The 144,179-nt window shown below is 43.8% G+C and overlaps 4 protein-coding genes across 5 annotated transcripts in view; 2 read left to right on the top strand and 2 right to left on the bottom strand.

Moving 5' to 3' along the window:
• The window catches only part of LOC135896731 (RNA-binding protein NOB1), an 11,701-nt gene extending 8,610 nt beyond the window's left edge, over window positions 1–3,091 (top strand). The window contains exons 7-8 of the mRNA XM_065425228.2: window positions 245–386; window positions 2,700–3,091. Coding sequence (XP_065281300.1) covers window positions 245–386; window positions 2,700–2,969 — 412 coding nt within the window. The 3' untranslated portion in view covers window positions 2,970–3,091. The remainder of the gene's footprint in view (window positions 1–244; window positions 387–2,699) is intronic.
• A 26,212-nt stretch (window positions 3,092–29,303) lies between these two features.
• Window positions 29,304–101,357, bottom strand: LOC135896707 (zinc finger CCHC domain-containing protein 14). The gene is made up of 11 exons (XM_065425198.1): window positions 100,735–101,357; window positions 95,691–95,841; window positions 89,709–89,842; window positions 89,505–89,565; window positions 82,192–82,249; window positions 65,049–65,306; window positions 52,091–52,343; window positions 51,408–51,496; window positions 38,552–38,751; window positions 32,632–33,234; window positions 29,304–32,568 (listed from the first exon to the last, which is right to left on the bottom strand). Exons 1-11 carry the CDS (start codon window positions 101,206–101,208, stop codon window positions 32,513–32,515), a joined length of 2,337 nt encoding a protein of 778 aa, XP_065281270.1. The 5' UTR covers window positions 101,209–101,357; the 3' UTR covers window positions 29,304–32,512.
• Window positions 101,358–101,565: 208 nt separating this feature from the next.
• Window positions 101,566–107,794, top strand: Cyt-b5 (Cytochrome b5). Its single transcript, XM_065425201.1, has 6 exons — window positions 101,566–101,812; window positions 102,912–102,948; window positions 103,051–103,142; window positions 103,391–103,420; window positions 103,503–103,540; window positions 107,511–107,794. Exons 1-6 carry the CDS (start codon window positions 101,696–101,698, stop codon window positions 107,599–107,601), a joined length of 405 nt encoding a protein of 134 aa, XP_065281273.1. The 5' UTR covers window positions 101,566–101,695; the 3' UTR covers window positions 107,602–107,794.
• A 4,070-nt stretch (window positions 107,795–111,864) lies between these two features.
• LOC135896708 (uncharacterized) lies at window positions 111,865–133,676 on the bottom strand. Of its 2 annotated transcripts, XM_065425200.1 has the most exons (5): window positions 133,485–133,669; window positions 133,328–133,414; window positions 133,022–133,125; window positions 120,181–120,286; window positions 117,141–117,404 (listed from the first exon to the last, which is right to left on the bottom strand). In XM_065425200.1, the coding sequence occupies exons 1-5, from the start codon at window positions 133,573–133,575 to the stop codon at window positions 117,295–117,297; spliced, it is 498 nt and encodes a 165-aa protein (XP_065281272.1). In that variant the 5' UTR covers window positions 133,576–133,669; the 3' UTR covers window positions 117,141–117,294. The 2 variants fall into 2 exon arrangements, with proteins under 2 accessions (XP_065281271.1, XP_065281272.1); XM_065425199.1 differs by lacking the exons at window positions 117,141–117,404; window positions 120,181–120,286 and adding an exon at window positions 111,865–112,269 and having other exon boundaries at window positions 133,485–133,676.
• Between the last annotated feature and the right edge of the window lie 10,503 nt (window positions 133,677–144,179).

Raw genomic sequence — 144,179 nt, 5'->3', positions numbered from 1 at the left:
ACAGTTAACACGTACTGCCAAATGGTTTCTCCTAAGCTTCTCAGCTTTGTTTTCAACTCAGTCCTGTGTGCAGCTTTCACTACGTACACATTAACGGTGTTCTCTCATTGGAATGGATACGCCTTGGGCACCATAATTGTAACAGGCACAAGTTACAAATAAATGAATTCTTTGGAAGCTATCCATTTCGCTTTTCATGTGAAATCAGCTTTGTATTGATGACTTGTGTGCTTTTCTGTTTCAGCATCACAAAAGTTATGACCAAACAGTTTTGTCCTGCTTGTGGCAATAAGACGTTGAAACGTGTCTCAGTGGCTGTAGCAGAGGATGGCTCTACAAAACTCTACATAAACTACAAGAGGCCTATAAATATACGTGGAACACGGGTAAGATTAGTGTGGTTTTGTTACACATAACTACTGCCACATATGTTACTAGGTTGCTGTGTATGTATCTTGTAAACTAACAGCAACAAAATTTTTGGCTTAAGTTATTCAGCTAAAAAAAGAAACAAGAATTGTATGCACTGGTTTTGTTGCCTGATGCAGCTTTCGTATTATAGCAAACTGGGTCACAATCGGATTTAGAATGTAGTGCTACATTTTTTTTCCATAGCCAAGTGCCATGCAGTGGTGACAAGTACTGAATTGCCACTTTTTTACAATGGGGCTTTTTCATTGTTTGCCATTGTTTATGCTGGTCCTACATCCTGCATCGTCTAGTGAGGCCTACTGTAAAGCCATGATAATTGTCAGCTGAAGGCACCGTCTGGCTCAGATTCAGGCATTGTTGCCCACTATGCAGCTCGGCTTGTTCAGTGACAAAGATATAAATGTATTTAGTTTATTTATTTTTTTTCAAAACCGTTTCTGAAGTGATGGTAATGGGAGTGGGCTGAATAAAAAAAGAGCAATAGGATATAATGTGGCAAAATGTAATACAGAAGCAGCTTATACAATAAAAATGACATTTGTTGGAAAAAAAAAACACAGTCAGCACTATAACAGTTAATGATTGCATCAGTCATGTAGAATAGTCGCAGTGAAAAAAAAATGGCCAGCACTTAGAACCATTAACTCTCTATGTACGCGACAACATACTTAGCACTTGCATGTGCCAGGAGCAACCTTGTACACTTATTTACCAATGTGACGTTCCTATACCTTGTATCTCATACAAACTTGCAATTTTGTGCACACTGTGACGTGCCTGCATACGTTCAGCGCACCTCGCATGTTCTGTTAGGTACTTCCAAAGTGGATGGATGAGGTCCGCCTGTAATGCTATACAAGAAATCTGTCACTGATGGTGGGGCTGAACCTCTGTCTTCCAGCATGCGCATCCCCTTCTTTCATCTCGCTTGTGTGACATGTGTCGATTTCTCTCACCAACAGCAAGACGCTGTTAGACTGCACTGCCTTTGGGACTGGTCCATGTTTTCTGCACCCACCTCCAAAGTGGGTGCAGTTTGCCCATAATGCTGCCATATTAAAATGCCAACAGTGACTAGTGAGAAAAAGAGCAGTCCATCATTGATATATCAGCAGGAATGTGGCTCCAGTTGTCAGTAGTATGTCACACCAGTCTATGTATTGATATTTTTCTGTGACAAAGAGCGCATCCTACTTTGTGCAGGTGGTCACTTTCGGATGACACATGTAGGTACTATTATGACGAGCTCACTGTGCAAGGATAAGTAACAATGTTTTAGACTGCGCACAAGTCTTTGAAATTCTTGAAAAGGCTCAGTGAGATCAATAATTCATTTCTTAGGACTGTTGACAGTCATGGATTTTTTCCTGCTCCTATAAAATCTACAATTTTCTTTTTGCACTAGTCTCTAAACGGCACTTTGTAACAAGAAACACATTATTTTTAGATTTTGTTGCAATTTAAGGTACGACACATTTCAGAAAAACATTTTTGATATTAATCTTCAAATTGTTGTGTGTATGTCTTTAAAAGGGCATTTCCAAAGCTCTTCCAGTGCGCTAAACAATGATAAGGTTGAATTTTTTTTGTATTTATGATAAGTTATGCTAATAACCTAAAGCTTGATGCGAGATTTCCAGTTTAAGTTGGACTGTATATCTGCGCACTTGGGTATCGCTATGAGGAAAGTGGTTTGAGCTGTGTTTTGTTTAATATGGAAGACGTAAGTTTTGCCTTTGTTGATTAAGCTCACACAAAGCAGCACACTTACTGTTGCCAAAATCAACCCCTCAGTGAGATGGATGATAAGAAGTGAATAGAATTGACAGATTATTCTTTCAAAATATGGCTCCTGGTTGAAAAACGCAGTACGCTGCCACCGTGGTCTGATGTGGGAAAAGGCATGCAGCACTTGCATTTCCTAGTGCTAAACAAGGTTGTGATATACTGGATAATTTGTGCTAATTGTACAGCTGTCATGTACAGATAGGCAGTCAATACAGATAGATTGTCTGCCTGAAGTAGTTTGAACTTTGAAGTAATGGTGGGCTACAGCAGGCACTGATGAGACAGAAAATATTTTTAGTGACTTGGACCGCCTTCCTGTAACTTAGCTGCAGTCTGTAAAGTGTGCATACACAAATGCAAACTTGTGCTGTGACTTTCCTGAATTTAGTTCCCTACTCTCGAGGCTTGCAAGCCGATAGCACATTGTTTTTCAGTAATAAGCTGGCTGTTCCCTAACTGCCGTCATTCTCTTGTTGCAGTACTCCCTTCCTACACCTAAAGGTGGGAAACATTCAACAGATCCCATTTTGTGTGAGGACCAGCCAATCCCACAGAACCGGTTATCAAAAATGGCCATGGGCCGGGTTGATGTCCTGGATGCGGACTACCTTACAAGAAACTCACCATTCAAGATTAATGATGTGTATTCTCGGTCCGCCCACCTCGGCATGCGAGCTGGCTCTCAAGGATCTCGAAACCCGAACCAAGTGAAACGCAATACAGGAAATCATAAGAAACGAAGGAACTAAACAAACTCAGATTTACCATAAGATTGGCCCGCATTGATGTGAATTAATGTAATTAGGTGTCTCACAGAAGACCTTGGCTTTCTTTTTTTGCACTGAAATAGATGTGGCTGATGATTGTATGAGCTTTTTGTTGTTGTAAATAGCTCATCCTAATGCAGCACTGCCAGCATTCTAGTGTTGCAGTTGGGAGTGAATGTGTGCCACTGCATAAGCGCCGACTACGAAGGGGGCTCTCCCTGCCCCCCCTTCCCCCCCTCTTAAGTGTCATCACCAGAGTTCTGTTACCCACATCATTTGAGGTTTCCTTTGAGTTGCCTCTACCTTTTCACTTAAAATGTTATTGTGACTAAAAGTTACTGCATCATTGTTGGCGCAGACATTCATGGCTTTTCATTCATACTTTTGCTTTATTTCTGTAAGTCCTAATGATAGGAGGACAAGCACATTAGAAGCACCAACGGTGGCTACCTCACCCATATTTGTTAACTTCATTTTTTTTAAATTTACACTGTGAACACCATGCACAGACACAAATATTTAAATATATACTCATGACAAAGTTTATTATATTTTTTAAACAGGAGGTAGCGAACTAGCAAATATTTCTAATGGTATGGATAGCCTATGCCTAGGGAATGAATATGTTGCTGCACGTTCACCTCGCTTCAAATCGCTTTGCGAGCTTCTTTGATCCTGAAAAAAGAAACAAAAACTGCAGACTTCAGTGACCCCTTTGGCAGGTCTTTTATCAATGGCATGTGACATGCACATGAATGATATGTGTCTCCGTACTGCTTCTCTTTCCAGTAAACAATGCTAACGACTCCTGAAAAAAAATAATAATAATTTACAACATTTAATAAGGTCGAAAACATCGCGACTTGCATGTAGAGGTCATAAATACATATAATTCACTCGGTAACTGAAATTAGGCCAAGCTGGATTCACTTGAAATAAGAATCAATAGCAGTCTTGCGTAACAGCGCTTATACTAGGACTCGCAGTAAAAAAAGAAAAAGAAGAGAGGCTGCAGTTTCACCAGAAAGGTGAAACAGTATTAGTGGTAGTGAAGTATCAGAGAATTGCATGCAGGAAGATTCTTACTATATAAATCCGTTTAAGGGCTGCACCCGTGTAAGAGCCACACCCGGGTAAAAGGTGCATCCCCAACTTGACAGCCAATATTAAAGGGCCCCTCGAACAGTTTGAACAAATTATCTTGACCCGTAGGGTACAGCTACAGTTAATCATTTGCACGACAATTTGTGTGAAGCGTCTCATGTCAAGAAAGCTATGAACGATTATAAGTTACCCTCCTTCATAGCCATGCATTTTCTCCTCAACTCGTTCGCCGAGTGATCAGGGCTAAGCTCTGCCTTCACAGGCTGTGCATCATGATGGCACGTCATGTCATCTACTTCGGTTGTCTAGGAGCAAGCGTGTGAAGTCTCTCCAACCTCCTCGCCAGCAGCTTGTGAGTCGACCCCAGGCGAGAGCTATCGAAGCAGCGAAGCGTTGCGAGCGTCTTGTCGCTGCACCGAGCATGTCCGGTATTTCGGTAACCGCGGGCGAGATGGGTGTTTTGACGGATGGGTGGAGGCATAAACTCAAGCTTATGATGGAGCTTTAGCGTAGACGTACGTGAGCAGCTTGATCGGTCTGCATGGTCCAGCCACCTAGTGGTGCAGAGCTTAACCACTCAAACAAAGAGCTAGTATTGCTCTAACAAAGTGTAAAACATTTAGACATTTACAAAAACAGTGTGTTCAAGATTACGCTTCAGAGGAAAATTTTCAGCAGCAGCAAAGTAGAATAGACTTCATTACAGATAAAGCCCCTTGATAATTTGAAAGTAGCGACACTCTCCTCCCCGCAGTGCTTTTCTCCTCAATTCTCGCCTTTTCTCCTCGGCTCCCACGGACGGGCCGCAACATTCTATGGAGGCGCATTATTTTGGGTCAGTTGCATGGCCCAGTGGTGTTGAAAATTTTGAGAAATTCTGATAACTGCATCGATCATGCTGAAGGCAATGCTTATGAGGAGGTTGGTTTATTTTTCTAAAGCTGTAGGAACGGGGCATACTGATGTAAAACTAGCTTAGAGGAGAGTTCAACACTGCAGACAATTTTTCTGCGACATGATGCGATGCATTACTTTGTGCGTCTGAACTAGTATTGCTTGTGGCACATCCCTCTGCGTGTGGCTTATTGAGCGAAAGCCTTGGATCTCTGTTTCAAGGCCCCATTGTGAGATATAGAAAATATCACGTGACTCAAGGAAGGCTGGAAGCGAACCAAAGCATGTCCAGCCGTGTATAATAGATGATTACTGATTAGCAAAGTTAATTATTGATTAGTGATTGTATTAAGATGGATTAAGGAGGAATAAGGTGTGTTAAAGATAATTAAGCTAGATTAAGGTCGGTGAAGGTGGATTAGGGTGGATGAAGGTGGACTAGGATAAAGTACATCATCATCATCATCATCAGCCTGGTTACGCCCACTGCAGGGCAAAGGCCTCTCCCATATTTCTCCAACAACCCCGGTCATGTACTAATTGTGGCCATGCTGTCCCTGCAAACTTCTTAATCTCATCCGCCCACCTAACTTTCTGCCGCCCCCTGCTACGCTTCCCTTCCCTTGGAATCCAGTCCGTAACCCTTAATGACCATCGGTTATCTTCCCTCCTCATTACATGTCCTGCCCATGTCCATTTCTTTTTCTTGATTTCAACTAAGATGTCATAACTCGCGTTTGTTCCCTCACCCAATCTGCTCTTTTCTTATCCCTTAACGTTACACCTATCATTCTTCTTTCCATAGCTCGTTGCGTCGTCCTCCATTTGAGTAGAACCCTTTTCGTAAGCCTCCAGGTTTCTGCCCCGTAGGTGAGTACTGGTAAGACAGAGCTATTATAGACTTTTCTCTTGAGGGATAATGGCAACCTGCTGTTCATGATCTGAGAATGCCTGCCAAACGCCCCCCAGCCCATTCTTATTCTTCTGATTATTTCCGTCTCATGATCCGGATCCACCGTCACTACCTGCCCTAAGTAGATGTATTCCCTTACCACTTCCAGTGCCTCGCTACCTATTCTAAATTGCTGTTCTCTTCCGAGACTGTTAAACATTACTTTAGTTTTCTGCAGATTAATTTTTAGACGCACTCTTCTGCTTTGCCTCTCCAGGTCATTGAGCATGCATTGCAATTGGTCCCTTGAGTTACTAAGCAAGGCAATATCATCAGCGAATCGCAAGTTACTAAAGGTATTCTCCGTTAACTTTTATCCCCAATTCTTCCCAATCCAGGTCTCTGAATACCTCCTGTAAACACGCTGTGAATAGCATTGGAGAGATCGTATCTCCCTACCTGACGCCTTTCTTTATTGGGATTTTGTTGCTTTCCTTATGGAGGACTATGGTGGCTGTGGAGCCGCTATAGATATCTTTCAGTATTTTTACATATGGCTCATCTACACCCTGGTTCCGTAATGCCTCCATGACTGCTAAGGTTTCGACAGAATCAAACGCTTTCTCGTAATCAATGAAAGCTATATATAGGGGTTGGTTATATTCCGCACATTTCTCTATCACCTGGTTGATAGTGTGAATATGATCTATTGTTGAGTAACCTTTGCGGAATCCTGCCTGGTCCTTTGCTTGACAGAAGTCTAAGGTATTCCTGATTCTATTTGCGATTACCTTAGTAAATAGTTTGTAGGCAACGGACAGTAAGCTGATCGGTCTATAATTTTTCAAGTCTTTGGGATCCCCTTTCTTATGGATTAGGATTATGTTAGCGTTTTTCCAAGATTCCGGTACGCTCGATGTCATGAGGCATTGCGTATACAGGGTGGCCAGTTTCTCTAGAACAATCTGCCCACCATCCTTCAACAAATCTGCTGTTACCTGATCCTCCCCAGCTGACTTCCCCCTTTGCATATCTCCCAAGGCTTTCTTTACTTCTTCCGGCGTTACCTGTGGGATTTCGAATTCCTCTAGACTATTTTCTCTTCCATTATCGTCGTGGGTGCCACTGGTACTGTATAAATCTCTATAGAACTCCTCAGCCACTTGAACTATCTCATCCATATTAGTAATGATATTGCCGACTTTGTCTCTTAACGCATACATCTGATTCTTGCCAATTCCTAGTTTCTTCTTCACTGTTTTTAGGGTTCCTCCGTTCCTGAGAGCATGTTCAATTCTATTCATATTATACTTCCTTATGTCAGCTGTCTTACGCTTGTTGATTAACTTCGAAAGTTCTGCCAGTTCTATTCTAGCTATAGGGTTAGAGGTTAGAGGATAAAGTACAGTGTAGTGCTAAACATTATTGCCTGCAGAATATTTCTTGCATTACTGCATATCACCACAATCATAATTAATTGCTCAATCTTCGGGATCAAAGCGCATTGATGCAATGATTTCGGCTTATGTTAAATCAATGGAAAAGGTTTCCGCATACAACAAAACATCAGAAAGGTGGTTTTAAAGCATTTGCTATTAAAGCAAAGATTCCCGGCCTCCGCCTAGATGTTGATATCAATAGCAAGCGTGCACGATCATGTGAACACCCCCTGCACATTGCCTGTATACGTGAGAAAACCAAATAATAATTGTCGCCCACTCATGTGTGCGTGGAAGTGCAGTTCAAAGCAAATTCCAAAAATCCAAGGTGAACTTGGGTACCGCCTAAGAGACGCGAATACGAAAGCCTTGTAAAGCCTACTGTAATTCACCTTGATCAACCTTCATCCACCCGATTCCACCTTAATCTTCCTTAATACACCCTTATGGGTCTTATTACTCTATCAACCCTAATCCACTATAATCGACCTTAATCCTCTTTCATCCACCTTAATTCTCTTTCATATGCATTAATCATCGTTCATGCACCTTAGTCCTCCTTTATACACCATAATCCATCTTACTCCCTTTAATCCACCATAATTTACCCTAATCTTCCTTCATCCACCTTAATCCTCCTTGATGCACCTTAATCCTTGTTCATGTACCTTAATCCACCTTAATACACCCTAATGAACCTTAATCCTACCCTAATCCACCTTAATTCAATCACTAATGACTCATTAATTAACTTGGCTAATAATTAATCTCTTATGCACGGCTGGGCATGCTTTGGGTCGTTTCTGGTCTTCCTGGGTCGCGTGATATTTTCTGTTCTCAACATGACCTCGGAACAGAGATCTAAAGCTTTTCGACTTAAAACTTTAAAAAACGCGACGTAGACTAGCTAGCGCTCATCACCTGCAATACCACGGGTATACTTGCTGCTAATTTTTTCGGGGCCTGCATTCATTGTATGACTGATGCACTCATCGACGAGTAAGGTGAAAATAATAGCTCCTCTACAAGCCGCTATTTTATTTTCAGTAAAACAGGCAACATATACTAATAATGAAAAGTGCGATCAAGAGGCTGTCTCATCGCTCAGAATTCTTCACAGCGCAAAACAACTTATATAGTGCTTCATTTCCAACTGAATAACAACGTGCGAGGTGATGGAGTCCCACAAGAATATTAAGCATACTGAGGACAACACAATTTTTATGCAATGCAAAAAATTGCCACAGCAAAAATACTGGCGAGCAGGCTGGGAGAATAAAAACAAATGCAGCATTAGGGGATGTTTTGATACGAGCAATAAGAAAGACGCCTCACCATGCAAACGACATTGTTCTTTGTCGGAACATAGTTCCTTCAACCAATGTTATGCAGCCACTGCTTCCTGCGCAAGCCGTCATGCTTTCCTCGTGGTATCATAAAAAGTGCATAACCACCTTCAGGTTTCTTGCTGCAGTTATGTGCGCAACAGCACGGCATATAGCGCTAGCACAGAGAGCAGGAAACACAGCGTATAAAGTTCGCTACGCCGAGCCAGCTGAGCCGAGGAGAAAGATGGCGCAGATGAAAAAGAAAAGCACAAGGAAAATGCAAGATCCGCGCATTTCCAAGGGCAATGGCAGGGAGACCAATCATCGTGCAGAAAAACGGGCGCATGACCGCTTCCTGCGGGGGGGGGGGGGGGGACGCATGGGCCAAGGAAGAGGCGAGGAGGTGACGCGGCGGCGGCAGAGTTCAAAGAGTGGCGGTACTTTCAAATTATCAAGGGACTTTAGTTACAGCTACTGTGTTTGGTTGAGCTCTTGCCACCAGGTGGCTGCACCATGCAGACCACTCATGTTTGAATCTCTGCTCATCCTGTAAAATGGCACTGTCAAACAGCCAGGCCCAGTCCGCTTGCGCTCGCGCTTACCCGAATACCGGACACGCGAAATACTGTTGTGGTAGTGATCCTCCGGCATAAAGTGACGGGCGCAAACATGCAAATCCTAGCCCCAATCGGATAGCGACAGTCCAATGCACTGCAGCCATTCCGCTCATCTGCTGCCTTGCAGAGGGATGCAATGTCGCAGCTTGACATATTGCCAGTCGCTACGTTTGTAGCCCACAACGTAACAAGAGCGAACCATAGTGCTTGCGAAAACAAAGATCTAGGTAACATTGACCGCAGAGCTTTCGTCAACATGGACCATGTTGTAACACAAGCAGACAACTCTTGCTTTGTGCCAAAAGTGCTTAACTGAAGTGAGAAATTGTCCTTGTGCATTCTCTTTGTTACTTTCTTTTTATAGAAACGAATTAACTAACATTCCAACTATTGCAAACAACATTTGTTCACCATAAAAATGTGAAAATTATCGATTAGTTGCCCTGAGCAGCCAATCGGAGAGCTCGTCCTACTAGCATCATTAGGGCAATTTGTCAAATGCTTAGGGGCTGCAGAAAGTTCAGCCGGGCGGCGTGCTGCGATTGGCTGCGACGTACATGTTTAAAATCTTATAATAAATTACACGCTTTACGCGAAGCACTTAGATGTGTCAATGATCAGAAGGGCATACTCTAATGATTCAGTACGATTGTACAAAATCGTTTCAGGGTCCCTTTAAAAAAAAATCCAACCAAGAAGCAATCGCGTTTGGTGTGCTGATTCTGATTGCACTCAACAACAAATTTTCGCACGGTGCTACTAGATGGCGACAAAAGGTGATTGTGGTAGTTTATGGTGGATTTCATACATGTAGTTGGAAAAGTCAGGCCAAATGGCTGGATCCCGTATAATGCTAGTCAAAATTGTCACAGAAATGTGCTGCCCTTACACGAGTTCTGTACCTTAGTTATAAGGGCCATATAAATTATAGTGAGCATTTAATTACTAATTAAAATAACAAGCACAATATAATGCACGGACCATGTAAACTGGTAAATATCTCACCGGATGATCATAAGCACTTGCTGCCAAAACGATGGCATTAAGAACGCCGGCAGCAGGGGCGAACAGTTCGTACAGCCAAGCGATTTACCGCAACTCCAGAAATGAGATTCATTATCCTCATATGCCTATATTTATGTCCACTACAGGATGCCCTCTGCTAGCAACCTCCAATTACCCCTGTTTCTTAATTAAGACAGCGCGATCTGCAGCACTAGGGTCGCGGAAAGACAGCATGTGCTTGCCCTTTTTCAACCATCAGGCGGAAAGCAGAAGAGGAGGGTGTGGTGAAATGGCGAGAAGAAACGTGTAATGCAGCGACGATGGCTATGAGATGGTGCCAGAGTAGTGCACGTCATCTGTGAGGTCTGTCTGCTGCAGCTGCTGTGAATCGCACCCATGTGTCGCCCATGCACTGACTCTTGTGATTTCCAGGTTAGCGAGTCAGTCGCGCCACACTCAGCTCCGTTTGCATCATGCCAAACAAGACAGAGTGTCCGCGCCACATAATATATCGCGAGAAAAGCGCATATAGAGCTGCACCCAAATTTCGCATTAGGGAGTTTCCTAATCGTCAGTGAATTTTTTTTTCATTGATGTGCATGTAGTTGTGAGACTTAATATGCGCAAAACACGTATGTCTCCTTAACGTGTTTAACTGAACCCACTTGTCGCATGGCTCATCCGAGAGATGCCAGTCTCTTGGTGGTGCGAGGGGACTTGGGCTGTGAAATTGAACTGTCTCCTGCTATACATGCAGTCAAACCTCGATATATCGAACAGCGCAGTGATCGCGAAATAGTTCGATATAGCTAGAATTTAATATATAGAATCATGTAAACAACGCATCAAAAACTTCTGCAAATCAATCAATGAACCAAGGGCGCGATCGGGTATCGTTGTTCGGAGCCCGCATTCGATTGCGCCACCCGCAATTGGCCTAGGCCGCGCCGACTTAGTCCGCCGGTAGCGCACGGTCGATTGTGCCGCACACAATTGGCATGGGCCGCACCGACCTCGTCAGCCACATGAAGTTCGGTGTGGTCTAGGCCAATCCGCGCTCCGAACAACGAGCCCCGATCACGCCCCACTCATGGCGCAGTAAATACTTGAAGCTGCACGCAAAGTACTATTTATTTATTTGGCTGAAAGTACTGCAGTAGTGTAGCCTGCTTCTTATTGCAGCTGTGTGCTTAAACACAGAGTCCTCAACATAGTCTAAACGATCCACAAGCACTAGGCCGGCACCCTCTATTGTGCCGGAAGTAATGGCGTGAAAACGGTAGAAGGGCCAAAGCAGCTACAGCCTCAGTTGAAGTCAGGAGCGGGGCAACATCAGCGCTTGCAGGATCAACCTCGGCAGCGTCTTCGTTTGGCCGCTACTTCTGCTGCAATCTCCACCTCTGTCAATCGAAGCATTTTAAAACACTGTCAATAACAAAGTATTAAGTGGCATCTGCCAAGGTGTCTATGAGTGAGCCCAGTGAGCTTGCGCTGTCGCTCCACTGCCCGTTTTCAAGGGTGTTGCGGGAAAGCTTGCCGCCTGTCCACAGAGCGCATGTGGTCTCGGATGGCGGAGTTCAATAACTCCATTTTACGTTCAAGCCCGTTAGAAAAAATAATTAAATATGCATGTGATTTTTCAGGTGATATGGAAAGTCTTAAATATACGCAATAATTCAATATATCAGTGTTCATTATATCGAGCTTTGACTCTGTGTTGTGTGTGTGTGTGTGTATGAGTGGGATTCAGAAAGCCAGTCGGGCCCCAGGACCTTCCCCCCCCCCCCCCCTTCCCTTGAAATATGAAACTTTTCGCGTATGTGCCAATGTGATAATTATGCTAACCAGACAGTCTGTTCTGTTAGTGTTATAGTTGTAGTGGTTGAGGGCATGGGAGGTAATTAGGTAATTGTAACTAATCATCTAACTCGAGATGTGCTCTCTTAATTATCAAAGCCTCAATGAGGCATTTGAAGGCACAGCCAAGGGACATCTAACTGCGATATTTTCAGCGAAGTACTAATTGCGCACTAATTTTTTTCCGACTGATAAACCCCGCGAAATATGGAGAATACCGCATGACTGCACTCTCACCCGGATCATAAAGCAGTGCCCTCGAACAGGCTCCCTCTGAGTTATCTATAACGAAATAAAGGAAATAAAGAAAAAACATAATGATTGAGCTAGTGCCATATCTGCCGCGCCCCCAAAGCACATGGATGTTTTTTTTTTTCCACAAAATCTATCGCTACAAAAGCGAATTGACAACGTCAATGCAAATGTTTAAAGTTGCATTTTGTTCTGTCCCAGTCACCTTGTCTTTCTCTAATGAGCAGAAGGTAGAAATTATCCTTGCCTTGGGAGCTGAAAATGAGAAGAAGAGGAAGGCCGCAAATATATGTATGTCATGGAAGTGTGGCAGTAGACCAAACACATCGACTATCAGAAATGAAAACCTGAGACAAACGGGGGCAGCTTCAAGAAACAGTGGCTTAGGGCTCCATCTTTGAGCCCTAGCCTACACACAAATGTTCTAGCATTTACGGCCTCAAACCCTCATGCTAGGGTGCGGGACGCGGTTGACCAGGTACCAATTTCTAATCAGTTTGGAGGATTCTAAATGACTCAGCCTTTCACCCGTACCACCTTAACCAGCACCAATGCTTGGAAGATAAGGATGTGCAGAATCGTCTAGATCTATCGAATTGCGTTCTCACAAAAGCCGATGAGTCACTGGACTTTTTGAGCAACATCACGTGCACAAATGAAGACAATTTTCAAAGAAACGCCCAGATAAATTTGCATAATGCACACTATTGGACTGACTACAATGCACTCTGGGTAAAGTGCACTCGATACCAGTGCCAGTGGTCGTTCAATGTGGGGTTCAGAATTTACGCCGGTGCTATAATCAGTCCCATCTTCTTCAATCACACACTGACTGGACAGCGTTACGAGGACGAAATTCTTGAAGGAGTGGTGGATTAGTTTCTCAGCGAAGTCTCGCTCTCACGCCTTCCACTTCTGTGGTATCAGTAAGATGGAGCACCAGCACACAGTGGCAGCCGAGCACGAAACTGGCTGGCTGCCACTTTTCATGCGCAATAGACTGGAAGGCACGGCCGTGTAAATTTGCTGGCTAGGTCACCTGACTTCTCTCCACTCGATTTCTTTCTTTGGGTTTATGAGAAATGTCGTGCTTACATGATCGAGACAGACGTCAGATTAGTTCAAGGCAAGGATAGCGGATGTCTGCTGAAAAATTCCGGCGTCAGTCATCAAGAAAGCCACTGAAGATGTGATAAAACAGACAGTACTGTGCATAGCTGCAAAAGGAGAGTATTCGAACACGTCCTCTAGGCTGGTGTTCAACGGAGCTTATGAATTCATAGATAATAAAGACACACTGAAATTTTATGGTCTTGTGTGTGTGTGCGTGTGCGCGCGTTTTTTTTTTTTTTTTCCAGGCATTTTGATTGCCACTTTGGCTGGTTTAGAACTGGTATATTTACGTTCTTGAACGCATCGGTTTTGCCTTTTCTCTATACGTTGGTCACTTCCCGGTCTGTTTATTTTTATCTAATTTTTTTGACACAAACCTGGTTTTGCAATGCGTATACACTTTCATGAAAAAATAAAACTCACTTTAATTAGGCTTACAAATTACCGTACAAATCACACTTGAAACAGATGTTAGGCCACATGCATAAATATTTTACTATTGCAATATTTGTCATAAACTGAATACTTGAATTCAAGACAAAAGTATTTTTGTGTTCAAAACTGAATATTCACACGCCACTAAAATGTTCCTGTATCAGAATGTTCCATGCATGTTCCACAGTTTATTAAAAAGGTTTCCTACAAGTGAGGTGAGCAACAGCTGAGCAACGCCTGTACTTGTGCAGAGCACCATAGTAGAACCCACATGAAACTGATGCCACAGGCTGAGCACAACTACAAGTGCGCTTGCTGTGGCAGTAGTTAGGCCAAATAAGAATCCTGCAGTCTAACTTGATATTTATTGAAGTAATGCAACATGTTTTTGAAATGACAAAGCATATTTTTGTCTTTCGGTTGTACAGTTTAGAAGTAAAGTGAAGGGCCTTTCTATTAAAATTTAAATTTTGACTCCTTAATTTTCACAAAGCAGTTAGAGTGAAATCTAGGTAATTTTCCATAGTGCAGATTAGCACAGGTATTAGACTGTGCTAGATGGAAAGTAGACATGAACAGAAAAAGAGATAGCACTTGTCTCGATTTACATTTTTCCTGTCCATGTCTAGCTAGCATGCTATGAATTTGCATTAGCACAGAGGCTAAGTAATTGTGAACAAGTTTTAAACATTGGCTTTTTTGAAGGTCCTGAGAAAGCAAGGTGCAGATTGATGATGACATTAAAGAGGAGTTAGTATTGCAACATTGAGATAATGAAATCAGTAACATTGCAAATGCAGTCTCTTAATGCATGGGAAATGACATAACAAGCAGTTTGCACAGTCTGCAAGGCCTTGGCGCTAATAGGAAATTTCTGCAGCAGAGAGAACGACACCATCCTGAACAAAACATTTTAAAACTACAAAATTACTCTCCGACTCATTAATAGCACAGCATGACCCATCACTGTAATCCGTATAGAGTGGACTGGTAATGAACTAGCTTTGACAATTTTGTGTTCCCACATAGAACAGCAAAAATTCACGTTTTTTTCGTGTAATTTAGTAGCTCTGAACAATGCTAAACTCTGCTTTCCTTACTTTACAATTGGTTGGTCTCTGGGTTGCAATTAATGAAAGTTTGCACCCATTTATTTAAATGTTCAGCGTGTGCCACATAACATCTGAAATTAAAGCATGAATATTGTTACGTAAAAAGACGCAGACGAAAAGCTATATACAAGTATATTTACAAGAAAATATGCCGCACTTGGCCAAGAGGCAACAGCCCGCGCTAGCCTCTGATCGTCGTCGTCTTCACACTGCGTGCCTCTTCGTGATCGCAAATACTGTTCTGTAGCACTACCCCCGGCGGCAAAAGCGCCGTCCTGGAGCGACTAAAGGCCGGACTCGGAAGCACTGTAGTAGGCCTTGAGCCTACTGACGTGCACGACATCACTAGATGCCAGAGGAGAGGACGAGGTTGAACCCACAGGAGCAATTTCGTATGTCACAGGTGTCACCTGGCACAGCACGCGGTAGGGCCCTGTGTATCGCGAAAGGAGCTTCTCTGAAAGTCCAACATGACAAGAGGGCGACCACAAGAGCACGAGCGCACCAGGCGAAAACTGTACGTCACGATGGCGGGCATTGTACTGACACTGCTGAGTGGTTTGTGAGGCCGTAAGTCGAGCACGGGCAAGCTGGCGTGCATGTTGGCGAGGGCGATGGCGTCGCGCGCATACTCGCTTGTTGAGATCGCAGCAGGAGGAAGTGCCATGTCTAGGGGCAAGGTAGGTTTGCGACCATACAGTAGATAAAATGGAGAAAATCCGGAGGTGTCGTGCCAGGAAGAATTGTATGCAAATGTGACGTAAGGAAGGGCAATGTCCCAGTTGTGGTGGTCCTTGGAAACGTACTTCGACAGCATATCGGTAAGAGTACGGTTTAACCGCTCTGTCAGGCCATTGGTTTGAGGATGGTATGAGGTAGTCAGCTTGTGTTGAATGGAGCAGGAACGCACAATGGCAGCGATAACTTTCGAGAGGAAGTTTCGACCACGGTCAGTAAGCAGCTGTTGCGGGGTGCCATGAAGCAAGATAATGTCATGCAAGAGAAAGTCCGCTACGTTAGTGGCGCAACTGGTAGGGAGAGCCCACGTGATAGTGTATCAGGTGGCGTAATCAATTGTGACGGCTACCCATTTGTTCCCAGAGGATGAAGTGGGAAAGGGACCGAGGAGGTCTAATCCAACACGAAAGAACGGTTCCACAGGGACAGTGATTAGCTGGAGATGACCGGCAGGTAGCACCTGAGGTGTTTTCCGACGCTGGCAGGGATCATAGGCAGCAACATAGCGTCGGACGAAGCGAGCGAGACCAGGCCAACAGAAGTGGCGGCGGATGCGGATGTACGTGCGGGTTAGCCCAAGATGTCCTGAAGTGGGTGCGTCATGCATCTCAAAGAGCACAGTCTGTCATAGATGTTTTGGCACGACAAAAAGAAGATCAAAGCCATCAGGGAGGAAGTTCCTTCGATACAGAATGCCGCCCTGCAGGACATATCAGTGAACGGATGCGTCGGTAGGTGTAGAGCACAGTCGCTCGATGAGTGCTCACACCGATAGGTCTCGGTACTGCACATCGGCTATGTTAGCGAAGGCAGACACAGAGAAAATGCCATTGGCGGTACTACTGTCAGCGTCGGCAGGCTCATTGACCAGGTAGTGAGACAGGCAGTCAGCATCCTTGTGTAGTCGGCCAGATTTGTAGATGACAAAATATGAATATTCCTGGAGGTGTAAGGCCCAGTGACCAAGTCTTCCTGTAGGATCTTTCAGTGAGCATAACCAGCTAAGCGCGTGATGGTCTGTAACAACGAAAAAGGGTCGGCCATATAAGTATGGGCGGAATTTCGCAACCGCTCAAACTAGGGCTAGACACTCATGCTCAGTGATGGAATAGTTGCGCTCCGCGGGTGAGAGGAGACTGCTGGCATAAGCAATAACATGGTCGTGGCCGCACTGGCGTTGTGCCAGTACTGCGCCAATTCTGTGACCTCTGGCATCAGTACGGACTACGGTAGGCGTAGAAGGATCGAAATGGGCCAGAACGGGAGGCGTTGTGAGAACGTCGATTAGATTCGAGAATGCAGAGGCCTCAATATCGCCCCACTGGAAAGGGGTGTCTTTTTTTCGAAAGCTTGGTTAGTGGTCGTGCTATGGCGGCGAAATTTTTCACGAAACGGCGGAAGTACGAACAAAGGGTGATGAAGCTGCGCACATCTTTGACACACTTCGGAGCAGGGAAATGCGTAACAGCATGGATCTTGCCTGGGTCCGGTTGCACTCCGTTCGCGTCAACGAGGTGTCCAAGGATGGTAATCTGGCGATGGCCGAATTAGCACTTCGATGCGTTGAGTTGCAGATCGGGTCGACGAAAAACGTCCAGGACTGCCGAGAGGCGCTCGAGATATGTAGCGAATGTTGGGGAGAATACTATAACGTATATTATAATATTATAACGTATAACATAGTAGCACAGGCACGTGGACCATTTGAAACCGTGAAGAAGGAAGTCCATCATGCGTTCAAAAGTTGCAGGGGCATTACATAGACTGAACGGCATCACTTCCAATTGATAAAGACTGTCGGGTGTTACAAAAGCAGTCTTCTCGCAGTCAAGATCGCCCACAGCAATCTGCCAGTAGCCGGAGCGAAGGTCAATAGAGGAGAAATAGCGAACACCGTGGAGGCAGTCAAGGGCGTCATCAATCTGAGGTAGGGGATACACGTCCTTTTTGGTAACCCTGTTAAGGTGCCGATAATCCACGCAAAAGCGCCATGAGCCATCCTTCTTTTTGACCAGTACAACAGGTGACCGCCCATTGACTACATGACCGGTTCAATAATATTCTTGGCAAACATTCTGCGAACTTCCGCGTGAATAACTTGACGCTGTCATCCCACGTGTAAGGAGGACGTCTTGCATAGGAGCCGCGATGTAGTGACCGTCGGGGACTGGTGGGGATGACACGAAGTCAACGTAAGTGAGTGCCGAAGGGGGCAAGCGAACAAAGTCGACGGAACTGAGGCGACTGGGGTGTGATTCAGCGGGATCCAGAACAGGCAGGTCAAGGCGGAGAGTACTGGTGGAACAATCGATGAGAGCAGAATGTGCGGAGAGGAAGTTTAAGCCGAGGATGATGTCGTGGGGACAGTGGGCGATGACTGTGAATAGCATAATAGTGGAGCGATCGGCGAAGGAGACGCGGGGGGCACACATACCAATTACGGGGGCTATTCCACCATCGGCGACACGGACAACGGGCGTCGTGACGGGCGTGATTATTTTCCTCAGCCGGTTATGAAGGTCAGCGCTCATTAGCGACAAATGCGCCTCAGTGTCTGTAAGAGCAGATACAGAAACACCGTTGACTTGCACGTCAAGAAGGTTCCGATGAGTGGGCAACGTCAGTAGAGGATTTGGCAGCGTAGGGAGCAATGCAGCGTCACCTCGAGGCGCTGCATCATCTTGTTTTCTGGCTGGGAGCGGCGTATGAAGAGAGTTGGCGAATAGGAGCGATGGGGCTGGGGGGAGCGAGATTGTGGTGTGAAGACCCATGTTTGCGAACTCCTGGCAGACAACTGCCTGGATCAGGGAAACCGTGACTGCAGGTGTGCTGGAGGAGCTGGAGTCGAAAACAGCCGTATAGGCGGCCTCGATCTCACGCCGGACAATCCTGGTAACATCGCCAGTGTTGTTGGGACGAGGAGCATTGGCACAGGAAGATGTCGCTGGGGTGTTGGGCAGACAGGCAAACTGCTGGTCGATATGTCGGCTTTTAGCGAGTTCCAGGCGGCGGCACTCTTTTATAACTGCATCCACCGTCTCCACATTGTTGAAAACGAGCAAGTTGATGGCGTCATCGGCAATGCTTTTGAGGATGTGGGAAACCTTGTCTGACCAGTCATGTGTGCGTCAACTTTGCGGCACAGAGCCAAGACGTACTGAATGTACGTACGTGACATAAGGCTCTGTTGACGTCCGCACACGGCCGGAAAGCGCCTTCTGTGCGGCAAGTTGGTGACCGTAGGGGTTGCCGAACAAGTCTCGGAGCTTTTGCTTAAGTGAATCCCAACTGGTGAGCTCATCTTCGTGCGTCCGAAACCAAACTCGAGGTGCGCCACCGAAGTAAAAGACTACGTTGGCGAGCATGATAGTAGGGTCCCACCGGTTATTGCGGCTGACGTGTTTGTACAGGCTGATCCAGTCATCGATGTCTTCCCCATCTTTGCCCAAGAATACGCCAGGATCACGGGGAGCAGGGAGAGTGATGTAGGTTGTTGAAGTGGCAGCAGGTGTCGGAGCCGGCAGAGTCGAGTTGTCGCCGGGAGCCATGAAGGAAGGCTCGACGTACCATCCACTCCAAAGCTCCGTGACGAGGTACAGGGAACGTCCACCTCCACCAGATATGTTGCGCAGGAAGACGCAGACGAAAAGCTATGTACAAGTATATTTACAAGAAAATACTCCGCACTTGGCCAAGAGGCAACAGCCCGCACTAGCCTCTGATCGTCGTCGTGTTCACACTGCTCGCCTCTTCGTGATCGCAAATACTGTTCCGTGGCAATATTATCCTCATATGTACATTTTAGCTGCCTAATTGCATTCTGGAGTAATTAAGCAACAATGTCAGTTATTAGGTGAGAATCCATTCAAATAGTAGAAGAAAGAAACTGCTCAAGAAGCCGTATATTTGTTCTCTCTATGCCACAAAAAAATGCTACATATACAATCAAGTGAGAGCTTTAGAAAAAGTGAACACGGGTCTATCACTGCCTCACTTATCATTAGGTTTTCATTAGTTAGAAAAATTTCTTCTCGAGGTGAATGTCCTTTTGGAACATACTCTGCCGATGGTGATCAAATATAGAGAAGAGTCGTGCTTGTTGAGACACTGTAATTCTGTTATTTTGAAGATGCACATTGCTTATCTACCACTGTAAGCTTGCTGAAATGTACGAGATGGTGCATAAAGGCTCCTTTATAGTTGAATGGTGTTTGTTGTTTAGTGCGTTTTGGCTGCACTGCTTCTCAAGAAATGGTGAAATGATTGAACCGATGATGAAACATGACTTTATGCCTCACTTTCAAGGTGGTATGAATTGAAGGACGCTCACTTCATGCTTGCCTGATAGTGAGGTGCAGTCATATCACTCCTGAGTGCCAGTTTTCTGGGCAACAGTGACCAAATTTCATTACATTGCAGAAGTTAAAAGTGTCAGCGTTTTGTTTATCTGGAACCGGTTAATTAGGAACCCCTTGAATGGCGGGCTTCAAATCTTGCATTAGGATCATCATCTGGCTCTATTAGCTAAAAATTAATTTGTCTAACATTTTCATAACTGGTTTTCTTATTGCTATTTCGAGTCATCTTTAATTACATGGTAAAAGCAGTCCCAAGAAATCACTTATTTATCGCGTCTTCCCTAGCTATTCTTGAGGAATTTTGAAAACATTCTCTGAAACACCCTGTATATACCCTTCCGAGAAAAACAGGTGTTGTCCTGATGAAGACAAGTGCCATTTTTCGAAACATTGACTCTGGATCGAGGATTCCCTTGCGCACCCTACTGTTAAAAAGCCGGCCCCCTCACCAGGCCACATTGGAAATTGTGCTTATAAGTTGAATTCTGTTAATTCAACCGTGACGGAACCGACAGCGTCGATCGAATTATCCGGCGGGTCAAATTAAATAAGATGTAGAAAAAAAATTACCGACGATTACATTACTTCCTAATGCGAAATTTGAGCTCAGCAAATAAGCTGTTTCACCTTTTCGATAGATTGAGGCAAAGAAATCGAGCAACACATGTATGCGCTATCACAGAATTTTTTTTTAATTTTTCACACGTATTCCTTTAACAAAGACTCCACTAACAGTTCTGGACAGTCATGAAGGAAGCTTTGTGGTCGGAGAAATAGACTGATATATGTTCGACTTGGTACACCAATGCTTGATTCTCAAAGACGTTCTCGGCGGCGGCGATGAGCTTCTGCTTCAGCCTCGCTTACTGCTGGTTGCTCTCGACGGCGGCGATGAGCCTCCGCTTCGGCGGCGCGAACGGCAGGGTCTTCTCGGCGGCGGCGCTTAGCCTCTGCTTCGGCGACGCGTACTCCTGGATCATCTCTACGGCGGCGACGGTAAGCTTCTGCTTCGGCGGCACGCACCTCTGGATTCTGACGGCGACGGCGCTGGGCCTCTGCTCTGGCAGCTCGTTTAGCAGCAGCAGCAGCAGCAGCAGACGGAGGACTTCCATCGGTCATCTCGCTCATGGCTCAGAAAGAACTGGCAGATAATTTCGCAGTGGCGAACGGCAGCGGCAATTTCGGCTCGGGCGGTGCACATATACAGATCCGCCGCCACCGATCTGGCTCTCTGATTGCCACCGCACAGGGCGAACGGCAGCGGCAATTTCGGCTCGGGCGGTGCACATATACAGATCCGCCGCCACCGATCTGGCTCTCTGATTGCCACCGCACAGGGGTTGCATTGGAGGAGGAGCGAAGAAAGGAATTAAGTTCGAACCGGCGCTTTGACAACCGGAGACTCGCAGGAAGAGGGGGGAGGGGGGGCGGCGTGTACACCCAGCGGCAAACGATGGGAGCAGAAGCGCGCGCAGCAAGCGGACAACACGATAAAGGGAGGAGGGAAGAGATAGCAGCGACTGACTGATGCCGCTGACGCCGATAGTGAGTCAACCCCAGCTGCGGAGTTGGTTTCAGGGACAACGCCGCCGATGCCGACACAAACAATATGATACCCTCGCTTCCGCAGCGCTAAGAACCAGGTCTAGCCGTGGGAAGGTGGTCACGTATTCGTCGACGTGCCGGGGCCTACGTGAAATAACCGGCGCGTCGGCAACTGAAGAGCACCCTATCCGCCACACAAGAACAGGGGGGGGGGGGGACCCTTTCCTCCTCTTTCTGCATGGCGGCGACGGTGTTCTATGCAGTCACGTTATCTTGACTCTCTAGCGGCGTCAGCGGCATCCAGCGGTATCAGTCGGTCGCTGCTAGCGCTGGGGGGATGAAAGGGGGGCGGAGCTGGTTACGAGGCCGACGACAACGCCGACGACGACGCGAAACCCAGGAACGGACGCCAAAGAGCTGCGCTCTAAAACGCCACAACACACTGCTGATTAATTTGGCTAACGCGCACCCGAATCAAATGCCCGCCTGCTTGCTATGTGTCCAAAGTAGAAAATTTGCGTATAAATTATATAAAATCCCCTAAACAATGTAGAAATCTAACGCGCACCCTATTTTTTAGCAAGAAAAGTAAACAAAAGTCGGACATACGTGTTGCACAAGAGCGGCTGGTTTTTCTAAAGTCGGCTTCGCCTCAATACGGCAGTGTTATGCGGTAAATTATATGAACGCCGCGAACGCGGTTATGGTTTCGTGTCCGATTACACCGCGCAGGCAATTGTCAATCCAATAACCTTGAAAAAGAAAAAAAAAGTGCACACCTTAGAATCGTCTAAGTACCGTAATCAGACATTGTGAGCTACCGTCATTGATTGAAAATCTTGCTTTTCGGCAGGAAATTGACGTGTGTTTAACGCATTCATTGTTTCCTAAAAGCTCCGCTGATACATGCTGCCGCCAACGGAATCGCTATTGGGGTCGCCATAATTTTTAACCTCCCAGGCGTTTCTCATCAGACAGTTCGATTTTTGCACCCTTTGCCTAATCAGGCGGTCAACCAGTTCGTGCTGCTTCTCGCCGAGTGCATGCTCATACCACATTTGGTTGGCACGCCGCGATGCAGTTTTCGTGGGTCGGGTTCACGAAGTGCTTGCGAAAGCACGGAAGGAGGTCTGGTTCCATCTCACCTGGGAGCGGCACCGCTTGGGCTAGAAGGAGTTTCTCGAAGTGTGTGCTCGTCCTGCCTTGATTTTTGATGAGTCAAGTAGAAAGCTATCCATTAAGTTATTATGCATGCTCCTTACGTCGCTCGACTCGGCCGTGTATGCGAGTTGATCTACGGGTTTTTGTTTGGCTCAGTGGAACCCAGAGCCGGAACCGGTGGTGGTGCACCCTCGTGTGGTCGCGCTGCCCCGCGGATGCCTTTGGTGCTCTCCATGGTTGTATGCCTTGGCCTCTTTTGCGTCAAGGCAGTCCGAGGGTCAGTCAGGCTTGTGTCCTGTAAGACTGATATGGCTGTTTGTGTGTTGAATGCAGTAAATCAGTGGCGCTGCACCACAACAGTCCCCTTGTCCGGGAAGGACCGTTGGTCCAAACCAAAGCCCCCCCACCCAGTCAACCCGAGTAGAGGGGGAGAGCCGGGGTCAATGTATGGAATGATGCTGGGTTGATGAATACATGTAAGCTCATGGACACGGCACCTTCCGGAGTCCTCTTCCCATCTGACAACGGCTCTCTGACCTGTAGCTCATGCTACGAGAACGATGTACTGCACTCCATGCTCCAACCAGTACGAGTAGGGGTACCCCTTGTTATATTGTAAATAAGTTTGCCTTGCAGAAGGGTTGACATCCGGGCCAGTTGGTACATACTTAAAGTTTGCCTTTCCTGTGTAAGTCAACCCCCTGTTCCATTCCTCATCCTCTTGACCTCATCATTTTAGCAAAAGAAGCAACCCTCGTCAAGAAAGCTCGGACAACGATGTGGGCCTGCTTAGCCTCTGTGTGATGCCCCGGTAGCGCAGGCCAGGTACCCGTTACGAGATGCACCGGCAGCATAGGCTAGAGAGCGACCCTTAGTTGATGCCAGACTCCGTTGCCATGACCCCCGAATCATACTGTCCCTCAATTTGCTATCGCAATCAATGCTTCGCCTATCGGGCAAAACTGTGAATTTTTGCTTACTACACAAAATAATACTCACCTCCGACTACACTACTTCTTATCTGACCACATTGCACTTCAAGCCGCTCAAAGCTTTCTGATCTGAATTCTTTAGTGAAGTGAAAAATTTTATAGGTCCACTCAATTTGCCTGCACTTTTTGAACTAGTTCACAAGGTGCTGCACTTCATTCGTTTCACCAGTTCAACATGGCGGCATCTTTTTGCCATTTGTTTCACTCAATGCGGGCTTCAAGCATGACTAGTTCACAGCATTCCCTGCACTCGCCAGAAAGGCAGTGCAGCGTTTGTGCAAGTGCCCTATGCCTGTTCCACACAAGAAAGAACTGGCACTCAACTGTCGGGAACTTGTTCATGAAGTACACGGTGAATCAAATGGACGTTATATAATGTACAATTAAAAGACAAATGACAGGAAAACAGAAAAAATTCCCACAGGAGTGTGTGAAAAATAATCAGTTTTTTTTTTCTCATGAACTGCCAACTCCTAGATGCTGTAATTAAGCAGCACGTGCTTCTTCAGACTTTGAATTTGCAATCACATAATAGTGTAAAATATCGCCACATTATTTTAAAAACATCTTTGTGCTACCCAAGGCAGGTGAAATGCATTGGGCAGCAAGCTTCAAAGATAAGAGTGCAGAAGCCTAACCTCGGCATGATGAGACGCATGGATATTTGTGAAATATTGTCATCATCATCATCATCAGTCTGTTTTATGTCCACTGTAAGACGAAGGCCTCTTCCTGTGATATCCAATTACCCCTGTTCCGCACCAACCGATTCCAACTTGCATCTGCAAATTTCCTATTTCATCACCTCACCTAGCTTTGTGCCGTCCTTGACTGCACTTCCTTTCTCTTTGCACTCATTCTGTAACTCTACTGATGCACCGGTTATCTATCCTACGCTCCTACGCATTACATGGCCTGCCCAGCTCTATTTTTTTCTCTTAATGTTAATTAGAATATTGGCTCTTCCCGTTTGCTCTCTGATCCTCACCGCTCTTCCCGTCTCTTATAATGTTAAATTTAATATTCTTCGTTCCATTGCTTTTTGCGTGGTCCTTAACTTGCTATCGAGCTTCCTTGTCAACCTCCAAGTTTCTGCCCCATATATTAGCACCGGTGGAAAGCAGTGATTGTACACCTTTCTTTTCAATCATAGTGGTAAGCTTCCAGTCAGGATCTGGCGATGCCTCCCATATGCACAGCAACCCATTTTTATTCTTCTGTAAATTTTGTTCTCATGATCAGGGGCCCCTGCGAGTAATTGAACTAGGTAAACGTATGCCTTCAAAGACTATAAAGGCTGACTGGTGATCCTGAACATGTGTTCCCTTGCCAAAATATTGAGTATTATCTTTGTCTTCTGCTTAGTAATCTTGAGCCTCACTCTTACACTTTCTCTGTTAAGATCCTCAATCATTTGTTGTGATTGTCCCCAGTGTTGATGAACAGGAAAATGTCATCTGCAACCCAAAGGTTGTCGAGATATTCGCCATTGATCCTCACTCCAAAGCCTTCCCAGTTTAATAGCTTGACTACTTCTTCCAAGCATGCAGTGAATAGCATTGGAGAGATTGTCTCTTTGTCTGACCCCTTTCTTTGTAGGTATCTTCCTACTTTTCTTGTTGAGAATCAAGGTAGCTGTGGAATCTTTGTAGATATATCCAAAGATATTCATGTATGCCTCCTATACGCCTTGATTATGAAATGCCTCTACGACTGCCGGTATTTCTACTGAATCAAATGCCTTTTCATAATCTATGAAAGCCACATAGAGAGGTCGATCGTACTCTGCAGATTTCTCAATTACCTGATTGATGACATGGATGTGATCTCTTGTAGAGTATCCCTTCCTGAAGCCAGCCTGTTCTCTTGGTTGACTAAACCGGTGCCCATATTTTATTGGAAATTTTCTTGGTGAATATTTTATACAATACTGGAAGTAAACCAATGGTCCTATAATTTTTAAATTCTTTTAATGTCTCCCTTTTTGTGTATTAGTATAACGGTGACATTCTTCCAGTTCTCTGGAACCATTGAAGTTAAGACATTTCGTGTAAAGGGTCGCAAGCTTTTCAAGCATGACATCTCCTCCATCTTTGATTAAACTGACTGTTATTCCATCTTCTCCTGCCACTTTTCCCCATTTCACGTCTTGCAAGGCCCTTCTAACTTCATCACTAGGTATAGAAGGGGCCTCTGTTTCTTGTTCATTACTACTTCGAATGGAGGTAGTGTGGCATGCTCTGTGTTAGTGTAGAATTCTGCTGTTTTTACTATATCGTCTAAATTCCCGATATTCCCCTGCTTATCTTTCAGTGTGTACATCTTGGGTTGTCCTATGCCAAGTTTTCTTCTCACTGTTCTCATGCTATGTCTGTTTTACTGCTTCCTCCGTCTTTCTCAAGTTATAATTTCGAATATCCCTTACTTTCTCCTTGTTAATCAGTTTTGACAGTTCACCGAATTGCATCTGATCTCTTGAGTTGGACACTTTCATTTTTTGTAATTTTTTTCAGTTCCTTCATTACTTGTGAAAGCTTACCTACTGATTGCCTTGGTACCTCACCTCCTACTTCAATTGCTGCTTCTGGAGCCAGTCTAGTTATGGTTTCGTTCATTACCTCTATATCATCTTCATCGCTTTGTTCTAAGGCTGAATATTTGTTTGCAAGCACCAATCTGAATTGGACTGCTTTTACCCTTACTGCGTCTAGGTTGGCCTATTTCTTTTTGACCAATTTTACTCTTTCTCTCTTCATATTGAGGTAAATCCTAGACCTCACTATATATGATCACTGCACTTCAGCTCACCTAAGTCTTCTTCATCATCGTGACTGGAGGGTGGAGCATAGGCTTGTACTATCTTTATTTTATACTTCCTACAACAGCCATATATTATTTATTTCATATTTCATCAGCCATATATCTATTTGTGGCAATAAGACAACAAATTACTTGTAATTAGCATGGCCAACATTTCCAATAAGAATTTTGTTGGTTTTTCTCAATCTTGGATCTTTCCTGCAAAACACTAATCTCTACAGGAATCATAGGACCAGGTCCATGGCATTGCTAGAAAATGCTAAGTACCGTTAATGAGCCAAGCTTGTCTTTCAATCAATCAATCAATCAATCAAAGTTTATTTCACCAGAAAATTCTGGATAGTCTTCAGGGCTAAAAGCTGCTCTAGGCAGCTTGACTGAGTCCCTGAAGACCCTTACATTGGCAGCATCCGACGTTCACAGCACATATATGCATATTAAATCATAATTATAACATGTGAGCAATACTGTAACAAGTTTACGTAAGGCTCACTTGAAGTTAACATACAGAGTTACAGCAGGGTTCACATCAATTGTTTTATACAGCATAAAATAAACATCATCGTTTAAAGACTTTTGACTGTACAAGGAAAAAAAAGAAAAAAATGTAAATAAAAATAAAATTCTGTTTATTTAACAGGTTTCACAAACAATAAAGAGTAAAAATAGCACTGATAACAGACATCGCGCAACGATGACAGGACCAAAAAAAAAAAATGCAATAAGTACAGGATGGGCAAAAGCCACGTAAGCAAGACACATGCACGCCATTCCAAAGATAACTATGCGACCTCTATTTACAACATTGATGTGAAGAACTGACATAGCTGCCGTTGTCTAGCAGTAGTTAGTTCAGGAAATTCGTTTAGAATAGATGGTAAATTGAAGTGGAGTGCCTGTGAGTTGTAGGTGGTCCGGTAACGAGGAACAGACCATGTTAAGGTATGTCGCGTAAGCCTATTAGGGTAGTTAGGTGTTAGGTTTGATATAGTTACAAGGAATTCTTTATAAGTGTTTGAAAAGAAGAAGGATCGCAAAATCCGAAATTTGTATAAGTGCTGTACCCGTATGATGCCATATTCCTGAAACACCGTTTCAGTTGAAGCCAGGTAGGAAATGTTTGCAACATGGCGAAGAATCTTTTTTTGTAAAAGCAAGATTTTATTTAAGTTCCGTTTAGTTGTGGTAGCCCAGACTAGACTACAGTAGTTAATATAGGATGCGAACAGTGCGTAATACACTTGAAGTTTTACCTTTGAGGGGAGTAAGCGTTGACATCGTGATAATGCTCCAGTAGTTGATGACAGTTTCCTACATAGTTCTTCCACATGCGAGTTCCAACTAAGGTGAGCGGAAAACGTAACGCCGAGTATCCTGTGTTCGTTTACTACAGCTATGTTCAGACCTTCATATACAATAGGGCTTAACCGTGTAACTACTTTACTCCTTGCACGAAATATAATAATTTTGGTTTTTAGAGGATTAATCTTTATTTCGTTAAGACTCGACCATGTGGATAGCTTTGAAAGTGTGTTATTACATTGAAGGACTAGATCATTTATGTTTGGCCCAGAAAATAGTATGCTACTGTCATCGGCATGAAACCCAGAAACGCATGAAACCAGCTCGTCCAATTTCCTCAATGTACTTTGTAATTACTATATATGTAGTTATTGCACAATAAGTTCGTTTTTTACTGCATTGTCTGCAGTTGTAGTCATTGACTACGTCTCTTCAAAAATGTTTGGTTCTTTAATAGTAAATTAGTTCACCTTACCTAAATTAATCCTTTTCTGTGTTATAAACCATCTACCCGCTTTTATGTAGCGCCCCCTCACCCTTGAGGTACTAGTAAACTACACTAAAAGGAATCCAATGAAATTTCTTGTATTGCAGAGCAAGATGTGATGCAACAGTATTATTGCATACATGGTATCAACGTTTTACTAGTCAAGACCATGAAGAACATTAATATCACTTTTGCAGTCTTTCAGTCTGTCTACTTTTTATCTAGTGCATTTAAGGAGTTCTTAACCTCAATTTCTTCATACAAATTACTAGCGACATGTCTACAAATTTCAAGATGCAGTCATTGCAACATAGCATTCTTTTTATTCTCAGTTATTTGAACTGGAAACTTTTCAAGGCCCTATTTCATGAATGCAAATGTATAGAGACGACTCTGTGCAATGTTTTTTTTAAATGTATGTTTCTTTGCTTATAAATCTACTTTCAGTTGTACTTTGTATACCTTTGCTTCACTACAGAGTGTTATGTACTGTACACCTTTCAGTATGCATTACATATCACTGCAATATTTTTGCACTACAGTGTAAACATTTTTCTGGATAGTTGTCATGCTGCCAAGAGTACCTTTTACTTAGTTCAGGAGACCTGCCAAACTAAAAATTTTTTCTAACTTTACCCTGGGAAAAGTGCACTTATACCAAGGTGCTAATACATGCTTAAATCCCTGCACTGATGGTGTGCAATACTTCTTCCAAGCAAAATCTTGCATGGCATATTGTGAAGAGGTCCACACATCTGAATGTCATGAAATTTTCTGATTAACAAAAGAAAATGTAGGAACACTATGCATGTGTCAGCACACTCACCCAGTAAGTGCCTTTAACAAGCAACACAACAGTCAGAACTGACATCAACATATTTTATTTCAATGGAAAATAGGCCATGACTGCACTTCCACCTCTTTTTTTTTGTGTGCATGTACAAGCAGGCAGTTAGTAAAACAAAACAACACATCATAAGCCTATATGTCGTGGAGCATTTGAACCCACTTACGAAGTGCAGTGCCATCCCGGAAACTAGATCATTCAAGGATACACTTTAGTTTGCTTCATATACTGGCTTTGTAGTTTTACCTTGTTTGGTTACAATCGCATGCCAGCATTATGCTTTTATGACATAATATTGAATGCCTTGCTCTCCTCTTCGGCTGCATTATTGAACGAGAATGAGTGCACTTCGCCTCCCAACAGTCTTAAACCTATCACTGAGTGAAGCGAATCATCTCTTGCTCATATCATAAGACATTCAATTAGGCATTCCCACAAAACATTCTATAAAACAAAAATTACTTCTACTAATGTAACTTCTACTAGGTGTCCTGTAGTCTATTATGTGCACCAGCACAAGGTTACCATTCATAATGTTACCATTTACACACAGCATAAGTGAAATCGAGGAAGGCTGAAGTGAGGCAGGGACACAGTAGGAACCAAAATGGGACAAACAAATGTGCTCACAGCATAATTTGTTTACATTTTACAAGCTAATGGGTCTTTCTTGTTCAGCCTCCTTAAGTTCCATGACAGCAATTAAGCAAGCACCTTTTCTGAAAAACATTCTCCTGCACTCATTGTACTATTCATATTTTCAAAGCAAATGAGCACACTATACTCAGAAAAAAACACTGAACGCCAATTACTTGCAACTGTAAGCAAAAAAAGGCTTGTTAGACTGATTTCTAACTGAATTCCTTTACGTTGTTTCTAGTGCCACTTTGATATCTTGAAGAACACAATATTTACTCCTGGAAGGGAAAAATAAAGACCCAAGCAGCTATTCAGTCTCGTAATACTGCAGTAGTAAAAACTACAAAGGATAAAATTTCAGAAAAATTCTTACTTGAACAAATAATGCCCCGTGCAAGCCCACAGATTCTAATGACATAGAAAAGAAAATTTGGAACAGCTCTAGCTTGTGCCATGAGTTCACTAAGTGGTGAGTGACCATAAAGCATTTCCATCATAGGGCAGAGAGTAGATGGACGCTTGACAGCAATCTACACATTCTCAGGCAAGTGAAAGCCTTTCACACACACCAAATGAGATGTCAACAGTCTACAATGGTGCCTTATTGTTCACTAGCATAGGACAGCATAACACCTTAATGTTTTATGAAATGCGTTGAATTCAAGGAATGAGCTTCTAGAAAAAAAAAAAATAACACTCTGCTCAACAAATTGGGAAAATTACACCCACACAGTCAACTCACTGAGGGAGCAAGCAGCAGAACACTCAAGCAGGCAATTCTTCAGCTTGTTTTTAAGGTAGGAATTTTTTTGTGAACATTTCTTGTGCAAAGTACTCAGCAGTACCATTAACCAGCTCTGACCTTCTCTCCATGTGAGGGCAGAAGATGGCACAGCTTTTCTCTGTGTCATTGTTTAACAACTTAAAACATTGCTACTCAACTGGAACAATGGAGAGCTTGAATTGGAGAGGCAATTATGATATGTATGCTCAAGTGGCACATCTAATCACTGCAAAGTTTAGTTCTACTGCATCAGTGAGAGCTGTACATTTTGAAAACACATCAACAAATGTAGATCAGACTTAAGGCCTGCACTGTATGGTAATTTTCAACTTTATGCTTGAAAATAAAGTACCAAGGCATAGCCAAATAAGTGTCCTCATATTGGACTTTGCTGGCACACATTCGGCACAGTACAGCACCATCAACTTCAAAATGTGCAAAAATAACACCATTTATAAAGGCAACATGACTGTACCTTCAGCATTCACCATCTATTGTGGCAACCCTAAGCTGAGGATTTACAACAGATCTAGTGCTTAAAACATTTCACAAAAGACAGCCGAAGCCCAGAGAGCACCACGGTGTTCACATGGTGGGTAGTCGACGTGGGCTACACGAGCAGATACGCATCACTGGTGTCACAAACACTGGAACAGTGCAATATGGCAGAAACCAGCCACATGAGCACATTCAAAACACAAAAGGACTAGGGTCCACAAGAAGAGTTGTGGCTTTGCATTTGTCCAGACAGGCAGCATCCCATTCAATCGCAGTGCAAGTAAACCTGCTGCTTGTATATTTCACGTTGCACATTTTGCTGAAGGGAGCTCCTCTTGGAATAAAGTGCCCAAAAGCAGTAGCACAAAAATTAAAAGAAAAGCAAGGTGGTCAGAAATGTCTCAGTTCTTGTCTTGCAGCACTTCTTGCTTGCAAAAAACATTTGATCAGGCTGCAACATTGTAGCAATAAAAACTGGGAATGCTTTTGATGTTGTCAAAGGAAACACCTGACTAGACAAACACCAACAAGCTCAAAAGAAGTCCAGAATGACACTTGCGAGCCAAAACAGGTAGCAAGGAAAAATCTTGAGGAGGGAGACGAGATGCATGTGTAGGATATGAACACTAGCATCAATGTGGTATTTCTCCAGTGGGCACAGTCTGATGTGACGATTCAACGTGTCTTTGGCTGAGTGGTAACTTTAAGTAATTCTCATCACATGTTCAACATGACAAACCACCCAGTCACCCCAATCATTCACTGGCAATGCAGAGGAAGATATTGCAAGATATTGTGAAACTAAAATGGGTCACAATTTGCTGTATGAAATGGAATGGCAAGACTTGTGACAATAAAAGTATGACTGGCTAACCCAAAACTTGAGGTTAAAAACACAGTGTACACAGCTGACAAAAACACTGACACTGCAAAGCCCACAAAGCTGGGCACTCGGAGGTGAAAGCTTATAAATAGTAACTAAAAATGGCTGACAGCATAAAACACTGGGCATAAAACGGGCACTGTTTCAGCCATGCCAGAGGCTTCAGTGGAGACAAATGCAGCTTGAAAATGCCTCCCAGTACTAGCGTTAGCAACTTCGGAAAACACAGTATGGGATCTTGTGGACCGGCAGCAAAGCAGGAGCGTGCTCCACACACAGTGAACAAGCCTACAGTATGCACTACACCATGACTGGGGGACTGGCTGGTTGTCACTGCACAGCAGTCGTCATGCCAGGTGGCTGTCCCTCCTGCACCAAGCGAGGAGTTGGGGCATATGTACACAGGTATATTTAAAGCTGGTCTCACGGCTGTGCCTCCGGGGCTGCTCCAGCAGGTGCAAAGTGGAGCCGAAACTGGGCTGCACAAGAAAGTGCCACTGTAAGCATAAGCCTGCACATGAGGTTAATAGCTGTGTACCCACCGGACTTCGTGGCCTCTTCCACTGTGGCCTCCTTGCACTCGTGGCCCCGATGGCCGACCAGGCCGCAGTTGTAACAGCTTGCCACCTTGGCACTGGTGGGGGGAGGAGGCACCACCACGGAGGGCCCGCCAAACGTGGCTAGGGGAACATAGGCTGCTGCTGTTGTGGGTGGGGCCACATAGCCCGCACCTGACAAGAATGACAGGTAGCCATTGCTCTGGTGGCCAGCATGCAGGAACGGGGGAAATGAATGCTGCGGAAACATGCCTGCTGGCATAATTCCTACACTGTACATGGGCCCAAAGGCTGCGGTGGTTGTCACTGCAGGATTGCTATGGGGGACTCCATCCGTGGTAGTCTTCACAACAGGTGCCAAGGCACGCACCGGTGCACGAGATGGGCCATAGGTTGGCCGATCGGTGAGCAACAAAAACCGGTGCTGAGGCTCCACCAGGACAGAGCCAGGAGGTGCGTACCGAATGGGCATCACTGATGGTGGCTGGCTTCCTAGGCGGGCAGCCTCGGGTGGCACCACGCTGGCAGCAGTCTCAGTGGCTTCACAGGCAGCAGGCCACTTAGCACAGCTTGGAACATAGGCGCTACCTGTGAAATAGTGACCAATATTGTGCAGCTGACATGAAATTGATACAAAACAAATCTGGGTAAGTAGCTGACCAAATTTTCAGATCGGATTAACTTCACAGCCCCATTGCCAAAGTGAAACAATGATTAAGATTTCAACATCACGCAACATGTCAGGCATGGTTCATGCCTGATGTCACAAGTATCACAGCTGTAATCAAGTCTACTTTCATTCATTTCATTTCATTCATTTCAACCTTTCATTCGAACTTTTGCCCATACCAAAGGTTTAGCTGGCAAAAAATCTGCGATTTTGAATGCCCTCATACTGATATGGCTTGACACTGAAAAGTTCCCAGCTAACTCAGCAAACTAACTTTTACTCACTGGTTCACCTATCCTAAGCGATCGAGCCCACTTATGATAAGCATCATCATGCGGGATGCAGTCACTATATCTGAGTGCAAATAATGTGTGGACAGCTTAAATGGGTAAAAAATGAGACAAAAGCTTCTGCTGAAAAAGAGGCTCGTTATTTAATAAAACTTTGCTCCTTTAATGTGGAGCAGCAACAGCAGAGTTATGCTGTTCAGAGCAGAAAAAAACCTTAAAAATTCAAGCGCTTGGAGTCAGTGGATCCCCATTACCATCACTTCGTCACTAGGCAGAAAAGTAGCACAGTCAAGTCACATTCAGCAATGCCAAACAAGCAAGAGAAAACATGCTACCATTCAAAGAAATAAGAGAGGAGCAAAGCTTGAAACTGATACCCTCATGGCTGTGCAATTTGTTAGCAACTTAGTGATTATGTCAAACCAGATAATGTGTTCCAGTGGGTCGTGTGTAGTGAAATTAGTTGCCAACGATAACTTAGTTGACACTCTGAATACGCAAAACAATTGAGAAGGCCAAGACAATTAAAGTTCATGCTATCAGTACTTCCAGCTGACCTACCAGCACTCAAATTCACAACAAACTTGCACGTCACTGATGTGTTACACGCAGATTTTGTCCCTTTTTTTTGTGAACTAAATAAGCAAAGACACAAGACATAATTTCAGTGGCATTACAAGTCAAAGTGTTGCTGCAATAAACAATAAATTAGATGAATGCTTGGTACACAAATGGCTAAAGGCCCTCCAGACACAAATTTACAAATAGCGAGATAACACCAGACTCTTATACTTCAGAGGTGAGTCAGCCTTGAGTAAATTGTAGCAGCTCACAAATAAAAGTTCGAATTCGGAATTTCAAACAATTCAAAAATGGCAAAGGTGGAGTATTGAAACATTAAAGTTTGGTTTTGGCCAAGCTCACAAACATCAAGGTACTTCTCCAAAAGAAATAATTTATTTTCAATAATAACAAGAAATATATTTGCCACCTTCATTCAACATCTATGTCTATTTTGCAATGATCTACAGTAGGACCTCATTGATACAGTAGAACCTGTTTGTTATATTTTCCCAGCTCTTACACTCTGAAGTGCAAGCTCTGTTCAGTTCACACAGGGTCATGTGTATCAGCTTCCCATTAGTTGCATTTCTCTTATCGGTTGTTGCATCCAAAAACAGCGACAGTGCATCACCGATCTGGTATCGTCCATTGGCGGTGCCTATGTTAACCACTGCATTTCACTTGCAGTCACTTTGCAGAACCTACCGTGTATGCGCCAATGACGTCTGCAGGTACGAACATATTAACGGCCAGCTTCCTGTGACAGCTTGTACCAGCCACTCCGGCAGCCATCAGCAAATTGATCAAAGCCGGGCACGGATGTGTCAGGCCTAGGCTGCAAGGCCGAACCACTGCCACTCCATCGACCGTTCATAACAAAAGTTGTAATTGGTTTCAAGTCAATGTGGAGGCAATATTGTTCACATCTGCAATGTTTGTGGCATCCTGTGTGCAGATCGTGTCGAAAACACCTGTGGCGCACCATGCAGCATTTGAAATTTTGTTTGTTGTTAACATCGGCTTCAGAAGTAGCTAGTGGCACCGCCAGAAATAATAATCAGGCAAGTCCGCAGTTCGTGCAATTCGATGTGTCCGGGATCGATGGAGGTACCAAAAATGAGCACATTTCTAGGAGTAAGGAAAGAGTTCATGTTTGAACACAGGTTGTGCAAATGTCCTTATTCATTACTAGAAATGCTGTAGAAAGCATGCCAAAGCTCCAGTGTCAGTTCAAGGTGCATGACCAGGCTTGCATGCTTACAGAGAGAAGCTGATCGAGGACAATAATCAAATATAATGAAGTGGATGTTCCGAGATTTGACAACCACTCCTTGAAGAGCCTAAAGAACGCAGAAAAATGAACTAGGCACTCGCTGTACGGAGTTGGAATGAGCACACCTAGCACAATAGGCAAGTATATGCATTCGCAATCCTGATGCCACTGCTCTTCCACATAATGGGCATCACTATGGATAATATTCACGCCACCAAATTTGCATTACTTTTTTGGTGCATTCTAACATTGAGATGTTGGAAACCAGGAGATAGACATATTTTGTACATTTCAGATTTCCTTTTACTCTTAGTACTTCCAGTAAAACAGTGTAGTCATTCTTTCAATCACACTTGCTTTTTGAAATTTCCATAAGAATTCTCAAAGCTTCTGAACTTCTGCTTTACTTCCACTGAGATAGAAATTATTAGTAGGCTAAAATTTTATGTACTACAGCATATGTTGTGACTAATACACCTTGAAATAAAATGACAGAACCTCACCGAACAAATATATTTCTGGTGGTAAGGAAACATTTAAGTTCTTACAAATATACACAGCTTAGACCACTTGTACTGCACCAGATATAACTAGGCGTTTTCTGGCTCCAGTTTACCCTCCCATAGAAGTAATTGCATATGTATACCGCTTAAACCGCATAGACAAAATACCAGTTATATAATGCAGCCCCCTGAAAATGCCACAGACCATTGCTGCAGACAAATGAGACAAATTGTGCACTGAATATTGGTAGCAGAAAGGAGAGTGATGACGACTATATGGAGGAGGATGACGCGTGGGGGCAAACAAACAAGGAACAGAAAAAAGAAAACAGCACACCTACCACAGCAGCAGGCACACTGCACATTGGACAGACCTTTTCATCGGGTGAGAAGGAAAGGGCAATCAGTGAGCCTTTTCCCCTCTCTGGCTTGTGCGAGCCTGTGCGACACTACTTGAATGTGTTCCCATCATGTGCCGTGGAACGGTTTGGAGATGTTTAAGTTCTCTCTCCGTGAAATTTATGCAATGTCAGTTTATAGTACAAGGTCATCAAAGAACCACTATGTAGCCTTTCAGCGCAGCAGTAACTAGAGTATGCAGAAATTTCTCCTGGCTGCGCAAGCATGCTATGTGCATCACCAGCCGAGGTGTCTGTACGTGTTGAACTATTTTGTCTGAAGTGGTTATTATTCGATGAAGAGAAGTGGCATCTGTGAATTGCCTGCATGAAATGGAAAATATTTTCACAATATAATTGCTTATAATTGGCGTAAGATCGAAAATATAAGAGCGCTCGTGTACAGCCAACCTAATGCAACCCCGAAACATCTACCCAAGTGCCAACTGTTATAAAATATTGACGTCAGCCACCGGAATCATTCTCACTCATTACAAGTCTAAAAGACCTGAAATCACTACGCTATGTCTACGTTAGCCTCCTGTATGAGGCCGATGGAGTGGCTCAACGTAGCAGTCACTGCAGCTGGAAACCAGCATGATAAATATAAGCTTTGTGCTTCGACATTGTTTTTTTGCCCAGTAAAGCAATAATATCCGAAGAGGATCACATAAAATGAATCTGTTGGCTATTTGAAGGACACAAGTTCCGTAAAACAGGTGAGTACATAGTAGAAAACTGGATGAACAAGACAAAAAATCTGTTTTCATTCTCTTCCTTCACAGAACACATTGGCTAACACTGTAATAAAAGCTCACATGGTCATGCTGCATTGCATACTTGGGCCATGAAGAAAGGGGGTTAACCGAGGTGCTCGATTTTTATTATTCATATAAGAAGCCAACAAACGATGATACCAAGGACAACATAGGGGAAATTACTTGGACTTGCGAAGCTGTGGGATCGTTCCCCACCTGCAGCAAGTTGTTTTCTCATCCACTTTCATTTCTAATAATTTACCCTATGCTGTCTTGGTGTCATTTTCGTTGTCTTTTTTTTTTTACCAAGGATTTCACATTTCACTACATTTCGGCTCGGACACCGAGCAGCCAGACTTCATTGTCATAAACGATAATGCAGCATCGAGGCATTGTAGTAAGCGGGTCATTACACCATGCAAAATATACAAAAGTTGATGGTACAGCAGCTTCTCATTGTTATAACCAATATATTGTTAAAACCGGTATTGTTAAAAGTGGGTTCGACTGTACATGGCCTCTTTAAAGGGAAACCAAAGAGAAAAAATAATTTGACCCGTATTATTAAATTACCTTTCTACAATAAAAGCACTCTTACCGTGAGAAGAGGCTTGGTAAGCCAGAATAGGTGGAATAATGAAATATGGGTGGTGACACTGCCTTGAAGTTCCCGCACCAACTAACCATGACGTCATAATTTTGACTGGGTTTGCCGAGGCCTAGTTAATTTTTTATCGGGAAAGATAAACTACATCGTATTCTAAAGAGCCAAAGACTGCATTTAGCAAGTTTCAAGAACTTTCACCAAGCTCTAACAGCCCAAATACGAAAAAATACTTTGAAATCCATAATGTCACACTGACGTATTGACACTGCGGTTTCGGCAAGAAATGCGAAAAATGAAACTCTTGAATTTCATTTTTCTCTTCCAATAAACAACCTTTCACTGCAAAATTAACAAGAATATCATTTTCAAAGAATAAATTCTCAGTCTAAACAGATTTAGTGTCCTTTAAATCATTCAACATTCTGCAACATAGAAGGATGAAAACATCCTGATGCATGTTTTGATTGTCAGATACACAAGTCAGCTTACTCTACAAGTTTTGTGTGTGTGCAGGTTTTGAAAATTGTTGCATTGGTTATATTTCCACTTTCTGATTATGAGGCACTTTCAAAACCACTTTCTGATTATGAGGCATGCCATAGTGGAGGACTCCGGAAATTTTGACCACCTGGGGTTCTTTAACGTGCACCTAAATCTAAGTACACAGGTGTTTTCGCATTTCGCCCCCATCGAAATGTGGCCGCCGTGGCCGGGATTCCATCTCGCGACCTCCATGCTCAGCAGCCTAACACCATAGCCACTGAGCAACCGCGGCGAGTCACTCAAATGTCAGACAGCTGTTCAAACAGCATTACAGCCAAGCAACATATGCCTTTCATTACCAGTTGACGGCTGAGTGCTGTCATCTGAGCCTGAACTGGCCGGGCTGTGAGTGCGGACGGCTTTGAGTGCAGGTGGAGGAGAAGGGCTGGAACACTCTGAAGAGCAGGATGTGGTAGAACTCTCCCCGCTAGCATGGCTGAAGGCAGCTGCCGTCCCGGCGTTGACAGCACGGCTGCACAGCAATCCATTCGTGTGGCTCCTGCATGTGTCCAGTGCACTTTTATCAGGCCTGCAAATCAGGTAGAACTACTGCCACACGAGTGGCGGATGGCTACTGCAACTGATCTTGTGACACATTAAGATTCCAAATGTGCACCCTTGGTGTTTGAATTCTCTGAATGTCTTGCTCTCCCAGAGAAAGTGCTCTGCCACCCTTCACCCATTGGTTGAGGTAACAATGCATGGTACTCCCCAACATGAAAAGTTGCAATACCTTCTGGCTTAGGTCATTAAGAACTGCAGTAGAAATTGTCCTTACATATTATTCAGAAACATCTACCACATTGGTGGAGGCATAGCCGAACTATAAGGGACATTTAAGAGACATATAAGCACTGGGAATATGCAGTGAGATTACAGTGTATGGGAACAGATCATGCCACACAATGATGGACATATGCGCAATTTATTCGATAAGTCATACGCCTGTCTGCACCACTGGCCTTCTTAAATTAGGCACTGACATGCATGAGAATGTTAAAAAAAAAAAAACGTAGTACAGTAGACCCTCGTTGTTACGTTCCCGTTACGTACGCTTTCCCGGCGCCAAGATTCGTAATCGAGAACACAAAAAAATGACCCAACAGAGTTACGCTTATTTTCTGTCGGTTCATAAGTTTCTGGAAAACAATTTTCCGGCACCAACGTTCAGTACTGTCGCCAAACTGCAATCATATGATACGTTTTCTGGCAGCTAGATCCCACGCAAACAAGAAAATGCGTGAGGTGCGTGTGATCGAGAATAGTATATAGCTGGCTGCTGCCGCCGCTTCACCGCAATATTCGCCCGCCCATCTCACGTGAAAACGCCGGCGCATACTCAGTTTCTCATTTCAGTGCCAGCAAATCTACTCCGGCGTCGTCGTATACGGCATTAACAGCTATCACCGCCAATCCTATTGCAATAAGCATCTTCACATATGTGTTCCACAGAGCATGGTGCCGTCAAAAGCGTAGCGCACGCTTTTAACAGGCGATAACCGAAACACGCCGACTTCCCTGCTGCAGACTGCAATTGCATACATTTTCCGGCTGCTAGATCCTATGTGAACAAGAAAAGGTACGAGGCGCGTGTGATCAAGAACAGTATATAGCCGCCCATCTCACGTAAATACGACGGTGCGCACAGTTTCTTATTCTGGTACCAGCAAATTTCTGCCCGGGCCGCCGCATGCCGTATTCACAGCTATCAGCTCCAAATCTATTTGGATAAGCATCTTCACCTATTTGTTTTACAGCGCGTGGCGCAAAGTGCCATTGGTAGCGTACTGTGCACTTTTAGTAGGTGATAATCCAAATGCGCCGCCGTTCCCTGCTGCAGGCAGTGCGACGTGCGTATTACGTTTCGTTTCGGCGGCATCCAGCATCACCCCTTAAAACATCAAGCAATAGGAAAACAAGAAAATGCATCTCGGGCCACCTGAGCACCACCACCTCGACATGCGTCAGTGTGTCGTGCCGTAACAATCCACGCGACACTTTGCATTGCGTAGATGTCAACAATAGTTGAGTCTGTCAAATTTTTTTAGTTACTTTGGATCTTACGTTTTCCCTGTTTGTATGTTTTTTCTCCGATTTTTTACAAAACGGAAGAAAACGAAGTTCTACTGTATTTGCTGGTGCAGAAGTTAGTGCGGTAGCCTGTTATACATCGAAGACAGCTGACGAGGCCACAATGCCACCGATTCATATCAATTACATTGACTGTATTTGTTTCCACTTAGTTTTATACAGTGTGCTAACATCATTGCTCTCTGTATTCACAAACGAAAACCCAGTACCACCCAATCTTAGGTTTCTTTCAATTAACTCATCTATGAATGACCTTACAATTACACCGGAGAGAATAGAATCGGCCATCGATCGACTTTCGAATAACTCAGCGCCAGGTCCACATGGCATCTGCACAAAGATGCTTAAAATGATTAAGCCTATAATATTTCCCTTGTTAGCCGCCCTTTTCTAGCAATCAATAGATACAGGAATTGTACCGGATGACTGGAAGATCGGTCGTATCACTCCCATATACAAATCAGGTGACCGATCAGTGGCCTCAAACTATAGACCTATATCCTTGACTAGTATTCCAGGTAAATTACTTAAGCATGTATCTTCCACAGTTATGAAATATTTATCTGAACATGATCTTTTTTCTAATAATCCGCATGGATTTCAGCGAGGACGCTGTTGTTAAACAACTATTTGAACTTACCACTGATCTTCATCAAGCTGTTTACGATTCCACAAAAATCGATGCCATATTTATTGACTTTACGAACGCATTCGATAAAGGCCCCCATTCTCGCTTAATGATGAAACTTAGCCGGCTTAACATACATGGTAAAATTGTTAATTGGATCTCAAGTTTTTTAACCAATCGCTACCAATTTGTTTCCGTAAGTGATAAATTTTCTGCTTTAGCACAAGTTAAATCTGGCGTTCCTCAGGGCTCAGCACCTGGACCAATCTTATTCTTAATTTACATTAATGACATAAGTAACAACCTGACCTCAACGGTTCGGTTGTTTGCAGATGACTGCATTCTTTACAGACAGATTATCACTTCTGAAGATACTAATATCTTACAGGCCGACCTAAACAAAATTTCATTTTGGTGCGAGCAATGGCAAATGGAAATAAATGTTTCTAAGACAAAAGCAACGACATTTACCAGAGCCAGTAACGTTCACTTAAGTTCATATTTTATGAACAACATGTGCATAGAGAATGTGTCTACGTTAAAATATTTAGTAAACCATTTAACTTCAAACCTTACATGGAATGATCACATAGATGAAATAATTTCGAAAGCGAATAAAACACTTGGATTTATAAGGCGAAATTTGTATTTAGCAAATCAGTCAACTAACTATTAGCTTACACAGCTCTAGTTCATTCAAAGATTGAATACGCTTCCATAATATGGAATCCCAATCAGACATACCTAATAAACAAGCTTGAATCTTTACAAAATAAAGCAGCACATTTCATCACTAAAACCTATTCTAGAACATCTAGCATCACGGCCATCAAAGAGTCCCTCCAATTACTCTCTCTAGAAAAACGATGACTGTTAGTACTGCTTTCCCACTTCCACAGATTGTATCATACCCCGTCATCCTTTACAGCATCCTGTATCAAACCCCAGCAAAGAATTTTCCCGTCTCAACCATCCCTTCAAAGTGCGTCCCATGTTTGCGCGTACGAATCTCCTTCGACAATCACCGCTCTTTCTTGCTATTTATCACTGGAACAAGCTGCCAAAAGAAATTGCTTCTATACATGATCATGACTCATTTGTAAGTCGTTTGAAGCACAGTTTTACGCATGTCGAGTAAAAACAGAATTTCGTGCCTTTGACGCATTGTAAGCGCATTTACATGCTTTGTACCCAGTGTTTTTTTTCCAATCACGTATGCATTTCTTTCTTTTTAAAAAAATTTTTCTTGTATTCGGTGATTTATTACGGTGTTTTATACTGCCTTTCCCCCCAAATTGTGTTTGAAATATTTTGTTGTTAACCCCCCTCCCCCCATGTCATGCCCGTAGGGGCCTTTAGGGTATGTGAATAATAATAATAATAATAATAATAATAATAATAATAATAATAATAATAATAATAATAATAATAATAATAATAATAAATGTTGATATTGCCAAGTGTCCAGATGCTTATTTCAAGATAAATTGTATATTTTAAAAATTCTGCTTACCATTACACTATAAAATAATGGGGTCAATATAAACCGAATGTCAGTCCCTTTGACACTTTATCCAGCTCCTCAAAGACCTTGGTACCACTTAGTCTCACTCTTACCAAAGCTCAGTATATAACTCCATAAAGAGAAGAAAATCTCCAAGTATTCAGTGCAGTTTAAAGGGACCTTGAAATGATTTTGATGATTTTGTACAAACATACTGAGCCGTTAAAATAGGTCCTTCTGATTATTAATTGATGCATCTAAGTGCCCCGCATAAAGTGCGTAATTAATTATGAAGTTTTAAAAATGTACATCGCTACCAATCGCACCACGGCACCCCTGACCAGGTGACACGAGGTGACCATATGATGCCAGTAGGGCAAGCTATCCGATTAGCTGCCCAGGGCATATCAATAATTTTTCCAACTTCATGGCGAACAAATGTTGTTTGCAATAGTTGGAATGTTAGTTCATTTGTTTCTATAAAAAAGAAAGTAACAGAAAGAGAATGCACAAGGACAATTTATCACTTCACTCAAGACCTCTGGCACACAACAAGTCTCGTCTGCTTGTGTTACGTGCTCCATGTTGACGAGAGCTTCGCGGTCAGTGTTGGCCTCGATCTTTCTTTTCGCGAGCACCATGGTTTGCCTTTGTTATGTTGTAGGCTGCAAGCATAACGACTGGCAATATGTCAAGTAGCAACATTGTGTCCCTGTGCAAGGCAGCAAATGAGAGGAGTGGCTGCAGCGCATTGGATGGTCGGTATTCTATTGGAGCCAGGATTCGTGCATTTGTGACTGTCACTTTATGCCGGAGGATTACAACAACAAGACTGTTTCGCATGTCCAGTATATGGGTAAACGCGAGCACAAGTGGACAGCCTGCGCGTTTCACGGGATGAGCAGAGGCAGGTCTGCACGGTGCATCCACCTGACGGCACAGAGCTCAACCAAACACAGAGATAATATAGCAGTAACAAAATGTATTCAATTTGGCTGCTGGTGTAAATTGTTGGCAGAAACGTAATCATGAACACATTGTTTTTCTACATGTTTAAAATGGTTTACGCTTGGTTACAGCAATATTAGCTCTTTGTTTGGCTGGTTAAGCTCTGCACCACCAGGTGGCTGGACTGTGCAGACTAATCAGGCCACTTATGTACGTCTACGCTAAAGCTCCTTGATCACAGTAGTATGGAGGGGCTTTAGTTTACGCCTCCACCCATCCGTCGAGACACCAAGCTCGCCTGTGGTTATCGGAATACCAAACATGCTTGCCGGTGCGACAGAATGCTCGCAACGCACGCTGCTTTAATAGCTATCGCTTGGGATCGACTGCCAGGTGCCTGGCAGAGAGGTTGGAGAGGTTTCGCTTGCTTGCTCCAAGACAACCGGAAGTAGACGGCACGATGTCTCATCATGGCGCAGAGCCAGTGAAGGTTGAGCTTAGCCTCGATCACTTGGCGAACGAGTTGAGGAGAAAATGCATGGCTACGAAAGACGGCAACTTGTAATCATCCATAGCTCTCTTAATATGAGATGCTTCACACAAAATGTGGTGCAAATGATTTACTGTAGCCGTGCTACAAAATTTGTCTGAACCGTTTCAGGGACCCTTTAACACTTTCGGGACCGGCCCATAGGCCATCGATCATATATGATCGACCGTTTTGCGCGCACTGCCACGTTCAAATTTCCGCGCGCATCGACATGTAGCTCCATCTAGGAGGTCGTCAGGAACTAGACTCTCGGTTTTGGCATAGTTTCTTTCGTTTCCAGCAGGTGGCGATACGCGAGAGAGAATTTTCTCGATTGCGGCGGCAGCGGACGCAGTGGAAAATGGCGTCGTGCTCGCGTCCGGTCGCTCGAAAAGAACGCCGTCAATCGCGCGATTCCGCTGCTTCGGCAACGGATTTTTTTGATGAACCGAGCAGCGAAGAGTCTGAAGATGACTTCGGCAGCTCCGATTTTATTTCGGACTCCGATTCGGATGATGATGAGCCACGGACTTCATCTAGTAGCCGAAGGTGAGCATAGTTCCACATTCAGTTCTCTCTGGAGTAGGTGAACGGGCTCGCTATATGTTCTCATTATTTTATCTTTACTTGATAGGGTCTCAACAAGCTACGGTAGTGATCTGCTGCCGCCAGCGCAGAAGCGGATTGAGTTTTCGCCGAGACGGGAACCTGGCGTGTACTTGGACGCAGAAGTGGGCGTGGCACTCCGAAGCGGATCAAAGAAATTCTTGACTGCTCTGGACTTCTTTCTTCTGTTTTTCTCGATGAATGTGATCGAAACCATTTGTGACAACACGAACAAGTATGCTTGGACTCACATTTTGGAAAAACCAACGCATGCTTGTTCCGACGGATCTTGGGAAGAAGTCACCCCAAGTGAAATGCTAAAGTTTATCGGACTCGTAATTTACATGGGCGTTGTGAAGGTTCCTCGGCTGAAGCTGTATTGGAATGTAGGAGATCTGTACAGCGGTCTGCTCCCACCACGGATCATGCGGGGACACCGGTTCATAGCTCTACTCGCAATGTTGCAAGTTGCAGACTTGGACGATGTCACTCAAAGTTCAAGAGGAAAGCTCCGATACATGTGGTGGCTCCTGCAGCACATGAACGAAGTGTCAGCGAATCTTTTCCAGCCACATCGCGATCTTTCCGTGGATGAGCGCATGGTGAAATCGAAAGGGCGGTCAGGCATCCGACAGTATATCAAAGATAAAGTAACAAAATGGGGCTACAAGCTGTGGGTCCTAGCTGACCCTGGCACCGGATATACTGTGCAGTTTAGTGTGTATACCGGTAAGCGTGAGCAGCCAGGGCCCCATGGCTTAGCTTTCGACGTAGTTTGCCAGCTGTGTCACAGATATCTTGATCAGGGCTACAGGATCTTTATGGACAATTTTTACACTTCTACGAGCCTGTTCAGTCATCTTCTCAGCCGAAAAACATTGGCTTGCGGAACCACACGCAAGGATCGCCGAGGATTTCCTGCCGAACTGAAGGATGCACGGTGGGAAAAAAAAGCTCGACGTGGCGACATTCGATGGTTGCGCGATCAGAACATCCTGTACCTTCAGTGGAAAGACCGGTGTGTTGTCAACATGATGAGCACGGTTCATACTGCAAATGACACGGTCACCGCGAAAAGAAGGGAAAGAAGGCAAAACTCCTGGACTCAGATATCTGTAACAAAGCCTCTGCTGATCCATGATTATAATGCTGGCATGCTAGGCATAGATAAATCGGATCAAATGATTGGATATTATAATGTTCTCATGAGAAGCGTACGGTGGTGGAAGACTCTGTTCTTCCATTGCATCGATATTGCATGTGTGAACAGTTTCGTACTCTTCCAAGCTCACCGCACATTGCACCCAGAGATTCCTGAGCTGGCACGCACTGCCGGGTTTGACCACCTAGCTTTTAGAGAAGAGCTCATTCGGCAGCTTCTGAATCTTGACGGTGCCAAGCAAGCACACACGCCTCCACCACCCGTCGCAAAACATGCACTCCAGAAGCCGGAAAAAGTGGCAAAACGCAGAAACTGCAAGCTGTGCTATGAGCAGAAGAAAATCGAGCTCAAAACTAATGTCTTTTGCAGCACATTCCAAGTTCACTTGTGTTTTACGACTGCCCGGAACTGCTTCGTCGAGTGGCACAAGAACCATGGGACCTGAGTGGCTGACCACTGGTGCAAGCTAGAGTTCACACACAAAAAAAGACAGTTGTAGATACGCGTGCCAAATTTTCACAAGCAAGAAACGAGGCATTGTAGCACATTTTGTATATCTTGAAATATTTTTATTATGTTTTTCCACTGGTATATCCATGACTTTTCCAACATTTTTATGTTGTTCTTTCAGCAAATCTTGAATTTGAGATTTTTTAAAAAATATTATATATCACTTTTAAGTCTAACCTTTCTTTATGCATGAAAGACCATCTAATTAGCTACATTTTGATAAACATTGCAGCAATATAGCGCAATGACTATTTGTAATAAAAAATAATTTTTGACACCCATCAGAATTGCCTGTTTTTTCCCCGGTCCCGAAAGAGTTAACCCTTTGTCAGACACAAGAAATCTACTTATGGTTTCTGCTATACCTTTTCCCAAATGAACTGTACCACACATAGATTATATATATATATATATATTATTTTTTTTTCTATACAAGAATATTATCTGAAAAATCAGCAGGAAAACACCTGTCCCATTGATAACTTCAGGCCATGAGCAAAGGTGGGACACATGTTGTCCCTCTGCACACCTTGGGCTTCATCCTTTCAGGCTATGAGCTGATTACGACTTCCTATGAATGGATTCAAAGCATGCAATGCAAAGAGGCACTTGGCGAAGTTGTTCAGCACCATCAGCACCTTTTGCACATAGTGGTGGTGCACGAGTATTGCCCTTGCCTATTGAACCAACGTCTGTTGGCACCCTGTCATAAATAAGCAGTTCCTGCTTAGTCTTTTACGATATACTAGATTTTGCCAACCCTTGCGTAAGCTCCTCCCATTGATGAGCTGTCTGCCTAGTATGACCTGAAAGAACAGGTATGTCATGCTGTTTCTGTAACAGTGCTGCACGTCTTCTACCACTATGTTCAGTATATTTGCAGGTAGCTGAAAACAATGGCTCACTCTCACGCTAAACCGATCTACAATTGATCTAACTGCATTACTGGAGTGCAAAAAGTAATTTTTGCATTTACCACACAACTAATTCGTGGCGAAAGAGCAATGAAATTCACACATCTGAAGAGCGATGACAGCCAAAAAACATAGCAACAAGGAAAACTCAAGCTTCTAGTGCCACCTACTAATTCAAATAAAAACTTAATTATACTTGCTTTATCTTCACAAAATTTGCACTTCACAAAAAGGTTTATATGTTTAATAGAACACTCATACAAACTCTTATGAACAGGGTGTCTACCAAGTTGACATTTCTAAATTCCCCAAGTTTTCCAGGTTTTCCCCGAGTGCCTTTGCATAATTCCCTGAGTGATGCAGAACTTTGTTTTATGTCAAGACGGGCTGAAACCATATTTCCCGATGCTGTCCCTCTTTAAGTAAGCATACGAAAAATTTAAAGAGAAACGACTTAGTCCAATTTGAATACTAAGGAGTAGTGTTTATGTTATTCAAAAAGAGAATAGAAGGGAGCGGTTAGTAAAATGCACAGCAAATAAAATGTCTTCGAAAAAAATTGCAAATCGAGTCGAGCATTCTCAAATATGAATAAAAAGGAGATGCATACAGAAGTAAATATTTTCGAATATGAGCTATTTCTATCAACTGATAGCAAGCTCATTGGTACAAGGCCCAAACTTTGTCAAAATTGAGATTCTCTCTCAACAGCTCATAAGTCAACCTCAACTGTCCTGACATACTCTCAGCCCGCGCACGACACCTCAGTGTTTTGTTTCACTGCTTTGAAGAGTTTATTTTGGCTTGGATGAGGGACACCTGCATCTCGGCATCAGCCAACACTGTTTTTTGAGCTCAAGCTCCTTCAAATCGGCGGCAGCACGCTTCCTTTCCCATTCCTTCCTCAATGCGTAGGTCCTTTCTGTTCTTGTCCTCCTTCCGCCACTCTTTCGCCCCACAGACCACTTGAAGCATCTTTATGGTCAGTTGCACAGTCCACGTCTGATTTTTCGAACTCCCTAGGGCCCGCGAAAACATCAGAAAAATCGGCCATTCGGAAAAAATAAATGCATGTCATTTACTGCCCTTAAGAGCTCACACCGCCACGGGCACATGCGAAAGAGCTGTGAAGGCCTGTCGGTAAACGTATTAGGCATATCAGTGCTCGCACTGTGACAGGAAATACCGAGTGCACGCGTGTGTAATTAAGGAAAACATACTGTGTCCCATGGCAATAGCCCCTTCACACGCTTGTTATGCTTCACTGCAATACTTTTGCGTATGCTTCACCATGCAAGATTTTTGTACAGAGGCAAAGCTGATTTTTGGGAACCGACGTTATGCAATGCACCGTGCTTTCCAAGCTTCTAAGCCAATTGCGAGGACCACAAAGGCGAAGTCAGGGCCATTGCTGACAGCAGTGAATTCTTTCAATGAAAAACATGGCACTCAATGGCAAGAAGCTTAACAGTGAATGTCGAAGCAGCTAGGTCTAACGTTGCCGCAGTGGTGGCTACGGCTGCCAGCGGATCTGCGTGCGAGACCGCCGGTTGGAGGTGGCAACAAGGTAATCAAAATGGCAGCGGTGGTGGCTTTGATTAATGCCATTTCAGACCTGCGGTCACGGCAAAACCTCCAGAAAATCGGACGGCAAATAGTTCTTGCGTCCGAAATATCAGACGTTCTGATACATTGACTCTATGGGGTACATGGTGGTGCCGCGAAACCGTCCAAATTATCGGGAATCCGTAAAGTCGATCGTTGACTGTACACTGGCAACTCCTCCAGCCGATGACAGGGCGTCAAAGATGATTCATTACGATTCCTGTCTGTTACTCGAGTCAGCATTACCTTGACTTTCAACGCTTTCAATAAAATTACAGCTAATTTTCCCTGATACAAGCACAAATTCCCCGAGTTTTTCCCGAGTTTTTCCAGACTACTCAAAATCCCCGAGAATTCCCGGTTTTCCCAGTTGGTAGACACCCTGGTGAAGTGTGAAGAAGGGGTTTCCTTATTTTTTTTATTTATGAATACTGTGATCTTGTACACAAGATCATAGCAGGTGGGAAACATTGTGTTAAGATACGGAATTACAGACACAAAGAGAACAAAATTGCACATAGAAATTCAACAAATTCAACAATACTGCATACCACTGAAGTCTGAGAAAGAGTATATCGGCCAAATTGGCCGATGTATTAATGAACGCCCGCGGGAGCACAAGCTTTCGCTGAAAAATGGTTATGGCTCAAACTTGCCACTTCATTGCAAGGCCTCCAAGAATGAAAATAAGCAAGTATGTGAAGCAAGATTTTACGATACAACAATCATGTTTAAAAGCAAGGATACTGTGACGCGTGAACTGTTGGAGGCCAACCAGGTTAAGAGGGGACGCCTGTGTCAGCACTCCGTCTCTGAATATTTACAGAAATGAAAGCTTGTTTTTAGATAGGTTTTACATTTTGGTTAATCTTACGATTCCCTTCCTATACACCTTCTGTGTTCAAGCACGTGTGCATTCACATGTTCAGTGCTCCCTCTTCTCCCTCTCCCCATGGCTATATATTCAGCTGCTTTTGACCTCAAGGAACATTTGCAAGTAGCACCTTGTCCTGTCATTGTTGTTTCTTCATTGGTGTGCTGTCTCTGCTGGTGCTTCATCTTTGGAAAGCAAAATAGATGGCTTGACCAAGGTGTTAGGCAGGTGGAATGACATTCCGCCTATAGTACTCTAGGTGCCTCGTGGCACACTAGGTGCCACGAGACACCTAGTGTGCCCTCAGTTAACCTCACTGTTTATCACTGCTGAGTGGTATGCTGATCGTCAGCCATTTTTCTTTGCGCAGTGGTAGCATCTAATTGCTGATGAGCACACTTTTCGTTATGAGTTTGGAATAAGTTCATAGAACGGAGAGGAGATGGGCAAGAAGTGTTTTGTATCACAGTGACTCGGGACAGAAGTCGTGCCCCGCAGGTGTTTCTTTTTGCTGCTACAAAAGAAGAGAACGGCTTGAAAGTTTGACAAAACGTTATTCCACTAAAGATTGTGAGTTGCAAGTAACACATTTTGTTTATGAGAAACATTTTGAAATGTGATATGGCAGAAAATAGTGGGAAGCACTATGCAAAGGACAAGTTCTTCTAAGTGGGCTGAGGAGGGCTGCTTTGGTGAAAGATGCCCTTTCAACATTTCCGGACTGCCCCAGACACATGACTAAGACTGAAAAAAGAAAAGCGCTTGGGAACTGCATTTGCCCTCTCATCAGGAAAAATCACCATGTCACTGATGGCGATGTTTCAAGCTCTGTGCAGGTGCCGGCGAGGAATCAGTCAGATACTCAAGGCACCACTAGCTATACTGCTTGTTCAGGAATCTCAGAAGCAGAGTCTCATCTGGCACCGCCGTGTCCTACAGTACCAGGGCAGATGTAACACCAGGTACAGAGTTTTCGAATTATCTATTGGAGAACACAGAATTCATAACTCTGGCTGCAGGTTGGGCACACTGCAATCTTTTCCCTGTGGTCACAGCACAAGATTGATATGGTTATATGCAAGTGTTACATTATCAGGTGGGCATCAGAATGCAACAGTACTGCAAGCAGCTCCAAAAGGCTGATGAAAACTAGACACAGAAGCTGTGGAAGCTTGTCAAGTTTCTATAATCTTATTTCTTGTTTTGGAAGGCTGCTTGTAACTGACTGTTTTGACATCTTTTTATTGTGGTGTAAGTGCCACACTGTATTAGTATAAAAAGAAAAGTGCACTAGCAATTAAAAAAAATTATGGGGTTTTGCGACGCCACCTTTCAGCAAGAGAAAAAAAAAAATCGTCCCGGATTTCTATTGCTCCCGAGGCGTCGTCACTCCACCTTGTAGCCTTTCTAACACTGCGAGCTTGACAGTGAAGGTATGATGGCAATAGGGACTTTGTGGGCGCAATGAGTCATGGATGCAAAAGCAATACTACAGTGCAGCTTTTGGGAGTGTAGGTTTACAGGCCAACCTGAGGCAATGTCAGATAGCCTGTCAGTCAGCCTGACATCTGCCTCACAGACTGGTCTGCAATGCAGCCTTAGCAATGGAACACGATACCACTAACAACCACCCATAACATGTGGGATGATCCATCACTACACATACATGCTCCACTCCTTACTGAATCACGTGCAGACTTTAATATGCAAGCATCCTCTGCTTGTGAGGAGAATATAGAATAGAGGATTACACCATTTTTTATAAGTGGGTAAGAGTTGCTTACTTCAACAAGGCAATTTCTTTGACCAGTCTCCTTGAACAACTGGCTGGAAGCCCCTTGTGCTTCATACTGTCTTCACTCATGGCTAGAACCTGGAACCAAATGCAGCAAGAATAAATTACGCTTAGGCCATTATAAGTATAGCATACAGCCTGCCCTATCATACCTATTAAGTTCTCACTATTGAAAAAAGCGGAACAAAGCTCAGACAAAGCAATTTAAAACCTAAATCAATTCTGCCAAAACCTTAAGAATCCGTCTCCTGCCATTTAAAGACTGATATAATGCATTACCACCTTATGTGTTTTTATTATCCGTGCACTTGCAGTAAAGCAAAAGGCAGCCGACGCATGAGAGCAGAAATAGGAGAAGAGCAACAACAGGTTACCAGCAGACATGGTTCATAGCAGACACCCAGTCCATGCATAACTTTTCATAAAACACCACCTACTTAATCACTGTGGCCTCACTGGCATACAAAGAAACATAAAAAAAGTATTAAACCAAACATTTTGAGGCCAACTTGGCTCCTCCTCAGGGGTTAATAACGGAGGAAGGAGCAACTCAGTTCTCTAAAACCTTGCATTTATTAATTCCCCCTTTTTGGTAGGAGATGTTATAAACTTCTTATTTAGCCCCACTAGATGGGCAATCCTGCCAAAATGCATATCTTAAACTCAACTTACATCATCCAGCGTGCAGTTCTTAAATAGATGATGATATTTCTTCAGATGTGCTCGGTGTAGCAGCTCTTCAACTGATGATGGTGTGCCATCCCAATGCATCCTGGTCACAGCAGCACCAGTCCAAGGAGATGTGGCACGCGAGTTGCAGCCTGATGTGGGCGGTGATTCGTAGGGTGATGCTGGTGCCGAGGATAGAGGAGAGTTGCAGGGCGATGGCCCTGCATGCTCAGTGCCTTGACCTGCACAGTTCACACTGCCAACAAAGGGAATATGTTACACCTTCTGCATAAAACACTCAATGCTATGGTGAAATACATGCACCAGAGGTTCACAGTTCTCTCCCCTTATTGTAAAACATTTCACTGACCCAACTGTGCTTTTTGATCAGTACTCCCTTTTGGTCACACGATCGCTACTACATTTTTCAAACAGAAGTCTCGGCATTTACAACTTTCAGTTTACATAAACACGTGCACAGACACCCTCTGTGTGTTTGAAAATGAGCAATGCAGAATTTAAAAAAAGTGACACTGGCAGATAGTGCAATTCTTATTCTTGAGCTGGACTGCTCAAAGAGGCAGATATTACGTGCACAAGGAAACTGAAATGCATAACTAACAAAATTACACTAATTTACTTCTTTAAAATCTTTCTTTGCCGCTTTTCCCCACTTTGAGGGTACTTTCTTGCAAAGTGGGCAACTACTTGGACCACTGGGTGTGTGCCCAAATAATTAAATTATGGGATTTTATGCGCCGAAACCACGATCTGACTATGAGGCCCGCCGAAAGAGACAACTTGGGCCACTGTGTACGTGCCACTGAATAGACAACTTGGGTAGGTGGGTATGTGCCCATTCTTGGCCCATGTCTCAGAAAGGGCACATCCCAAATAAAAAAGCAGAACAGGAGCTCAAAGTCAAACAGAACAAGACTCAATAAATTGGCAACAGAAAATTGAAGTCGGCTACATAGAAGTTCTGAAAAGTTGGCAACAGAAGCAGCCGAGTGTGAAGAAAGGAGTTAAAGTGAACAAAATGGGACTCAAGCATGCATTTAGCGAGGAGCCCTGAACTATACAGAACTGAAGTCGACAACAGGAGATTGAAGCCGGCTAAAGAAAAGTGAATAAAATTACATTTGCTTCACTTTGTACAAACATTTCTTGTCATTAGTATTACATATGCATAACTATTGCTTTAGCACTTCCACAAACATAGAAGAAATCTTCACTTAACCCAGATTTGAACATAAGTGTGGAATCTGCCAGTTCTTGAAACTAATAACTTTTAAGGTGCATATTGAAGCTCACAACTTGAAGGCAGGAAGTTCTTAAAGCACACCCACTTGGAACTAATTTTGAAACTAGGAACACTTGAGATACATGCCATCAAACTTGCAGTAAAATGCACTGTGTTCCACGCACTTTGTTAACTACGTTTTTTATAGATTGCAGGACAAAAATAACTGGAATGCCAATGAATTTTGCGACACATTTTAGTAATTCACAACCGAAAATTGGCATCTTCAGAATTTCTTCCAAAGTGATGATATGCCTTGCGAATTCACCAGCTACAATTTATAGTCTGCAATATGTGCTGTAAACACATCAGTTAAAAAGTAAGTGAAACTTAGTCAATCATGCATTTAGATTTCTTGAGCAGGTGGTGTCCACCTCTTTGAGCAATCCAACTTCATTAGAATTGTGCTATCTGCTGCAGGCAATTTTCAAGAGCTTCAAATAACTCGTTTTGAAATGAATCATGTGTACTCGTGAGCAAAAGTATGCGAGCCACATGCTTGCTGAATTTGTAATTGAGACGTACAAGATGACGAGTGCACTGAAAAGTTCGCTATCTGCAGTGTGGGGACGCACGACTCTCACGCATCCCCCGATATGTTGTTTTCCCGCATAGCTCCCATCTCCTGTAATCCAGCTTCGCTGCGTGTCCTGGTGCCCACGCCAGTCGGTATGGTTGAAGCAGTATGAGAGATGGCGGGAATTTTGTGCTGCTAACGCCACCTAACAGCGGTGTTACTTGGGTGCGGAAAGGAGAAGGCTCTTCCTCTTTGGCTCGGGTCGGCAAGTGGTGCGGATGTTTAGCATGTGCGCCGAGCCATGCTTCTACAAGAGCGTCTCGCGAGGCCGTTCGAACACGCCATCGTTCGTGTGACCGTACACGCGAACGACTAGGCGTTGGTGTCCAGCATGGGGCGAACATATTAACTCGCTATCCAGTCGCAGTGAGTCGGACTTTCGCGATTTGTTGCGCGCCCATCGGCATGTTTTGTGGATAGCAACTCGGCTAGCAGGCATTGATCAATGAAAGGTGCAATAAATGCCCTTGTGATTGTTTGCACTACTGTGTTGTTGTTACTCTGTCCCAAGAGCACGGGTGAGAACCCCACAGTGGAGAAGAAAATCTGCTTTCTCGCATAATCCCTTGGTCGTATACTTTTGCTAAGGGGAGTGCATACATACTGTGGGAATGCTCGACTCTCACGCGTCCCCTGATCTCGTTTTCACTGCATGGCTCTCATGCCTCCTGTAATCCGGCTTCTCCCCGTAGCTGGTGTGGTTGCAGCATATTACGAGAGATGGCGCGAGTGTTGCGCAGCTAACGTCACCTAACGGCGGGGTTAGTCAGACACAACAGGGAGTAGGCTCTTCCTTTTTGGCTCGGGGTTGGTAAGTGGCACGGACGTTCTGTGCGTGTGCCGATCCATGCTTCTGTGAAACCGTCTCGCGAGGCCTAGGAGCAGGACACCGGAATAGACGAACATGATTGTTCGAACACGCCACTGTTCACATGACCGTGCATGTGAACGACCGGGTGTTGGTGTCCAGCATGGGGGCAAACATTCGTTCTATACCCAGTCACGGTGAATCGGACTTCCTAGATTTGTCACGTACCCATTGTCATGTTCTGTGGATAGCAATTCAGCTAGCAGGCATTAGTGTACAAAAGGTGCAATAAATGCCCTTGTGATTGTTCGCACGATTGTGTTGTCATCGTTCCTTTGTCCCAAGAGTACATGCAAGACTCCCCACAATACACACAAACATTGTCATTTCATGTTAAAGCTATCACTAATTTTATTTAAAACGCTATGCAAACTATGTAAATGCAGCTTGCACAACAGTGGACACCGGGTGCAGAGGATATTAGAAAGTGTATACAGCAAAACCTAGATAAAATAAAATTCAATGCAATAAAATTCTCTATATACCAAAGTATTTAACTTTTAAAACACTATGTCCATAGAGCACTATATTTTTAGCCTCAATACAATAAGCATGCTTTATTTCAACATAAAATTTTGCCGACGGCATAAAGGAAGTCCGAGGTAATAAATGAAAACTACTGCAGGTGCCAGTGGTGAAATTGTTGAATTACATGCAGTTTCTTGCAAACGCATCTTTAAATTGCACACCGCGCAAGAGTGTGTGGCTGCCGAAACGAAGTAGTGCCTTTTCTGGCAGCAGTGAATTTAGCTGGTCATGGCCTCCGAGATGCACCGCTCTATCTTGGAGCCCATAAGCTGGCGAGTGCAGTCGAGCCGAGGCACCGGGGGGCAAACGTATTGGTATATTGTATTGCGCACTCTATGCAGCATATTATTGTACTCCACGAGTACCCTGCTTCAGCATCCAATTTCTTTTATCACTGTGTGGCAAGTGACAAGCATGAGTGCAGTAATGCAGTAGTACTACCAAACGCAATGCCTTCTCGCTTGCGGACAAGGCTTGTATGATGCAACAACCTCGACAGGCGAGAAAAAGGATGCTGCCACCTGTTTTGGGAGACAATAGAGGTCGCTCTCTGTGATCTTGAAGTCTAAAGAAGCTATCTTCAACTCGTTGAAGAAAATGACAAATTCCCAGCAAAAGCAGCTTAATCTAACAGACACTTTCCAGAGAGTGCACTACTCCTGCAACAAGTTTTCTATATAAGTAACCGACCAATTTTTCGGTATTGCTTGCACTTACCCGCAGCACCGGTAGAAACTCTACAAAACTATGTGGGTGTTCTGTTAAAAGCTGATGTTATAAGACTTCTGTTGAACCAATGCATACCAACAACCTAAATTTAGGACACCTTGATATTGCTAAATTTTGGCAACAATGTGTGCATGATGTTCCAAACGGAAAATGTGGTGGGCATGAAAAAAGTTGCCATAATTCAAGTTGTTGCCTCGCTTCCATGCGATTTAAAAGGGAAGTTTTTTCTTTTTGCAGCGTCCAATGGGTTTTGATGTTGCGTTCGTCAGACTGTGTGGTCAGCAGCAGTTTGGTTCAGTGAAGATAGCATTTGGTGTCGTACCACTCTGGGCAACACTAGAGATTATGTTCACAAGCCATCGCGGAGGAATTAAGATAAAAGTTTTGTTTGCACCGACAACCACAGTGCATTGGACCTGTTTCTTTTGGCTTTCCATGTGTTATATGACAACTGTGAAGAGGACTTCGTCGATATAGCATCAAACCCCAAAAAGTGGTCGCTGGTTCTCAAGCTGAACAAAACATTTTTTTTTTGTATTGAGATTAGATCTTTTTGGACATTTTTTGCTGCCCTTTCCAAATAAAAGAATTGGTCGATGACCGCACTTTGTGTAAAAGGTTGAGCTTCAATATAGAAAAATTGCCATATAGTGAAGTGCAAATAAAAAAAAAATTATGGGGCTTTACATGCCAAAACCACGATTCGATTATGAGGCATGCCGTAGTGGGGGACTCAGAAATTTGGACCGCCTGGGGTTCATTAATGTGCACCTAAACCTAAGTTACACAGGTGTTTTCGCATTTCGCCCCCCGAAGTGCTGATTTTACAACATTGTTATATTGAAATTGAACTGTATTAACTTTATTGCACACTATAAGGGCAGTAATTAAAGTAATGAATTTATGTTTGAAACTAAGACGGTCGTATCCTAAGGGAAGTTCATCTTTAATTTTTCTATACGCTCTGTCTTCCAAGGTTTGCTATCTAGTGCATCTAATTTTGCATTCTCAGGTAGGAATGCCTGTGCTCATAAACACACTGTGTGCCAATCTGAAAGCAAGGTGGAGCTGATAACAGTTGAATTTTCGCAAATGTATGGTGAAAAAGAAAAGGGGGAGAGAGGAAACAACCTTAAAAACATGATAACCACCATACGTACCTAATATCTGTTTTTATGTGCTGTTACCAAAACAAAACATTTTCTAATGTTGTATTACATGTATAAAACTGTGCTCTTGTTTACTTCTGAGCCAAGTTAAGTTCAGTTTTTATATAGCCACATTTCTAAAACCTAAAATTTGTATAACTGCTTTCCTTGGTTTTAAGAGTATAATGTCTGCTTGTTTGTCGCTAACAACTGCACATCGTTTTTCTTACACCGATGTATTTGTTCTTATGCTTTTGCAATTTGCATGTATATTGTCCCACTCACACAATGCTCCCATGTAAAGGAGCCTGCGAGTTATTTGAATAAATAAATAAGTTGCACCTTCAGACTGACATCACTGCCTCAGAATGCAAAATTCGTCGGACTGAGTGACAAATTTCAAGATTACTATTCCAAAAGAGAAGCGCCGTAGAAAATCAAACTAAATGAACTTGCACTTGTATGACTGTATTGACTATCCCAATATTCCTTTCAGGTGCCAATTAATTCTGTCAATAGGAAATTTAGTTTCATCAAATGCTTTGCATCTTCAGAACCATAAAAAGCATACAGTTGCCGAACTGATTAAGAATTTGCAATTAGCAAGCTATGTCAAGTTGACAGGATGTGGACTATGCTATAATTCCGTACAGAAAAGTCAGATACCAGAACAAACTATTTCACCTCTAGCATACTTAGAAAGCAGCTATCCAGTTACTTGAAACACATGCCCGATATAAAACACTGAGAAAAACAATGAAAGAAGCGAACCAACAACATGAAAACTTACTGATATCGAGAGCAAACACCGAGCATTCTACCTTCCAACTTGTTTTACTAAAATGCTTTACACACACTAGTATTGCAACATACAGCACAGGTTCAATAAGAAGTTTTTCAGATGTAGGTGACATATCCTAAATTAGATTTGCATCAGTGATTTTACTTTAAACAAACTATCTAATAGACCCTAAATGTAAAAATGAAAGAGGTAATGGAAGTTTCACATAAACACTTTCCGATTGTAATTTTCCATGAATAATGTGTCCATGAAGAAGCGTAAACCATCTGTGCGAGCCACATTTGTGTAGCTAACATCCCATTTTAAATCAAGATAGTGAAAGCACAGCTCTGAAGGCACCGCATATCAAGCACTTATTTAAGATGTCTTGTATGTCTAGCATGCAACTGAATACATCTTCACAAGCACATGGCGTATTACAGCACAGCATTGTTTTTATGTGAGACAACTAGTAGAAAGTCAATTTACAATAAAAGCTTGCTACATTGTTCACATCCTCACCTTATACTATGTGCCTCCTACATGAACACTTGCACAGGCCTCCCATATGTTTAGTTCTTTTCAAATGTTACGCACATACTTCTATTAAAATACATGACATGAAATGTTCTTGAATGACAATATCTATAATGTTAAATTTAGATCATAGTTTCATACAAACTTATCGGAGGGAAAACTGGCACTGTGAATACACGCCGGTGAATACACGCAAAGTGCCTCGAGCGGCCAGTCACGCGGCAATTTTGCGTGCATTTGTGGGCTTCTTTCACGCTCAGAAAAACACGTATGTAGCACGTATTCAGCAACAAAAAGCTGTATTGGGAGTTTTTCATGTCACTCTACAATTTTCTCATTGACACTTCTCATCAAATTATAGTATTTGAGAAGTTGATTAACTAATCAAGACTATCTAATTAGGCAGAATGAAAAAAAAAATCTGAGTATCTCCAAGAAATGGAGAACATCACCACCTTGGTTCTGTCCGGCTACGTGGCATTCACATATTTTTAAACTCTGGCTAAAGTTAGCTAGGACACCCTGTTTACACACTATGTATATACACACTATGCACAATTGTGAGGCAGTCACTATCTGTTAACTATAGGTTCCTGAGAAGACCATTTGCAACAGCAGGGGAGGTTGGTAACAGCTCAATGTGCCAGTTGTAGTGCAAAAAACAAACCATCAGTACAGATGTGCATTTTGCTTTAGCTTACCTAGGAGCAAATTAACATAGAACATACAGCATAGATAAGAGTAGGCATTTTAGAAGTTTATTTGTTATCAAAGGCAAGGCTGCTCTTTATTATTGACAAAAAAATTCTGAGTTCCGAGTTTTTTTTTAGCTTCCTTTTGCTGCACACAAAAAGTCAGATTTCTTTAGTGTTCCGTAAAAGATTGTTTTCAGAAGCTTTCAAACTGCAGTCTTGATTCAATACACACAAAAACAAAAAGAGACAAAATGGATACAGCAGCAGTTTTATTGTGTGGATTATATTTGAAATGCTTTGCCTTGTAATGATTTGTGGCAATCACCACCTATACGTATATGACTTTGGTGGCCATCGCCTATGCTGTTCTCTGTAATAGGAAGAGACTGAGGCAGTAAGCCAAACCACACAGGGTCTCATCAGATAAGCTGACAAACATTTCTAGTGACCCACTGAAAGTACAATAGAAGTATGGGCTGTGCAAAAGTTAATATATCAGGCAGACATTGTGCCCACTTGTGTGTACAGCAAAAGTGTTCTGTGTGACTAGCAATGTTACTAGATTTCTTGAAAATTCTGTGCTCTGAAAGGCAGCAGTTTATCAGAAAGGTTGCCAATGAGCTGAAAGTAAAAAAAAAAGTGCGTGAAAAGACCTTAATATCAATGTCAAAATAAATTACAAATAAATTACACACCTGTCAGACAAATAACTTTTCATGAACTCGAAGGGTTTACAAGATTTAATTAGCTTTATCTCAAAAAGCAGACAATATGTGTGTGGGACAATAAAGTGGGGTTTCATAGCCATAGCAGAACCATATTCACATGATTTCCTGGCACCAATGTTTGTGTTAATGTGTAGTTTCGCGCTCAACAACACAAAAATGAAGCAATGCAGTTGCGCTTCTTTTTTACTGCTTAGCTCGTACCCAGAAAACGTAATCTTTCAGCCATCAATATTCAGTACATCAACAAACTGCGATACATTTTCCAGGTGCTAGATCCCATGTGAGCAACAAAAGACGCACGGCATGCAGGATCGAGAGTAGTAGGCAGCCGCAATGGTAGCTTTCCCACAGTACTCGCCAGCATACACGTGAAAATGCCGGCACATATTCACTTTCCTTTTCTGGTGACAGCAAATCTACTCGCGGGCCATTGTGTGTCACATTCAGAGTTACTGCCACCAACCCTATCACGATAAGCATCTTCATCTATCTGTCTCAGCATGAGTGGCATAGTGCAGCTGGAAGTGTACTGCATGCTTTTATAAGCGATAACCAAAACACAGTGCCATTGCCTGCGGCAGGCGGTATGAGGTGAAATCATGTTTCACTTTGGTGGCATTGTATTCTGGCGTCGCCCACCAGCTCGATTTTGCTTCTTAAAGGGCCACTCACCAGGCCACATAGCAAATTTTAGTTATCTGCTGGAAGTTGTTACATACCCTCTTGGAAGCGTTCTACTGCAAAAAATTTTCAAATTGGTTCGTTAATAGTCGAGGTATAAACATTTCAATGCCGCGAACACATGATTTCAGGAGGCGAATGTCACCGCCAATAAGGACACTCTCTCCGCTTGCCTTGTCTAACCTCCGCAAGCAAAATCCTTTGCCTGTGTTATCCCATACAGGAGCTGGAGGATCGTGCGACGCATATGTTACGGGCTCCGCCTTTTTGTTCCTCTACTTTTTGGTATTGGTGTACTTCTGCTGACAGTCGCATGATTTTGTGCGCTGTGCACGAGAACATCTGACTAGCGGCATAAGTCAGTGCTACACGAACACTGAGGCAGACACAAGTGGATCACAGAGAATGATCACATGCTAGAACATGGTAGAAAATAATAATAATAATAATAATAATATTTGGGGTTTTACGTGCCAAAACCACTTTCTGATTATGAGGCACGCCGTAGTGGAGGACTCCGGAAATTTTGACCACCTGGGGTTCTTTAACGTGCACCTAAATCTAAGCACACGGGTGTTTTCGCATTTCGCCCCCATCGAAATGCGGCCGCCGTGGCCGGGATTCGATCCCGCGACCTCGTGCTCAGCAGCCCAACACCATAGCCACTGAGCAACCACGGCGGGTTGGTAGAAAATAGAGTTTTAGATTAGGGATACAGAAGTGTTAGGGCCCCCTAATTTCGAACTTTCTAATGTGTAGTTTCACTCTCAGCGCGTGTGACTGCATGACGTGAGAACAAGCAGACGAAATGGAAGTACATATCTCTTGCTGCGGTGCGAAGTAAAACAAGAACACGCTGACATTCGGTTTGCGTGTTGCATTATTTCTCTAAACTTTTAATTCGTCAGTTGAAGCAATAGATTACACAAATAACAGATGTTGCCTTGAATAATTCTCAAAGAGTCGCGTGTCACGATGAGTGACGTCACAGCATCTACATGTATGTAGATGCATTTGCTGACACACGTAATGCCCCCATCTTGGAGCACGGCAACTATGAGGAGAAAGGCAAGCGGCGTTTGGTTTGAAATTTAAGCTCTTATTGCAGTGTAGTAATACTTTGAAGGCACGATTGTTAGCGTGCATTGTATGCACTCCGCTTGTCAGCTCAAAATGGGGAGGGCCCCTCACCAGGTCTGGCCAGTTTGAGCTGACAAGCACAGCTCATACAATGCATGCTAACGATAATGCCTGCAAAGTATTACACCGCTAAACAATGTGAAAAGGGCCTAATTTCAAAGCAAACACCATTTGCCCATCTCCTCCCGGGTGCTGCACCGCTAATAGTGATACGCGACTTCAAGAATTATTCGTTATGCAAGGCAACATCAGTATTTGTTTAATCTGTTGCTTCAATAGATGAATTAAAGTTTAGAGAAATCAAAATCTACAAACCGAAAGTACCGTAGCAAAAGAGATGTACCATATTTAACGCGACCCCAATTGTAATGCCAGGGTCGACTTTGCGAACGCGCAAGATCAAAGACGCAAAAATGCAAATGTAACGCGAGAAACCGAAACTATAGAACATGAATGTAATGCAGGAAACAAACTATAGGAAAAGTCGAGAGCAGCTTTATTGAAGTACCTGCAAACTATGCCTAATCTTCATCCTCGCCACTGATGTCGCCGTCGCTGTCATCACAGCTAGACTCCTCTTTGTCGCTAGTTGTTTCCCACAGCAAATCGTGCTCACTTCCGTTAAGGGCATTTGTAATAGAACATTTCTTAAATGTGCGGTATACTATTTCATGAGACCAAGTAGCTGAAACCCACTGGGCAACAGTAGATGCACTCGGGTGTTTCAGTCTCCCTGCAGGTGTTGAGGTAGATCCACATTCAATCCAGTCCCAATACAGCTGCCGCGAGCAATCCTTGAACGGCTTGTTCAAGCAAACAACTAAGGGCTGAAGAATGGTCGTCATTCCAACTGGTATAACAAGCAAATGTGTTCGGTCACGCTGCAGCTTTTCTTTTACGCCGGGTTTGAGGTGACCTCGAAAAGAATCCAGCACCAATATTGATTCTGGATGCAGCAATGCACCTGGCCTTCGGTCCCAAACGTTGGAAATCCAATCTATGATGAGTTCCGAATCCATCCAGCCTTTTTTTCGTGGCAGTGTACGACAACATTGTTCGGAAATGTTTCTTTCGGGATAGTCTTCTGGTGAAAAATTATGAAGGAAGGGAGCTTGCGACCATCAGCCAAACATGCGAGCATAGCTGTTATCAGATTCTTTTCGTTTCCAGTGCTTCTATAATCCGAAGTTCGTGTTCACCAGACTTGCGCACTGTCCTAACCATTGACATATCAAGGTACACGGGGGTTTGTTCCGCATTCCCAATGTGTCGAAGTGGCATGTTGGTAGAGCTGCGGAGATCAGTGACATACCGCTGAAATGCGAGAAGTTTCGACTTGAAGTCCTCTGGTAGTTTCTGACAAATCGAGGTAGTGCATCGAAGGGAAAAACTGGCCCTTCGCATGAACTTCTGTATCCAGCGGCGTGATGCCTTGAATTGGTTTGGTGCTAAACCCGCGTCTCGTGCAAGTTCACATGCATTGTACTGAAGCATTTCAATGCTCACATCAAGAAGCCGGGAGCGTTGTTCACCAACGAAGTCCGCAAGACGATGCTCCAAATGCGGGAAGCGGCCTTTCTTGGGCCCACGGAAACCTTTTCTATGACTGTTGCAATTGAACAACTCCTGGCGATGCTTCCTCCACCCCCTTATTGTCGATTCGTTGATGTCCAGGCCTCTTGCGATCGCTGAGTTACCAGCTTTTTTTGGCAAGTAGAATAGCGTTGCATTTGAAGCCAGCAGTATACTGAGTGCGAGAGCACGCCATTTTGGATGTAGGCACATTGAGCAGGCAGGAACAGACCAACGTGTCGAAGTGCTGAACAAACAATGCAGCTATGCACTGCCTGAGGAGTCGGTGGCGTAGGTCACATGGTACTATCGTGGAAATGGTTGACCGCTGAATTTGGAGCACGCGACTTTGAAGGAGCAGGCCAATCAACAAGCACGTAAATGTGGCACATTAAGCGAGCTTAATAACGAGTGTTTGGTGCCTTTCTTAGCATTTTTATACCTAGTATTCGAATGTAATGCGGGGAGTGACTTTTCACTTCTATTTTTGGTAAAAGAATTCGTGTTACATTCGGGTAAATTGGGTACTTCCATTTCGTCTGCTTGTTCCCATGTCGTGCAGTTGCGTAGAGAACAGAACTCATTTTCTATTGTGTTCCAGTGCGCGATCATGCTCTGTGATCTGCTTTCACCTGCCTCAGTGTTTGTGTAGCACTGACATATACCGCTATTAAGGTGATCTCGTGCACAGCTCTCAAGATCATGCACTGTGCGAAACGAGACAAGCAAAACAGCTCGCAGGCGAGACCGTCAGCAAAAGTGGGCCGCACAGCAAAAGAGGGGGGGAAAAAAAGAAGGCGAGACCCAGGCCGTATGCATCCCGTGATCCTCCAGCTCTGGTATCATAGAACATAGGGAAGGAATTTTGATTGCAGAAGCTAGATGGGGGCAAGTGGAGAAAGTATGTTAGCGGTGATGCTTGCCTCCTGAAATCATGGCTTTGGGGCACTGAAATTTTTATCTTGGTATTAATGAACCAATTTGAAAAATTATTGTGGTAGCATACTTCCTTCAGGGCATGTAACAACTTCCAGTGCATAACCAAAATTTGTTAAGTGGCCTAGTGAGGGGCTCTTTAAAACAACGCAACAGAAAACAAGAAAATGCTCTCTGGTCTCTCGGGTCCCTCCAGCTTGACGCAAGTCAGCATCTCGTATCGCAAAAATTCTCACTAAAATGACCCCCACAAAGAAGCTGCTGACCAAGCCCGTATTCGAGACGCATAAACATAAGCTTGCCAAAGGCGCAAAAATAACAAGGCACGTCTCAGGCTGCTCGAGCCCCACCAGATCGGTGCACGCCGGCGTCTCATTCTGACGATTCACGCAACGCTTCGCATTCTATAAATGTCAACTACATATGAGTCTGCCAAATCATCAATTTTTTTTGGTGACTTCATCTTGCATGTTTTCCTGACAAGTATGTTTTTTCCAAAACATATGAAGAAGGTTCTACTGTACTTCATCAATTCATCCAGATTTAAATAATAAAAAAAGGGGGCAAGATCATCCTGATGTGCTGCCTCTGCCCGTCGACTTCACATTTTGCTGCCTTTCTCTTCACTTTGGCCTCACTGACTATTGTAAAATGTACTGATCTGCACTAGGAATGACAGAGAAACATGCTACAAAAACAAGTAATAAATTTGACATGACTGGTCCCAGACAACCTTACCTGGGACCCACCATAGGTGGCATCATGGATCCAACGGCTGGGGCCAGAAGAGGCGGTGCTGAGGCTATCGGGGCATCTGCACCACCTCCATAGAAGGCCAGCAGCCCCACGCGAGGATCATCAGGCGCCAAGGGCAAGGTCGTCTCTGGCACCACGGCAGCCGAGGGTGCAAAGCCAAGCTTTCCACATGGTGTTGGCTCAAAAAAGGGGCCCACCAATTCATTCTCCAGGTAGCTTGGTGGAAGGCTTGCAACCCAGCTGCATAAGCCGGTCATAGACAAAGATAAGCAGGTCATAGACAAAGCATGCAAGACCTCATGTTGACCATTGTCGATCTCAAAACAGCTGCCTTTTGCACATACAGTTGTACCTACTTATAACAATACCGGTTTTAACAATATATCAGATATAACAATGAGAAGCTGATGCACTGTCAACATTTGTGTGTGTTCTATGGTAAAACAAACTACTTGCTAAATCTATTTTATTGTTGCACAAGCTGAACGACAGGGACAACAAAGGCATGTTTGACACCCACACAGCACTAATGACTCTCTATTACCTAGTGCTGCGTGGTTGTCAGATGTGCCTTTCTGTTGTCCCTGTCGTTCAGCTTGTGCAACAACGGAATAGACTATGCCATACCACCAAGCCAATATAGCTACCCCGATTGCTTACTACAATGTTTCCAGGCTGCATTATTGGCTGTAACAATTAAATCTGACAAATGGGTGCATAGGTCGAAAGAACAAATTTCGGAGGACACTTAAGCTTCGACTTTACAAGAGAAATGCAAAAGCAATTAAAGATTCCTTACTGTTTCACATGCTTCCCGGCAACTGCAGCTTATGTAACTAATGTTTTCCTTGGCTGATGTATGTTCTCTGGAGATAAAGTGACCACTCATTCGATTCTGCGCATAAACTTTCAATGGGACTTGTCCTGAAAGCACCCGTGGCTAAGCGGATACCTAGATGGTGAACAGGGTCTAGCATTTTTAACGCACTCGGAGCGGCAGAATGATAGGATCACGGCACCATAATCTAATCGTGAACGAATCAGGCTCTTAGAGAATCATTAGACACTTCCTGTCACTACCCCACGTAGTCTGGGATAGATGTTTCATCAGGTTCATTGTTTTCAGACATTTTTCTTTAAGATGTTTAATGTGGGGGACGAAAGTGAGTCTATAGTCAAGTATAACACCTAGAAATTTGTGTTCTTTGTTTACAGGTATCTGTTGTCCACATAGTTCTAAGCAAGGATCTGGGATCAGGCCTCTCTTTCTTGTAAAAAGAACACAAGAACTTTTGTTAGGATTGACCTTAAATCCATTTTTGTCTGCCAACATTGACACTTTGTTCAGGCCATGCTGTACCTGTCTCTCGCATACTGTGAGGTTACAAGATTTGAAAGCTATTTGAATGTCGTCCACGTAGACAGAGTAAAAGATGGCCGGTGGTAATGAAGCACGAACCGTGTTCATCTTCACGATAAAGAGCGTGCAGCTGAGCATGCTTCCTTGGGGTACACCCGTTTCTTGCATAAAAGGACGTGAAAGTACATCGCTGACTTTTACCCGGAAGGTACAATTGGACAGATAGCTTTCTATTAGGTTAAACATATTACCATGGATGCCCATTTCTAACAAGTATCTTAAGATTCCGTAACACCACGTTGTGTCATGCGCCTTTTCCATGTCGAGAAATATCGATAGGAAGAACTGTTTATGTATAAATGCGTCCCGGATATTTCCTTAAACACATACGAGATGATCGGTTGTGCAGCGCCCTTCTCGGAAGCCGCACTGATAAGGATCAAGCATTTTGCTCTGTTCAAGGAAATGAATGAGTCGCCGATTTATCATTTTTTCAAACACCTTACAAATGCAACTTGTGAGGGCTATCGGGCGGTAACTTGCTACTAAGGAAGGGTCTTTGCCTTGTTTCAAAACAGGGACCACAATGGCTTCCTTCCATGCGATTGGAAGGTACCCTGCATCCCAGATGGGGTTGAAAAGTGTGAGTAGTGTAACTTGCGTATCATTGTGTAAGATGATACAAAATGATTTCCAGACTCTAATTACAACTTGCGGTTTCTCAAATACAATTTCTACAGCAACACGCATCACTGTTGACAGCGCCTCCTTATTAGATGTGTTCATATCAAATATAAATATTCATTCATTAGAGGCCGACGTTCTGTACACTGATATCAGTGACCATCTAGGCATTATTCTGCTAGTGAGTAAAATCAATCGTGTGACTAAAAAAACTAAGGAACCAGTCTACATTCAGTCAATTACGCCATCTAATCTGGAGGCTTTTCGCCATGCCATTGCTCAGCAAACTTGGGACAGTGTTTATTGTGCACAAGACAGCGACTCTGCATATTCCGCTTTTATTAATATTTTTAAACCGTTGTATGATGCGCATTTTCCATGCAAAAAAATTACGAGGCCACCTAAAGCGCGGAAACCTTGGCTGACCCCTGAGCTTCTTGACATGATTAAACAAAAACATGTTTTATATGCCACATTTGTGAAATCTAGGGATGAAGCCTTGCTTAAGGCGTTTAAGAAATACAGAAACAGTTTAACAAATAAACTTAGAACTGCCAAAGATGCTTATTTTTTAGGAATATTTAGTGACCCTGCTAATCAACGAAGTGATGTACTTTGGTGCAAATTGAATGCCTTGTTACAGCCTAACTCTCACTCAGCTATTCCTGATATATTGGAACATGATGGGCAACAAATTTCTGGAGACGCAGTACCAAATGCATTTAATGAAGTCTTTACTCTAGCACCGCAAAAGGACCTTGAACAAAGCCTAACTAACCACGCTCGGTTTCTACCAGTAAACAGGAATGGAGCATCGCTTTTCCTTGCTCCAACTACTTCTCCTGAAGTTTTTTCGTCTATTAGAGCTACAAGCAACAGCAAGTCACTAGACGCTGACGGTATCCAGATTCGCCCTATAAAGTATGTGCTCGATATTATAAGCCCTATTCTAGCCCATGTTTATAACTTAATATTATCAACAGGTGCCTTTCCTAAGAGAATGCAAATTACCCGCGTTGTTCCCGTTTTCAAGCGCGGTGATAAAACAGCATTAAATAATTATCGGCCTATATCAATAATTCCAGTATTTTCTAAGGGTATTGAGAAAATAATGCATGCGCGATTACTCTCATTCTTTAACCGTCACCATTTGATTGCAGACTTTCAACATGGTTTTAGAAAGCACCGCTCTACGGAAACAGCCCTCCTGAGCCAAAAAGAAATAATTTTAGATGAATTCAGCCGGAAGCATATGGCACTAGGCATATACATAGATTTCTCTAAGGCTTTTGATTTAATTAATCATTCCATCCTTCTTAACAAATTAGAAATGTATGGTGTACGTGGAACCGCCCACTCGCTTATGACATCTTATCTGTCCCACAGATCACAGTTCGTAGATGCTAGTAACACAATATCTTCAAGGAAGCCAGTTATCACTGGTGTGCCGCAAGGCAGCATTTTGGGCCCACTTTTATTTTTGATTTATATAAACGACATTGTACGCTGTACAGATAACGCTACATTCGTTTCGTATGCCGACGACACAACCGTTTTTATTACAGGCAACGTGGAAACAGATATAGAAATAAAGGCTAATAAGACGCTGTCTGACTTAGAGCGGTGGTCCGTGATAAACTGCTTAAAAATCAACCCTAAGAAAACAAAAGTTATCTTGTACGCGCCTAGAGGAAAGTTGTTGACAACTAATATGAATTTGTGTCTGGGCAGTGAGCAGTTAGAGATAGTGGATTGCGTTAATATCCTTGGGGTGCGTTTTACAAAGCACCTAACCTGGAATGAGCATGTTGATCATCTGCAATCTAAATTGTCATCTGCCATTGGTGTTATTGCTCGTCTGCGTCGCTTACTCCCGACCAAGGTAAAAATTATGCTGTACAATGCTCTGGTGGTATCTGTCATGCAGTACTGCGTCATGGTGTGGGGTACAACTGGTGTGACAAACTTGCACAAACTACATTTGCTACAAAAAAGAGTTGTGCGTTACATAGCTGATGTCCATTATACGCACTCCACAAAATCACTTTTTTCTAAATATGAAATTCTTCCTGTATTTTGTTTTTACAATTATAGGTTGATGTTGTGCTACAAAGATTTCGTAAAATTTGGCATTGATGATACAATTCATCTGGCAAAACTTCGGGAAAATACAAATATTCTACAGACCCGACATAAAGAAATGTGGTTCGTACCTACCCCAAGAACCTCTTATGATGAGCAATCTTTATCCTATACATTACCTTCGCTTTTAAACCTATTAGACCGACAAAATTTTGATCCCTCCAGAAACCGAAACTCTCGCATTAAACGTTTTTGTCAAATTATTTATTTGCAAGACTAGACATTGCCTTCTCTTAATTTTGTTTTCCACTGTTATTTATGAGTGTTGATTATTTCTTGCCGTCTTGTTTCACTCTGTATTACCCGTTACATTGTGATGTTTTTTTTTTTTTTCATTTCTTGTGTATGACTGGCTGTCATCTTGCTGTTATGCCAACTTACAAGGGGTCGGGACCTCGTCAAACTGTCCAAGCTTTTAGTCCTGTACTCCTCCTTCTTTAAGGAAATAAAATGATTGATTGATTGATTGATTGATTGATTGATTGATTGATTGATTGATTGAAAGTTTTTGAGCATTTCATACATGATTCTATCAGATCCTGGTGCGGAGCTCTTGCATGCGCTCTAGGCAGCTCTCAATTCGGCAATACTAAAAGGACGGTTGTAAGGCTCATTCTCTCGACTTTTTCTTGTTAATGGCTTACGTTCTTCAATTTGTTTGTATTTGAGAAAGGATTGTGAATAATTTGTTGGACTTGACACGCTCTCAAAATACTTCCCAAGTGAGTCTGCCTGGTCTTGCAGTGTATCGCCCTGTGTGTTTACCAGAGGGAGTGCATATGTTTGCCGCCCTCTAATCCCATTAACCCTGTTCCAGGCTTAGGCCTCATCTCTAAACGAGTTAATACTCGATAAAAACTTGTGCCAGCTTTCTCGTCTGGCCTGTCGGCGGGTTCGCCTGCCTTGGGACTTTATTTTTTTAAAGTTGACAAGATTCTCAGCAGTGGGAGAAGCGCGCAGCAACCCCCATGCCTTGTTTTGATTCTTACGGGCTATCCTACATTCGCCGTTCCACCATGGTACCCGTTGTTTGCATGCCAAACCACTTACTTCAGATATGCATTTTGATGTGGCATTTATTATGAATGCTCTAAGATACTCCACAGCAGCATCAATTTCTAAAGAAGAAATGTCAGCCCATGAAATGCTAGTGAGAGTTCGAAATTTCTCCCAGTCGGCTGTGTCTATCTTCCACCTAGGAGCTTGTGGAAGAAATTCGTTTTCTTTAAATGTTTTTATCAGTATGGGGAAGTGGTCGCTCCCGTAAGGATTGCTCACAACTTCCCATTCGAGTTCGGGCAGTATAGACGGGGAAACTATACTAAGATCTATTGAAGAAAAGGTTCTGTTTGCTAGAGAGTAATATGTGGGTTCCTTCTTATTCAGCAGGCACCCACCTGAAGAAAAAAGAAACTGTTCGACAAGGCGACCTCACGCGTCTATACAAGAGTCGCCCCATAGGCAGCTGTGCGCATTGAAATCGCCAAGAACAACATAAGGTTCTGGCAATTCGTCTATAAATGACTGAAATTCATGTTTGTTTAATTTGTAGTGTGGGGGTACGTAAAGCGAGCAAATGGTTACGAGTTTATTTAGAAGAACAGCTCCAACCGCCACTGCTTCAAGGGGCGTTTGTAGCTGTAAACGCTGACAGGAAATACTTTTATGAATAAAAATGGCAACACCGCCTGATGATACGACAGCATCATTGCAATCTTTGCGAAACTTTACATACGGTCGGAGAAAGTTTGTGTGTTGTGGTTTTAACTGTGTTTCCTGTAGACACGGCACTTTTGGATTGTGTTTTTGCATAAGCTCTTGCACGTCATCAAGGTTCCTAAGAAGACCTCTGGTGTTCCATTAAATTATTTGTGTATCCATATTGGAAGTAAATAGGTGCTGTGTATACGGAAACAGAAGTATTAATTACGGGGATTTCAGAGATTAGATTACAGAGCTCTTTCGAGGCCCTGTAACCAGGGTTTTGCCCTTTTTGAAGCGTTCGAGGGAGCCTCGCCGCTCCTTAGGCGCTTGGTGTGCCTTGAGGATAGGTGTAGTGTCCATTGCCTCTTGTGAGGCGCCGGACACGTGCTCTTGCGAGCGAGAAGTTTCCCGAGAGAGTCCCGCCTTGGAGGGCAAGACCCCTGCGCCTACCAGCCCGGAGGTCGATGGGGCTCCCCGAGGGATTTGGCTGCACCGGATGTTGCCAGCGCTGGAAGAGGCCGGGGATGTTGGGGCAGTCACGGCTGCGTCCACCTTTGGGGTTGATAGTCCCTTCTGCTCGGTTGGTGGAGCAGCGCTAGCTGCGACCACCGTGGGGGCAGATGGCGTGACTGCCGACTCACTGCTTGTGGGTCGGACAGCCGCCGGAGGCCGTTGTGACGCTGCCCCCTGACGCGCCACTTCGGCAAAGCCTTTCTTTGGCAGGTATGCTACCCGCCTTCGTGCCTCTTTGAACGATATATTCTCTTTTACTTTTATCGTTACAATTTCTTTTTCCTTCTTCCAGGAGGGGCACGACCGCGAGTACGCGGCGCGTTCCCCGTCACAGTTTACACAGTGGAGGGAGTTCTTACAAGCTTCAGTGGCGTGTTCAAGGGCACTGCATTTCGCACATGTTTGGCGGCCCCGGCAGCTCTGCGAACTGTGGCCGAAACGCTGGCATTTGAAACATCTTAGGGGATTCGGCACATATGGTCTGACACTGAGCTTGATGTACCCGGCCTCTACAGACTCGGGCGGAATACTTGAACCAAATGTGAGCATTAGGTGCTTCGTTTGAATTTCTTTTCCATCCCTTCTCATCTTAATTCTTCTCACATTGACAACATTCTGCTCACTGAAGCCCTCGAGGAGCTCAGCCTCTGTCAGCTGGAGCAAATCATCATCCGAGACAACGCCGTGGGTGGTGTTCAGAGTGCGGTGTGGAGTTACTGTCAAGTGGAACATCCCCAAATGATACTAAACTGGGCAACTTTTCGTATTGTTTCTGATCATGCAGCTCTAACAGGAGATCACCACTTGCCAGCCTCGATACCTTGTAGCCTTACCCAAGGACGTCAGTTAAGGACTTGGAAACTAGAAAAGGGGAAATGTTTCGTACTTGTTTATCGGATTTTTCTGAATGGATCACATGGTATCGTGGGAAGTTCAAACTTTGGCGTCCAAAGAACTGGAAAACATCTTCGGTGCGCCCTCTTTTCTGAGGGCGATCGGGAAGGCGAGGAAAGGAGCTAGCCATAGACAAATTTAAATTTCGGCAATAACGCCAGGTACCCACCATGGAGCCCTACAAGGGGACGCTACAGGTACTGTATGTACACGTCCTGTAAACGCCAGCTGTACGTCATCACTATAACCAAATATGAAATAACCTAGGTTAGCTATTCACACAAGCTTAACCCTTGCTGCCTGGAAAATTGGAAGTAAAAAGAAGCCAGGAGAAGACAGGAAAGGTGGAAAGTGAGAGAAAGATGAAGGCTGGAGGGAGAGAGAGACAGCAAAAGGCAACTACCGATTTCCCCCGGGTGGGTCAGTCCGGGGGTGCCGTCTATGTGAAGCAGAGGCCAAAGGGGTGTGTTGCCTCCGCCGGGGGCCCTTAAAGGTCCAAACACCCAGCATCAGCCCAACCCCCAGGATCCCCCTTTCCCCTGAAACGGCTAAGCCGCGCACGGCTACACGCGGGAGGGTCCAACCCTCGTGTGCTCGGGTACGCGGTGTCGCAACACACCAAACGCCTGCTGACGCAGACGCCCCTGCTGAGACTGAACCCCTTTTTAAGAAACTTCAAGTTTGTCCCGTAAATTTACTATTCAATGACTTAGTCTTGCAACGGCACCTTACAGAAAAAAAGCGAGGAAGTCACTTTATTGAACACCTATCCAAGTTATCCAAAAGCATAAAAAAATACAATACCTGTCATAACGCTACCTGGTTCATACCCCGAACACACACCAACTATGGAACACAACCACTTTCTTACTAATTACCGTCCTTGTTAAATTCACTTGGTTTTTGATTACTGACTTCGTTCCTTATGTTTCTGCAGCAATGATGAATGTAAATTGTATCACATTGCTTCGATTACAATTCTTCACTGCGTATATTTAGATTCCTCTCTGGTCACAGTTGCAATGCTACCTAACAATGTCCGGTTGGTGTTTCGAATTGTTTTTATGCGCAACAATGATTATCTTTAAAATTACACTGCTTGAATAACACTTTTTTTTTCTTTTCTCATTGCGTACATTTAGTTTCTTCTCTTGCCTTTGTATAATGCTACCTAACAATGTCAGATTGCTGTTGCTAATTCTTGTTTACTTCTATTTTGCATACAAATTTTGAAAGGGGCACAGATCTTTGTCAAGCCAAATTGATTTTGGCTTTTTGTCTGTGCCACCTACATCATGTATAGATGTGAAATAAATTTGATTTGATTTGGTCTGATGCCAATAGCCGTGGTACCCATCGAACACAATGCTTGTCATACCCCAATTTTTCAGTCAAAGCTCTTTCCACTGTACCGTAAGAACCTCGAGGAATCTGAACAACAAGTTCACTAACGGTGATCCTCCTGTTTTGAGGCACTTCAGGTTGGACCATCTTGATAACCACCCCTGAAACTGACGATCTTCCACCCCGTTCTTCATCGTGGACTTCCCTACGACCGGCACTAAACTCCCTGCACCACTTTCAGACGTGTTGAACAGACATACACTTGTCGCCATACATCTCTGTAAACCGACGATGAATATCCACGGATGGAGTCCCTTTGGCGTGCAAAAAACGAATTACGGAACGAATCTAGCATTTGGCGGGATCAACAATGGGAACCTCCATATTGGACGGCTGCTGAGCCAAGAATGAGCGGGCGCAGTGAAGCACAGCCGAGGGGAAACAAGAGGGGGGGAACAGCCGCACGCAGCAGTGTTGCCGGATTTCGCCGCGCACCATCCCATGTGGCTGGAGCTCTTTGGGAACCTTATTTCTGGATCAACCCTCGTAGAAAATACGGACAAGTGCAGACTAGCAACTATGTTTTATCTTGAAAAGCGCGCCAAATATATACCCTGGCATAAACATGTGTGGCACCTTAAAGATGCCGTCAAGACACGAAGACAAGGTGCTGTCAAGACGGATAGCGAGGGAGATTGCCGAAGCATTCTATATTGATGTCCGGTGGCATGTGCGTGGTGACGCCATCAGTGAGTCTGCACGAACTAGAAATAGATTATTTAACCAGTAATCTTTAAGGTGCCACACATGTTTATGCCAGGGTATATACTTGGAGTGTTTTTCAACATAAACCATTGTTGCTAGTCTGCCCTTGTCCGTGTTTTCTATCTTGGCCCTGTCCATTTGCGTCATTCTTCTTTGAGTATGGATTACCAACACGCCCAACAGTTAGTACTTCTAGAGATTCTCTAGATGGGGGGAGAGCGATAAAACAGTGCTTCCACACCCTCTCCTACTTCTTCACTGACTTGGTGCATGAATTTTTGGGACACACCTCATAGGCTGTTTCACAAGTCCGAAAGGGCTAGTGTAGACACAGTCCCAAACAGCCACTGGCTCCACAGCATTTAAGCACACCATTCTGCAGTTACAACGAAACCAGAGCTACACATGCCAAACTAATAAAATTTTATACCCATTACATCAGAACAAAGTGTGAGAAAGAACAAAAACATCCCATACAGAAATGGCATACTGCTGACATGAGCTAGCCCTGAAATAGGCAAAAAAAAAAAAGAAATTGCGGGTTTTACATGCCAAAACCACGATATGATTATGAGGCATGCCGTAGTGGGCGACTCCGGATTACTTTTCACCAGCTGCGGATCTTTAACACGCACCCTATGCATGGTACACTCGCCCACAAAATATTACGGGGTGCGCGAGCGCGTGGCGAAACGACCCTCCTCCCCAGCTAGCGGGGAACCCCTGGTGTCGAGACTGACGCCTGCACGCACGCGCGTCCCTCCGAGACTGCAAGCGTGCATGTTTCCGCGATTTCTCCTTGCGTGCCAGCAATATCTGAATGTAGCCGCGAGCTGCCCCTCTTGCGATTGGCGCTGTGCTGGCTTCGACGGGCACAACTATGCGAAGCGTGTGTAGAAGCCTGAGCTTGGGCGCAACGCTGCGGCCGCTTTTTGTCGAGTCATGAGCGCTGACGCATAGGGCCCGGTGGCTAACACAAGACTTTTTTTCTGCACTGTACCTTTTCGTCGCCAATCTTCGTTGTTTCTTTCTTTTTACGAACGGGGCATTATCCCGCAGAAGAGCGTGGCAGAAAAGGCGCTCTATGGAAGGAGACAGGCAAGACGAAGATGGAACTCTTGATTTCCGTTGTATCAATGAAGTTTTGCCCGTCGAATCAACCACAGCGCCAATCGCATGAGGGGCACCTTGCGGCTGCATTCGGATATCGCCGGCGTGCAAGGAGGAACCGCGGAAACATGCACGCTTGCAGTCTCGGAGGGACGCGCATGCGTGCAGGCGTCAGTCTCGACACCAGGGGTTCCCGCTAGCAAGGGAGGAGGGTCGTTTCGCAACGCGCTCGCACGCCCCGCAATATTTTGTGGGCGAGTGTACATGGGTGTTTCTGCATTCCTCCCCCATTGGAATGCAGCCACTGCAGCCATGATGGAACCTGTGACCTCAAGCTTGGCAACGCAACGCCATACCCATTGGGCTAATGCGGCGGGTCTAAAGCAGAGTTGCAGAGCGAAGCCCTCCATTCTATTTCCACTCCATTATGAAAAGTGGAGATCCACGTAATTCCACTCCTTTTGCCTCCTCGGAATGGTTTAAGATGGGCCATTCCCTATCCTGGAGTGGCTGTGCTGGTCAATTTCATTCCTCCAATTACAGTAAATGAGATGTTTATTCTAAAATTATTTACTGCTTGCACTTGCCAGCCTTGACAAAAAAGAAACACACCCAGCAAAAACATTTTTGACGTCTTAATAGCATAACGAATAATGTTACATGGTACTAGTTTTTTTGCACAGCAAACTGTCTTTGTGGCCTCTTATCTCTTCAGAGTGCTGTTGCCTATAATCTAATTATTAATAATTTAAGTAAAGCAAAGTACAAAGTAAAATTACACCATGTAACATGTCTTGTAGTGGGTGAGCGCAATTATTCAAGAAAAAAGCTGCCAAGCAGTAAACGAGTTCACAGGTGAAGAATTTGCAGAAGTCTGCTGCCCTATTTCAGTTCACATTTACTTAAATATTAATGGGCACAATTTTCCAGCACCCTGTCATATTGCCTTCGGCATACTCAACATTGTGCGGAAAAAACATGCACGCTCTCCAAATTGCTGTGCATTCTCATGGGGTGCAACTGTTTGTGATGTAGCCTATGTTGACCTGCATCTCTAAGTCGTAGGTCAATCATGCTCTTGCTAAATTGAATAATTCTTTGCAACTTAACTCCTTAACTAAACGTTCATGTGTCCACTAAAACTAAGGAGATACTTGCAAATCCTTAACAAAAGTTAAGGAGTCAACTCTGACAGAACATCCTCTTTAAACGCACTTCAACATTGTAACAAAGAAAAGTTTCTGGGTCATCAAAAGTACCTGCCAACCTTTCAAGTTTATAATTAGTAAAAAATCTCATGAATACAAGGGAGGAGGGCTGGGAGACATTTCCCCCCCTGATCATGCACCTTTTGCAGCACACAAGTGGCGGCCAACTTGGTACATCATTGACCGACAAGCATTGCCGTGTTGAGATTACGGCGACTTTTTCAACGACTGCATTGTAGCAACTTTTGCCTGCTTCAGTATTTGTGAAGAAACCTGCTCGAAGCAACACAAAAGGGTCCCACAGGTACCATCATAATTTCTATCTTCCCTGCATTCCCCCCCCCCCCCAATTTTGCATTGCCCCCTTCTTTAAGCCACTTGAACGAAGTTTCTCTAAGAAAATTTATGTTTTGTAAAATTTGACACTTTATTAACAGAAATGGCCAAACTTCATAAACTTTAGAGAAGTTTCAAAATAGTGCAGGTATGCACCTTTTGTGAATGTGTACAATACCATGTTTATAATTACCATGGCAGAAGTAGTCACCTATAGATAGATACTAAAGGAGCCACATTGAGTACAAATTTAGTAATGTAATAAATTGGCTGAGTCTAATTTAGTCTAACTGCAAAAAGTGCTAGTTTTGTGTTATTAAAAGGGCCCTTCACCAGGTCTGGCCATTTTGACCTGACAAGTGCAGAGCATACAATGTGTGATAACGATTGTGTTTGCAAAGTATTACATTGCTATGCGCCACAGAAAGAACTGAAATTTCAAACCAAACGCTGTTTTTCCTCCTCCTCGTGGCCTCCGCACTCCCAAGCCAGAGGATGATGTACACGTGCTAGTACGCCTAAGTATATGTGTTTGTGCTGCGAGGTCGCACTTGGTGACACGTGACTTCGAGAATGATTCAAGGCAACATCTATTATTTGAGTAATATGTTGCTTGAATACACAAATAAAGCACACAAACTGAATGTCTGCATATTTTTGTTTTACTTTGCACTGCAGCAAGAGTGATATACTTCAATTTCGTCTGCTTGTTCCCACGTCATGCAGTCGCACATGCAGATACCAAAAACTGTCATTTTCTGCCATGTTCCAGCACAGGATCATGCTCTGTGATCCTCTTGTCTCTGCCTCAGCACAGTCAAACCTTGATATATTGAACATGGATATATAAAATTATTGCGTATATCAAACACTTTCTATATCACCTGGAAAATCGCATGCATTTTTAATTTTTTAATTTCGAACGGGTTTGGACGTAATACGGACATATTGAACTCCGCCACCCCAGACCACGTGCACTGTTGACAGGCGGTGAGCTTTCCCGCAACACACTCGAAGATAGCGGTGGCGCGATGGGCGTTCCCGACTGCTATTCTAGTACACCATACTATAGCTGCCCACATCAATCGCGCCATGGGCGCCATTTGGATGTAGTGGCGTACGCACGCGGCGGCTTGGCTAGTTTAACAACGTCAACGACCCATTGCATTTGCCGCACTGACTCCTCCTTGGTGCAGCCATAAGTGGCGCACAGCTGCGCTCTGCGCCTGCCGCATCTCGCGAGGACTGGTGGTTTGCATCCACAAAGATGCGTGAGAGCACTGGCTCGCTGGGCTCCTTCATGAATGCCTTGGCAGACGCCACTTAACATTTTGACGGTTTTCGCCGTACATGTACGGCGGCGGTTTTCTGTCCCGCAAGGTCTTCGTCGTACGGGTACGGTTTCGATCCTCCGTTTGAAATTTCGCGCCATAATGACGATGCACGCTCACTGGGAGGTGCTGCCACCTCTTAGGACTTACAAGAGGCGTTTGAAATTCGCGCTACCTTCTTGGGGAGATAAACATAACTGGCTTCTAGCTTCAGCGCGTCGCACAGACTGCGGCAACACCCCTTTTGCGGTTTCGGTTTCGCCGCGTGATCGCAACGGAGGCGCGCGAAACGTCATTTTTCTCTTTGTCGGCACTCTCTTGCAGATGCGGTGGAAGTTGATTTCTATTTTGATTGGCGCTGCTCTTAACTAGTTTATAACCGCCGCTCGCGAGGTATTCTCGCTCTCAGCGGCAACGCGCTTTCGCGGTTTCGGTTCCACCGCAACAGAGGCGCGCGAAACGTGATTTTTATCTTTGTCGGCACGTTATCGCAGGGGTGGCGGAAGTTGATTTCTATCTTGATTGGCACTGCTCTTAGCACGTTTATCACCGCCGCTCATGAGGTATTCTCGCTCTCTGCGGCTTTGCGGAGACTCGTGTTTCAAGGAGTACCACACTCTGAAATACTATTGAACATTTTGCTGTTCCGAGTGATGCCGACACCAAAATACTGTTCCTAATTTTTTTTTACTATTTATTCCCGACCTTATTTATCTTGTACATTGAAGATCCGCAATAAATTTGACCACCTGGGAAAGTTTTCTTCAAAATAATTTGACCCTCAAAGGGTTGATACTTTGTCATTGACCGGGTTTCAAAATGCTTCGTTTGACGAATGTGCAGATCGCAACAGAAGTAGTGGCCAAACAAAGACGCTGCCGAGGTTGATTCTACAAGCGCTGATGTTGCCTCGCTCCCAACTTCATATGAGGCTGTAGTTGCTATGGCCCTTCAAGGTCGCCAGCCTATCGCTTCGATTGTTTAGACCGTGTTGAGGGCTTTGCGTTTAAGCACACAGCTACCAATAAGAAGCAGGCTACACTGCTACAGTACTTTCATACAAATAAATAAGCTACAAGTGAATATTTACTATGCCACAATTGGGGCGCCATCGGAGATCGTTGTTTGGAGCGCGCATTCGGTTGCACCGCAAGCGATTGCGCAGTGATTGGCCTCGGCTGCGCCGACTTCGCACGGCGGACGAAGTCGGCGCAGCCTAGGCTAATTGCGCGTGGTGCAACCGAACGCATGCTCCGAACAACGATCCCCAATCACGCCCTTGGTTCATCGACAGGTGTGCAGAAGTTTCTGACGCATTTTTTATGTGACTTTATATATCTTATTCTGGCTATATCAAACTATTTCGCGATCACCGCACTGTTTGATATATCGAGCTTCGACTGTATTCGTGCAGCACTGACTTATACCACTAGTCAGGCATACTCGTGCGCAGCGCACAAAATCGTGTGCTGCACGAAACGAGACAAACGCAACAGCTCGCGTATGATGCCGTCAGCAGAAGTGCGAGGGGGAAAAAATGAAGGCTAGACCCATGACGTATGCATCACGCAATCCTCGAGCTCTGCTAAGGGTGAACGCAGGGAAGGAATTTTGCTTGCGAAGGCTAGACGGGGCAAGCGGAGAGAGTGTCTTTCTTGGAAATGGCCCTCGCCTCCTAAAATCATGGGTTTGCGGAACTGAAATATTTCCGTCTCGGCTATTAATAAACCAATTTGAAAATTTTTTGCAGCAGAACACTCCCTAGAGGACAGAGAACACCTTCCAGCATATAACCCAAATTTGCCATGGAGCCTGGTGAGGGGCCCTTTAAAATCAACATTTAGCACCCCAGGACTATTTGCTTATTTCATTCCAAGTCTATTTCGTAATCTCTGGTTCCCATTCCATCTGCCAGACTAGTGCCATCATTCCATCTCGGGTGTTTGGAAACATTACAACTCTGGAGTTGCCACTACACAAGTCTGGTATGAATAGGAAGTGAAATATGCAATATATTCACTTCGTGACAAAGTGCATCCTGCCATGTATTCTTGCTGTTCAGTAAAAAATTTTTCCGTGTTCGCAAACAACACAGGAGAAGTTACGTTGCATCCCATTATAAATATCCTGCAAAAACCTCTACCTGGGCAGAAAAGCTGTAGCTCACCAATGAATTAGAACAAAAAGTGAGGAAATATGTGAACTGTGTACAGCATGGGTCAGAAGTGACCGACACTTGTTAACCTCATTTGTAATCAGCTAGCCTCCTGGTTAGCTGAGGTGGAGGAGCGACTGCCCCGGAAAACTGTTGGCCCTAGGTTTAGTCCCTGCATTAGGACAAATTTTTCTTCAACTGTGAAGCTCTCTTTCTCTCCGAGAAACTAGTTTTCAGTTTCCACAGCCATGGCCCAGTGGGTAGGACGCCCGGCTCGGCTGTGAGAGGTGTGCCATTCGATTCCGACTGCCAGAAACCCACCAGTTTAAAAGACAAGTAAAAGCAGCCCCCCAGCCACACTTTTTCAGGGGGTGCGTCTTTAGATGAGGTTTGTTCAAACTCCTATGCTTGCTGCGCACCAACCAAACACCAAGGCTCTAAAAAAAAAGGAGTCTGGGATCTCATGCCACAAATTTCCAAACAGTTGGGTGTCTTTGCAAGTATCTGGAACTCCCATAGCTTCCTTTGTAGCGTCATGCTATAGTCAGGTGGATGACAATTTTTCCTTTAAAAAATAATTATTACCAATTTCAACATTACCATTTAATTTGAACATCAGAAAATCCAAACTGACTCTACGTGCCCAATGTGGCCAAATTAACATAAGTCAACAATATCTATACATTAAATATATATATATATCACAGTGAAAATCAGTTAAAAGCAGAGTGTAAAATTTTTTTTTTCTCTAATTCAGCAAAAATGGCTCATTTCTTGTTCAACTATCAAGCAAAAAAATAATAGTCGCCCCTCCCCCTTTAAGATATTTATGTGCATATTATTAACATACCTGCCTCCTGACATGCCACTTCTAAATTGGTGGCAAGCTTGGGTGCATTTACAGAATTGGTACCACAGTTGAGCCACAAGTGGAGGCAATGCATGGATGAAAAGCTTCAGAGGAGGAGGCCAACTTAACAGAAAACCTTTAACATTCTGGTTTTATTATGGAGTATCATCACTACATTACTATTTAGTTCTGAGTTGCATACCCCCCCCCCCCCCCCCGCGCCTTCAGTTTCAGTTAGATAACCCGATTCTTCCAACTAGCTCTCATATGCACCGTGCCCGTGCCATTTCTAAATTTTACGCTGAAAAGTAACTTGCTTTACGAAGTCCTGTAAATTGCCAGGTGCAAAGGTCAATGGTGTTTTAAGCAATTGCAGTTTGCAACACACCTGTTATGTCATAGGCACAAAACATTTTTTTAAAATGGGGTTCTACGTGTCAAAACCACAATCTGATTATGAGGCACGCCGTATTGGGGAACTTTGGAAATTTTGACCACCTGGGGTTGTGCAACGTGCACCTAAATCTAAGTACATGGGTGTTTTTGCGTTTTGCCCCCATTGAAACGCTGCCACCGTGGCCGGGATTCGATGCCACGATCTCATGCTTGGCAGGCCAGCACCGTAGCCACTAAGCAACCCCACCCCGGCGGGTCACAAAACATTTCAGTCAAACCACTACATAAAATAAAGATTTCAAAGTGAGCAGAATAATGCAGCGAAACTCTTACTTGAAATATTCTGAGAGTTCGAACATTCCATCCAGCTCCTCATTCTTTTCAATGCAGGCTAAAAAAGGAAAAAGGAGGGAAAAGGTTCATGTGATAAACATGCAGAAGACAGTAACCAAGAAATTGCTACTTCACGAGCGTTGAAGAGCTCATCATTAAGAATTAACTATGCATACGCATACACATAACTGCTACAGTTACGAGTTGCTTGGATCCTGCTAAATGATCAAGGATAAGATGAGCAGAGAAACACTGCCCGGGGTTTAACATCCCAACACGGGCTGTGAGAAATGTGGTAGTGGAAGGTGAACTTTCCCAACCTTAAGCACCAAAGTGGGCACCAAAAGCACAGTACACAACCGTTTTTGCATAGCGCCCCTGATTGGAATAGGGCTGCATCGGCTGCTGCAGCCAAAAATAGAATCAGCTACATTGTGCTTAGCCGCCACCACAGCAGGTGTAAGGTGGTTTAGAAAAAGTCCTTCATGAATAGTGTATATTTGCCAAACTGGCCATCATCACAACTATAAAATGCACAAACACATGTTACTGACTTGGAAAGCATATTTAGCGCCAGTGAACAAGGACAAAAGGGGGACAACAGCACAATGCGCCAACTTCAACAACTTTATTTTCAGGGAACAACCACCTATTTAACCTACGCACAGTGGTGCCGCCTCATACAAATTGTAACCATCCAAAAAAAGCCATCTCCTTATCTAACAGGTCGACCGAAGGGGCACTAACACATGTATCACTATTTCGACAGATAGCCTGAGCCTCAATAATCTATCGCACATTTTTATCTTTGTGCTTCGCAAGAACCCGGCAGGACCCATACACCGGCGTACAGCCTCATTCCTGACAGTGAGTTGACAGATGACCGCATTGCTTATTTCTCACGTTTTGACTATGTTCTCGTTACCGGTCAATAAGACACCTTCCTGTCTGTCCGACATGTTTTTTCTCACAGGACAGTGGAAGCCCATAAACAACAGTTTCTACGGAACCCACTGGTGCTTTACAAAAATTCGTAGGGCATCCGACAGCTGGCTTACGGTACAGGTCCATTAACAGACATACTTTCACGAGTTTTTCTGGCGCTGAAAAGACCACTTTGTGTCCACCCGGCTAGCCATTTAAGACTATGTGCCATTCTAGGCACATGTCAGCATGTCATCAAATTTTTCTAGAGGAAAGGTAGCACTACTGCTACCTTTCCTCTGAATTCCACCCATTGATTTGCTGCGTCCCCAGTTGTGCTGTCTGACCCGCATCTTTTTAGCACCCCTTCTGCGACCGAAACCTGCACCGACTCCGGAAACCCTGTTGCGCATAACCTTCCCAACTGATCCAAAAGACTCATATAGCTCGTATGGTGGCAAGATTTCTTTAGTGCATTTCCAAAGCAGAAGTAGTTGGCAACGCTCCTCTTGACGAACTTTGAGTGGGCGGACCGATACGGCAACAGAGGCTTATTAGCCCTAGGTTATACTCCGAACACGTGTGCCGTTCCATGAACTCAAGCTGAATAAGAAACGCAGCACGTTATCAGTCAGCTCTTCAAGCATGAGAGTAAATGGGCAAGGCCTGCAGAAAAAACTTTGTAAAGCTTGCCTACTGTAGAATGTGTGTCTGGTTCGGAAAGGACTAGATAGTCATCAATGTACCTCACAACTTTAACCACCCTGTGCTCTGACAAGGTACGTGACAGGTTTTTGTTTTGATGGTCAAAAAAAATGTCACTTAGTATAGGCGCCAAAGATGACACCCTGCTTTTGAATGAATATTTCATCATTCCATGCTGCTTACATCTAGTGAAAGTATCAACTAAGCATTTCTAAAAAGCCCTGAATGGATAAACCGGCCGAATATTGAAGTGCAACTACACCACACTCGTCTATGCACTCTTCTACGCATGCTTTTAGTTTCTTTTGAGACAATGAGTAGTACAAGTCCTTTATGTCAAAGGAGCTGATAAGCTTTTGTCAGAATTTTCTTTGAGGAAATCCACGATTTCTTCAGAGCTTTTAACCAAAAATGGGTTGTCAATATTAAGAATTCTGTTCACTGGTGCTCAATATGCTTTCTAAGTCAGTTTACCAACACGCCCAACAAATGGCAATGCTGACATGTTACTGGTTTCAAGGGGCACAGGAGAGCAATTCCCAGTGCACTGCTATATTTATATGGTGCAGGCCGAGACAGTTTATTTTATTTTTATTTAGCTTAAAGAAAAATGAATGCCATAAGAGTGGTCATCAGCTGTGCTTTAAGATGTCTCAACTCTATGAAAACAAAAATGCAAAGAAAGCTAAGTGATAAAACTGCACACGATTATAAATGCACTTCTGGGATTCTTAACGATGAATCCCATTATTGGATTAAAGAGGGGAGATATGAATGTGCATGCAAGTGCAGCCCATTGTGACCTGAGGTATACGTTCTGCTTTCTTTTCCTTGTGTCTCAGTGTCCACGCTGTATGTTCACCTGTGTCATTTTCTATTTTTGCTAAGATCTGCTCTTAAAAGGCCCCTGAAATAGTTCTGACAAATTTTGCAAACGTGTAGGGTACAGCTAAGGTTAATCATTCGCACCACAATTTGTGTGAAGCGTCTCATATTAAGAGAGCTACGGACGACGATTACAAGTTACCATCCTCCATAGCCATGCATTTACTCAACTCATTCGCCGAGTGATTGGGGCTAAGCTCAGCCTTCACTGGCTATGTGTCATGATGGCACGTGGTGTCGTCTACATCCGGTTGTCTAGGAGCGAGCGAGCGAAGCCTCTCCAACTTCTCCACCAGCTGCTTGGCAGTCGACCCCAAGTGACAGCTATCAAAACAGCGAGCGTTGCAACTATTCTGTTGTAGCACCGAACGTGTCTGATATTCTGGCAACCACAGGCGAGCCGGGCATTTCGACGGATGAGTGGAGGCACAAACTCAAGCTGACAAAGGAACTTTAGTGTAGACGTACGCGAGTGGCCTGATCGCCTGCACGGTCCAGCCACCTGGTGGCACAGAGCTTAACTAGCCAAACAAAGAGCTAATATTGCTCAAACCAAGTGAAAAACATTTTAAACATTTACAAAAACGTGTTAACGATTACGTTCGTGTGAAAAATTTACACCGGCAGCAAAGCAGAATACACTTCATTACTGCTATTGTGTTTGGTCAAGCTCTATGCCAACAGGTTGCTGCACCATGCAAACCATTCCCGTCTGTGTCTCTGCTAATCCAGTAAAACGGCCCGGTCAAACAACCAAGCCCAGTCCGCTTACGCTCACGCTTACCCGAATACCGGACACGCGAAACACTATTGTGGTAGTAATCCTCCGGCGTAAAGTAACGGCGGCAAACGTGCAAATCCTAGCGCCGATCGGATAGCGACACACCGATGCACTGCAGCCACTCCACTCATCTGCTGCCTTGCAGAGGGACACAATGGGGTCACAAGAGGACACAATGGGATGGGGTGTACACATATGCACCCCATCCAGTCACTCAGGATTTCTTGGGTTCATTGCAGGGTCATTGACTTTGAACTTTGATTCAGTTTGCATTGGGGGAAAGCTTTGCGTTCAACCATCTTTCTTCAAGAAAGGGGCTTTGACTTTTTTTTTTCACATACAAATACAGCATATAATTTAATGGGGGGAAGGGGCAAGCTAATACATTCGTTTCATGAAGTAATTATGAAAAAGAAGAGTCATATTAAAAAGGGTTTAAGGGAGCTAGTTTTTTTTTACATCATTAGACAAAGCAGCATGAAAAACAGCAGAGCTGTTGCTCATCGATTTTGATGTCCCATTTTACCTGCTGTTCTGTGTAATGGAATTAAAATGGGTAAACATCTTTGTTCCCATCGATTGAAAATTAACCTTTTCACCCACAAACTACCTTGTCCAAGGAAAAAGAAAAATAATACAAGAAACATGCAAAGTTACACGCAAAGATTTAAAACAACTTGCAAGGTGCATACCAGTTTGCATGATGGAAGTTCATACAAGGCTTGTTACTGCACCATTATAATTACAAAACACTAACATATTGTAACCCTTGGATAATGCAGCCGAAGTCCGAAGTGCCACATCGAGCCACATGACTAGTATCAAGTTCCCATGTGGGCACAGCCACTCTAAAGTGATCTGTCTACTTATCAGCAACAACCAGCTCTTCACAGACTCGCAGGTCAATCAAAGTCCTGACTGACAGTACTTAAAGAGTAAAAAATACAAAGCGGAAGAAAATGAAGAAAAAGTAGAAACATCACAGTAACACACAACATGCACATAAGCTATGGGTTGGGAAAACATACACACAAGGCAGCACACGTGTGAAAAAAGCTCACTGCAATAATGCCCAATATGAAGCATGGAGGGTTGGTGCGGCAGGGTAGGGAGTTGGATACACCCATGTGCAGAAATGCGTGCCGTGATAGGAACGGCCCTATAGAAAGACAGCGTGGAGCACTTAGAAGAAACCAGTATGCTGTAAACACGCACACATGCATGCACCCCACACCCCACAGCAGGTGCACATAGAGGAGCAAGGCTGACATGTGAAGACAAAATCATGCATGCATACAAAAGGAGGCAATGAATAAGCAAAGGGAATTGATTGATGAACATAGAAAACCTCAACACATGACTTCTGTAGTATTAGTTTTCATGTGACCAACTCTGCTCAGTGCTTTGTAAGCAGCATGTGAAGACCACATTTCAGAACACATAATACCCTGAATGAAGTGCTTTAACGAGCATGCCTTTTACATAAACAATGCAAAACTTAAGAATAATGCAAGTTTAAGGCGCAACAGGCAGTGAGCAGTGGGCAGCATTCATTCTAGAATTAATGCTGTCACTGGTCACAAAAAGAGCCTTTTTTCTGTTTGAGCCTTTTTTCTCTTTATGCTCTGCCAACAAATAGTTTTCAAAGTTCATCAGGCTTTCTAATGCTCTAACACAGGCTGCATTTCAATCATGACTATGTTTGCACATTTGGCACAAGTCATTCATAGGTCCAGCAGGAACAAAATATGCTGTTTAGCACTCTTGCACTAAAAACAATTCAGCAAGAGGAGTCAGCTATTCTGTCACCTGCCTGCACAGTCATACATCGCTGCTTATACATTAGCTATTCCATATTTTTCATAGTAAGCAACAATCAGATCTGCAACAGGGTTCTTAATGCAGTTGTTGAGCTTTCTACCTCGATTGAACTCCCTGTCATGAGAGCTCGGGCCATAGATTCAAGTGGTTTTTCATTACTACTGGACAAACCATTGAAGTGCTGACGCCAAATGTGATATCATACAAACGAGACCATGAAATAGAATCACAGTGCATGACTGGAGCCAGTCATGATAAGCCAATGAGCAAATCTGATAAGCCATTTTTTTTTACTAGTCGGGATAAACCACAGGTACTGGCATATAATGTTGCTTAGAATATGAAGAATAACTGAATTCTACTTTACATTAAAGAGATCCTGGACCACCCCTCAGGCTTGGTGAAAAAACAGTCCGCAGATAGCATACATTGCTGCGAACATCTCAGCCAAGTTTTGCAGTCATGCACAGCATATGAAGCTCGCAAGTGGAGTGCAATGTCACCTTTCCCTCAAATGCTCTTTTCAACAGAAGCCTGCTCCTCAATCTTCTCTGGTCACTTTGTTTCTTAATATAGCAGATTCCCATATGTGGCTGCTATTGGCCAATAGCTGACATCATTCAAGAAGGGTGTTTGGATCAGTGTGCTTCTTCCTACTTTTACTGTGTGTATATATTGACACAGTTTAATGAACAGGCTGAAGTAAGCAAAAATCTATTGTCGAATCTCGATAATATTTACACACTTCTGAAAGAAGCTGCCTATTGTCTGCTTATGCTTGGCTGCAGCAACCAGTGTAGGAATTAAGCTTTGGCCACCGCACTTATTGGTGTCGTAGCCATTGAGTGGTTCGACTAGTTCTGAACACTGAACTAGTCTCGAACCACACGAAACTTAAAAGTTAGACCACACGCACACTTGCCAGCTCTCAATCACTCCTGGACACTACTATTTAGACGCCTTGGCAGAGTTCACTTCACACTGAGCTATTAATATCACTTCAATATGCAGAATTTGGATGTGGCTACTATTTATTGGTCAAGCTGGTGCAGGACAAAGCCGGTCCACACCATGTAGCATGGCCAGACTGGAGCATACGAGCACAAGCACGCGCTCAAGCCCTGTCGTCGACAAAGCAAATGCTGTGCATACACACTACAGTTGCATGTAGCTGCGGTCTGCTACGTAGTGCAGATACTGCAGTCGCTGCAGTGTGCTATGATGAGTCCACTGGCTGAGTGCACTGCAGCTCGCTGATGACAACTGCATTTGGCTTACGTTTGGCACGTCATAGGCACTAAAATCATAATTAGTGGCGTCTATGTGAACATCTAAAATCAAATTTGAACTGCACACCACGGTAACATTCAGTAGGCAGAGCGTTGTGGGCATGCCCCGCTTCGCTGTAACCTTCACAGTGCAAGGCATTAAAGAAGGAGCGGAAGCACAGCAAAGGCGATGTTTGATTGCCAATAACTCCGCTTCTGCTAAACTCATTGAAGTACTTTTTGCGGCAAAGTATTTTTGAAATAGCCAATTTTAACTTCAAATGCATTTCTCCACTTCAATAGAAAGTTGTTCAGGGCCCCTTTAATTGATACTGCACTTTTATCATAGACAGAAAATCTATTACAGCCCTTACTGCACTTGAAAGACATGGCTCAAACTTCAGTTGGCACTAGACAGTCCAGAAGTAACCATCATCGCAAAAGGCTAAGTTGACTAGTCCTATTAACCTTGATTTTGGCTTCTAGCGTGAAGTGAAACACGGACACACAAAGGAGCAGACAGGATGAGTGCTAGAAGCCTGCTCCTTTCTATGTCCGTGTTTCACTTCGCGCTTGAAGCCAAAATCATGTTACCGTATCAACTCGCCCAACTGTCTATCCTTTTCCATTAACCTTGCTTTGGCCTCAGTCTCTCAGCAACCACAGCCTCAATTGCAAACTCTTGCTTAATAAACCTGAAAATGACGTGCTCTAGCAGTTCTCACAGCCGATGTGATAGTGAAAATGGGGCTAACTAGACGCTAAACAAAATTAGCATTATCAAGAAAACGTGAAGCCATCTGGCTTCACGATTTTTCAGCATTTTGCCTCAGAGAACCAAGGCATAACTGAAATAAACTAATATTTCTGCATGGAAAGTCAATAAATATTCAATATCTTTTGACATGGCTAGCAAGTTACACACATACCTGGTAGCTGGGGAATTGCCTTTCCACTACACGATGGATCAGAAGCACTCAGACGAGAGAGCTGGAAGATCAAAATACCATGACACAAATCAAAATTAAATGCAACCCAGTTTTCCCATTAGAGCACAATATCAACTGTAAACCAGTGATTATCATGGTTTACAATCTCATAACCGTAATGCTAGAATTATGAAGACAGCATACCTTCTGAGAAAGCCCAGAGATCTCTTGAAAGGAACGCACAACCTCTGTCTGGTGTCTGTCCGACCACTGTAGGCTCAGTTTGACCGACCTCTTACACTGAGGCTCAGGCTTCACCTCAATACTAGAGAGACGTGCTGCAAAGCAGTAGAGGCACCCACATTTACATCCGTTTTTTCTACAGCACACAAAACTTAAACATGCATAAAACACTTACAAGCACATATATTTTTTAAATATGTGCCAAATAATACAGGATTTAAGAGGCCATGACACCAAATTTTTGAGCCCAAATTATGCATTGCATGTTAAACCGTACACACCATACACAGCGCCTATAGGGGCGCCACTGAAAGCTACGTAGCGGCAGTCGTTGGAACCGCAGGCGGGCCTCGTGCCGGAGACACCTGCTTCCACTGCAGGCATGACTGAAGAGTGCACATGCGATTTGCCGCTTGTGGCCATTCTAGATAGTTACTTCTGCGGTGTCAGTGTGGGCAAGAAAATAGCACAGTACAATAGTAGACGTGTGTCTGACTTCACGGCTGTCTGGGACAACACTGACTCCTTACGCACCAAGTGTTTGCTGCAGATGAGCATCAACAAGCTTGCCTACGACGTGGAGCTCATTGCCAGTATGCTGCTTTCATTATAACGCCCCGGCTGCTAATCTCTTCATCTGATGGCCTGTGAACCAACATTCTTTATGCACACACTTGCTTCGTTTACATGCCGTGTATTTTTCTAGTAGGCCGAGGGAGCGCCATAGCGCCTGTGAATGTGAGAAGCCAGTGATGGTGAAGCTTGCAAATCGGCACAATGAGCTTGAGAAAAATGGCACGTATATGACTCAATCAAAAATTAAGGATTGATTGTTTTTATGTTTGTGCCTCACCACTGTCTGCACAGCATGGATTTCACATGTGCCATCGTTAAACAAGCAGAGCGTTCCGATGATTTCACGGGAGCACACGAGTGAGGTATGGGAAGACGCCATAGCTGAAAATTTGCCTCCCTGGTCAGTCAAGAGCATATGGCTTTTATATTTTATGTTATTTTTTAGTGTCAGCACCATTCTTACTAGTATATCACTCTTGCACCCAAATACAGAATTAAACCGCATGCTGTATCCCCTGTTGTAGTGCGCCGAGTCTGAATAGCCAATGCAGTGCTCTTTAATTATAGTTAAAAGAGTATGTTGACAGAATAATAACAGTTTGAAAGTAAGTACAAAGCGTGGCATTAAATAATCCTTGTAAACCACGTGCTACGTTGAAATCATTTTCAAAGCAGAGACAACTACAGTGAACTAACATGAACACATATTGACCCATTTCATGTAAAAGAAGAAAAAGAGAACAAGCACTCGCTAGCACCACTAGCAAGAAAAGAAAAAAGAAAACGGAGTTTCCAGAATTGACAACGCACGACACAGCTGGGGTAAAGTGAATGTGCATTAGTTGCAGACATCAGGGCTTCAAAGTTCAGGGGTTTCCCACAACCACGAAGTGATATTATGAGGCATTCAAAACGAAGTTGAATGCCCTGTCAAAAGGCTTTAATGCTCACAGATGCCAAGCTGTACACTCAACATGCAGATAGCTCAGATGAGCGTACACAGAACGTTATACGCCGCAGGTCGCATTTCAGTGCCATCGATAGGTAAAGGAGCAGCTGATTCCGTGCAACGTATGGGTGATTGCATTACACTTTTTTGAAGATGCCGTCACCTGCTTTTTAACACTGAGCCCTATGTTCAAAGCGTCTAAACACTATGTGCGCTAAGCATGAGGTAATGGGATAGAATCTCGGCCACGGCCGCCGCATTTCGACGGGGGCAAAACCAAGTGTGTGCCTGACGAGTTTTCATACGTGTTCAAGCGCCTGACTACGCAACAGTTGCTTGAAGACATCGCTGAAGGCTGACAGAAGCATTAAATTACTATCAAGAACACAAACATGACAGCACGCGCATAGGCGCTAACAGGAACAGTGCTCGCCCGAGCCCGCCTACGCTTTGCAGCCTTGGCGACCGGCGGCTATGTCGGCGCTTTACGCATGGCATATACACTCCACAGATGGCAAAATTTGTGCTAATTCAGTACGATAGAGAATTTGTATCTGAATGTACATTGCAGTAGAGTCATACAGCAGTACTGCAACACTGATGGGTGACCTGGAATGCATGAATCTCCTGCCCAAGGCTGCAATACAGGCAGACGAAAATATGCTGGCACTAGTGTTGGGCTTTCACAAATACGTCGAACAGCCGGACTGGAAATCCACTGAGGCTACGGAACAGCTTGTACAGGCAGTTTATGCACTTTGGCAGACAATTTTCACGAACAATGAGAGTCATCAAATCTACAATTAACAAGAACTTCTCAATTTTTTGCTATCACAATTATGGTATATGTTTATATTTGAAACATCAAGACAATCGTACTTGAAGACATCACCTTTGGTTTTCCTGAAGTGCTTCTGTTTCAAAATATTCATAATTAAACTTGACACTCAGCCAGCTAATTTCACATCGAGAGGTGTGGATCTCAACACAACATCAAGCCATGAAAGAAAATCAATGTGGGGAAAAGGTAAAAAGTCAGTCATTACTTAATTTCGCCGGCCAATAACAGAAGTGCAGCTGTTATCAGCTTTGTCCAGGTTGCAAACAATATGCCATACACAGTAAGCTAAACTGCAATCAGGCCTTGATGTGCAGAGATCCCTGGCCCTGAATGAAAAATTAGGTGAATCAGTCAAACTTGATGGTGAATATGTGAGAACCGAAGCGCTCCAGGAGAATCAAATCAAGTGAAGCTGTCTTCAAATACGATTGTCTTAAATTTTCAAATACACAGGCATACCACAATCACAGAAGCAAGGAAATGAAAAAGTTTTTGTTAATTATGTGTTTGATGACTCATTTGTTTCAAAGGTTGTGTCCGCCAAGGCGTACAAACTGCCTGTGCAAGCAGATTTTGTGTTGCTAGCATAATGTGTTTATTAAAATGACTGTTAGTTAACTTTGATGACCCTGTATAAATCAAATGACGAGACGGGAATGATTGACTCGCAAACATGCAGACTCGCACAAAGCAAAAATCACTACAGAAGTAAACACTAAGAAGAAGCTTTAGCTCAGCCCCTACGCCTCCACCGCCTATTCAAATAAATGCAAAATGCAGAAATGCTTTTCCGAGATAACCCCTGGACCGATTTTATTAAAATTTGCTGCATTTGAGAGGAAAAGTTAAATTTTCGTGACTGTTCACATCAGAATTTTGATCTACGGCTTGAACTTTTCTTTCTTTTTTTTTTGCAAGAATTGCTAAAAATTGGTAAGTTTGAAAAAAAATAGAAGCATGAAGTTTAGAAATGCTCTTAACTCTGCACCAAGAACAAATATCACGGTTCTGTAAATTGCATCAGTCAAAAAATTCAAAGAGGACAATTTCGAAATAATTTATATCTTACGCGAATTTGTTACACTGTTTATGAAGGTTTTGGAGAAGTCCTACTTGAGTCATGTATAATACATCGAATTTCTCCACTTTAAGTACTATTAGATATAATTTGCAGAACTGCAATATTTTTTCACTGCTAAGTTACAGAGTTGTAAACCTGATAGTTCAGTTTTCTGAAAATTTGTGATTTTGAACAATTTTTATTAAAGAATCTATGGCCTAAATAAAAAATATGCTTTCAACAGTCACTCGCTTTTAACTTTTTCTTTTAGGTGCAAGAACAGGAACATCAAATTTGGTGCAGCGTCTGCCAAAAAAAACAATGTCTCTTTCCCCATGTATATGGACAGGAGCCCCCAAGCTGAAGCTTCCTCTTAAGAGCAGGTCACTCAGCTGCGCCAGTTTCAACCCATTCTAACCTCAAAACACGCTTAATTAAAATTAAATTATGTGGTTTTATGTGCCAAAACCACTTTCTGAATATGAGGCACGTTGTAGTGGAAGACTCCGGAAATTTCGACCACCTGGGGTTCTTTAACATGCACCTAATTCTAAGTACACGGGTGTTTTCACATTTCGCCCCCATCGAAATGCGGCCGCCGTGGCCGGGATTCGATCCCGCGGCCTTGTGCTCAGCAGCCTAACACCATAGCTACTGAGCAACCACGGCGTGTTCAAAACATGCTTCTTGGACCCTTGTGCATATGTATAATGCACACAAGCTGCTGCTTCCTTCATTTGCTCAAGCAGGTGCTCATGCATGCTCAAAACAATGCACAAAGCATTATGGCAATGGCAAGGGGCCCTCAATGCAAATGTATAAATATTATGTATGCAAGACTAACCATACTGAAATTCTAATACCCAGGAGGAGTAAAAATGGCTAGTTGTGCTCCCCAACAAGAACAAAAATTCCTTTGTTCTTAAAGCAACCTAAGTGCTATCATGAACACACTATGCCAATATGAAAGGTAGCACTTAATCAGTGTTCAAAAACCGATTCCCATAAATATGCAAGTCACAATGTCACTGACTGCTCCAATGTATAGTTATGCTGAATTTTCCTAATGCAACTTTACTCCAGCACAGGAACAACAAACACTACTGGCTTTCAATGGGAAGCTGGTGTTCCTTTTTATATTGGTGCACCATGTACAGCAGCTGCAGCATCACCATAAGGCTATACAGCCTACCGTGATATAAGGTTACATTGGCTACACATATTTGGCACACACAGTTATTCTACACATCAAAGAGACTTCATAAAGACCAACAGGTCTTGCTAAGGTTTTAAAGGCAGTTTACGATTACAACTCAGGCCCTGCACAGGTGTACTCTAGCTACTCCTGTTCACCTGGATGACACTAGAGAGTTTTAGATTAGGAGGGCCCCTAGTGCTAGTGGACCCCAACACTTGCTTTCACAGGCTACAGTGCGAATGGTTGCACATATACTCCCAAAATGTAAATTGACCCAATGGAAAATTCAAACCAAATTAAGATGGAGAAAGTACAGAGTTCCTCCAAGTCATCATGAAAAGTCAGCAAAGCTTGTGGAAGTTAAATGTGTTGATAAATTCGACTCGGCTTTTATTTCTATCCTGCGGCTGTCCTGGAGGTTAAAAAGGCATGCTAAACTGTTCTCTGCTACTATGCATGCATAATTGGGAATCAAATGTATGCCAACCCTTGTAGCTACTGTATTACAGATATGAAACTAAGAAACTGCATTAGCCTCACATAGCCTCCATTACTTGTCTAAAGTGTGGGAGCCATGTTGCAGAGAAAGTGTGCCCTGACAGCACCTACCAGGTCCAACATGTAGTGCTCAAGGCTGTAAAGTCTGCATGTCAATGAAGTTTACCTTGCTCACAGTCCTTGGCTTCTGAACTTAGCAGATACACACAAATACCAGACTCCTTGCTCAGAGTAATGGTAACGGTAGTCACGTAGTTCGATAGAGGTGCCAGCAATTAAACACGATGTAGTTGGTGTTCATTGCAGGCATAAACACAAATACCCACATGAAGTATACTCTGAAGCTCATCACAAGCATGAATGAAAGCGACCAACTTCTTCATGGAGAAATTACTTACACTAGAGGTCTCTTTTCTTTTTTAACAGGTGATACCACACGTGATGCTCTCTACAGGGACAAGTTGTATGATGGGATAAACGAAAGAGAAAGGTAAAATAGGAAACTAACTCCAGTTATTGTATGCCATGCCAAATAATAAAGGTCAGATAACCAGGCACTTTTATTCTAGTAATGTCAGTATGACAATGCACAAAATATCTATAATGAAGAGCCTTCTGGGGCACTAAATGCCAGTGCAGCTTTTAACTCCAGGTATGACGCAGATAACCTAAAAGTAAACCAATGTAGTTGTGGCTTTTCCATATGGTATTAGAGCACGACTGCAGCAATATATTGCAGTAACTGGCAGCCTTTTAGCACAAAACAAACCCACAGAATGAAAGCTATGTGCAAAGTGCCAGATGTACAATGAATGCACCACCTTTCAGTGCATTGTGTGGGCGACTGCAGCCTTGCACGTAAGGTGGGGATGCCACTGCATCAGCCGTCACAGGATAGGGAGGCATGAATGGCACAGTGTAGGGCATGCAAGGGACCATGTAGCTCTCCACAGGTGCTGCCACAGCCATGCCCTGGGGAAAAAAAAAGAAACAGCAAATCTTTCAATACACTTCTACACGAACAGCAGGAAGCTTTGAACCATTGTTTGGAATCCATTGAAGCTAACTAAATAAGCAGTAAGCCTAAGAAATAATTGAAGAAAAAAAATCAATGTCAATTGATTTCCATGTAAGACGCACATGCTCTTATCAAAACATCAGAACACCAGGACAGGATGTAGAGAGAACAAGCAATACCAGTGGAAACCCTATTTTTGACAATACTTGCCTGATGTCAGACAGTCTAAATGCTTACTTCTTGCATTACAGAAGGGGAGGAGAGAGGCGATGCCAACTCTCAAATCCTGTGACCTACAGAAACCTTTTGCAAATTCAATGTATTGTATGAATAGGAACCTTAAAGACCCCGCAGAACAAGCTCCAGACAATACGGATCTTAACAAGCAAACCTTGGAAGCATGCCAATCTGTGGAGTTCCATGAATTATGTGCTAGGTCACACAGAAAAGAAACAAGGCTATGAACAAGCAGAACATGCACAACCATGCAGTTTTACTCCCGGCCTGGTTTTTTTAGAAGTCTTGGTGCAAGTGTTCATAGGTACACTTATTCACAAACCAAGCATTCCTTATGCACTGCCCAGGTGCTAGCTTTTGTTAGCGAACAACCTATACTGAGACGATGTCATTTTATTTTGCTGCAGCACAGCTAAAATTTGGAGATATTGGTATTTACTAGTGCTGAAAAAAAAAAAACTGAAATTTTAGGTGTAAGATCACAAACACGGAAGGTTGGCCAGGGCAACAGCCACAGCTGCAAGTGCATGGAAAATTTATTTCCAAAATGTAGTGGAGCTCGATGGCATGTAACCAGAGTGTCAGGGAGTGAAGATGCACACTGTTCACACTAGAGAGTTTTAGTATTGGGGACGCAAGGCGTTGGGGCCCCAGGCGCTTGGGTGCGTTTGCGTTTGCAAGCAGAAACGTGTTATAGGTTAGCGGCCCCAAACGCAAACCGCAATGAGGTCGCATGCGCTCGCAGCACCACCAACGTCTGATCGTTGCTGCGTTATCATTTTATAAAATATGAAATGAAGCATATGAAGTAAAGTACATTAAACTCTTTTTGTTAGAAGCAGTTAATAGAGAGTTTTACAGCGTCCGGTAATCGGGTAAACGCAGGCTGGGGCGTTGGGGCGGAGCCATGAACTAGAGCGGCCTGCATGGTGCTGCCACCTGGTGGCACAAAGCTCAAACAGACATAAACAGCTAATACTGCAGTAACCAAGTGTATTTAACTTTGCTGCAGGTATAAATTTTTGGCAGCAACACAATTACGCCAGTGCCGAAAATTTACACCAGCAGCGAAGTAGAATAGACTTCGTTACAGCAATATTAGCTGCTTTTGTCGATCTGAGCTTTGCGCCTCCAGGTGAATGCACCAAGCAGGACGATCCCGTTTATGGCTCTGCCCCAACACCCCAACTACGTTTATGCGAATACCAGACACGCTAAACCTCTCTAATACACATAAAAACGACGTCTGTCGACACTTGGCAAAAGATTTATTAGATTATCTACCCGCTAGCTACTCGTAAGTTCTCCTACACCGCAAGAGTCACGTGGGTAACGTGACCACTTAGGGGCAGCGATGTTTTCGCCGGCCAAACAACCCAAAGACGCAAATAGACGTAGCGGTCTGCGCATGTGCAATGCCGTCGCCCCTAGTTCTTGCGTACGCAAGCCGCTTGCGTCCCCTATACTAAAACTCTCTACTGTGAATTCAAATCTAAGGAACAAGCTGCCTAAAGACAGCATTTTATACAGCAGCAAATCAGGAGCTCTTGGGGATTCTCGAATGTGTTCTGTACATTGCGAAACTAGACCCTTTCTTTATGTCCAATGGTCACTGCTTTCATTATTGCAAGATGTTTGTTTTCAAAAGTTAATACATGTAATTTCTTCCAAAATTTATACCAATCAATTTTGTTGGTTACCTTCATGACAAGTCACCATTTCATACTGTTTGTTTTTAAACACAAACATGCATTAGAAATTTCTAAAAAAATTCTAAATGTCCCAAAATTAAAAACAAAAGGCTGTGTGTGTGTGAGAGGAAAGTGCACTGTAGAATAAATGCGCAAGAACATCATTAATTTGTCAACAAAGACAAGATGGCACTCTTTGACCACATCTGGCCTTTGTGCCAATGAACTCTGATCATCATCACCATCATCATCATCATCAAGAAAGGTAAGTGTAAAACAGCAACCAAACTGGGAAAAGAGTAAATATTTTTTTAAATCGAAATTCTACATGCAGCCAATCTTCAGCAGGCTATTTAACACATCTATAAGAATGGACTTACTGAGGGGGGGAGGGTAGGAAAAGTTGCTGGTAAATTCAAGTCTTGGAAAAAAAAAAAAGCACTCGTGCCTACAGAGCTCTTTTGTATGGCCCATGCTGCCTTACTAAGTATTTATCTGCCTCCTTCATTAGAAAAACTCAATATTGCACACATTTAGTAGTGCCTTGTCACCAGTGAGATGTAAGAGCAGCTGTCTTCATTCATATGTACAATTAATGAGAGTCCGGTGCCGTGCCACTGGTAATGCAAACTGATCAATGGCTTTTAACGTCCCAAAGTATGATAAGTGATGCCACAGGGGAAGGCTCCAACGTTTTAATTTTGAGTGCCTGCAGTTCTTTATATACATTTAAATCAAACATTTTGTATTTAGTATTTTGTTGTCAAAATCCTACAGAAAAGCAAGAGACAAGTAAAGCATGTCACTCATAAGAGGTCCATTCTGACATGATGACAAGTACTGCCATGGTACAAAATTACTGTTGAAGATGCAAACTTCTTAAGAGTGCCGAATGGTCTAAGACAAAGTTGACTACTCCCCATCCTCTATGCAACACGATACAGCGAGGCCCATAAAAATCTATCTGACATGTATGCACCCACACCAAAATGATGCAGAAAATGCCCGCATTAAATTTCGGCAGGTCCTACTAGCAGTATGCTCTTCTTCAAATGCACAATGCAATTTCGCACCTACACTTTTGCAAAAAACTGACAATTATTGTCTGCTGTTAGCAGATTGAAAATTTTAGCACAGAAAAGCACTCCCTTGTCCTCAATGAAACCTCCGAAATAAATGTTTTTGAAAATGGTCTTTTTGATAAATATTTTGCAGTATCTGAAGATATTCCCAATGAATGCACTAGCCAGACACAAATGTCTACAGTTAATTTTCATTGACCAAACAGATGTACCTAGTTAATTTTCTTGAACATATCCAATGAAGGGTTTTCCGAAAGATCTTGGGTCACATCATCGTACATGCTAGAAAACTAACTGGGTGCATCCGTTTCTCCTGAGCAAAAAAAGGATGACACACTGGTGTGTCTTGATCACAACCATGAAATCAGGCAGCCCGACATGCTTTTCAAGATTTCTGCTGCTGAAAAATAGGGACATACACTAAAATATTGCCAGAGGTACAGTTGATGTACCCATAACAAATTTTTGTGTGCATCTCCAAAATACCTTTACACAGCCGTGAATAAGAGCAAACGCACCTACCGAGTCACACAATGCTCAGAACACAAAAGTTCTTCAATGCACTTTTTTTTTCATCTTGTCTCTCAGTAACTTTAACACATGTTGCCAAATTTTTGTACTGCATTTGAGCAGGCATGGAAAAATCCCGGACCATAGTTACATTTTTGCAGCATGTTTGAGGCTATTGACGGGAAACATTTGTGAGTAGTCAATGCTGGACTCTTAGAATTTCAATTTAGAACACTGTAAATAATGTCTCTGAGTAAACAGTGTTCCGGGGGGGGGGGGGGGGAGGGCAAGGTGCATGACCAATTCAACTTGCAAGGAAGATAGCATATGCTTGTATACCACAGTTCTGCTGTTTGTATTTTCTTAGTCTCAGATGTTGAATGCATGAAAAATGCAAAACACAGGGGGGCGCAAATTGTTCAAAATACTGTAAGATTAAGTGGGCAAAAACTTCATTTTTCATGCCACTGTGCCAGGGCAAATAAAAGCCAAGAAGCACAGATAAACATTAGCGTGGTGCCAAGGGGGCGGTACCAGAATTAAGGATAATTATTTAGCCCGGCACGAAGTTTTTCACACAAGCGTAACATATAGATGGCTCAGGTCATGCGTGAGTCTCAAAAGCTGGCCATTAACTTCCGTCTGTTCCCTCCACAGCAAGTAAAACGGCATTTCCAGTGGTTCAGAAACAGGGGCCCATGATCAAATACACCCTGATCTGCCATAGGTCAGGGCCAATCATAGCTGTGCTTTTCTTCAGTTTCTATTTTTAAATTGATTCAGTTAAGCGATGCATTGACTTTCATGTACTAATTGCAGCCAGTATAATGCGCTGCAGCAGCTTGTACAACTTGCAAACAATAGCCAGAACTAGACGTTAGCCAAGTAAGCAATGACCTTTTCCACGCACGAAACAAAGCAGATATAAATAAACGGGCTCGAATACAGGCTGGGATAGCACCCATTGATGACTAACAGCTTCAGCAAACTTTACACAACATGGCATGTCCCTAAAGAACTTATTCAGTTTCATGACACCGGTTCTGGCCGAGCGAACACTACGTGTACGCACTACGTAGAGAATGCCTAATGAAACAGGAGCCCGTCTGCCACAATCTCCGCATGCCGAAAGCACCGGCATCCGCCGCCCTGCAGCATGAAGTTACCTTGCAATGACGCCTCACGGCAAATTACACTAAGAATACGAAAAAAACAAACAGAATAGAATGTTAAAAAAAAAGTGCAACGAAAGCGGCTGGCCAGAAAGTCCTCTGTCAAACTTAAACCTTCTCTGATCCGCGGAAAACCGCAAAGCGTCCGCACCCACCTGAGCTGCCCAAAGACTCTCCAGCTTTTCGCGGAACTTGACGAACTCTGAGCGCTCGTCAAAGCTGAACGACGGATGATGCGTGGCCATGGTGAACAGAAGCAGCATCTCTTCTAGCGTCTTTGTGTCATACGTCTCCTGTTTGGCGCACTTCATCTCTTCGGACAGAGCTTCGAAGATAGCATGCGAGCAACTGCGGTTGGAAAGGTGCAGCAAGGCCAACGAAGTGATCAGCTTACTTCGCGATACAGCGTCCCTAACATTGGTGCACTTGGACAGCTCGTTGAAGTTATTTGCGCGCAGTTCCGCTTCTCGGAAGTACGCGTAATCCTTGCTAGCTAAATCTTCTACGCAAGTGCCCAAAAACCGTAGTTCAAAGGGTAAGCACAAGTTGAGCAAACCACACATGGTATCTATCCTTACCGCACCATTTAACTGTTTAAACCACGAATATATTTCTTCTTTGCACACCATGGCGCATCACTGATCGGCGAGGGAATACCTCCTCAGCAAATAACCAGATAACCTCAAACCAACGAAAACCACTTGCTCGCCATTACTCATCTGTCTGACAGCAGGCCAAGAAGACTTTTTCATCCGGGGATGCGGGCAAGGCAGCGCTAGAAGCAGCAGCCAATCATAGGCCGCCCTGATTTTACCCCAAGACCCAGTTGATCACGCACATCGACAGAAAAAAATTAAAGCAGTAATACTGAAGTTAAAATGACAGCAATCGTTTTGTGAATGGAAGCTAGATGTGAAGTCGCTTGTATAAGGTGCAAGCATTTATTGTGCTATAATTATCAACTTTTACCAGAAGAGAGCGCAGCGGTCGTGACGTGTGTCGGGTGAGGCGGAGCCACTCTGACGGGCGATAGCTAGCAAGCAGTGACTAGCGTACCTTCGGCAGTATCTTTCCTGTAGCGCCGTGCGATCAGCGTTTCGTACTTTTACTGCAGCCATGGCCACGCCGACGAAAACGTACACGCTAGCCGAAATCGAAAAGCACAATGAGAAGTATTCGGCATGGTTACTAATTCACAACGCAGTGTACGACGTGACGAAATTCATGGAAGAGGTACGTGATGCCAGATTATTTCGTCCTTGAGGCGTAGAAGGAAAGTGACCGTTTCTATCCGACATCCACTTTGACTTGCATTATCGGTAATGCCCACTGTGTAGCAATATTAGTCTTGTGGACTATTTGTGTCGCTTCATAAGTCATCGCACTGTGTGCTCGATTTGTATTGCCTCGCCACTGGGTATGAAATAGCTCGCCGTACGGCCTCCAGAATGTTCTCGGCTGCATGCCGTATGCCCAGGTTCTTTGCTCTCAGCTGTCAGGTGTGTCACAGGCAACACAGGTGCACGATCGTCTGGGTTAGTCGCATGTCGTTTTCTTTTCATTATTAGCTCTTCCGACAGCGGATGCATGGCAGTCTAGCGCTCTTTAGAACAAGCAGGTATCTAATCGTAAGCATTCGCTTCCACATTAATGCACGTTTCTTTCTACCCAAGTTACATTATTCCTTCCTTCCGATTACCGGTACAAAAACCTACGTCTAATGCTCTAGCAGAACGCGGGCGCGTGTGTGTCGACCGTGAGCGGATTTTTGCCGGCGGGAAGGCTTTCGGCCGGAAGGTTTTCCTTGAGGATAACGGCAGAAAGCTCTGTACCAATATAGCTCTCAAAGACCTTGACAGAAGTGCGATGAAGAGTTACCCTGAAGCCCTGCATCAGGAAACAGGCGGTAAAGATTCGGAACTCTTAAAAAAAGACGTTTTTTCCCCCCATGGAGCGTAAGAAAACGGCGTAGCTTTTCGTCAGCGCCGTATCTTATCAGGTTACTTTACCCAAATCCAGGTTCGTGGAGTGAGAAATCGCATAGTCTTACCTGCCACTTCAAAGAAGTGCTGGATGCCGCCTTGGCTTGTTTTTAGAGGAGCCTTGCAGGTGCGGGGAAAAAAAAAAGTGGGAAGTAATTGCTTGTAGACTTGCTGTAGTTATTCGTGCACAGAACTTTGCCCCGCACTTTTATCTCGTAATGAGGGCAAGGACTCGCAAGGCCCATTGTTTGCCTCTTGGAGCATTGAGGTGGCAGGATGTGCTACACTATTGGTGTTTCAATGGGACAAAGAAAGGAAAAAATGCTGATTGCAGCATTTCATCGTTTCAGCACCCAGGCGGTGAAGAAGTTCTTCTGGAGCAGGCTGGTAAATACTTTCAATGGAGCTTTGCTTGCATGGTTTTGGTGTGGTTGCCTTTAAATAATCAAATAGATTGTAATGTTACCTGCGATTTTTTTTATTCTGCAGGAAAGCATGCAACTGAAGCATTTGAAGATGTTGGACATTCCACAGATGCCAGAGAGTTAATGAAACAGTACAAGATTGGTGATCTTTGTGAGGTACTTGTCATGTGTTCAGTAAAATTGGTTACCTGATTCATGCAAATACAGCATGAAAGCAGGACCTGAGTGAAATAGGACAGAAAGGGGCGATACTTCCCCCCCCCTCCCCCCTCTTTTTTTTCTAGTACTAGTCCCATTGCACTGTATTTTCAAGCATGAGCTATTTCCGACTAGCCCAGCCCTCCATCTTCCTTATAGTTACCTGTGTTTCTTATGTAGTTATAAACATCTATTCTTTTTTGCAGGAAGACCAGAAGAAAATTGACCAGGTTGCTGTGAGTGTGTTGACTGATACATCCAATGTGCACATTTTCTTCTTTTTAATTTGTCATATAACCTGCTTTTCTTTTTTTACAGAAGAAAACTCAGTGGGCAGCTTCCACCTCCAACGAAAGGTATGAATTCATTGAGCCAGAAATTATTTTAAAATTATTCGATAGCAATGTAAATGTATTACGAAGTCATTGTGTTAATGTGTCCGTGCATACGCATGGCCCTCTCCTTCTACAAGATGGGTTTCTTTAAAAGCAAAATCTGGATGTTTAGATATTGCACTTAATGCTTTATAAGTATACCTATGCAAGCTCTACATAATTAGCACCACTGCCAATGTTCCACAGGTTCTTCCACTACTCTTAAACATTCAATATCTTTGTGTTACTAGTACGGTATCATATTTATTTGGAGTAGAAAAGTACATTGTTGCACTTCAAATTAGTGTGTGTGTATGTGTTTGCTTGGTTCTGATTCATTGTATTTTCGTTACAGGTTTGCAGCTTGTAAGGCAAAAGCATTTCTGTATTCTTCTGTCTAAAGTTCAGTTATCTGCTTGGGAATCCTTTAAGCACTATTAATTCAGAGTTGCAGCTAACATAAAAGTGACAGTGTTCTAACAATGTTGTAGCGAATTACCTGTAGAGAAACGGGTCACAGTCGAGCACAACTAATATTCCAGTTCAAAGCAACATGTATTACATTGCTAAGTACTTCTAGTAGCGAGATACCCGCCGTGGTTGCTCAGTGGCTATGGTGTTAGGCTGCTGAGCACGAGGTCGCGGGATCGAATCCCGGCCACGGCGGCCGCATTTCGATGGGGGCGAAATGCGAAAACACCCGTGTGCTTAGATTTAGGTGCACGTTAAAGAACCCCAGGTGGTCAAAATTTCCGGAGTCCTCCACTACGGCATGCCTCATAATCAGAAAGTGGTTTTGGCACGTAAAACCCCAAATATTATATTATTATAGTAGCGAGACGCCCACTACTTTACATGTAAAGTACTCAAGTGAGTTTTATATGTGCTTATCATAACATAAGGTTCCTGCCATCCAAATTGTCTGTTCCAGCAGATGTGTGATTTCCTGTGCAGTAAACAGGAAGTGAGACAAGTTCGCTTGAATTGTGACCCTTGTAAAGACTGAGATGTTGAGTTTTACCGTAAAAACCGGACTATAGGTCGGACCGGAATATAGGTCGATCCCCCAACTAGCGAATTCTAAAAATGAAAAAAAAATCTTTTTCGATGGCACAAGTGCCGAAAGACACCCTTGCCTTGAATCAAATGTGACTCGTGCACAATAGTGACTGTATTTATTTAAATGCTGCTCGCATGTGCACCAGGCCAATTTTTAACAGTATCGCGCGACCATCGACCCGCGTGTTCGTCGGCACCTTATAAACGGCGCTGAGCGGCGAAACAAACAAGATACGCGCATGTGTACACATGCGCTTACTTTTGCTATTTCGCCACTCCGTGCCGTGATGATAAGGTGCTGACAAACACGCGGGTCGCGCGATACTGTTAAAAATTGGCCGGGTGTACAGTACGCAGAAGGGCACGAAGTGCGGAAGCGCTACTCCGAATCAGAGCAACGCCTTTGATCAGAGTGGTCCGAACTAGTGTCGGATGACGAGTGCTTCTCGCTGCCCAGTCCAGAGGCGCGTGCGCGATCTTTACTGCTTTTAAACGGATGCATTCGGCTGTCACAGGCAGCGATCTTACACGTAGCTCCCGGACGAACTCCGCAACCTTGTCTTCCAGTTGTGCGGTCCGCTGCAGTCCGCCCACGAAATGGCGTTTTCTATTGGTTTGCTGCTTCCGTCTCCGCCAGTACCGAATGCTATTTTCGGATACTCCAAATACGCGCTGTGCCGCCACGTTGCCGTGGGCTTCCGCACACTCAATCGCCTTTTTCTTGAAGGCGACGGTGACTTGTCCGCTAATTTTGAGACAAAATGTGAAAAAGCAGTCTTTAACCAGTATAACCTTGTGACAATGTAGACTCAAATTGGCAGTGCTACAATTGCTACAATGTCGCCACGACGTATCTAGTAGCAATGGCCACGACGCGCTGCTGCTGATGGCGATAACCACGGAGGAAGGAAACTCGGAAAAGGCCCTGACGTCACTCTTTATGAAGCAAAAGTGAAGCCGGAAGTTCGCGTTGCTCATGGCGTTGCTCCGCCTATCGGGCCAGCTCTCCTCTCTTGTTTACAGTTCTCGCGAAACCACGCCGTGCTGCGCGCAACCAAGCTGCTCGGACCCGCGCGCTCCGCAGCAATACTAAGCAATCGTTAGCACGTTAGCATGATTCCGCCAAAGGGGGCAAAATTTCCCTCGAATATTCCTTCGTCCGTTGCCATTGCCGTGGCATGGTACATTGCGTACAGCGTTGCATGCGCATTCATTTCACGAACTTTAGTTTCTCCTGTCCCACCTGGCCACAGCAACATCCGGTAGAGCACGGTCCAGATAACGCAGCGCAACAAAACACGGAAACCAACGCAAACCTGCCCGCAAGGCGCCTTTGCCACGGTACGAAACCTACGGAGCAATACGTGTGAGCGCACAGAACAATAACAAAGCCGCCATTGTGGCCCGAAAGGCGGGGCCACTACAGCAAAGAAATAAAAAAACAGCAAAACAAAGGAGACCCTACTACGTCATTTCCTCCACACTTCTCTCCTAGTGTGTGGAGGGGGTAGGGCCTCTCCTCAGTTTCCTTCCTCCATGGCGATAACCATAGAGTTTGAAACTCTATGGCGATAACTATTCTAGTACACTGTAGCGATAACGAAGGCGCTTCTTTACTTCATCCGCCCATTGTTGCAAGACTTCCGCAGTTTTTCCACCAATGTCCAGTTTAAAGACGAGGGTCAACTTTTCGCAATGGTTTTTTTAAAAAAAGTCTGACCTATATTCCGGTTTTTACGGTATTTTCTGCTTAGTGCGCCTCCAAATAGAATATTTTAAGTTAGTCATATTTTGAATATAACCTTTAAGATCAATTAGTACAAGTTATGAACTGATTTCTTGTCACTTAAATGGCAGTGTCATTTATCTGTCGCAAAGTAAATTGGCTAACATTTGCAAAAACCACCAAAGGAAAAGTAACATTTAAACATATTTCTGCTGTGTCACACGCAAGTGTTTTTGAACACTTAACCTCCTCAGATCCTTTGTCAGTTCTAGTGCACATCGGCTTTTATCTTTTGCAGAGAGTGTTGTAGTCAGTGGTCCATATCTTTTAAAATTTGATGTTTTTGCCCAGAGTGATGGTGAAAATCTACATTAATTTGTGCAACACCATTGTATCATCACTATGAAAAACATGTGAAGTACATTTCTTATGTCACAGCATGACATCACAATCCAAGGTATATTACTTGATTAATTCTTCGGATACAGTGGCATTTTTTGTGTATTTACTGCATGATGTCATGTTAACCTAGTGAATAGGAGCAGCCATCGTCGGCATACAGCTACAAAGACTCCAACTGAAATGAAATCAATAAAAATCAGTGCAGAACGAACACAAGCATTAACCTGACAAAGTTGAGGTGACTGCTTGTGAGCCCGAAATCCGATCATTGGGTTTGTGTCAATGCTAGTGGGTCAAGCCAATGGAACGTCTGGGTGTGTTGACTCGCTCAACCGCCTTGGTGAAATGCAACAAGTGTAGTTGGTTCGGCCTGACTTCTGCCTCAAACTGTTCCTTTTGAGGTGTAAATGAGACTATAATGGTATGCTGTCATTATTTTGCAATAGGGCACCACATCTAACTCTGGCATTTAAACAAACAACAGGTTTTTGAGGTCAAGCAGGTCAGTAATAGGAACTGACTTATGAAAGTAATTCACCAGTGGTTGCCTTTTAATGAGATGAGAGCTCCTTTTGGTTGCATGCCTGAATGATTCGTAGGCCTTAATTTTTGTGGGTGGGTAGTAGTGAGGGTTACTCGTATTATTTCTAAATTTTTTTTTCTTTCTGTATTTGCCAAAGTTGAGCGATGATTTGGACGGAGCATTCTGCACAGCGTGTGCAAGGCATGCAGCTATTGCGATTGTTTGGATGCACTCCTTTGCAGCTCCTGGATGAGCTGGCTGATCCCCGTAGGTGTGGCGGCTGCTGCTTCTATTTTGTACCGGCTGTTCTTGTCCTACGGTGCTCACCAGTGAAGCCTCCATGTGGCTGTGAGGGTGACTTGCAACAGACCAGGTGGCAAGGAGGCAACGAAAAGCTTATTGTCAGCGGCATTTGCTTTCTTCACTATTGGGGCCAGCATATAATCGAGACATCATGTTAACTTTTTTTGGTACTGTACAATTTATTGTTGTAAGCCTTGGTGAAATATATACACCTTTGCAAGCATTTGTTTTTTGCTCAGTCACTTTTGACAACTTGTGAAAAGCCACCTTTTTAGTGATCTTGCATTAAGAAACTACTGCCCTGGTCCAGCTAACTCCAGCCTCCAGAAAGGGAAGCACTAGACTTATGTGAAATGCTCATTGCCAAGAAAATGTGAGCCCACACTAATAACAAGTACCTACTTGCCTTGAAGCTATACAATGTGGGAAAGCTGCTGCTTTTGTTTGCAATAGAAGAAAATCGTTAATGTAATGCGGTGTGACTGTTGCACAGTAGCCATGTCGCTAGTTATGCACTTTCCAGCTTGGTAAGCTAGGCCTGTGCTCAGTATTCTCAATCGCTTATGACTTTATAACTGGTAAAAATTGGTTTGCTTCTGCAGATTTAGCCCCTTCTTTATAAGCATAGTTTTATGGTGTTGCTTTAGCAATTAAACAATTGAGGTTGGCAGTGATGGTATAAGCAGCTAAGCAGCAGCGTTATCTGAAGCGCCTAACGACTGTCAAGCCTTTACAACAAGCATCTCAACCGTGCACACTGGCATTGCAGCAATTGTGTTCACCTTGTAAAGCCCTTTCCAGGTGTCAAAGCTGTTTCTGCTATGTTGTCTCAGACTTGAAGACACCATTGTGACATGGACCAGGGGCCTCTAACGCCAAGTGCCTGGTGTTTGGGGCCCCTTGTCTACAAGCACAGTACTTTTCATGTGCTGTTGTGGTACATACAACGCCTGTCCCTAAAGTTAGTGCAGTGAGTAAGCAGAAAAGTGGGAGAAGACGTAGTAGTGCTGCGACTCAAGAGGACCTTGTTGACCTCTATTACAAGCAGGACTGCTGTAGGAGAAGACAATTTTATGTGTGCACTTTTTGTGCAACCCATTTTCAAAATGAGGATTGATGAACAGACTGAATAAAAGATCAATACCAAATTTCTTGTGAAATTGGTGCAGGAAGAATGTTGCAAAAGGCCTATGGAAACAATGTCCTAAAGGAAAGAACTGTATTCAAGTGGGTGCAACGTTTTTGAAAAGATAGGTCCCAAGAAAGATGCAAGATCGGGACACCTTGTCCATAGATGAAAAACTTTGGAAATGTGCATTCTTTGTTCTTGTGACCACCATATGACTGTCCAAGTAATATCGGACGCTCTCTGTTTAAGAAAGCAGTAGGTTCACCAGATTTTGACTGAAAATTTGGAAATAAGCTTTTTGCCAAGATGTTGCCAAAACAGCAGACTCCTGAGCAAAAATTGGAACGAAAGAAATGTTGCACTGATGGGAAAACAAGATGACAGCGATGAATTCTTGCAAAGGGTCGTAAATCCAAGTTCGTCATTGGTGACGAAACTTGTATTTACATATACATTGAGCTGAAGTTGCAGAGCAAGGAGTGAGAAAAAGTCAAAAGAAAGAAAAATTGTGTGGACAAACGAAGCAAAAGTGTGTGATGTTGATCATGTTTCTTAACTACCATGGAATTATTCATCATAAATTTGTACCTGAAGGTGAAACTGTTGATGCAGCTTTCAAAGTGGAGATCCTGAGGCGTTTTGAAGGATTATGTGCATTGAGTGCAACTAAACTTTTTCGAAAGAGGCGTGCAGGATTCTTTACCACGAAAATGTCTGCGCATTCTGTGTTGATAGTGCATGAGTTTTTAGTGCACAATTCCATCACTGTGCTGGAACACCTTCCCTACTCGCTGGATTTTGCCCCCTGTGACTATTTTTTGTTCTCCAAACGCAAAATGGTCATCTGGTGGCAGCATTTTGGGTATGTGATGACAATTTCAGAGGAAATAACATAGCTGCTGAAGCACTTAACAGATGAGGACACTCAAGGGCGCTTCCAGCTATGGAAGAAGAGGTTGAACCAGTGTATTATCTCTCATGGGGAGTATTTTGATCTATTTTGTGAAATAAATTTTTTGTAACATAGTACTGCACGAACTTTTTGGATACCATACTTCATTTCGTTAAGTAGAAATTCAGTGATGTATTTGAACCACAGTGTCTACATTTGCTGCCTGTTGCTGGAACACTGCAGTTCACACTCCAACTTATCACTGTGCTTTGCAATTACCTTCAGAGTAACAACATATGGCGGATGGTGTAGGATTGAGGAGCAGTTGCTTGAAAGTGCATGGTGAAGTTGTACACTGTATTAGGGGAAACGCTATATTTTCATGACAACGAACAGCTGTTCAGAGCTATACTGAGATAGCACTCTGCTCAAGAAATTACTCCCAACTGAAATGCACCCAACAGGGGAAAAAAAAAAAAAAACAGCATGTGAAAACTCTCAAAAGTATTATTGCTAGAATATTACAGAATTGCATAATCTGATTCTAAGTACGCCAAAAGTATGAGACTTTACATATGAACTGGTATTTGTGTGTGAGCACAAACAGGGTGGGTGGCGCACTAGTATTAAAATTTTAAAAATCGTGAGCCATTCCACTCTGTGAAAGTGGTTGACCAGCGAAGCTGTTTAGCAAACGACATGGAGGTGACACAATTTTGAACAAAGGTGCGAACTCATTTACTGTCTAGATGGGTGGTCATCGTGCCGAAAAGTACGCACACTCATTTATTGTCTTGATTGGTGGTCATTATTTCACTCGCAACTGCAATCACATTCTTTGATAATGTCAAACTGATGCATGTACCCAGCTGGGTGGTAGGTGGGACCGGATCAATGTGGCATCACAACGGATATGACTGCAACAAAGAATGCATAAACCGCTCCCTTTTCAGCACCAACACATCCACATTGAAATCGCCGGCAACAACAGGGGTAGTGCCATTGTAGCTAATTCACGCAAAGTGAGTAGCTATGAACCTTGCGAGACTAGGAGCCATTGCATTTTTTGTTTGCTTACGGGGGTATGAGCCATTGATGATGATAGTTTTCGTTTTTCGGAGAACAAAAATGCATGAACCCTAGCCACATACAGCTTTGCTGTAAGAAAATGTACATTTTGTCATTTCATTGCCAGATTTTGTTATAAGCTACAGCTTGGAAATCGAGGAAGACAATCCTGTGAATTTTGACTGCTGGCTGGCCAAAAATGCTTTATGCTGCCTAAGTAGCACAGAAGTTCTAAATTTAAGACGTCGCTTTTATCAAAGATGCCTTTTTAATACTACAAGGGGTGCAATGGGTCTTCAGCTTTGTTAACCCTCTCTGAAATTTAATCAATTTTGAGTAGACATTACCACTGTTAGCCATGTGTAGATAAATAGTTATAGTCATGTAGCTTTGGTACAAGTCTTGTTGATACTTGATTGAAGCAACCTAGGCTAAGCTACAGGGCAGGTAATTATCTATTCTTATTAACATAGCACCTAAACGAACGGCACATGTAGCTGGTGGTTAGAGGATACGACACAATTCCCAAGCCATGGTCTTAGAAATTTTAAGGGCGCCACCTAATCTGAGGTCATGCCAAGCAGCTGTAATGGTTCTCAGCATGCTGGGTTGTATAATGGTATCGAGCAAGCGGTAATGGCAGCATTTTTTTCCAGTTTCAGTATCAGAAACATCTATTTTGGAGAGCTTTTACCAATGCATTCACTCTCATTTCAAGCATAAAAAGTCTGAGACCAGGTCCAAAATTTCATTGCAGTTGGCCTTTAAGCAAAGAGTGCTCAAGCATCCTACCTATTTATTAGACCGAGACCTATTTTACCATAGCCTCTTGCTGAACTGAAGTAATGAAGGATAAAATTTCAACAACTGAGCATACTATTGCAGCTACAGATGCAGGGCTTTCTGCCAGGACATGAATTTCTTTGCAGATCTCAATGGATAGGAGCATTGTAATGTGCTAACCTCCATGGCAAAATAGCAAGTTATTTTTGATTGCACCCGTGCCTTCGTCCTTTCATAAGAGGGCTAAGGACTCGCCAGCACCCCATCATACATATGTATTATTGCTGTTGCAGCTGCCCAGGTCTGCATTGCTAATCTTTCATTGTACATTATGGGAATCACTGTCCCGAACTGAGAAATGCCACGATAAACAAGGTATCCAGAGCAGCTTGTTTCTTGTAGCTGCTGTGTCACTCTGAAGTGGAATTTTGCTGAATTCTTCAGCGACATTTATTGAAGTTATCTTACAAGCGACTGCAGTTGTCACAACACTGCCTGCATAATAATAAAAAAAAGGAACACAGTATGTGTACTCTTGCATCTTTGTGATCTAAACAACATTTTTTGAAGACATCTTCATCTTGAAACAGCACAGTCATAATGAACTTCCATGCACCATATTCTGGGAGCATGTGTGTGGAAAATTGACTCCCCTGTGGAGCAGGTCTTCGAGGGACTTGAGTGGCTCAATGCAAGGTGTGAAGATCGAAACAATGATGTACAGGAAGGCACAGATCCCAGCCACAGGAAGAGATAGGATAATGAGCACTATAAGCCAGAAAATTGACCACAAGAAGTTGCCTCCACTTCCTGCTCCCATGGCTACCTGCAACAGTTGTGAGTGCAGGTTAGTTCTATTATTTGTTTTACAGTACACTGCTGTGGTACCTCTTCTGTTATGCAAAGTATGTAGAAATGTCTAGTCTTTAAGCACCATCTAGTAACCAAGCGCTTTTGAGAAAATGTCGAGCAGTATTTTTAAATTTTTGATCAGCAGCACTTCAAATTTTTTACTGCAATGCAATTTTTTACTGCAAATTTTTTACTGCTTCTAAAACACCAGAAAATACTAAGCCAGTACCCTCCACAACTGTGGACAATGCGGGAAATTTTGGGTGTTTTGAGGGGCTCGTCTAGTTACGACAGCCAAAAAAAGAAAAAAATATATATATTTTTTTCATATTTAAGCAACTCCAAATCGGTTATATCAAATGCCATGTGTGTAAGCATGTCATCAAATGCTGCCTTTAACTTAATACAACCTTTTCCCAAATTGAAAAATCACTTTGATGCATTGCACGTTTGCCCAACTAATAGTGACACTGGCCATAGTTTAAATAAAAAGTGTTACCCAGACTTGGTGGGGCTCGTCTCTAACATGGTTCAACACACGAGCCATGTCTGCCAGGTGTGTCTGTGTTTCATGTAACTAAACCAAACTTTAAAAATAAAGTGGCACACATTAGACGAATGAGACCAACCGTATATTTTTCATAATAGTCTTGAGTTACTCTATTTTGAAGTCCAATTAGATAATTAGTTACATTTATTTATGCAAAATTTTATATATTCGTTGTAGGACAGAATTTCTATTTGAAAAGTTGTAGGGCCTGCTCAGAAACATGAAATAAAGTTGTATCCACGTACCACATACAATCTTGTATGTGGTTCTTTTTTGCAGGCTCTAGAGAAAGCCTGCAAAATATTTTTTTAAAAATGACATCACTGCATGCTTGCGCATCTGGATTTCAGAGCTGTTAATCATGTTTCAAATAAACGAAGCCCACGTGCCTGACAGAAACTGCCAAGTGTGTTTGCATCCACATTCAGTGGCGGCCTATTGCTTATCATTTATAACCGAGGCGTATTTCGATCTTCATGATCGTGGGGATGTATGCTAGATGTTGTGGCTGCTCACTTTTTCTTTTGCAATTGGCATGCAGGCTTCATTCTTTTGAAAGACGATTGAGAGCACTGTTATCCAGACATGCAAGCGCCCAGTGACAAAACTGTTTTTTTCATATATTACTTGCTTTCCTAAGAGTTCAGGAAAGGGAACCATGTAAAAGTTTACATCACGGAAACAAATTTATTTGGCGTTTCTGAGCACGCACTATAACTTTTCAAATACAACTTATGCCCTAAAACAAATATTTAAAATTTTGCATAATTAAGCATCACTTATAATAGTTTGAGTAACTCGAGACGTCTACAAGCAATGCGCTGTTGGTCTCATTTGTCTAACGTATATACGACTATATTTTTATAGTTTGGTTCCAGTTACATGAAACACCCGGTATATTTTCCATACTGAAAGACAAGCAAACTGTGCCTGTACCTGCTGAATCAAACAAAATAACACAGCGGCATTAGCCTAGTAGACTGCCTTGTGGGAAAGCTTTACAATTATGAAAAAGGTCCGTTGCAGTCCGGGTTCACAGCAAATGCAAGGAAGAGGGACCAAGTGTCTGTCAGCATAAAGCATGTTTTGAGTAGGCACAAAGAGATGCAATACTTCGCGAAGTCTTCACTTGCACCACGGCTGGAATATTGGGTCCTGCGACCACCCGGTAGTTGCAAGAATTGTAAATTCTTGGACAGTGGGGAGGATCTGCTCGCGCAGTATGTAATGGTAGTGCCAGCACCAACACTGTGTTTTAACCAGTTGTGCTAACTTGTATCAAGAAGTGCTACCCAGAATTTTCAAACATGTGCCATATTTCTCACAATCCATCTGGTTCTGCTGAGTAGCATTGGTTGCTGGAAGCTGGGCATTTAACATGAGGTTACAAATACTAAAGTGCTTTGATTTCCATTGATTTCCATTGGGTGGAGTCATGACAAGGAATGGTGGACCACTTTGCTTTCCTCAGTGCTTATGACCTGCATGCATACATTTCCATGTCTGATACAACAGCAGTGCACATTTTAACCTTCTTTAGTTAGATTGTCGTGTTGTTATTCCTTACAACAGCAAAATTGTTGAACTCGGTCATTGCACTAAGTTCAATAATTTAAGAAGCCGTAACTGAAGTGTAAAATACATACTTATTCAACTATTATACATTAGCATCACTTCTGCGCCGATAGGCGTTATGCTGCCATCAGGTGCGTACGTATAGCCTGAGGGGCGGGTGCACACCGGGCATATGCCTCCCCCCTCCCCCCCCCCCCCAAAAAAAGTTCCTAGCTACGCGACAGGCTGCGATTCATAGTGCATATAATTAAATTTTTGTAGTTGTATGTGCCAAAACCACGATTTGATTACGAGGCATGCAGTAATCGGGGACTCCAAATTAATTTTGGCCATCAGGGGTTCTGTAACGTGCACCCTGCACGGTACGCTAGCGTTCTTGCATTCCGTCTCCATCGGAATACGACTGCCGCGGCCGGTATTGAACCACCGACCTCGAGCTCAGCAGCGAAACTCGCCTCAATATCTATCGGAGTACGCGTCTGGCGAGTCATAATGATCGCACATTCAGCAAGAGCTCAGCACTTGGTCTAGGAGCAGCGAAATCTCGTTAATACGTACCTGACGGAAACGCGGGATTAACTGCGCACTAAACGGTAGTACGCACTAACCGCCAAGTACAAATTCGCGTCTTACGCGCGCCGCCGTGACCATCAACTAAATACGATCCACCGTAAATGTTATAAAAAATACGTACTGCGAGTTTTTTTTTCTGTCTTTCTTTTTATTATAAAGCGATTAAAATTTCCTCGCACGACGTACCGTGCGATAGCGCAAAGGCGATACCAGGCAGCATTTCGAAACTTTAATTGGCATTGAGCACAGCGACAGAGCGGTCCGGCTTTTGCCGATCCGTGTGCGCGCATTATTGCGCATTTATACAAGCAGCGAGCTTTCTACGTTCCTGCCTCGCTCGTGACCGCGGGTGCGACGCGCACCCGACGCAACGCGGCGGGCTGCTGTCGTTGATGAAAGCATATATTATGGGGTTTTACGTGCCAGAACTACTTTCTGATAATAATGAGGCACGCCGTAGTAGAGGACTCCGGAAATTTCGACCACCTGGGGTTCTTTAACGTGCACCTAAATCTAAGCACAGGGGTGTTTTCGCATTTCGCCCCCCATCGAAATGCGGCCGCCGTGGTGTCGTTGATGAAATTTAAGCGACGCGCACATGAAGCGGGCCCACTCAAATTGGCGCCAGAGAATGGCGAAGCATTTGGGTTACCGCATATTACAAGTGTGCAGTAGGCTCCACGGCGCTGCACTGCGCCATAGCTGCTGCCAACCAGATAGAGCAAAGTCATACTGGCAGCCTGTCGGTGGTTTTATTCCGAGCTGAGGTCGCGACCACGCCGCCGTGCATTACCGCATTCGCGCGAAGCCGGAATCGCAGTTAACTACACACTAACCGGATACGACGCGCCACTATGTCAGTAGACCCAATACACCTGGGTCTATCGAAACTGGGTCGGGGATTCGTCGCAACTGCAATTTAACTGTTAGTACCTTTGTACGTATTAACGAGGTTTTACTGTAGTTGAAATAAAGTTCTCCCCTGTATAGTTGCTGAAAGTTAAAAAAAAAAAGAACAGTAAAGTATGCAATTTGGTAAATCATATAAGGTTTTTACGAGATCCTGCAAGTGCAGACTTTTTTTTTTTCTCTTCAGGTCAATGTGTTATAACTGCAATGTAGCAGAAAGATGAAGAAACAGGCTGTTTACAGGGCATTAAGTGTTTATAGCCATGAACCATTTTCGTGAAAAAAGGCACACTATTTTTTGTTATATGCACAGCTAGACATTGTTAAGCAACAACTTGGCAAAGGATGCCGTCCAAAAATTAATAATGACATCATTCCACAAGTCTAGATATGCATACCTTTGCAACGACGCTGCTGTTCAAGTAAGCACTGCAGCCTGGAAAATATTGGGCTCGTCGAGTTCGTTTTGCTGTGTCTGGAGCCCGCACTGTGGGACACTTAAATGCTTAGTCTTATCTGTCACTAGGAGCTGCCACCCACTATGAGTCACCTCACTTGTGTATTGATAGCGTACTGAATCGCTTCTAACTCCCAGGCTTTCTGTGCATGCTAGATAACTATCATACTGGTGCAACAACTGCCTTTTATAAGTAATGGGCAAGACCAATTTTGCAGACTAAGATTTGTTGTACAGATAGTTGCAATGTAAGTGCAAGCAGTATTTATGCAGTAATTGTTCAACTTTCTGGCAACAACTGGATCTGTTAAACTTCAAAACTTACCTTCCTAATGTGCTGCTTTCTGTATAGCATAGTATTTCACCGTTTCTGCATATGGATTTCAAGTGAGAGAACAGAAATAATGTGAAAATGTATGTTGTTGATGGCAGGTGGAATATTGTTTTAGCAGTGACAACTTACAGCTTTGAATTAATTCAAAGCTGTAAGTTGTAACTGCTAAAACAATATTCCACCTGCCATCAACAACATACATTTTCACATTATTTCTGTTCTCTCACTTGAAATGTGTGTCTGGGGTCATATCTTTTTTTAAAAGTTTCTCGTTTATTTTTTCCCCTTTATCACTATCTTACATAAAGCCATGCCTCCATTACTGCCAGGATCAGCCACTCGGTAGGACAAATGATAAGAAATGAATAGAACCGGATGAAAAGAATCCTCACAAAGTACAGCTCCTGCTAATCAAGTTTCTGAACAAAGCTTGTACAAAGAAGTCACTGCCCGATTGTATATCATTTATTCAGCTGCACAGGCACAAGTCAAGAGCCCTGTATGTGCATAAGATGGCAGGTGATACCACCTTGTTGGGAACAGACTATTACAGTAACATTGCTGACCAAAATTTAATTTCTAAAGCATGGCAGTCACAAAATTAAACTTTAGTCATCTTGGCAGCTGCTCGCTGCTTTGCTCGCAACATAGTCCTCAGCTTCGGCGAGACTGGTACTGTTGTCTTCATGGGATGCCGAGGCTTGGTTGTGGCTGCACGTGTAGTAAATAAAAAATAAGTAAGGACTAGGCACATGCAATGCCAGCCTTCTGTACAAATGTTATCAAAGCACTGCAATTTTGCATCTTAACATGCTGAAGTGTCGCAGTGTTCTATTTTCACTGCACATGAGACCTTGTGCATGTACACACCCCAATATAGAAAAGCCCTAATTGTGCAGATATAAAGACCAAAACTAGTTTTGTACACCCAACAGTCAGACATGTCCCCTGTCTGGGCCTTGGTAACTCTTATCACAAACGGCAGCCTTAAGAGGTATGTGTGCTCTGCCTGTTTATCAGGACTGCTGATAGCATGGCAGTGAGGGTGCGTAATGAAGATACTCTCATAGAAGAAACTGTAACTATGTTACATGGGAGTGACACCTGCACATGCAAGTACCGATGCTGCTTCCACTCCACATAAGCTCATTCAACCCAATGAACAGCAAGCTCAATTTTAATGAAATTGAACATAATAGAATGAAGTACATGTGAATTCTAGAGCTACAGAACAGTGGTGTTTTCTAGCAACTTATTTATTGTTGCTACACTCTGGCCTTTAAGCAGGAAAGCTCATTATGCGACATGACAAAGGCACTCTGAACCTTCTTTAAAATTAAGTGGCCAAACCAATTAGGCTATGCACTTCTTTGCCATGGGAAAAAAAGCTGCTGACCTAAGAGCAGCATTTTACTGCACATTATTTCATATTTTGACATTTGCGTTGGTGTCTTTTGCAAACAGTCCTGCAACCATAGGTCAGCAGCTCAAGACACATACTCTCATAGAATTATGAGGGCAGAAGGGGCACAGCATTCAAGAATGATGGAATAAGTGGGAGATAACCTGCGACAAGTTAATAATACTGTGATTTAGCACTGTGTATGTCTGATTTTTGTCCATGTCTGCTATGTGGCAACTATTTTCCTCTAAAAGTTCACAAGATAGCCCTAGCAGCAGCTCAAGTTGAAACTGAGAAAGAGCACTGTATGCCTTGTGTAAGTGAGGTTGAGTCCAAAGTAGGGTGCTCAACTGAACCAAATCTGTTTCGGTTCCAGTGAGACTGAGCACCATTGTGGTACCATGTGCACTAAAGGTACTTCTTGTATATGTTATTACACAAAGAAATGTGACAGACGAAGAGGGGGCACAAGCTAAAGACTGGTTATAACAGTGGGCTACACTTCGTGAGAAGATGGAATAGAAGGAAGATGAAGAGTGACACCTAGGGTGCATTGTGAGCATTTCCTTGCTCTCCAGGATACACATGTATACACAATATCTTCAAGAAATCTGTGTACATGTCACTATAACACGGCAATTGAAGTCTCTCAATTCTGTCCTTCCCCACTTGTGGCACCACTTGACCTGACTCCAAATATGCTGGTAAGTCCGATTCTGAGCCCAAGGCGAGTCATGAGCCTGGAAGCTCAAGCGAGTCCAGGTGGGCACACCGAGTTCCGGAAGGCCTCCGCAAGCCTGAGTATATAAGTGCACCTGAATTTATGAGTAAGAGTGAACCTGGCTAAATCCAATTTCAGACAGGCCTAGGACGTGACCCATTGATTTTGCTATTAGAGATTTAAATGGGCCATAACTTCAATGAACATTAAAGAGCCTTTAAATAAGTTTAGACTGGTAGTCTTGGTTAAGAACTGTTTTGATTCATTTAGTGGAAAAAAAGTTCATTATTACCAGGGAAAATGAAAGCTAAACTTCCATTTTTTTTTTTCATTTTGCATTGAAACCTCAGTGCTGATATATCAGAGTGAGATGACAGATTTAGAAGTATTTTCTAGTATCTGGGCTATTTTGCCCGAAATGGAGTTTTTCAAGCTAGCTAGGTTGAGTTTTTTGTACCTTTAGAATGCAATGTAGCCATTCTTTACTGGTAAACAATTTTAATTCCTCATTCACAGTTCATGAGCTACAACTCCTTTTTTACATACTTCATTGGTAGAAAATGCAATCTAATGATAAACATTTTTCCTTGGGCTTTCATGACAAGACTTGCCAAGACCATGTAAATCAATGCTACAGAAATGCAAAGCTTTCATATAAGGCAAACAAGTTAGTACATATCAAGGTGACACAATGAATTCTTGGGCTGCTTTAAGAATGCCTGAAGCTTTCAAACACCAAAAATACTGACTGACATGCCATTAGAAACAGGACAAATTGTAAAGCAGAAAAGCAGAGCATGATGCCACATTGTTATCATACAGCTCTACTGTCACACATTGATTTTCACAACAGTTAGGACCACAAAGGTGAGTAATAACACAGTGCTTCACAGCAGCTTCCGCTGCTCTTCAATATGGCAATAATGAATGCATTATTTCCACACTATTCATTCATAAAGTTTCCAAGATATATGAATCACACATTCAAGAGTAACAAGAGTTTTGTAACTATCTTTTTGTGTGAATATCAGAAGAAACAAATCTTTTATTCTAATTCGCAAAAATTTTTGGATATCTGCATTTCTAGTGTGATGAATATTGATGAAATCCCTTACTAGCAGAAGAATATAGTGCATGTCTTTCAAAATTTAATCTTTTTGCAGCCACAATATTTCTAGTCAAAATCGCAATGGTGTTGAACATGGCGACCAAAGCCAGGTCTTTCATACTTTCAGTTATCAACAGCTTGTGAAGGTGCATTCACCCAACTTTTTGTGTGTGTTTTTAAGGTTAAAACAGTGCAGTGTGAGAGTTGGATCACCTACTATACTATGACTAAGGTGATTCTGGTTCAAAAGACTCACCAGACATTTTTGAGCGAAGACGAGCGGGGGTTTTGAAGAAGTAGTTGTGGATGAATTCTGCCATAGTAGGTTTAGCTTTGCTTGGTACTGTCCTGTTGCAAACGATCTGCATAGGCACAAACAACAGAATATTTCATCACAGAGTAAGTGAGCTACAGGCTTTTGTGCAGATCATGCTCAAGCACTCCAAAAATGTAAGTAATGCTTACTAACACCAAAATAGCGTTGGCAGGGCTGGCCAATAGGGAACATTTACTGCCGACCGAATGTGTGAGCCCCAGCTAAAGTAGTCCAAATAATGTGTAAATATGCAGATAATGGACCTGCTAAAAGAATGAAAGAAAGACGAAAATACACATAAGCCCCTAAAGAAATTACCGAGACCTCTCCCCGCATCATGAACACAGAATGTGACGATGCCCTGCCTTCATCAGGAAGCGCAGCCTTGAGGAGCTTCCCATGGATAAGGGGGATCATTTCTTCAACAGGTGCAGACGTTTGCCCCAAGCCAGGGAGGGGCAAACACCCAGCTTTCACACCTCCATCTGCTTGGCAGTGGGGCACGCAACCTTGCTGCTTGCTAGGGGGTGGGGTAGAGAGGCTTGCTGGAGAAGTTCCCAGAGTAAATACTGCTCAAAATTGTACTCATGCTGGATGTTGTTGTATGGCTTGAATATGCCTGTAGAAACCATGGTAGGCATGAGGTGGCTCTAGGCTGAGACATGCAGCACCATTCCTTGTGCCAGAGTTCTATCTAAATCTGATTGGAAAGGGATAAAACTTATGATGTCCTGGCAGATAAGTGGCCAGCATCCACTCAAAGTTGCAGACTGTCTGCATCAAAGAAGCAAGCCGAAAGACATGGAAACAACCATCTTGCATGTGCTGTAATGTAGTTACCGAGGCGCAAGCACTGTAATCCAAGGAGTTATGATTAGCCTGAAGCTCAGCCTGGCATTACTCTGCCCACAGCTTCAGTAACTGTGTATCGAGTGTTCACAGTTGTAGGTACCATACAGTCTACAAAAATAAATTGTAGATTCATGCTAAAGAACAAAACAGCACAAGAAACACTGGGACGAAGGAAAGGGCACAACACAAGTGCTGATCTCATTTAGGGCACTAGTATCCGAGGCAGACACTTGGCAGCACAAAGCTGAAACTTGGCTGCAGAAACAATTGTCCTTGTACTGCGCAGGCCCGTATGCCATTCATAATTCAGAGGCTTTGGCGACATTCTTCAAGGACTGCAATTCAGGGAGGTGCACAGGTTTCAGAGTCGACATGGACAATATATTTTAATCATTGCCACACAACAAGTTAATGCAGTGTGTGAAGGAGTGCATAAGCCAAGAGAATGATGAAGCAGCGTTCAATAGCATGCCGTCTTCCTGTTGAGATTATCTTTTTTTGTGTATGTTCAGCTTGTGTGGGCCGGCATGGTGGTACGTAATTGTCAAAGCCTGGAGTGTGCATAAGCTCTAACGTAGCCCCTCCCTTTCCTTAAAGGGACCCTGAAACAATTTTGACGATTTTCTACAAACATGCTGAGTCGTTAGAGTAGGCCCTTCTTATTATTTGATGCATCTAAGTGCTTCGCGTAAAGCGCGTAATTTGTTATAAGGTTTTAAAAATGCACATAGCTGCCGATCACAGCACACTGCTCGGCGGAATGTTAAGCTGCCCCTAACCATATTAACCAATCTGACCTAACCAGTCTGAACCTGCCAATGTTTAATGTTAGAATGTTATCTAGTGAGGCAAATCTAGCAGTGGTTATTGGAGGAATTAGAGGGTAGTAAATGGGATATAATTGGGCTCAGTGAGGTTAGAAGGACAAAAGAAGCATATACAGTGCTAAAAAGCAGGCACGTCCTGTGCTACTGGGGCTTAGCGAAGAGACGAGAACTAGGAGTCGGATTTCCGATTAATAAGGATATAGCTGGTAACATACAGGAATCCTATAGCATTAACGAGAGAGTGGCAGGGCTTGTCGTGAAACTTAATAAGAGGTACAAATTGAAGGTCATACAGGTCTACGCCCCTACATCCAGTCATGGTGACCAGGAAGTCGAAAGCTTCTATGAATACGTGAAATCGGCGATGGGTAAAGTAAAAACAAAAAACGCTATACTGATGGGCGACTTCAATGCCAAGGTAGGCATGAAGCAAGCTGGAGACAAGACAGTGAGGAAATATGGCATAGGCTCTAGGAATAACAGGGGAAATTAGTAGAATTTGCAGAACAGAATAATATGCGGATAATGAATACCTTCTTCCGCAAGCGGGATAGCCGAAAGTGGACGTGGAGGAGCCCGAATGGCGAGACTAGAAATGAAATAGACTTCATACTCTGCGCTAACTCTGGCATCATACAAGATGTGGACGTGCTCGGCAAGGTGCCCTGCAGTGACCATAGGATGGTAAGAACTCGAATTAGCCTAGACTTGAGGAGGGAATGGAAGAAACTGGTACATAAGAAGCCGATCAATGAGTTAGCGGTAAGAGGGAAACTAGAGGAATTCCAGATCAAGCTACAGAACAGGTATTCGGCTTTAACTCAGGAAGAGGACCTTAGTGTTGAAGCATTGAACGACAATCTTATGGGCATCATTAAGGTGTGCGCAATAGAAGTCTGTGGTAACTCCGTTAGACAGGATACCAGTAAGCTATCGCAGGAGACGAAAGATCTAATCAATAAATGCCAATGTATGAAAGCCTCTAACCATACAGCTAGAATAGAACTGGCAGAACTTTCTAAGTTAATCAACAAGCGTAAGACAGCTGACATAAGGAACTATAATATGGATAGAATTGAACATGCTCTCAGGAACGGAGGAAGCCTAAAAGCAGTGAAGAAGAAACAGGTAGGTATTCAGAGACCTGGAGTTGGAAGAATTGGGGATAAGAGTTAATGAAGAATACCTTAGTAACTTGCAATTCGCTGATGATATTGCCTTACTTAGTAACTCAGGGGACCAATTGCAATGCATGCTCACTGACCTGGAGAGGCAAAGCAGAAGGGTGGTTCTAAAAATTAATCTGCAGAAAACTACATTAATGTTTAACAGTCTCGGAAGAGAACAGCAGTTTACGATAGGTAGAGAGGCACTGGAAGTGGTAAGGGAACACATCTACTTAGGGCAGGTAGTGACCGCGGATCCGCATCATGAGACGGAAATTTTCAGAAGAATAAGAATGGGCTGGGGTGCGTTTGGCAGGCATTCTCAGATCATGAACAGCAGGTTGCCATTATCCCTCAAGAGAAAAGTGTATAACAGCTGTATCTTACCGGTACTCACGTATGGGGCAGAAACCTGGAGGCTTACGAAAAGGGTTCTACTTAAATTGAGGACGACGCAACGGGCTATGGAAAGAAGAATTATGGGTGTAACGTTAAGGGAAAAGAAAAGTGTAGATTGGGTGAGGGAACAAACGTGAGTTAATGACATCATAGTTGAAATCAAGAAAAAGAAATGGGCATGGGCAGGACATGTAATGAGGAGGAAAGATAACCGATGGTCATTAAGGGTTACGGACTGGATTCCAAGGGAAGGGAAGCGTAGCAGGGGGCGGTAGAAAGTTAGGTGGGCGGATGAGATTAAGGAGTTTGCAGGGACAACACGGCCACAATTAGTACATGACCGGGGTAGTTGGAGAAGTATGGGAGAGGCCTTTTCCCTGCAGTGGCTGTAACCAGGCTGATGATGATGATGATGCTGAACCATATGACGTAAATCACCCAATTGATGTCAGTGGGTTGAGCTATCCCACTGGCTGCCCAGGGCAAATGATCGATAATTTTTCCAACTTTATGGTAAGCAAATGAAGTTCGTAATATTTGGAATGTTAGTTCTTTTGTTTTTACGAAAAGAAGGTAACATAAAGAGAATGCACAAGAACAATTTTTCAGTACACTTAAGCACTTCCGCCACACAGCAAGTGTCGTCTTGCGTTACAACGTGCTCAGTCTTTGACGAGAGCTCCTAATACAATGCTCCTAGTACTGCGGGGCTAAGACAGACGCTCCTGAACTCTTCATGTTGCGTGATGCAATCCTCCGGACTTTCTGCAACCACTTGTAGCATGTCACGGCAACACACTTGCTCAAGGGCCGTTGGCACGTGCTCGCAAAGCCGGCAATCGCACCTGCATCATGATGAATTATCGGAGGCGGTCGTTATATATACCACACATTCATCGCAAAATAAACTAGAGAGCGTCCCTACAAAATCGGTTAAAGCACGATCGAACGTGAATGCAAAAATAATAAAAAATGTGGTTTTGTGTTTCTTTTTGTCTGTCTCAGTCGCGCTGCACCTTTCGAGTAATTAAAAAAAAAAGCACACCGTACAACTTGAATGTTTTTTTTTGGTTTTTCCTGTTACAAGCTAAACAACAGCTCCGAGAAGACAGACACGTATCAAATAGAGAAAGTCAATTTTCGTATTTACGCTTACCGGTGATCGTTGTCATCGTCGGGGCCGTCATGGGAATTCGGTGAGTCTGGTGCTGGTGAATCGTTGCTGCCGTCGTCAGCGTGGAGCAGATTGCAAAAAGGTATGTCGCTATAGGGGTCAAAAGCCATCTCCTTTCTCATCCGGCGCAACTGATCCTCAAGCTCTGGGTCCATGACGCAAATGACCATCAACAGAACGACTGCAATGCACGCTGCTTGGATAGCTCTCGCTGGTGATCGACGACTAAGTGGCTAGCAGAGAGGTTTCGCGTGGGCGGGCTCCAAAATAACCGGAAGTGGACGATGTGACGTCGCATCTTGACGCAGAACCAGTGAAGGCGGAGCTTAGCCCCGTTCGCTCGGCAAACGAGTTGATGAAAAGCATGGCTAGGGAGGAGGGTAACTTGTTCGCTTGTAGCTTCTTTAATACGTAACGCTTCACTTAAATTGTGGTGCGAATGTTCTACTTAAGCTGTACCCTACTCGCCTACAAAATTTGTCCGAACCATTTCAGGGGCACTTTAACAATATCTATGGTACAACCCCATTTTTACGTTTCTTAGGGGACCATGGAAAAAGAATGCATGATCAGGGAAAACTTGACATCCGATAGCAATTTTTGCGGGGCAGATACACAAAAGGGACCGACGTTTTAGAGCATAAGAGTCGGGAATACGTAAACAGGAACGTATCAAAGAGGTTTTTCTGTATATGGCATACGTGGAGAGAGAAATCAAGTGCAATATCAGTGCCCTTGTGGTGAAGATCATTAGATATGTGAATGATTTTCTTGTTTTAGTGAAAAGGTGTGATGTACTTTACTCATGGAATGAAACACCACAGGGAAACTTTAAAGTAGAACACCGCATAAGGACAAATACTCGACAGTGCAATGTCGTGTCACTACGCATCTAGTCACTAAAGGTGGTAAGAACTCTGATCTAAGTGTAAAAGCCAAAATTACGCTGATGTCACACAAACTAGAACCAGCAGACACAAAGGCACACATGCTGTTAGCCCTAAATTGATGCATTTCATTCCCTGAGTGTACTACACAGAAGGCAACTTGACGTTTTGAATGTTTTAAAGGAGTGCAGATGAGACTGGGTTGAACGTTTGAGTTTTCAAAGCAAAAAGAGATGCAGTTTTTCGACATGAAGTTGCTTGCAAAACACCATGCATGTTGGCAATACTGCAAGATTTATAAGGCCAATGCTCAGCTTCCGGTCTATCCGCCATAGTGGCTTTGATCTTGGTGCTGTGCGGTGTTGGTGTTGTGTGTCTGCTTAGGTGTTGTGCGGGATCAAATCCTGGCTATGGCGGCTGCATTTCAGTGGGGGCGGAATGCAAAAACACTGGTGGGCCACACATTTGGCGCATGTTAAAGAACCCCAGGTGGTCAAAATTAATCCGAAGTCCCCCACTAACCCATGATCATATCATGGTCTTGAAAAGCCCACAATTCTAATTGTTTTTTTTAAGCCTCAGGCCTAGGCTTTCTAAACATGTAAAAAATTGTATATTTCTGTTTACTGTATTCAGTCTTCTATATTCAAGTTGTGCCTCTAGAAGATATGCGTTAGCCTTAGTAATTGTCTGCTTAGACACAAGGAAGCTAGATATACAGAAGTGTTTATGACTAGAGCATGTGATACGGGCCGGTACAACATAAAACTATTCCAATCTGTTTTTTAATCCTAATCTGCCATTAGCCCTCCGTGATGTTATACCGGCCAAGGTAAACTCCTTAGGATGACACTGTGGATGCTAAGAAGGGCAATGCAGTTGTCATGCCTTACGAGTACAAACTTTAACATGGCTTCTAGACTGTTGCGAGGTGTTTTGGTGCAAGAGTGTTTTTTAGTGCGTCACAGAAACTTAGCCAGATTTGCCCAGCCGTACCGAAGGCTAAGAAGTCCTCTAATGCAATCAGGCAAGAGTGCCAGGTTGCACAAAGGAAGCCATACATTAGATACAGCACAGGTATTGTTTTCTGTATTCCTTGTTCGTGTGGTAGTGCCCACATAGGGCAAACAAGCCAATGTGTGAGCACTCTTTCAGGAGCATGTGCTCAGTGTCAAGAATGGAGTAGGGTCACACCTGACCATGCATTGCAAGAAGTGTCGCTATGACCCCGTATTTAGCCGCACAAAGATTAAATATTAGCATAACTCACCATTGAGAAGGGAGAGAATCAAATGCTTCAAGCTCTAAGACATGAGCCAATGCATGGATTCAAATGATGATGTTTTTTGGCACAAGGGGCAGATAAGGCCTAAGAGTGCCATCGTAGATTCAAAGAAGCTGTTTTTGTTAAAATAAAAAGTTCAAAGATTATGCAAAAATTGTGGAAAGAATATGCACAAGCTATTATATAAAATGCAGGAAAGCAAATCTCAAGAGACATTTTCAGCAAGATTTGCTGTGCGCAAACAAGTAAACATGGTAATAGGATGAAGATGTACAAACAGCAGCCCAAGCAAAGTCAGATTCAAGCAACTGATGTGGAAGCACGCATCTGAAAAAAAAAGTTTTTGAACGAAAGTAGCAGGATAGAAAGAGAAAAGTGGCAGAGGCAAAAGCAACTGCATACGAAAAAGTGAATGATCTTAGAAAAAATGAAGGGGAAAAGAAAAATTTTATTGCTAAAAGCTGAAGAAACAACAAAGGCCAGAAGAGGAAGCAGGAATATTATGCAGAACTGCTTAATATAGCAAACAGGTAAAAATACCACGAAGGCGGATTGCCTAATGCAAGGCTTTTTTGCAAGAAGTCATTAGGGGGTGAAGTTGGGGAAGTAGTGAAGAGGATAAACCATGAAACAATTTAATGCAATAGCATAATTAATTATTACAAAGCAACTTGCAGGCTGGCTACGGGAGACACCATAGTGGTGCGTTCTGGATTATTTTCAACCACTTAATATTCTTTAGTGTGTCCCTATGGCATAGTGCATGAGTGTTTTTGCATCCCACCCCCCATTAAAAAGCATCGGCAGTGGTTAGGAATTGAACAAGCAACCTCGTGCTCAGCAGCGAAATTACATAGCTACTGAGCCACTGCAGCTGATGGATGACTAACGCAAGAACCAATGAGTCAACCCCCCCCCCCCCCTCCAACGCTGCCTCTTTACTGCTGGCTTCTTAGCCAATCTCTGTAGTAGGTATCACTAATTTATGTGCAAACAAACAAGACATAATACTAGTGGGAGCAGTAAAATTTTAAAAGGGGATTATCATATCATGGGACTTCATGATGAAGATTTCCAAAAAAAATAGCAGAATACAAATGAATAAATTGAAATCTTATTTGTCCCTATTCTGAGGAGAATGGCAAGGTTCTGGACTGCAAGGACTACAGAAAGATCAAGGTTGTGCCTGACAACATGATTTTTCAATGGGTGATGGGTCGAAGGCTGTAAGAGGAGATAAATGTCAGACCCTATCAGTTTGGCTTCTTGCCTGGAAAATATGCTGTAGTGCTCCAGATGCAACTTTCAGTGTGAGACATCCGATTGGAGAAGATCATATAGAGAAACACAGCAGAAGGAACTACACATTGAGTCCATAGATTGACCTGTATAATGTGCTTGATAACGCCAAAGCCACGAAGCCTGGAGTAGCCCAGAGATAAGAATGTATTTTAAATGTTGCTTTGTTGCTTCCAGGCACCAAATGTGCCAGGCAGCAACAAAGCACTGCAGCAGCCGAAGAAAAAGTGTAAGCTTTCAGGGGACAGTGGGCTACAGCAAAGTTGGTCATTAAGTCCTTTCCTGTTTAACACAAGTGATGGGTGCCCTCGTGTAATGTGCTACAGAAGACACTTTGGAACATTTTCTATGCAGGTTACTTTGTTCTCTATGCAGCACTGAACGAAAGTATTGAAACAAGGTTGTAGCACAGGATGAAAGAACTACAGAAAAGATGTTGGAGGAGCAGAATAAAAAAAGTACATGGCCTGCAACATGACATGCGACTTAAGCAGTAACTTCAAATGTGATGAGATGATGATCAAGACAACAACTCAGTTTAATTGTCCTGTTCTATCAGTGGGTGAAGGCAGTGTGTAGAGAGGTAACGAGCAAAATATAGGCAGGATTGAAGACTTGAAAGGATATTTCAGGAGTTCCATGCAACAAGATGATGCCAGCCAAGCTCATGAGACAGGTTTGCAAGTCACTGGTACAACTCCAATGCTGCATGGAAGTAAAGTGTTCTGAGCGAAGATGTTCAACATATAGGTGATGGAAGCAATGTAAGCAAGCATGCTGAGGTGGCTGTGTGGAGTGACATGGAATGAGTTGAGAATGACCATAACCAAAGAATGGTTGAAGTTCTGGACATAGCAGCAAAAGACTGAGAAGGTGTCAGCATATAAGGAAAAGAGAAATTTATCAGTAAGAAAGCGATGATTACCAACAATGGTGTCAAGAAAGAATGAGGCGAGCCCAAGGAGTAAAAAGACATTAATGAGGAAAGTAACACTGACAAGCTCAAAAACAAGTGGTTTACTGACAGTGTAACGAAGAAAATCGCCCAGAACTGTGACCAACAGCAGAAACAAGATATGGCTGACATAAGCTGTCTTCTGTCAGCATGATCACACATTGGCATTACAATCCCTTGTGCTGAGAGATTTGATGGGCATCTAGTGTGCTGTGATGCACCTTTGGTACTTTTCTGTGTGTCCCAAAAATTTGTATAGACTAAAAAAATATGAAGATCTCACACACTGTGGGAATCGATGTAAGCGAAGCTTTTCGTGCTGGATGCTTTGATTGACGATAATTAGCAGTGATGTTGATGGCTAAAGCTTAATTTCTTCAATGTTTAGGTTAACACGAGAGTGGTCAGTTGATATTAAACGTTACCTTGCGTGCACCACTGCTGTTTGTCTGCGTAGTACACAGAACACACAGGGAGAAGTCTTTGCTTGAAGCGTTGTTGTGTGCCATATTTTACAACTTCTGAGAGGATTGAGCATTGTCATTTCCTCACATGGCACATCGCATTGTGGCAGAAGTATTAAACTTGAATTAGATTATGGGGCTGTACGTTCCAAAACCACACTCGGATTATGAGGCAGGTCGGAGTGGTGGACTCCGGATAAATTTTGACACTGTGATGTTCTTTAACGCGTCCAAAAATCTAAGTGCGCATGCGTTTTCTATTTTGCCCCCGTTGAAATGTAGCTGCCACGATTGGAATCAAATCCATGACCTCTAGCATTGTCATAGCCGCAAAGCTAATGCGGCAGCCACAGAAGTGTTGATTTGACGGTCGACCGCTTCCGTAGTGCCTCCTGGGTAAGTTGCCCTACGTAAGTTGCCCGCTTGACATATTTGTATGGCGTTTATTTTTCAGAAATAGCAGCAACATACTGTACCGTACCTCTAACTTAAGCTTATCCTGTTTCCCCGCAACTGCTGTCATATAGTAGTGGGGTTTTCTTGCTTTCTCACATCACCTCCCCCCTACCTTTCTTATACGGGAACTGCTTCTCCTCACTCTCCTCTCTACAGTTCTATCTGCATCCCCTCTGGCCTCGCACGTCAGTAGAAAGGGAAGCGCTGCAGTTTCTGCAATGCTTCTGAGGGGAGTCACAGATAATCACAACTGTCAAGTGGCTAATGTGGCGAAGGCCAGAAAGCTCCAGAGGGCATTGTGCACATTCGACATGGTGGGGTGAAAACAAGTTTTTCCTGTCGCCTTTTCTCTCTTACTCGCACTGTAATCTATATACATGCTCTGAACCCCCTCCCGGACGGTCACGCGGTGTGTGCGACAGCAGCCCACAGTAGCAGCAGCAGTGGGAAAGTCGAAGGAAGCAGCAAAGAAAGCTTCTTTTTAAAAAACTCATACCAGTGATAGCACATAATCACTAGAAATTTGTAGTGCCAATTTGTATCAATAGGTGGTTTTCCTTTAGGTTAATGCAAAACTTGAAGGCAGAGCACTATTCAAGCATTTAATCTTCATTAGGTGCTATGAATGTGACCTCAGAAAGTAGCCAATGAAAAAAAAAGAAACAGTAAATCAGTGGACTGACATACAGACACATCTGAGCAAGGACACAAATGTCCTACAACCTACACAAACATGTTGAAACTACCCTTGTTATTCTGCTGCCAAAAAGACAGTTCTCAAACATCATAAATGGTCCTCAAGAAAACAAATATCACTAAGATAGCCTGAAACTCTCATTAAAAATTATCTATTAGGAGCTCTTGGATATCACCAACCTTGTGCTCACTTATGCAAAAGCATTTTTATTATTCTGTTAGCATGAAATGTTTCAAAACAATCTGCAGTGGAAAAGTTCTATAATGGGTCTTCGTACTGCTCAAGTACACAAAGAGAGCAGTGATGAGTACCACAAGAGAATTTCAAGGATAATGGTCCAGCCTTTAAGACAGCAGCCCAAGAACTGAAAATATAATGATCTCTGTAATATAGAAGCAATTTGCATGAATGTGCAAAAGGTATTAGTAAGAATGAACTTCACTATTTCTGACATAATGTGTTCCATCAAGAGCTTCACTGGTGGTTTTCACAAGTATTCTAAGTGCATGTAGTATGGTATGTTTTGGGAGGCTGATACCTTTGGTCATACACAATTGCATACAAAAGAAAATGAAGGGACAGTAAGGAAAATGTTACTTTCCAAACTAAATCTAAAAGTTGGCACTTAGACCTCCAAAAATTGCTAGTAGCCTTTGTCATGGTATGACTGTAGCGGACTTTTAGCAAAATCACTACTAAATCAAACAATTCAAGTTGTCACCACGGCTCTTGCATGCATATACTTGTGGATGGCGTAAAACACTTGTTAGTTTAAAAGCTAGTGGGCACTCGCTTAAATTCTTTTGTTGGGAACTTAAATTCCCAACAAAAGCTTGTTGGTATCAAGCATATTCAACTGATTTTTGCATACACTTCTAACGAGAGTGGACACGGCAGTTTGAAGCACCATCGTACCACCGACTGTGGCTTCGTGCCACCATATATACACAGAGAAAAAAAATTAAACACTGAGAAAGGTCTGAAGAACAAAAAGCCAAGAAAGTATGCTAGAACTCATTGCATTGATACAGAATTCAGATAACAGTGCTAAAAAGACCCAAAGGGATAAACATAGACATTATGAATAATTCTTCCAAAGCAATATAATCGCATCAACGTACAAAGCAATTGCTAACGAAAGATGGAAACTGATCAGTTTTGTTTCGAAGCATGGTTAGAGCGCTAAGGAAGGCGAAGATCACAATACACACAGGACCAGCACCCATATATACTGGGCCATATACAAAATTCCAAACAATGTGTCACACATAATATTGCTCGCAGACTGCCTGTCAGTTCTTACATCACTAGAAAGCACAAATAATTCACTACTAAGCCAGTCACTACACTTTTTCATTTCACCTCATGCTAAAGAAATTCTGTTTTTGTGGATACCTGGACACTGTGGACTAGCACTTAATGAGATTGCAGACAGCTTGGCAAAGGCAGCCCTTGGTGGGCCGGTAGGTTTCATTATACCCAACCTTACTCTGCTGGCAGTGACAAGATTTTGAAGACAGCAAGTCCTAGGTACAAAAAATGAGCCCCTCCTTGCTGCGTCAAATTACGGACATTTAGCGTTCCCCTGGAATGCCTGGTCGTGTCCCTCTTGGCAATGCAAAGTTTCAATTACCCTATTATGATGTCGAATACCGCAATTAAATCGGTACATGAGTAGGTGTGGGTTTGCACCATTGAAACTTTGTCAGTCATGTGGGTATAATCACTGGACCACTTCCTCCTCTATTGCCGAAAATATAATTCAGAAAGAAGGACCTACTTAGAGCAGCCCTTATTGTGTATAGGCCTTCCTCTTCCAGTTAATAATATTTTATCTTTTGGTGCAAGTACTCTTGGTCAAGCCCGAAAGGAAGTGTGCAAGATTGTGCACGACTGTGTCATTGAGACTCATGTTAAAACCTTTTCCTCATTATTAACACTAGATCTCATTAGTTTCCTAATCTAGCATCTTCGTCAAAATTGGCATGCGCACTTTTCAAGAAAGCAAAATAATTTATAATCACTATTATTTATATATAGGTAGTACTGATCAATAGCTTAACAGGAAAAAAAAAAAAAAAGCTTCATGCTATGTTTCCATTATGAACTATGGCAAATCCCACCCTCTCGGGTACATGTCGTAAGTTAAAAGAAGCCCCCCATCCTTTCCGTTTCGTGCGTATGTCTTCGCCTTCCTTAGCACTGCAACTATGTTTGATAATGTCAGAGGTAACGAACTCGCCCAGCTTACAAGAATACTAACAGCATGATTAATTTTCACCCAGCCAAGTAAAAATAATAGGTGACCCCAGGTGCTCACATGAACCGATGTTGCAGGCTTGCTACACTTGCCCTTGTGCCTTGCTTTCTCTAGACATTTAGTTGTAGGTGCAGGCAATTTCCTATGGCCGTTTTCGAATGGGGCTGAAAAACATAAAAAGAAAAGCGATTAGGGTTACAGGCGCAATTAATGACAACAGTTGTTTACGTATAGACATTATAAAAGGATTGCCTGCAGTAAAGCGAGAGCTTATAAACGAAGCAAGCAGTAAAATTCGTTTACTTCTTTGACCATTGTAACGCTGTGTTACTTACTGACGACCAGAAAACCAGAAAATGCACGTACTTGTCGTGGGCTTCACAGGCTTCAAATGCGTTGTGTTCACAGTTCGTATTGCTTGTCGCCGCCGCACTGGCGAATCCTTGTGAATCTCTGCACGAAGCCAGCACAACAGATGTTAAGTGCAAACGCAAAATGTGTGCAATGAGAGTGAGGCACTAACCAAAGTATTCTTCCGCTGACGGGGCATTCTCTTCATCTCCAAGTTCAAAATCAAAATATTTCGGGCAATTAAACTCCCAAGCTTTGGACATGACATCCAAATTGCAATGTGATCATCAGCTGACAGCGACGACTGATAAATGTCACCGATATCACCGTATCAGCACCATACCCCCAGTAAAGCTTTTAAAGAAGGCGGGGCAGCGGTTCCTATGATGATGATCATGATCATGATAACTTATAGTGACTTCAGCGGCAGCGATACACTGATTAAAGCAAAAATAAATAAGTGGTATCTAAATATACGCCCTATAAAATGAAGCGCTTTGGATTTATTACCCCTGTTAAGTGCACTGTTAAGTGAAATTAAGTGCACTTACTTGTTCACTTTAGGACTTTGAGTGACACTTTAGGCTAGGTGGTGCTAAACGGGAAAACAAAGTGCACTCGCACTAAAAAAATGGCGAGAGATTAAAATCACGTTTTTTGAAGATGTAGATTAAAATAAAAAAAAAATATCTAAAAAGCGATTGCTTTACTTGTATTAGTGGCGTGACGAGACATTAATTTGAGGGATCGCTAGTCGTTTGTGCGCAGGCGCGAGTAAAAGCGGGCGCATGAGAGAAAATCCATATATTCCTTTCTCTATGGAAAATCTGTGGGCTTTTGCTCCTTGACCCTTGACTCTGCCTGGGCACTACGGATACAGTGGCTAGCGCTGTACTACGGAGGTAGTTTCTCAGCGCCTGTTGTATGCGTTTGTCCCCTAGGCATGCCCATGCCGGCGTTGCGGAGTGCGGTTGAGTTCCGCCGGTGGCTGCCCGCGCGGTGAGGCAGTGGGCACGGACGCCCCATTTGGTGATCGGTATGCCTGAAGGGGCAAGGTTCTGATTGGTATAAGCCAGGGGTCGCTTTTTCAGTGGCGACGATAGATTGGATTTTGTATAAGCACTGCTCCAGGAGGACACATGTAACCGGCAAACGGAGTCCTCGGGAGAGCACCGGGGGTTGCGATAAAGCAGGCGGCGCTGGATCTCCAGGGCACCCAACGGGTAGCGGGGGGAACTAAGCTGGAACCAGGGCGGCCGTGGGTTGGGGCCGCGGAGGCGGCGCGTGCCAGGGGTGTATAAGATCGGCTGCCCGTTAACGCGGTCAGCCAATTTTTTTTATGCGAACACCCGCTGGCACGCGCAGGCCTCGACGAGCGCCAACCCACGGACCAGTTCGGGTTCTAGCTTTGGTGTCCCCGTTGCCGCTTTGGTGTCCTGGAGGCACCTCCAATAACGCGAAATAATGACACGTTGTTACAATTAGTAAAAAAAAAAAACACGATTGAATAATTATATTCACGTCCAGCCGCCAACTCGTGACGCTAATTTCAGCAGTACCGCGACTTCTGCAACACCACTCAGAACTTTGCCTCTGAAGGCACGTCGGACAAACTTTCTCGCGCCTGCGGCGCTGGTGCTCGAGTCAGTATATAGTCATCGTCACCGCGGCGCCATTTCAGCCACTTGCGTTCAACCACGACTGCCAAGGCCCCCCCGCTCTGCCTTCTAGATTTTCAATATATGCTTTCCGGGCTCTACTACGGTCGCTGTTGCTCCCACAGAAACATCTGTGATGTTCTTTGCAAGGGACATCGCGGTAAGGCGCGAGAAAGCTATGATCCGCCACGACTGACTGAGCACGAGCGCAACAGGTGCGAGGCAGTCTGTCCGACACAGCGATCACCAAATCGAGCGTCACTGCCTGCTGCTTCACCACTTTACCGCGATCGCAGCCAGCGTCGGAGCGCAAACTACTCGATACCACTCCGCAATGCCGGAACGCCTAGGGACAACCGTAGTACCAGGCAGAGTTATATATTCAAGGAGCAAAAGCCCCCATATTTTCTCTCTCGCGCCCGCTCTTACTCGCGCCTGCGCCCGCCCAAACGACTGGCGATCTCTCAAATGGACGTCTCGTGGTGGCGTGCGACGAGGCGGCATTTTATCCCGATAGAACAGATTATCAGCGAGTTATGCTCTGATTGTTTTGCTAAAAGCTGTTCAACAGCTAGAGTTAACTTCTGTGTTCTTTTTCTATGCATTACATTTTGTACCGTTGAAACCGCTGGCGGCGAGGCTACGTGCTCGACCTATGAGCAAAGTGCGTTCCATGAACGCACTCCGCCCGGATCGAGTGCACTCTTTTGCGAGTACACTCAGCTTGCGACGTTTAGATTTGGGAAAGTGCACTTAAAACTGAGTGCACTCTCCGTAATCCTGACAGGGGTATAAAATGTAGACGTCATAGGCTACGTTTACATGAACCAGACGCGAGCTGGTTGTTGGTTCTTATTCTATGAGCTGGTCGAGTCAGAAACCTGCAGGCTTACTGAGCCCAATACGGCCCGATGTGGCCGCGTTTACGTGAACTCGATTCTGACGGGACTGGACAACGACGGCACGCAGTGTCGAACCGAGACGACAACGCGTTTGAATTGGAATCGCAGTTTCCGCAGCAGTCTGCAAACGCTCTATTTCATGGGCCTTATAATTACGATGAGGCACTGGACAATACTTGTCTATGCGTTGTCCTCATACCATTCCCGCTACCGGCGCATAAATCGCGACGTCGGGCTACCGCGGAAGTCTCAACGCTGGCTGGCCCGACCCGTCCGCGTTTACATGCACGTGCAAATGGGTCAGCCTGGGTCAACCTACCCCATGCAATCGGGCTGACTCATCCCGACTCAACGTTTGTTCAGCCCGACCGACAAGCGTTTACATTAACCCGACAGACCGATTCCAGCCCGACAAGCGAACTCTACCCGCTCCTGTCGGGTTCATGTGAACGCCCTGATAAACGCCCGGTTTTTTAACACCACCTATTAATCCCTATTAACAGTTTTGCTTGCGATGGTAATGTTTCTTTCTTTCTTCACAGAAAGCAAGAAAGACAAAGTTACTAGCAGGAGGCGTCCAAACCCCAACGTCTATGACGTATTTCTGGCTCCCAAAATTCACTTTCACCAGATTCACTAAACAAAAGCCTACTAAACAACTTAAGATTCGCATTTTAAATCCCAGGAGCACCACCCTATGAGGCGTGGATTTGGACGCCACCTATTCCAGCCCCTTTGTTTTGAGTTTAGAAAAGCGAAAGCCAACAGCATGGCTCGTTATGCAATAAACGAATATCAAGGGGGTTAACCGAGGGGCCCCTCGGTTAATCCCCTTTCTTCTCGTTTATTGCATAACGAGGGTCTCGAATCCGGCAACATTGATGCCTTCAGGTAGCATGTGTGCCGCTCGGATAACCACCTTTCTTCTCGTTTGTATCGTAATCTGATAGTACGCTTACCAGCGCAAACCCACATCACTATTTCTACTCGGCACGAGCCGTGCCCTTTCTCTTTACTTCTCCCTCTTTGCTCTTGGCGTGCATTTATAAGCGAGCGCAATAAAGGACGCAAGCAGTTTTTCGCCCTTCACCATGTCGGCCTGGTCAATGCTTCGCACACGCCCATAACGCACGGAACGTTACATGGTGTCAGAAGTGGCCGCCCAGTGCAACACTTTCCAGCGGGAGCAGGACCTCGGGCGCACCCAGGAACAGACATGGATGTACTGAAGCCACCGGGACCACTACTCATGACAGGTGATATGGGCAAGAATTGGCAACGATTTCAGCAGATGCTGGAGCTCTACTTCACGGTAACAAAACCGCATGACAAACCCCTGAACAAGGCAGCAAAGACAGCAGTACTACTAAGCTTAGCAGGGGGGGACGCATTAGAAGTTTTCAACAACTTCTCCTTCAGCGAAGGTGAAAGCAAAGAAGACTACGAGACCGTCGTCGGCAAGTTTGACGCATACTGGGCTGCTCAAACAAACGAAGTGTACGAGCGGTATCTGTTCCGGAAGCGGATGCAGGCAGCGGCGGGGAGCTTCGAACAGTTCGCACGAGACGTGAGGATGCAAGCCCGATCGTGCAATTTCGGTGAGCTAACAGACTCCATGATTCGCGACCAAATTGTGATCGGCATTAACAATGACAGCCTCCGGGCTAAACTCCTGCAAGACAACGAGCTCACGCTGGCTAAAGCCGAAAAAATATGGAAGGCATCAGAAGCAGCTGCTTTACGATGCGAAGCATGGGCAGACAAAGTAAGCCAAGTAGATCCAGTCAATGTCGCTCGGAGCTCAACCAAGCACCCAAAAACGTTCAAATGCTAACGTTGTGGCAGAGAACACAGGCCACGTGACTGCCCCGCTTATGGCAAAACTTGCAGAATCTGTAACGCAAGGAATCACTTTGCTGTTTGCTGCAGAAGAGCGGCGCGCGTAGATGAGCTCCAGGATGACGGTGATGACGACTTCGAAATTTTGGATGTGTGTACCAGTAACATACGGAATGAACGTGATTGGATGGTGATAGCGAGCCTTGGCGGCGACGAACTCAAATTCAAAGTCGACACGGGATCTCAAGCTAACGTCATACCGTATTCAGCTTACAGGAAGCTGCGGCCAATGCCGCCTGTCAAACGCAGCAACACCACTTTGCGGTCATACGATGGCGCCATCATCAAACACCTAGGTGTCATCAGCCAAGAAGTAGTCATTGGTGACAGACGCCAGCATTTGGACTTCATCTCCAAGAAAGGAAGGCAGGCACTGCTCGGGCTCAAGGCAAGTGAATTAATTGCTCGGGATATAGTTACCAGGACAGTCGACGCAGTGGCAGCAAGCAACTCCGAACAAGTAATGCAGGAATTCGGCGAGCTATTCGAAGGTACCGGCTGCATACAGCGACACAAGATGGTCCTGTCTGCGGATGCTGTCCCAGTGGTTCAAGCTGCCCGACGTGTTCCTTTGGCCCTAAAGGAACCACTTCGCAACGAGCTGAAGCGGATGGAGCAAGCGGGCATCGTGACAAAGGTCAACGAACCGACTGAATGGGTAAGCCCATTGGTAATAGTCAAGAAAAAAAGATGGAAAGTTGAGGGTTTGCATGGATCCCAGGATAATCAACGCTAGCATAAAACGGGAGCATTACGAAATGCCAAGACGTGAGGACATAGAGGCGGAACTGGCCGGTGCAAAGGTGTTCAGTCGACTTGACGCGAAGGCTGGTTTTCATCAAATTCCTCTCCATGAAGAAACTTCAAGAATCTGCACTTTCGCAACTCCTTTCGGAAGGTATAGGTTCTTGCGGATGCCCTTTGGAATTGCGTCAGCGTCAGAAGTATTTCAAGACTCTGAGCGAAATATTCGATTCCTTACCGGGCGTTCATGTGTACGTAGATGACATTTCGATTTGGAGAATCTCGCAAGAACATGACCATCGGTTGAGATCAGTACTCGAAGCTGCTAGGCAAGCTGGTCTTAAGCTAAACGCAGAGACGTGCAAGGTTGGTGTTCACGAAATCGAATTTCTGGGTGATATTATCTCGAAAAACGGCATAAAGCCTAACCAACGACTGATCGAGTGCATGAAACAGATGCCCATTCCGGCCGACAAACAGGGAGTGCAGCGTCTTCTGGGTGTAGCCAATTATTTTTCCAAGTACCTTCCCTCCTTGTCGCAGAGGACGTCTTCTTTGCGCAGCCTAATCAAGCATGATGCAGTATTTGCATGGACACCAACCCACACGCATGAATGGCACAATATCTGCGACAGCCTTGGCCAGCGGCCACTGCTAGCTATCTTTTTCCCTCGGAAAGAAACGGAAGTGACGTCAGATGCATCAATGAATGGTTTGGGTTCAGCTCTCGTGCAGCGTCACGGAAGTGAATGGCATCCTGTAGCGTAAGCATCAATGGTGCTGACTGACGCGGAACAGCGTTATTCACAGATAGAAAAGGAAGCATTAGCCGTGACTTTCGGCTGCCAGAAGTTTCATTACTTTATCTATGGTGGACAGATTGTCTTGGAAACTGATCATAGGCCGTTGATAGGTATAGCTCAAAAAGCAATAGCTGATATGCCGCCCAGACTACAAAGGTTTTTATGCGTCTGCTCAAATATGGCTGTCCTTCGATATGTTCCAGGAAAAGAACTCATCTTGGCAGACATGCTCTCCCGAGCCACAGCCGTGATACCGGATCAGGACGATGCGAACGCTGATGCGGATGTGGAAATCCATGCTGTGAGTGCGGTTACAGCCCTTGTCAGCGACGTCACGTTGAAGCGGCTCAACGAAGAGACTGATAAGGATCCCTATTTACGAGCCGTAATTGAGGCCATTCGCAATGGTGAAAAAGTTGAAGGAGAGCTTAAACCTTTCACAGGCGAGCTGTCAATTGTGAAAGGTATTCTACTGAAAGGTACAAAAGTGGTTGTGCCTGTGTCCATGAGAGGCGAGATGATTGCACGAGTGCATGAAGGCCACATGGGCCTTAATAAATGTAAAGCAAGGGAGAGATGATTGATTTTTTGGCCAAACATTAACGCAGATATCACAGCAATTATCCAGAGGTGTGCTGTGTGCAAACACTATGCATATAATCAACCCACCGAACCACTCATCATTAAACCTACACCGCATTACCCATGGTATAGGGTCGGTGTCGACCTATTCGAATACGGTGGAAGGTCGTATCTTTCAGTGTATGACGCTCTAACTTTCCAGAAGTGGACGAGTTGCGTGACACATCGGCAACAACCGTCATCGACAAGCTGGGGGCCATATTTGCGAGATATGGTGTTCTGTATGAGGTGTGTACAGACAACGGACCTCAGTTCAGAAGCAGAGACTTCTGCAGGTTTGGTTTGCAAGCAAGTATGACTTCAGACATGTCACCTCAAGCCCGGAGTTCCCAAGGTCCAACGGACTTGCAGAGAAAGGCGTGCAGATAGCTAAAATAATTTTGAAAAAAAAAAAACGAAAGCAAGAGAAGACTTCTGGCTGGGGCTACTTAGCTACAGGTCAACCCCCTTAGAAGGTGGACGATCACCCGGAGAACTACTCCAAGGAAGGCGATTAAGATCGGCTCTTCCTGATTTCAGCAGGGAACGCAAGTGTGGAAACATGTTCAAAAGGAATATTCGAGACGGGTTTTACCACCGCTGGAAAAGGGACAGACTGTTAGGCTGAAGAAAAACTTTTGGTCACGAAGATCGTACGAAGTGTTGACAGAGGACAACAAAACACTCCGTCGCAACAGGCAACATCTGCTCCCCACAGGTGAAGTTTTCATTCAGGACGCACTGGAAGATGACGACGGTACTGACGAACGCCGGCAAAGTACACACGCCGCTCCCGATGTGCCCGACCAGATTAACGCACCGCCTGTAATGGCGACAGACCCCACTACATCATTACGAAGATCTCGCCGCCTGTTCAGACCACCTCAACGTCTGCAGTACGATGAGAATTTCGAACAGTTGCCTTGAACTCTTGACTTTTTAATGCTGTGAGGACGTGCATTACATAGCTGCTGTTCTAATGTGTGCTTTCAAAAGGAGAGGGATGTATCGTAATCTGATAGTACGCTTACCAGCGCAAACCCACGTCACTATTCCTACTCGGCACGAGCCGTGCCATTTCTCTTTACTTTTCCCTCTTTGCTCTTGGCGTGTCTTTATAAGCAAGCGCAATAAAGGACGCAAGCAGTTTTTCGCCCTTCACCATGTCGGCCTGGTCAATGCTTCGCACACGCCCATAACACACGGAACGTTACATCGTTTATTACATAACGAGGGTCTCGTATCCGGCAACATTGATGCCTTCAGGTAGCATGTGTCGGTTTATTGACCAGTTGCATTCACCCAAAAAGATCACGTTTTCGTGACGCCTGCCGCAGAAAGGATGTTCCACATCCGCCGCCAAGGTTTGTGAGTGGTGGCACTGGTTAACACTCCCAAGGTTAGTTGTAGTAATACGATGACCAGCGAAGCTGTGTATGTGCGCCCCTCAATGGCGAACTGCCCCTCCACCGCGAATCGGCCCGGCATTGCGCTATCTTCGGGATCGGCTCACGTATGAGGAGTGTTTAACGCCTGCTTCACCTCCGCCGCGGGTTCGGCCGGTATTGCACCATCTTCGGGTTTGGCCCACGTATGGGGAGTTTTTTGCTTACCGCAATGTCACGAAAATAGTGGATGGGAAAACGGCGCCGCGGTAGTTTAATTGGTAGAGCATCCATCGCACGCGTAATGCGAAGACGTGGGATCCTTCAACTGCGGCAAGTTTTTTCATCCACTTTGACTTCAATTAATTATATTTCTTTAATTCAATTAGTAAGTGCATGTAATTTCCCCTGTGTTGTACTTGGTGTCTTTGTTTGTTGGCTTCTTATGATATGATTAATATAAAGTAAAGCCAGTTCCACGCAGTGAAAGCTGTCAAAACAGCGAAGCTGATGGTCATTTTCTGAAGTTTGAACTCGAGTTTAGCGCGATTTTCATGGAAGTCTTTTGTCTCGTTGTCGTCGTTTCTCTAGATTCGAGCTTCGGTTCCGCATTGCGCACACTCTTCAGTTGCGTGAGGTTGGGATCAAACCACAGTCTATCACAAACCTTGTAGCTGTGGCCGCACTCAAGGTCTAGGAGTTCTCACTTGAACTGTCCATCGGCACCCTCTGGGGGAAAAGTGTCTCTGCGTCGACGTCTCTCTCGGCCTCCTACTCTCGAAGTTGGGGGTTAGCGTGCCTCTGCTGGCGCTTGGCTTGGGTTGCCTTCTCTCGAAAGTGGGAGTTGGCTTTCCTCCACCAGCGCTTGGCTTGCGCTTCCCGTTCTCGATCCTCGACGGTAGCGGCTTCCCTCCGCTGGCACTTTACCTACGCTTCTCACTGTCGAGGCTCGGGATTTCGGCGACGTCGGCGCTGCCGCTCTCGTGCGAGCGGAATCCATGGGGCGAAAGACTTGCTCCTATACCCCTCTCCTCCCCCTCCTCCGACCGCTCAGATTGGTCCGCTCCCATTCCGGCGGGGCCCCCCTTCCTAGTTTTATTCAGGGACCTTACCGCTCCTTAAAACCCCTGAATCTCCAAAAGTAGCGCCAACCGCAGAAGGCCGCACCTAGAATATTTTGGAACCACATAAAATTATCAGGCACGAAGTCAACAACAATACAACAACATATCCTAGACGAAGATGAAAAAAGACTGGAAGGAGAAGCGGCAATAACTTACATCCAAAAAATAACAGCCGAATCTTTCCAAGGCAATGACGAGGTTGTATTTGAGGGGAAAAAAAAGCATGAAAGAGACCCAAGGGGAAAAGGAGCTGGTGCTAACAAATTTCAACTGGAAGAAAGCCGAAGAGAAAATTCCTAACCGCACAGCCACGGGGCTAGACGATGTTCCCGTTAGGCTGATAAATGAGCTAGGACCAATAAGTAAGGAAGCTCTGGTGAAAGCAGCGGAAAAAAACTTTAAAAGATAGACAAATACCAGACAGTTGGCGACAAAGTAGAATGAATTTAATTTATAAAGGTAAGGGCGAGAAAGATGGAATTCACTCGTATAGACAGTTGACCATTACATCGGCAATACACAGGCTAGCAATGCAAGCAATCAAATTAAAGCTGCAAGCATGGGCAGAGAATAATGACATTTTGGGAGAACTTCAGAATGGCTTCAGAATAGGTAGGTGTTTGGATGATAACTTATTTTTTCTTACTCAGTGTATTGAAATATCAAAAGTAGAAAGCAGACCATTATATGTGGCCTTTTTAGACATTACATGACCGTATGAAAACGTAGACCGCAACATTTTGTCGGATATTCTGGAAGGGGCAGGTTTAGGCGATGATTGTCTACAGCTTTTGAGAAAGATTTACCTAGAAAATACCGTTTGTGTTGAATGGGAAGAGATTAGGAGCGAGGAGAAAGCTCATATCAACAAAGGACTGAGGCAAGGGTGCCCTTTATCCCCACTGCTGTTTATGATGTACATGGTGAGGTTGGAGAGGGCGTCAGAAGGAAGCAATATCGGCTTTAATCTTTCATACAAACAGGAGGGTACAGTAGTTCAGCAGGAGCTTCCAGATTTCTTTTATGCGGACGACATTGTGTTGCGAGCTAACAAGCAAAGTGATTTGCAACGTCTGGCTAATATCTGTGGAAAGGAAGGCAACAATTTAGGTTTGACATTTAGTGTTAGAAAATCAGGTGCTATGGTATTCAATGAAAACAGTGAACAGACAGTGGCGATACAGGGCCAGGAAATACCTCGGGTAACAGAATATAAATACCTTGGTATATGGATAAACGAAGGCAACAGATATATGGAAACACAGGAAAAAACAATAACAGTGAAGGGGAAGAGAAATGCAGCCACAATGAAGCACAGAGCGCTATGGGGATACAATAGGTACGAGGTGCTCCAAGGTATGTGGAAAGGTGTAATGGTTCCAGGGCTTACTTTTGGAAATGCAGTTGTTTGCTTTAAATCAGGGGTACAATCAGGACTCGATGGGAGCCAAAGGTCAGTGGGTCGCCTCGCATTGGGCGCTCACGGGAAGACTACGAATGAAGCTGTGCAGGGTGGTATGGGCTGGACTAGTTTTGAAGTGAGGGAAGCTCGCAGTAAAATTGAGTATGAAGAACGACAGAGGTATTTGGAGAAAAGTAAATGGGCTGGGTGAGTGTTGAGATATATGTACAGTAAAAACATTGATTCACAGTGGAGGAAAAGAACTAGGAAGCTTACCAGCAAGTATGCGACTTGTAGGGTGGGCAACACAGCAACAAAGAAGGTCAAGC

This window comes from Dermacentor albipictus, chromosome 1 (assembly GCF_038994185.2).
Source record: "Dermacentor albipictus isolate Rhodes 1998 colony chromosome 1, USDA_Dalb.pri_finalv2, whole genome shotgun sequence".
NCBI classification, from domain to species: Eukaryota; Metazoa; Arthropoda; class Arachnida; order Ixodida; family Ixodidae; genus Dermacentor; species Dermacentor albipictus.
The sequence above is the reverse complement of the archived record's forward strand: the minus strand, read 5'-3'. Positions and strand labels throughout refer to the sequence as shown.

Coding starts and splice junctions, on each gene's coding strand:
- LOC135896707 (XM_065425198.1), bottom strand. CDS start 101,208: ATGGTGTGCAAAGAAGAAATATATTCGTGGTTTAAACAGTTAAATGGT. Junction 89,566..89,708: donor TCTCTGGGCTTTCTCAGAAG/GTATGCTGTCTT, acceptor TTGATCTTCCAG/CTCTCTCGTCTGAGTGCTTC. Junction 82,250..89,504: donor GGCAATTCCCCAGCTACCAG/GTATGTGTGTAA, acceptor TTCCTTTTTTAG/CCTGCATTGAAAAGAATGAG.
- Cyt-b5 (XM_065425201.1), top strand. CDS start 101,696: ATGGCCACGCCGACGAAAACGTACACGCTAGCCGAAATCGAAAAGCAC. Junction 103,143..103,390: donor AGATTGGTGATCTTTGTGAG/GTACTTGTCATG, acceptor TCTTTTTTGCAG/GAAGACCAGAAGAAAATTGA. Junction 103,421..103,502: donor AGAAAATTGACCAGGTTGCT/GTGAGTGTGTTG, acceptor CTTTTTTTACAG/AAGAAAACTCAGTGGGCAGC.
- LOC135896708 (XM_065425199.1), bottom strand. CDS start 133,575: ATGTCCAAAGCTTGGGAGTTTAATTGCCCGAAATATTTTGATTTTGAA. Junction 133,126..133,327: donor GCCTGTGAAGCCCACGACAA/GTACGTGCATTT, acceptor TATGTTTTTCAG/CCCCATTCGAAAACGGCCAT. Junction 112,270..133,021: donor AGCCTGCAACATCGGTTCAT/GTGAGCACCTGG, acceptor CAACTGTTGCAG/GTAGCCATGGGAGCAGGAAG.